We start from the raw sequence: 144,179 nt of genomic DNA on the forward strand, positions 1-144,179 counted from the left end.
AGGTATCAAAGAGATGTTTTTGACAGAGAGGGTTCAAGGGCAAGATTTCGCATTTATCAATATTAAGACGGTAACCAGAAACATTAGAGAAGGAGGAAACTTGATTTAGAAAGGAAGGTAAAGTTGATTGAGGGTCTGAACAATAGAATAAAATATCATCCGCATATACAGATAATTTAACTTGCTGTTGAGAGCCATAGTGAAAACCAGAAATATTTTCATCAAGTCTAATCTTAGTTAAAAAGGGTTCTAAAGCTAAAATAAACAAAAGAGGAGATAGAGGGCATCCTTGACGTACACCTCTTTGAAGGGGAAAATAATCGGAAGTCATACCGTTAGCAAAAATTGAAGCATGGGGGCTAGAATAAAGTAAAGAAATAAGAGAAATGAATTTAGGTGAGAAACCGAACCAACGAAGAGCTTGAAACATAAAGTCCCAACCTATTCTATCAAAAGCCTTCTCGGCGTCAAGAGAGATGGCAGCCAATGGACTAGGAAGGGAGGAGGCCCTACTCAAAATGTTAAAGAAAACACGAGAGTTATCTGACGATAAACGGCCTTTAACAAAGCCTGATTGTTCAGGGCCACTAAGTTCTGGTAACAGAGGATCTAATCTAAGAGCTATAATTTTGGCGAAAATTTTATAATCTGTGTTTACCAAGGAGATGGGGCGATAGTTTTTACATAAGGTATGATCTTTGTCTGGTTTGGGAATTAAACAAATTAATGCTTCTTGAAAAGTTCCCTGGGAAGATCCGGATTCTACAAAGGATTGGAATAACAGGAGTAGTTTAGGGAGGAAAAATGATTGTAGAATTCTATGGTGAAACCGTCAGGCCCAGGCGCTTTACCACGACGAAGGACTGAAACAGCATGTGAAATTTCAGAGAGAGAAATATCCAAATCCAGTGGTTGAAAATCAACATGAGAGGAGTGAGGGGAGGGGATGTCTTGAAAATAAGCAAGAAGATCAATAGGATCAGGACTAGATTCAGGAGTGTATAGAGTTTGGTAGAAGGAAACAAATTGAGTTAATATGTCCTTGTCTTTAAACAGAGAAACTCCAGCCGGACCTTGTAGAGATTCAATTTTTGTTCTTTCTTTTCGTACCTTGAGATAATTGGCTAGAAGTTTGCCCATTTTATTTTGACCACCATAATAGCGAGAGTTGCATTTAAGGAGAGAGTTTGATGCTGCGTTTGTGGTAAATTTATTAAAATCAAATTTGGCAGATATAAGGTCGCGAAGGGAAAATTCAGAGTGAGAATTATAATAAGCATATTCTAACTTTTTAATTTTATCCAAAAGTTGAGTTGACTTAGAAATTGACTGCTTTTTCTTTTGAGAAACGAAATTAATGATAAAGCCCCTAGCAGCCGCTTTAAATGAATCCCACACCATGACAAAGGAAGAATCAGGGAGATGATTAAGTGTAAAAAATTCAGAGGTAAAAGCTGTAAATTGAGTGCAGAAATTGGAGTCGAGGAGTAAAGAGTTATTAAATCTCCAACGTCCTGAGTGAGGAGAGAAGGGAATAAGATCAATATCAACAAAGACGGGAGCGTGGTCTGAAATTAAGATGGAACCAATGGCTGAGTGAAGGGCAAGTTGTGCTAGGGGTTTGCTGAGGAATAGGTAATCAATACGAGATTGGGAGTGATGAGTGGGGGAATAAAATGTGTACTCTCTAAGGTCAGGATTACATAATCTCCAAATGTCAACTAAAGCGTTATTACGAATAGATGTAGTGAATTGGGAATGCATTTTGGAGGGAACAAACTTAACTCTGGAATTCCTGTCTAAAAAGGGGTCTAGGACTTGGTTGCAATCACCACCGAAAATAACATATTGTTCATTGAGTGTAACAAGTTTGTCAGAAATAGCAGGCCAAAACAATTTATCAACCCCTGTAGGAGCATAAACATTGAAAATAACTATAGGTATTTTATCAATAAGAAGATTTACAAGAACCCAACGACCATTAACATCACATTCTTGAGATATAACTGAAACTGTTAACTTTTTATGACACAATATAACAGTACCATTTTTCTTACCCAAAGCAGGAGAGTGAAAAACCTGTCCCACCCAGCAACGTTTGAGTTTGATAGCCTCCTTTTCCGAAAGGTGGGATTCTTGGAGGAGGGCTACATCAGCTTTAAGCCTTGTCAAATGTGTTAGAACACGTTGACGTTTAATGGGGTTATTTAACCCCTTAACATTCCAAGTAACTACACGGAATATAAATCAACCATAGAATGATATGAAAGTAAAGATGGAGTAAAAAAGTGAGTCGAAAAGATAAGAGAGTAGTGGTAAGAATGTAAAAATAAAGTATGTAAGAGAAAGAAATCAAGAGAAAATAGTGAGAATATAAGAAGGAAAAGGGAGAGAAAAGAGTAAAGAAAGAAGATAGTAAAAGAGAACATTAGAAAAAATATAAAAATGTGAGAAGTATGTAGAAACATACCAACAGATACAGAACGAAGACGAAGAATGAGGGGTGACGACGCCAGAGGAAGACGACATCGACAACGGAAACCCACGCCACCGAACACCTGAGGAACCAGCAGAGGACCGAATTGAAGGGATGCATAAATACACCGGGGTGAAGAAACAGGGGGAGAGGATCTGTAAGAAGACAAAATTTAAGAGGGATGTTAAAGAGACATATGAAATACAAAATACATAAACTGCACAATACTAGGGCAAGATATAGTCAGCAGGGCAGAAGAAACAAAAACAAGATACGGTAGGTTAACAAAAAGGCAAACAATTTAGTCTAGCATGGTGAAACATGGGCGGTTAAACAGGTCTTGCAGTGTCCATGCTGTCGGTTTCATGATGACGAAGAAACTCTTGAAGGACTTGTGGATCTTCAAAAGTTGTTGTCTTATCTTTATAGGTCACCTTGAAGAGACATGGGTGAAGCAGACCAAACCTGGCACCGAGAGTTTGCAGCCGAGGTCTCAAATCAAGGAACTGTTTCCGACGATCAGCCGTCACTTTAGCCACATCCTGAGAAAGATATAATCGATGACCCTCCCATATAACTTGTTATTTAGCTTTTGCTGCTGAAAGTACTTGAAGGAGGTCAGTATATTGTAAGAACAGCATGATGACTCCACGGGGTTTGGTGGACACTTTAGGACCAAGTCTATGTGCACGCTGAATGTTAAGTGAAGAGGAAGGAGGAAGATCCAAAATTTTTGTCGTGAAGAAATTGCAAAGTTTTAGTAGTCTCAGCCATGAAGGGTTTGAGCGCACGAATTTCCTCAAGGATAAGATCCATAGATGCAGAGTGCGATGAAGAGCCTGGGGAGGGAGGGTCTTTTTTCAGACGTTTCGTTGAACCAGGTTGCAAAAGCTTACTTGAGGGAGTAGCTTTAGGAATTGCTCCAGGGGTTACGTCCGGTTTATGGGAAACAGGATCATCCATGTTCTGCGTCGTGGAGTCAGAGTCTGAGGAAAGACGTGGTTTGGTCTTAGAAGCAGTAAGCTTGAGAGTACGCAACTTCCCCATAAAAGGCCGAGGAGAAAATAGCAGTGCCACCACAGAACCCAAGAGAAAGATGTTATAAATAAAATGCGAGGGATACGCCCTGTGATGTGACACTGTTAAATGCGTACAGTAAATGCGCCCAACAATGCTGAGATAAAGTCAAATTATGCAAATTGGTAGTTGTACATCACACTGCTCCTCCACAGAAGAACTTCCATAAAGAAATAAATATTGTGCGTCAATAGAATATCACAGTAAGTCAAGAAACATTAAATCCAAGTGCATGGACAAGAACTGCAGTGAAGGGGATACACAGTATATCCAGGAAGTCAAATATTGTAATGGAGTCAATGTTCGTGAGGAAGATTACTGCAGTGGTAAAGCGCATTGAGAAACTCTGTGGCAGACTTGCAAGTGTTGCGCATGTTGAACTGCGGTGGGAAGAGGCGCCGTCTAGGAAGATGCAGCGTGAAGTGCTGAGGCAGAGTGAAGGTAAATGGCGCTTGCACGTCAAAAAGTAAAAAAGGAAGGTAGCAGCTGGGGAGGCATTCTGCAATGTGTGCAGGCTATTGGGGTAAGAGGCTGACGGTAAAAAGTCTTTTAGAGGAGACACTGAGGCATAAAAGCGGCGTTTGCCGGTCGAAGAAATATCGCGGCAAAATGAAAGCAAATGGCGGCCGCCGAAAAAGCGAACCGCGTCACTGTGGAGAGGAGCGCATGTCGCTGGAGTAGATGAAAACGGCACAGGTCCTCCTGCTCACCTCATGCTCCAACACCCAAAGCTGCGTGTGGTGTCCGTAATTGTCCGGTATGTGCGGAGATAGCTGCCGGCGTCGGTGGTCGGTTAGCGGAGCTCCGACATCAAGCCGCCATCCTGTGCGGCGCTCAAGCCACGCCCCCCCAGTTTCACTTTCTGATGAGCCCTCATGTTCCCTTAGGAGTGCCATTGCAGGCTGAGATAGGTGCTCTATGGATGCCTGAGCAAACTTAATCCTCTTGTAGTTGACTGTGAAAACGGTGTTAGGAAATTCCTTCACCCTGTTAAAGATGGGCATGATTGTTAATAGGATTGTCTCTTGAGGGTGATAGTTGCTGTCATCTCTATTACCTAGGTGGAATGAAATAGCCGATTAGAACAATGGGAGAGAGACAAAGGTGTAATCTATTGTCGTGCAAGTGGACGAGGAGTAGTAGGAGGCCGCCGGTGGATTATCATCCTGAAACCTGCCATTGAGAGCTCTCAGATTAAGATTCTCTAGATCATCCAGTAGACCTGTTCAAACCTTGGTCAGGCAGCCCTGGTTGTACCTTCCTTGCACAGGTATGTCCCAGATTGAGGTTTGAGCAACAGCAGTTTCATCTTGTGAGGTTCCCAGGTGTAAGTTCAAGTCCTCGGTGAGGACAATGTTCACCGATTCTCTCTTGGTTATGCCCACAAGCTGATTGGCCATCTGTCGAGCAGCTTTGTGTTTCGGGTGGATGTAAGTGTTATGATTATTATCTCAGTAACCGGGTTCTGAGTCGAAGTGGAGTGTAAATGAGTAGCTGATGCAATGTGAGCTATTGAAACGTAGGTCGCCAGGCCGCCCTGTAAGTGGCCATACTTTGCCCCTCTAGCTGGAGGCATGAAGAAGGTCATGTATCCCTGCAAATTATGTGGTTCAGCCAGCTAGGTTTCCTGCATTAGGATGATATCGAACCTTATGATGTAATAGATAAAATCCCAGTCTGTGATTTTGCTATTGAGACTGTTTACGCTCCATTTACACATCCGAAGGCGATCTTTGCAGTGCTTGAATCCTGCTACTATTTCCAGTGCTTGTCATTGGTTGCCTTGTAGATCTGGCGATCCACCTAAGACCGGTATCCGAGTAATTTAAGTCAGTTGTGTTCCAATAACCCCTAGTTGGACCTCGTCCTTCTCGGTGAGTGCCTCAGATCTCCTCTGAGGACTAAGCAGGTTTGGTGGTTCGGGCTAACTTGCTCACTGCCCTGGTCTGATGTTAACATAGGGGAGGGGTAGCCTAGTTCATGAAAGGGGATGATGCCTATACCCCAAATCTCGAAAGTAGATCTTTCTGCAAGTATTTTCTGTGCATTTGATGTAGTTCTCCGGGTTGTCTTTGTAGCTTCGCCCATCAGCGGTGATTAAGAATGAATTAATTCTATTGCCAGGTGGTCCGTCGTGCATAGGCTGGGTAAGGTGGAAATGTGTGATAGCAGCAGTAGGATGTTGCCTCTGTTCAGGATATTGCCCTTACTTCTTGATTTGTAGCTGGGTATGAAAGTAATAATGTTTGTGTCAGGCGGCCGGTTAGTGGGTTCCTGGGTTTGATAGGTCGTAGCTCCTGTGTGAGAAATACCTGGCCTGTGTCTCTTTGCCGCTTTAGGTCCCATTCATCAGATCTCCTCCTGTTTGCCCTTGTAACAGTGATGTTGGATGCATCCTGGTACTGGTGGAATATAACGCCTAAGTGCTGAGTAGGAGTCCATGACCTTCTGGCGCCATTTGGATCCTTTCTTCTGAACTCTATCTATCTATTGTTGTATCTGTAGGGATGTTGTTGATAGCTGTCTGGAGATGGTCTCCTCAGGGGTGTGCACTGTTTCTGGTCTGCTGGCCCTGTTCGGGAATGCCTGCTGCCTAGTGTTGGTTTCCCACAATCTTGTTTCTGGGACCGGCCTTAAGGAGAGTGGCCAATTAGCAGTGCTCCTGGTGTCTGCAGAGTCATTGTGTGACCCACCTCCTGAGCTCAGTCTGCTTATTGCCTTGGCCTTTCCTTCCTCTGAGGGTCCCTCATTTGTACACCAAGTGGTGTGCTGGCTGAAATTATGGAGCTTCCCTGGATAATAGTTGGGGTAGCTGAGTGATTCCTCTCAGAGCCTTGCTGATTAAGGGCCTCTTAAGTTAGATGTTGGTTGGGGTCCCCTAAAAGCTTTGATGATCAGCTAACCTGTTCCATGAATGTGCTTGTTTTTGTTCAATTATGAGGCCTGAAAATGAGACAGATATTTGCATGGTTTAGAACAAGCTTTTGGTTACAGTCCTTCCTCCTTTGGGGTCCTTGCCTTGCATTTGTTTTTGTTTCCTGGACAACTTCTGGGGGCAAATCTCCTTCCGCAGTTGTATTTTAACACATCTTGGGGCGTGAAAGAACCATGGCAGTTAGGTGGCCCATTTGTGGGTTTAGGCCTCTTGCCCCTCTGTCCCCTAGGATCTTGTTGGAAGGTTGTTCTGGACAGCTGGTTGGAGGAATTAGTGCAGGATTAGCACATTTTGTTGCGGGCATATCTGCTCATAGCCACCATTTTGAGATCTTTGCATAGACTGTTAAGCATGGAAGGGAGAGAGGATAGTTTGTTCACGACTGGGCCACATCTGCAGCTAAGTTGTGCACCAAGCGAGTCAGACTGTGCCTGTTTGAAAAGTGAGTGATTGATATTTGAGTGCCTCCACCAGGAGCTGCATGGTTTTTACCTTGCTTGGTCAGTCCTCCCTGCCTGGGTTCACGTTTTCTCCTCCAGTTTCTCAGGAAGCTGCTGCTCCGTCTTGTGTGAATGCTGCCGGGTTGGGGGTCCTGTGAGGAGGCTGTTAACATATCCTCTAATTCTTGGCTGCCCAGGTGTGATAACAGTTCTTGCTCTTCCACTGGATGCCCTGGAGTTTCCTTCTGGTGCACGTGGTGCGCGTAGGATGAGTGATATGGTTTGTTATGGTTTGCTGGTGTTTAGAGCTATGAGGTTGGAACTGGTCAGGGCTTCAGTACTTTAGTGTTCAAAGGGGATGGATTATCCTCCAGGGCTAGGGTTAGGCCTCATTTAGTTTACCGTTCTGTAGCCTTGTGCTGTATCTTTTGCCGTTCTGTGCGTCCCGTTCTTCTGTGGTCCTTTTTTGTGGTCTTGGTGTGATTGGGGCTGGGTCCCATGTTGATCACCTCTGCTGGATAAGTCTGAGCCTGAGTCCTGCTCATGAGGTGAGATGACCATCCATCCTTATCATTGGCCCAGTTTGTCTGGGCGCCGACTGTGCCTGATCATAGGTTGGCGGGCTTATGATGGCGACGAGGCTGGGTCTCCTGAGAAGTGATGTTTCTATTTTTCAATTTACTGGCTTCCTATTAGTAAATAAAATTAACATTTGCCTCAGCCAATGGGTCTTCCATTAGGCGACCCTCTTCCTTAAATCATTGATTGCCTCTTTGGTTGTGTGGATTCCAGGTATAAGCAGGAATGCTTTTGTGATTTGAAAAACTGATGGCAGAGTCCATGAATGCCAGGGTTGCTGAAAGACAGGATGAGTGGGACAATTAATAATTGCATGGATGGATGGATGGATATTATTTAAAATGTTTAAAGATACTGGTAGTGTGGCATGCCATCAACATAATGTGAAGCACAGAGTCTCAGTTAGTCTGCCTGTCAAATATTATGTTAAACTCCCATTCACAGCTTTGGTTGTATGTAACTGGTAGTGCATGCAAATGAAGCCTATAATGTGGCAAGAAGTGTTACCATGATGCGAGGGCAAGCATTGTGATATACGTGCATATCATCATGCCATAGATGAGTGTCAGCAGTATTCCTGAAGTTGGTCCCATCATGCCAATGATATGCCAAGAATTACTGCCATCATTCCAGTGCAATTATGAATCACAACTGGGTAGTGGGTATGCTCTGGTGGGGGCGAAACTTGCTTTTTTAAACCAAAGTCCTTGCCTACAACATTATGATGTATTCATCGAGAAATTTAAAGATCTGTTCAGTCAAAAACAGACTACCCGGGTGAGCCATATGGTACTTTTATCCCTCTTAGGGACCAAAGTAATAAAATCTTATATCAAGTTATTCAGTCAACTAAAATCAGCTGCAGTATAGCGAAATAAAGCATTTATAGCTGCATTTTATCATGGAACTTGGGGAAGTTTAAAGGATGCTTTATGATTGGTTGACAACTGTTTCACCACTACCAAATCGTTCATTGATTTTGTCCTCTAGATCAATCATCAACAAAAGGAGAGGAAACTAGAAAGTAGAGCAACATTCATCGGTGGATGCCACACTTGTCATTATAGTCTCCTTCTGCCCTGCCTCCAGAAGAACCTATGTAAATAGAGAATATGGGAAAATTGCTTTCAAAAGAAGAGCATGGGAGTGGGCCTAGAGTGTGCATGGCAAGTATGTTTTTTTAGTGCTCTAGTGGCTGAGTTGACTTAAAAGTAGTTAGTAGTCTAACCTCGAGAATGAGTCATGTACAGAAAAGTCGAACATGAAGGCATCTTCTTCGCCATTGTGACTGCACCATTTGTCCAATAGATCGGGAATGCTTTTCGTGCAGTAGCGCTGAAATACTTCTCAGAGGGAAACAACCTTTACAACGCAACTTTTACATCGCACTACCATTACAACGCAGTCATTACATCGCAACATCCCTTACATCGCATGCCATTAAATGCAACCATTACATCGTATGACACTACAACGCATACCATTACAACGCATGTCATTACAACGCAGTCATTACAATGCATACCATTACAACTCATAGTACCCTTACACTATCCAACACTTACCCTACTGTTGCACCCCCTGGAGTTAGAATAGTAATTTTTACCCCTACGCTATCCAACACTTACCCTACTGTTGCACCCCCTGGAGTTAGAATAGTAATTTATACCCCTACACTATCCAGCACTTACCCTACTGTTGCACCCCCTGGAGTTAGAATAGTAATGTTTACCCCTACACTATCCAACACTTACCCTACTGTTGCACCCCCTGGAGTTAGAATAGTAATTTATACCCCTACACTATCCAACACTTACCCTACTGTTGCACCCCCTGGAGTTAGAATAGTAATTTATACCCCCACACTATCCAACACTTACCCTACTGTTGCACCCCTGGAGGTAGAATAGTCATTTTTACCCCTATACTATCCAATGCTTACCATAAATGCAATGTAATGGTATGCGTTGTAATGATATGCGTTGTAAAGGTAGTATGCGATGTAATGGAATGCGTTTTAAAGGTAGTTTCTTAAAATGCCATGTCGTGTCATGCGATGTAATGGAATGCGTTGTAAAGGATGTTGCGATGTGAAAAATGCGTTGTAAAGGCATGGGTTGTAAAAGTATGTGTTGTAACGTCATACACCCTTTTCAGAGTGGAGGTGCGGTTGTAAATGTTGTGCCAGATAAGTTGTAAAAAATCCACGTGTTACATAAAGTATAGTAAAGGAGGCATACCCAAACGGAAGAATGATTGGAAAGTAGAGTGTGTCCAGTGGTGAATTTTGGAGCACTTTGTGCTAAATATATGACTAAAGCATGGGCTAGGATGCTGCCTTTTATAGAAGTAAATTAGCCTTTAAATTCGCTACTCTATTTGCCATATCATCATCATCCACGTTATTCGGTAATGAAACCATAAAAGTAAAACTATCTTACAAATTTAAAATCAACAAATAATAAAGATAAAACATCAATTATAAGCATATTTTAAAAAACCATGAATCAACAATGCATAACAAACAGATTAAAGCCATATCTTCCTTATTCCAAGCTATATTACTTTTACTAAATTTGCATCAGTCATGCAGCTGTACTGCCAAACCTATGTAGTGCGCTAACAACCATATGTGGAAATCGGTTTTCTGCACATAATTATCATTTATACATTACACAAGTAGAGTGTTTTGGTTTGTTGTGATCCTGCTAAGATCTTTGTTTCCATCACACTTCATAATTACAAATAGAAAATGTGCCTCATTTAAACTTTTCTGGCTGATGTTATATTTTGAAATATTTGTAAATTTAATGTGTTGCTTATGTAAATTGGGAGAAGAGAACATTACTTATTTGCTGTGTCTATGCCCGAAACTTAAAACTGAAAGAAAATCCATGCTTAAGCGGCATTTTAACTTACGAGGAATACGGACTTGTAGACAAGCACTGATAAGATGCCTGTATAGAGATGATATATTACTGAACCCAGCTTTTAAAAAGTTTTTTATTAATATTAAGAACAGAGTTAGACCAGCAAAATCGAATTGAGATGTAATATAGGATGTATATAAAATGTAATTTGTATTATGAAATCAGTATTATTAAGTCTAACATATTTGATAATATGAAAGATTGATTTATCTATTCATGTTTTTATTATTTTTTTAGAACTGGGCCTTTTTATAGCAGAAATGATTGGTACAATATTGTAAGATTTTAATTAATCAAACAATAAAGAATTAATAATAATATGTAAATATTTAGATATTGTGTGTTAGAAAACAATTGCCATCCTGCAGGCTTTTCCTTTCATACGTTTTTTACTCCAGCAAGGTTCTCACTGGTTTCAAATTACAAAATGTCCTCCATCCGCTATCAAGGAAAGGAAAATTGAACAACCAATCTCCAAGTTATGTAAGCATTCATTTGTCAGAACACATTGCATGATGCTTGACCGCTCCTTTTGAACTCACAACAAATACACAAGATATAAACAAAATGTAAAGGCCTCATAATCCCCTTCTGAACTCCGGCAGGGCTACTTTGCGGAGCTGCAGCACCTCCCACATCCATACTTCCAGTGCCCCTACTATCACCTGGAGTGGTGTAGTATGCTTTCTGCAATGGTCAAACCTGCTGACATTTATTGGATGAAAAGGCCTGGAAAAAAGCAAAACGTGGTATGTTAAATGCTATTTCTGCGAGCTGTGCCTCATTTCAAGTTTCATTTTCCCACAGTGCTTAATTTGTAAAGAATGAAGTGCCCTGGCCCTTCTCAGAAGGCCACTGTAGCCCGCACCGCCCAAACCGTGCCAGCACTGCCAATTGCAGGACTAGGATAACACCTAACCATCGCACTCCTACAAGTGTGACAATTCAGACTATTTCAGGCACCCCATAGCTATCATAATGGCATGAGAGACTATTATTATTCATTTGTAATGAATACTGAGTCAATGAACACGGTTGTTGTGCTCATCTCAATATGAAACAGACAGTGCCACCATGTGGTAGACTGTCATTAGCTGACAATTAAGTGCCGGTGCTGAGCCCTGTAAACCACCAGCACAAATTAAGCACTGCCTTATCCCCAGACAATGACATTTACCAGGTGTGATAACAAAACCACCTTATTTGCAGCAACGTGTAAGCAGGGATATCATGTATAGGTGTGTTGAAGCTGCTGAATTTATGAAAAAATCAGTTGGTCCATGTATTAGTTCTCGCATAGCTTAGTACAACAATTGTCACCAAAGTGTTCTAGGCATTAGCAAATACTGAATGGGCCTAATAACAAATTATGATCAGTGGTTGGTCCTCCATCAGGGACTGAACCCAAAAATACAGTGTCCATGTCTATTTGAACAGAGGCATCACCCATGCCCTGGAATTCCACCTAACAGACAGCACATTTAATAAGAAGTGCTGCAGTTAGTAGCTTATGAAAATAATAGTCATATATCTTGGATGGGCAGCTAAAATAATAAAAAATATCTGATTTTGAGGAACTATTGGCCCGATGTAGGTAAATCCCATTTACCGATTTTGAAATACCGAATCTTACCGATTCGGTATTTTAAAATCGGTAAATGGGATGTAGGTCCCAACATCTGGATTCGTTACCGAATCCTTAACAATTCATTAATTACCGATTGGGTAAATACCGAATCGGTAATGCCCATTCTTTCCTATGGGCTTTGAAGCCCATAGGAATGATTAGGCATTACCGATTCGGTATTTACCCAATCGGTATTTAAGGAATTCACAAGGGTGCAGGGGGTGTCACTTTGACACCCTCTAGCACCCCCAAAAAGGCCATGTGTGCAATGTGGCACACAGACATGCCCTAAGGGCACGTCTGTCTGTCACATGGCACATGTGTACATGCACAGATGTGCATGTACACAGGAATCGTTTTTTTACCATGGATTTGTATTGCATGGTAAAATACCGATTCTGTAAGCCATGTGCAGCCGGAACATAGGCTACCTACATCACATTTTCGGTAATTTTACCGAATCGTTATCATTACCGAATCGGTAAATATTACCGACTCGGTAAATTTACCTATTCGGTAATGATAACGAATCGGTAAAATTACCGAAAATGTGCCCCTACATCTCCATGGCCCTTTACCGATCGGAAACGGCCGAAAATCGGTATTTTCGGCCGATTCCGATCGGTAAAGGGCTACCTACATCGGGCCCTAAGTTATTTTATGTTAAAATTACCTCTCATTGTTACATATCCACTTCTATACTTGACTCTCTATACATAGCTTCAATTGGAAACATGTAGATTTTACAAGCTGTCTATTTGCCAAAAGGGCCCATATAAGAAATGACTCTTTGAAAATTAGATTTGGATTCTACTCTTCTTTTCCCACTTAACATGCCATTTTACTGTGGATTAATTACTGTGTCCCACTATTATTCAGTTATTTTTACTTCCACCTTAAAATATAAGGACTGTTGTAAGTTTATTGTGGTGTTAACTAATGAAGCAATCTATTTTGTCTGTTTTTAATTGTAAGTTTTAATTAACTGAACGATACAATTATTGATTCTTTCATTCATTCAATCATTCATTCAGTACTTCAACCTGCAAAGTACTGACACTGTGTAAAAGTATACAAATCTGTATCACACTCTCCTAATATGTGTGGTGTCTGAGACTGTGTTTTACCACCCACAGGCTCATTGTCTTTGAGTTGACAGGAGGTGCACCCGGTCAATCAGTCATTAACTCTGATTTATAAAGTGCCACTACTCACCCACGAGGGTACCCAGTTGCTAGGTACTTGCTGGGATAATTTAAGAGCCCGGTCTTGAGTCCCTTTTTGAATTCTGAAGAGAGGTGAAGGGGAAGGTTGCTCCAGGACTAGTCGGCAAGGTAAGAGAAGGAACTTCCTCCACTGTAGCAACGGCAGATGCAGGGTGTGTGTGCGAGGGCAAGGGAGGCAGAGAGCAGGTGTCTGGAGGGTTGGTGGAAGTTTAGGCGGTGGTAGATATATGCAGGACCTTGATCGTGGAGGGCCTTGTAGGCATGTGTCAGCATCTTGAATTAAAGTAAAACACCTGGCTCTGAAAGACTAGAGATGAACCTTTAGGGCCCGATTACGAGTTTGGCGGTACGGCGCCGGGTCCGCCCTGTCGCTGCATCACCAATCCCGTGGTGAGGCTGCCTGCCAGATTATCAGTGTAACTCATGTGTGGCAGGCTTTTTTTTGCGTTCCCATGGCGATGACTTTAAAAACCAGGTACAGCAATGGGAAAGCCAAAAACAGTTTATTTATTTAATTATTTATTTGTAAAGCGCAACATCTATCCCGGAGGATGTCACGGCGCTAAGGATTACGGTAACAGGTAGGTGGATGAAATTGAGGGGCCAAATCATACTTTTGGGAATAAATGTGTTTTAAGTTTTTTCCTAAAGTCCATGCCGTGCAGGAACTGGTGTGCATTCTCAGGGCGCAGGGCCCCCTTTGTTCCCTCTCTGCCAGGGTTGACATGGAGTAAGAACCTACATGTAAACCCGGGCGGAGAGGAATCTCATAATATGCCTGGTGGGACCGCGGCGGTCTACACTGCCACAACACCACCAGGGAACAGTGGTTCCCTGGCGGCTGCAGCGGGGCTGTGGCGGTCCGACCGTCGCACTCGTAATTGGACAGGGGGGAGACCGCCACGACCCCGTGGTAATCTGCCCCTAAGAGTATTCCTGTCCATAGTAGAGGGCTACTACTTCCTCCTTGCCAGGTTATTAAATCAGACCAGTTCTTAATAGAGCCTTATTTGTATGACCATGGGCACAGACCATTTTACCGGTACTACAGGGGGAGGCTATAAACCGTCTTGTGGAAAACTCATTTAGTCCCCCATACCAGTGGTTCTGAACTTCCTCTCAGCGCCTACTGAGTGGTTGTGCTTACATGTGGTGCGCATAGAGACCATTTGCAGGATGAATATGAAGCGTGTAAACTGAGGGGATGATTTTACGTCACAGATCTTAGATGCTACCTTCTTAATTGAGTACTTTTACAGTTTTATTTGAGCAGACTATTACTTTTATTTGCAGTTTTATATCACACAAAATCATGCTTTGTAGTGCTTAATGTAACCAGGTTTAATTACACAAGCTCAGTTCATGCTTTTTAGGCAAAGTGGAGATTAAGTGATTTTGCCCAGAATCACAGGATGGTGAGTGGACACCAGGGTTCGAACCTGGCTCTCAAGTTCCAAAGTCGGCAGGTCTACTCATTGACGGACCTTTTTGTGTACCAAGGCGCTACTTGTTATTAGGATCACACCAGTGCTTTAAATGGAAATACAGAAGTGTTGGTACTCTTCATTCAGAGTAACTCTTTGCTCCTGAGAGGAGTTAGTACTCTCCTATTAAATGTATTGTTGAAGAGCTGAAAGGTGCAAGTACACCCCCCTTCAAATTAAAGAAGTGCAGGTACTCAGTACCCGACAGTACCTTCCCATTTTAACCACTGGATCAGATGACTTGTGTCTATGTAACACTCCAAATGTGAGCACTGAAATAGTTAAGTATGTAAACTGTTAAGATGAAGGCGTTTCTATTAGGATGGAATGTGCCTGTATATAAAGGCTGCCCAGGTAAGGTTACCACACTCCAGCAGCTGGTCGAGCACATACGGTGGAGGCCTCTGTTTGCCAACCATGACTGTCCTAAACCTTCTTCTACAAAGCATGAGCACCAGCTCTCTGCTGTGCTTAGTCACTTGTATTGTACTTTTATTTTATTTTTGGGCTGGCTCTAAAAAGTCAGTGCTCAGAATGCCCCCGGGACCCGCCCCGCTGCCTTTCATTGGTAACCTCAACCTGGTGGATCTCAAGAACATGCACAAATCACTAATGGAGGTAAGAGCCACGTGACCACGGACGGAAAAAATGGCACCTACATTTATTATTTATCTTTACCTGCACTAAATATTAGCTAAAATCGTACCTGCAAAATATATTTCTTCATTCTATGGCAATAGAAAATGGTGTTGATTTATTTTCACAGAAATCAGTATTATGACCATTTCAGAGTCCACTGGTCCTTTGTGCTCATGTATGTTTAAGCCAGGACAGTGTATGAACCGCTTTCTTCCACTAGAGTGTACTTGCAGTCAAAGTATTGAAAGACGTAGCTACTAAACATTGGAAATGCGTTTCTAGGCACATGAAGTACCTGTTTGCTGTCTGATTTCTAAACAGCTGTTTAGTAGGAAAAAACTCGATACAGAGGAAATATTATGTTAAATTCTAATGATTATTTGCTGTCCTTGCCTTTGACCTGGTTAACAGAAAAGTGTTCAAGTTGAAATGTATGCAGACAACATATGTTAACATGGATGTTCCTAAGCATGGCATGTTCCTTTGTGGATTGTAATAATCACTAGCACTGTTCGCTTTAACCTGCGCGCATGCGCGCGCCCCCACCTAGGTGAATCTGGGCGCGCAGTGTCCCTTTGAAGCGCGCACACACCAGGAGAGACGAGTATTCATGTTAATCGCAGCGCTGTGTTGACGCATGATGGGCGCTGCGATTAACAAGAATACTTGAAGGAAAGCAGGCAATGTGCCCCCCCTCTGGGCTGTCTTTTAAAAAGTCATGCAGCAAGTCTAAAAGCACAACGTGTGCTATCACAATAATTAACATACATTAGTGATTGTGAAAGCACACGTGTATGGCGCCTTCCACACCGACGTCACCGTAGCGAATAAGGATTTGCATTTCTTGGATGTGTGCGGGTGTCATAATGTTTCCCCAAGGGGTGCATGGCTATTATCCCCGTGACCCTCGAGAGCTCAGCTCCAGACTTGCCTCTTAGCGGGTGGCGGCAGAGGGGCTGCCTCATAGGAGGGGTGTAAGGAGGACAGGTGAGAGGTCACTCCGCAGTAAGTGGTGATTAAGTGCCGGCACCTCCCAGTTTATTTATGGACTTGTAAAACGCCCACGCAGTCCGCTTCAGGGCGCGAGCACAGGAAGAGTGGGTGGCTGAAGTGTCCTCCAACATGGGCGGGCGTGTGACGTGCATCGTGCATGTGTTACTGAACGCATTTAGTGCACTTCACACGTGCAGGTGGTGGGGTGCAGTCTTTATTTGCATGGGACTCTGGTGACACTAAACACCCCTCTAGCCCCCCCCCCCCCCCCCCAGGGGAAGTGCCCAGCTCCCCTAGGCTCCCCGACCCCTCCCGCCCTGCCCTCCTGTCCCAGGGCAGTGATAATCCAAGCGGTGGCTTGGATCATCGCTGCAGAGGTATGCGTCCGGCGCCGTGCCATGCTGAAGAACAGACCACAATCGTCGGCCACACAGATAGAATTCAGGACTACTACTAACATGATGTTGATTTTTATAAAACATTAATAATCCATTAACCTTTAGCTTTGAGGCATAACAGCGGCTGGGCTGAGCTGAGCTGACTGTACTGTCAATACCTGGAAAGCCCTGTAATTGCACTGTGTACGGTTACGCTCGGCCTCCAGGACCCGTTTTTCACTGATCAGTAATCAATTTGTTGTTAAGCAACACTCGTTTTGAAGCGATTTATTAAATAACATTCTGAACTAGGTGGAAATCGGTGGTCAAACAGTTACTGGCCCGCCGTCGGATTTCCTTTACCTGTAACAGACTGAGTAGTCTATACCCACTGCATACTAAGTATTCAGGGGTTATGGTTTTCCGCTATAAAATAGGTGAAGCACGTGTTTCTGATGTTTGAGTTTGGGTAATTAAGATTTCCCAATGCCAAACATGCTTGCTGTCCATTGCACGCAAAGCAGACAGTTTGGAGCAAAGGCATGTTTCTGTATTTCCTCAGTTCGACATAACGAACAGCCGTGTTACTTGTAATAACGCTCGTCATTCATGCACACTCAGTCTACACTACAGGTTCTGCACTCTGAAGTTCATCTTATTCTTCGCAACATGCGCTTAAACCCATTAGGCCAGCAATTCCAGTCACGGTTAATGAGACATGCTTTTCTTAATTTACATTTCAAACTGAGACGGGACTTGTTTCATGTAGAACACGAACCATGCATATTTCAAAAACTGTATTTTATGAGGATTAGTTGTGAGCTATGTCTTTTGACTAGATTAGTGCCCTTCCATTTCTGGCGCTTTCCAGCAGTTTTAAGATCTTCTTATAGTTTCTAGTTGCTCAAATTAGTGCAATTATTTTTATATATATGTGTTTCACTCTTTCTCATTGCTTGATTTGCTCTCCAGAAAGTGTCACCCATAATTACACTGAAATTATGAATATGTCACTGTGAGAAGTTGGCCTGATGTATGATGTTCACTATTCTAGTGAGCACCTTGTATCAGTCCAAACAACCCTTATGGTGGTGGTTGTAAGTCAACCTTATAGACAAGCTATCCTAGTGGTAGCATGGACTAAGCGGTCTTAGGCTTAACTCAAGAGGGCATGTGAAGCCAGCTGTTTTACCATATGCAATCCTTTTAATACCAAATGAAAGGACACCTCACAAGTTATATATTATAAAAATATATGTATTTATTACTAGAATAATCCTCTGTACTCTTTATGACGACAGAGGCACAAGCGTTTAAATAAAAGCACAGTTAAAGATACAAAAGTTGCACAGTTATGGATAGGCCCGGTGGCCACTTAAACCATATACTAAATAGGTGGTATAAGAACCACTTCACGAACAATGGTAAGGCCTAGGGCCTTGGGAATGGCTGGGACTACACTGGACTAACAGTAGTTAGGACGGGAGTAGCCCGCGGGATTCGGGTGCAGCGCTTAAAGCACACGCATGCACCAATGCAAAGTCAATGGTGCGTAAAAGTTACAATGTTACTGTTTTGGAAGTCTTCCGACTGGACTAGAACTTTGCCAGTTTAAACTAGGACACTAGAGGTGTAAACCACTACAGGAGCACCGGTGTTTGATCGTTACCTCACCCACAGGAAGCGGGTGCATAGGTGCCAAAGTGTGTCGGGTTTTGTCGTGGATTTCTATGGAGCCTGGAGATGAAGATGCTGCAGGCGGCCAGGAGAGAAGAGTCCGGTTGGATCCAAGGGTGGATCGAAGATGTAGAGTACCTGAAAGCAGAGGGGACAGAGTCTGGGTCACTAGCCAGTGACCAGGATGGAACCAGGAAGGAACCAGGCGATGTCGGGCACAATCAGGTGGTTGTTGAGAAGCTTGACTCCGCTGCCATGTGGACTCGGGGGCATCGATGATGACCAGGAGTGGAACGCGAACTGTCCCACAAAGGCTCTCGCTCTCGGCGGTGTCGGCTTCCGGATCAGAGTCAACAGGCCTTGACAAAGGCAACCCACGCAGGACTCAAAGATCGCTTCTTACTCGGCCCAGCAAGGTCAGAGATGCTGCTCCTTTACAGGGGAGTGAGGGCCAGTCTGGCGCAACCAGACCAGCAGAGTAGTTTTGTAGTTTCGTTGTCGTAGAGGCCACTAGCCAATGTTTGTTGTATGTTGCAAACCTGCCTTAAGACCCTTCATGTGGTGCTGTATGTGTAGAAATAACTGTCTTTTCTCTTAATTGTGCAAATGTTTGAGTGATATTTGCACTAATTATTGGCGCTGCACCCACACATGCGGTTGGGTTCTTGGCGCACATAGCCTTGGCTGCAGCGCACAGGGACCTTATACTGCCCCACGCAGAGGAAAATAATTAGAGGGAACATTGATCACTAGTGCAGTTTGCATAAGAAACAACTTTCTTTATCAGAGCTCACTCTTTTGTCTAAATTAGTAACACATTAATTTACCTTCTAGTCCTGGATTCTCCAAAGTCATTCCTGGAGGGCCGGATCCATGCCTTAGTTTTAGTATATCACCATTTAGATAAATGTATTTATCTTAAAAATCTGGCATGGGTCTGGCCCTCCAGGACTGACTTTGGAGAGCTCCAATCCAATCTTTCTTGATTTCGGTCCATTGACCATAAAAGAGCATTGCAATAAACATACACTATATAAAAACAGATTTAAAAACTAAAACTCAATAAAGCTCGATAAAATTGATACAAGATCAGATAAAAAGGTCAATCAACGTTAAGTCCATTACTGGTTCCTAAAAGAGCCTTACGTGCCCACCACATAGAAGTTAAAAAACGAGCTACAGCATAAACAATTGGCATTTGAGTATTATATTTCAGAAACCTCAATGCTTCTTCACAACGCCTTGTACCTAGGTTCCTCCAAAATTGTACCAACCATCTGTCTAATTTTTTTGTATCCAGGACTACAAAAATAAATGGGAAACATCCTTTACAACGCAACTTTAACCACGCAGTGCTTTTACATCGCAACTTTTACAACGCAAACAATTACAACGCATTGCGCTGGGGGGCGCTCTAGGATAGGGAATCGATTTAATTTACTATCCAACACCTTCCCTAGTGTCCACGGGGACTGGAGTTGGAATAGTAAATTAAACTATTCACTATTCAGCACCCCAAAGCGCTATGCGTTGTAATGGTATGCGTTGTAAAAACTGCGATGTAAAAACGTTGTAATGTCATACATCCAAAATAAATACGTGGAGTTCAGTCTCCTCTTCCCTACTGCATGCTGGGCACCCCAGAACAGAACTGCCAGTCCATTTATTAAAAAATGCATGCAGAGGGAGGGAGCTGTGCCTGAACTGTAGATAAAGCTTCCTTGCTAAGGCTGGTTGTACATCATCTAAATAAGGCTCCAAATTGTAAGTGTCCTTTGTTTTCAATAAATTAACTCTGGAGTACTCTGTCTAGCCCCTCATTTCGCGTTGATGGTATTGGGGGCCTGGCAACATTACATGCGATTTTATTGTTACTTTGCGATAAATTCACCCCAAGCACTGTGCAATTAAAAGTCAAACCTGGTGGAAAAGAGAGTTACTGTGACGGTCCGATTTTCCCAGTTTTGGGGAGATTTACCAGCTCCATTGGGTTTAAGGCCTGAGCAGGTGGGCAATGTTTGTAGGAACTGCTTGGTGAAGTTGGGGGGAGAAGAAGATGAGTTGGTGGGAGTGGAGGAGGCACAAGGAAGGTGTCTAATGGCAGTGGGGAGTGTTAAGCCCCAGTGTCAGAAAGAAACAACAAGAATGAGACTTGGCTGCTGCTGTATCCAAAGTCTCATGCGATTGTACGTGCGGAATTACTACACTCAGGCGCGCAACACCCATTGGGCTCACGGGGCTTCAGCCCCCCCCGACGTGTGTGTCAGCCTGGGCTGACATAGCTTTGCGGGCTGGCGAGCATCTAATTGCAGCCGCACCCGAGTACTTAACAGGTCTTTAAAAGACCATTTACTTGTAAATTGGGCTTTTGTTGTGTTTTCACCCCTTCTTACAGTCACTCTGTCTATGGTTGGAAGAATTAGCCTGTAAGATCTGGCCTGGTTCTCCCACATCCTTAAAAAACCTGTGCCGAAAAACCGGCCCGCTTTGAATCAGGCCGAGCGGAATTCCATGAATTGATACATCTCTGCTTGACTACAAATTCATTTTATTTCAGATAATAAAAACCATAAAATCATACATTTAAAATAGTCAGCAGAGTCTCAAAGTCACAGTCAGTTCACAAAGTGCATTGTACAGTATAATTTGTCCTGAGTTTGGAAATCTGGGTTAAGAATTTCTAGGGGTAGGTTTATTGTGTTTGGTTATAAACTTCTGTTGAGGTGCAATAAGATCTTGGTAAAAAAAAACTATGAAACATATCCAGGTAAGACTTAGGGCCAGATGTAGGTGTCCAAATACCGGTCGGAAACGGGCGAAAATACCGATTTTCGGCCGTTTCCGACCGGTAATTGGACATTGGTATGTAGGGGCATGTAAAATTACAGAATCGGTAATTTTACCGATTCTGTAATTTTACCGATTCGGTAAAATACCGAATTGGTAAAATTACTGATTCTGTAATTTCAGATGTAGGTAGCACTGTTTTCAGTGCTACAAGGGTTGAAGAATTCTTAATTTACCACCAACTAGTAGTTGGTGGTAAATTAAGAAAACCATTTAAAAAGCATTTTTTTTGCTTTTTAAACAGTGCCATGTTGCAGACATACATGCCCTAAGGGCATGTATGTCAGCAACATGTGCACCCATGCACAATTGAGGGGTGCAACAGGGTGTCAAAGTGACACCCTGCCACCCTTCAATATTTCCCCCAATTACCGAATCGGTATTTACCGATTCGGTAATTGACGTTGATTCCTATGGGCCTCAAGGCCCATAGGAAACAATGGCAGTAACAGACTCGGTAAATACAGATTCATTAATTACCGAATCATACCGATTCGTTAATTAATTCTGTAAATATACCTACATCCCGATTGCCAGTTCTTAAATACCGAATCGGTATGATTCGGTATTTAAGAATCGGTAATCGGGGATTACCTACATCTGGCCCTTAAAGTATTAATCTGACTTAGTTAAAAGAACAAAATAATCTAACATGGGTGTAAACCTCCCAGCGCTAGTCTCATTAGCTTCCTCCTCCGTCTTCCTCGTCACAGTCACCTTTGAGCACTAAGGGCTGCATTTACAAAGGTAAACTTAGACGTTTGGTCTAAAGTTAGACACAGGCCCGGACTGGCCTTAGCAGGCACCAGGCAATCCCCCGGTGTGCCGCACGGGTGGGGGCCGGTTCTGGGCTCCTGGGGGCCGTTTTTGTTACAGGGCTGTTTTTGCAGCATAGCTGCAAAATCGGCCCTGTAACAAAATCGTCCGAAAACCGGCCCTGGCAAAGAGCTCGGCAGTACCCCCAACCCCCCCGTGGCGAAGGGGAGGCGGCCGAGCACCTTGCCAGGGCCGCTTTTGGTTCTCAGTCCGGCCCTGGTTAGACCAAATGTCTAAGTTTACGACTTTGGGAATTCACAAAGGGCATTTATGAGTACTATCTTTATATACACACTTGGGCTGGATCTCTGCACAGAGTGTGGATATAAAGATGGTACTCATAAATGCCCATTTTGAATTCCCAAAGTCATAAACGTATGCGTTTGATCTAAGTTGAGGCCAAACATATAAGTTTACCTTTGTGCATCAGGCCCTATGTGTTCGGGGCACAGCATTTACCTATAGAAAAAAATCCCCACCCAACATGGAACTCTGACAGGAAGTACCTGTCACCTGACCTATAAGGGTGGGGCAAATCTAAACCACATCCTGTAATACCCAACAGATCATAAATACAAACCAACAAAAAAGAAATAAAATGAGAAAAAGCAAAGAAGACCCAACAACTTGTGCAGTGACTAGAATGGACCATTTTCACTTTTGTTTGTCCCCCAACTTCCAAGGGCAGGAGGGAGGGATACAGGGCTGTGACGAGGAAGACTATGACTAGGAGTAATGAAGAATACCTGTAAGTAACCAAGTCATTAATCCAGTCACAAACTGAGGGTGGTCTGCTTTAAAACTAAAGGTTAGTGAATGGCAAGAAGTTTGATTTGATGCTGATTAAAAAATGTGCATAGCCATTTTCTGGTTCTGCCAACGTAGCCTAATCGAAGTTGCATTAATTTCCGATTATAGTATGTCAAATAAGGTCCTGCTTGATATTTTTTTGGAGGACATTGCTTGTAAGTATTTATGACTAGCCAAGATGACTTTTCCTTTGGAAGGATTGTTGTTCGTGTTTTTATTTATCTCCATTTTAAAGACAAGAAATTATGATGAGGTGGCTTTGCAAAGATCATACGCAATTAGCACCTCCAGTGGTGTTGGTAAATGAAGTGGTCGTAGGTTTTGGAGGGAGCTAGCTTCTGAATTCATCTCTCACCAAAGGTGTGCTTTTAAGGAAGATTCTTCGTCAGTCTTTAGTTTGTAAGTGCACTTCAGGATGCTCGCTGTCAGGGCCAGTTGTTGATCTGTTAGGCCAAAGTACATTAGCATTTGGCCATGAGAGGTGTGCTTACAAAGTTTAAAAGATGTCAGTAGATGTCACACTGCATAGAGTAGTAGGCTTTGCCGAGCCTTCCTGGAAAGGTTTCAAGTTCATATATCATTGTTGATGTTGGTCTGGCCTTTACAACTCTGAGTACAGGTAGTAGAGAGGGATTATTTTGTAGATTTTAATGAGCTATTGAAGGCGTAGCATAGTGATGCAGCATTTGGTCTTAAAGAGACTTGCACTTGTCGAAAGGCTTCTTCTGCTTCTCCTGCTTCAAGCCATATTCCGAGATAATTGTAGTGGGATAGCTTTTCTATGGATTTCTTCTCAAGGTGCCATGTTTCTAATTTGCAGATCCATCTGTTGTAGACCACTATTTTGGTGTTACCATAGTTGATAGACAATTTCTTTGCCGGGCAATAAAGTGGCAGGACATTTAAAAGCTTCTGTAGGCCGGCACCTGTATGATGTAATAGGAAAACGTAGTCAGCATATAGAAGAAGTCGGTGATGTACCAGTTGAATAGCAGGGGTGCTAACACACATCTTTGCTTCAAGTCAGCTGCTGTGTAGAAGTGAGAAATTGATTTGCTGCTAACTTAGCCCTCACCTAGGTGAATGAGTTAGATGGCTCAAGGTAGATGTTCTGGGATTTTCCAGCAGGATATTTTTTTGGGGTGAATTTATGTTCTTTATTATTTTGGCCAAAAGCTACTCTAAAATCAATAAAGCATGTATATAAAATTATTTTCCTGGCTTTTCTTTTGTCAATCAGCATGGTGAGTGTGCCAAGATTGTAGGTACTGCTCGCTGAGGCACAAAAACCTGATTCATTTAAGGGAATTCGATTTAATTTGCTGGCTCAGGCTTCAAGATCTTTCAACAGCAGACCAGCAATTCTTTTGGATTCAACACCAAAGAGTGCTATGAGCCTATGGCATCTTGGGTCCGAACTGAGGCCTTTCTTATAATTTGGTTGTGATATCAAACCACGCAATGAGTCTGGAATCGCTATAGTTGTAAGGCAGAGTGGGACTAGGGCAAAGTTCTTCAATCTGTGGGGCACGCCCCCCTGGGGGGGCGCGACAGCGTCTCAGGGGGGGGAACGCACTCCACACTGAAATCTCACCTTTGTCCTCTACTGATTCTAACAAACAGCAGAGTAGAGCTGCAGGGGCCCTAAGAAGGGGTGAAAGCCATCAAAGCCTCATTAACAAGAAAAAGGTTTTTTAAAGACCTGTGAAATACTCGGGTGGGTTGGGATGTGTGCGCACTCGGAAGCTGTCTCATCAGGCTGCCACACACGGGGTTTGGGGGTGGGAGGGGGGCTATCCTGGTTAATTCCTACAGCTGAAATGCTTTAGCTGCAGTGGGAGGCAAGGAGCCCCCTTTGCTAAAACTGAAAGCAACGATTTCATAGCAGAGGAGACTCCTTGCCTCACACTGCAGATGAAATGAATGTCTGTTACTTGCTTTCAGTTTTAGCAGGGAAGGCTTCCTGCCTCCCATTGCAGCTGAAGCATTTCAGCTCTCGGAATATAGGGGCACATGCATCATTGGTTTTTGCATTCGCAAACGGTGCGAATCGGAAAAATCGGCCGTTTGCGAATGCAAAAACCATTTTTGGGATGCATCAAACTTTGTTGCACAATTCGCATTTTTTTGCATTTCCAAAAAAAGCGAATGCATTTAAGGAATCGCATTTGTGCGATTCCTTAAATGTAATGCATCATTTTTTTTAAAATTGCGAATTTGGAATTTGGAAGTGCAAATTAACACGAGGTTGACCCTCGTGTTAATTTGCGAACATTTTTAAAAAACCTAAAAAATGCATTTTTGAAAGTGTCATGTTACAGACACACATGTCCTTAGGACATGTGTGTGTGAAACATGCACTTTCAAATACATTTCAGGGGTGCAGGGGGGGTCCTTTGGACCCCCCCCTGCACCCGTGGAATGCATCAACACATTGCGAATTCTTAAATGCCTTCCCATTGACTCCTATGGGCCCTTCGGCCCATAGGAATCAATGGGAATTGCGAAAATGCACTTTGGAATTCGCTATTTATTTGAGAATCGGTAAAAATTGCGATTTTTACCGAATCGCAAATAAATAGTGAAAAAAATGATGCATAGCATTTTGCAATTCTTAATTTGCGATTCGGTAATTTTCGCAAATTAAGAATCGCAAAAGCTATCAATGATGCATGTGCCCCTTAACCCCGTCCAGGGAGGGACAACTCTTCCCAAAAAGGCGACAATGTTGCTTTTTAAATTACACCATCATGAGCACAATGATCACAGGGCTAAAAGGGTTTTAAATTAACAAAAGACAAATCCCAGTCAGGTGTTTAAACAGCCTGCAAATTGCTTCTCTTGACACTAAATATGAGTTATAAAGAAGTATGTATTCATTTATGATGTGACTTTTCTGTCTTTATTCCCTTTTATTATCAGTCATATCATTCAAGCAGCCCTAAAACACAATTTAAAGTGCTTTCTATTTATATTTGCTGTTCAGAGTATGCACAGATAAGTGCTGAAAATAGAACTTTAGGTGACTGCTTTTTTTTGTACCACGTGGGACATCAAATTAATTAACTGGCAACCCTTATCATAAAACTGGAATTTTGTTGCAAGATCAGCCCAGTATTTATTTCCTCCACCCTTGATCCCTGGTTAATGCCATAATTGCAATAGCAATAGTTTAACATATCTGAAACCCTGTGCTGCCTTCAATAGCGTGCTGAGTTACTGCAAGTGTCCGGGAATGCACCCTGCATTCAGACAACTTGCTGCTCATTCTCACCCTTCACTTTCATGCTCACCCTGCACTCACAGCGATCACAATTCCCTCACACTGACCCCCATGCACTCACACCATTCACCCTGCACTCCGTGATCACTCTGCTCTCACAATGCACTTGCGCGGTTTTCCGTGAACCTCAACCTGCAGCCTCAAAAGCACACTACCAACCCTGAACTCATGTGACACTTCACTCACCTGTCCCCCTCACTGCTCAATCTGCAATCTCACTTAAACAAGCCCATCACTAACCATGCATTCATTAGTCCCACTCTGCACTAACATGCACACCCAAATTTATATGGTCACCTCGCTCACCCTGCAGTCACTCCACTTACCCTACTCTCACACTGTCGCATACCTCACTGTGCATTCACATGAGCACTCCTGCCACCCTCACAGCAAAGAGGGTTAATGTGCCTGCTTCAAAGAAGGTGTACCATGCAGATCAAAGAACTGAGGGGCATATGTTCAAGGAAGTTGCGGAGTGAGGCGTTAGCAGTCATGGGTTAAGGCCTCTCTCCGCCACTTCAGAAAAAGAAGGCTGCATCATATTTACAACAATATGGTGCAGCCTTGCGTTTCCCCTGCGCTGGCGCTACACTTAGCAGTGTAGCGCCAACGCAGACACCATTGCACCATAGTGCAAGGGTGTCTGGGTGCAGGGAAAAGATTGTTTATGTACAAGAGGGGGACCTTCCTGTACATAAACAATCTTTAAATGCCATTTGTCCCACTTCCATGTGTGCTGCTTAATGCAGCACACACAGAAATCACAAAATGGATTTTTTTTAAACATTACAAATACAAGGCATTTAGTTTTTTCCATGTGTGCTGCACAAGGCAGCACAAATGGATGAAGCAAAAATGAAGAGAAATAATGCATTTCCCCTAGTTTCGCCAGCTTAAGACCAGGTTTTCCCTGTTATTAATTTTAACGCTGCCTCACTTTTATGCTGCCCTTGTAAATAGAGCAGAACATCAAAATCAGTGCCTGTTGCAGTGGAACGCCCACTGCAACACCCACTGCCCACCCTTTCACGCTAAGCATAGCATGAAAGGGGGCCTTATTTACAAGGCAGCGTTAAGCCAAGTTAAGTGGCTTAACTCTGCCTTGTAAATACGGCAATGACCCTATCTTCACCACAATGTCGTAAAAAGTGACAGTGTGGTGTCTATAGGGGCTTGTACATATGCACCTGAGTATGATGAAACTATGAGTAGCACTATAAAAAAAATTATATGTTTGCCAGAAAGGTGCTATAGACAGATGAGGTGCATTGTTGGTGAGTGGTAGTGAGGGAATTCATGGAGGAGGAAACACTCATTGTTTTGAACATTATTTGCTGGATATGGCCCGGGATATGTGGGTGGCGGTCGATTAAGTAGTGTACCAGATTCCAGAAATTTCTGTCCGGTGGTGGGGGGGGGGGGGCTACATTTAAAGAAATTTAGCTGGGGGGGGCTCAACCTTCAAAAGTTTGAAGACCTCTGGACTAGGGTATGGAGAGTTGGAATCCAGAACGGTTTGTCATACTTAAAGTGGCTGGTAGGCCATTTGAGCCTGGTACTCCATCAGTTCTGCTTTTCATGAGGATTTCTCATACTTGTTTGGGCGGGCATACCACTGTTTGGGAAAAAGAGCCTTGACTTGAAACCTGGTGTGGCCTTCCTGTTGGAACAGCGATTCTCCAGGAAAGGGTGGCATTGCGATGTGTATTCGATCCAAGCGTTGTGCGGGATATTAGTCCCATGATGTTTTTTAAAGCCCTTCATGGGACAGGACCTGTGCTCTTGCCTAAAAAATGTGACTGGTGCACCCCTTCAAGACTGCCCCGCTCGTCATCGGCTAGACTGGTGAAGGTACCTAGATTTAGGAAGGTCGGGTCAGGGGGTAGATCTTTCGGAGTGGCAGCACCAAGTCTGTGGAACAGACTTCCCTGGGAGATCAGGCAAATCAGGGAACTTCTTCCCTTCCGGAGATGTGTAAAAACCTGGCTGTTCCCCAAGAACTAGCTGGCCGGTTCTTGTCCTTGATTCACTTCTGCCTTTGAGTTGCTTAGCGCCAGGATGCCTGCAGGGTGATAGTGCGCTCTATAAATTGAATAAATAAATAATAAATAAATGTTTAATTTGATTTTTTAACTAGTGTCAATAGCTGATGCGTTGTACACGAGATTTCAATAAGGCTATCTTGATGTCAATTCTATTTGACTCTATTTAACTGTTGAGTCTAAGGTGGAGAACAATCTTTTCCAAATGGCGTGGAATTTTCTTCAGGGGAAGGTGGTGGCTGGTGCTCTGTTTGTTCGAGAAAGCAACCTGTGTCGTTGTCCTTTGATTTTAGAGAGAGATTGTTATTATAGGATTGTCGAACCCTTTTCAGAACTAGTGAAGTGATCATAGGCGATGCCTTTTGCTGTGGAGTCGAAAGAGGATTTATTTCAGTTTTTCCTATTTTGTCCTGTACCTCGATTTGATCAACATTGATTGCTGGGTCACCAAGTTTGATTTGCGTCAAGATGGTGACTTGCTTTGTTAGTAGTGGCATCTGGACCAGAGAGCTCTTATTTAGTTATATACAAGTTATGAGATCTCTTATATGTGTGGTGGTCCTGGTGTGAGTTCTTATTGAAGTTACTTTGAGTTTCTTCTTAGAAATTACCTGTCTGTGTCTGGTAACCCCTGAGTTGTTTGCACGCATTGTGAAGTAGGCGCAGGAATTATGAATGAGTGCATGCCCAATTGTGTGAGCTGTGAAATTGAGGTGGATGCCTTAAGAAGTGCTCCAAAGGTCTAATGTGTGGGTGTATTAATGGGCACAATGAAAGAACTTGCTGTGTCATTGACAGTGGGTTTCTAGGGTGCCAATATTGATGACGAGGCTGCTAGCCACAAGCTGTGCTGCCGGGGATGCCTGCCCACACTCCATAAAAAAAGAGAAAAATTATGTGCATTTAAACTTTTCCTGTTGATTGTCCGGACAAACTATTATTCTGTGTAGAGGTGTTACCTTGGAGCTAAGCAGGAAAGTTTTGTGAGGATTTTATATACTGTTTGTATATAGTAGTGTCCTTTGTATCCTTCTTGGCAATACAGGTGCTATGCTTGTTGATTGCTAATGATAATTGAGCATTGTCCGATGAACTTTATGCTGTTTTGAAAGACATTTTTTTCCCTTCTTTTTCAATTTTTCCCCTCACGTGGTTGTAGCTTTTTATTCGTGTTAGAAGTTAAGGCTGTGCGGTACCTAGGCTTGTTTAATTCGGGAACCTAGGGCCATATGTAGGAAGCCTAATTGCGCTCGCAAATGCTGAAATTCGCAGAATTTCAGCATTTGCGATCGCAATTAGGGCAGTGTGCAATGTAGCACACAAAAACCCACATGCAAAATAAGGAATCTCAAAATTAGCGATTCCTTATTTTGCAATTGCATTTAAGGAATCGCAAATTGCGATTCCTTAAATGCAATGTAGGAAGCACCCAAGTAGTGCGAATTTTGGCTTAAAGAATCGCAAAATACCACCAACTTCAGGTTGGTGGTAATTTGCGATTTCTATGGAAAATGCACTTTTTGGCATTTTTCAAAGTTCCATGTGGGTCACATACATGCCCCTAGGGCATGTATGTGGGCCACATGTGCACACACACATGCTAATTTCAGGGGTGCAAAAGGGTGTCCTATTGACACCCTTGCAACCCTGAAATTGCATTCTCAATTTGTGATTCTTTAATTGAGAATCGCAAATTGAGAATGTCTTCTAATTCATTCCTTTGGGCCTTCTAGCCCATAGGAATGAATGAGAAGGTATTCCTTATTTGCGAATCTCATTTTGCGATTCGCAAATAAGGAATAATTGGGATTTGCAAAAAAATTTGCTAATCCTACCTACATTTCATTTTGCGATTCTCTAATTGCGATTCCCCAAAAATCGCAATTTGAGAATCGCAAAACACAAATTACCTACATATGGCCCCATCTGTGGTGTTCTGCAGGCTGGATCGCAATCCGCACGCAGACCATCTGCCACCAGTAGGTTCCTATTCTCCCCCCTGTTTCTTCTCTGCCGCATCCCGCCTCTCCTTCCCTGACCGCCCCATCCCAGAACTCACCTGTAACCTTCATCCTGGCAGTGTCGCGCAGGAGGGAGAGCGGTCTGGGAATGGAGGAGCAGGGCGGGGTTGGACCTCCACTAGATTAGGCTTCCAGGGCACAGCACTAGCTCCCCAGTCACTTCTGTGGTCTCAGCTTTTGTTTTTTGCTATTTTATATAGCGCGGACATGGCCCAAAGGCATCAAAGTGCTTTACAGCAGTAGCATGATACAAGGGTACAGCAAGTTACAGTTACAATAATTACATTCAGTCATATTGACTACATTGCTGCGACCAGGCACAATGCAGACGGTTCAAGCATTGATTAAGATAGAGGGGACACACAATGAAGGTAGTTTGTCTCCTGGATAGAGTCCTCAAGTATTATTTTGGGTAAATAACCCAGGTGTTTGTCAAATAGGAGGAGCTTGATGACCTTTTTGAAGGTGACTATGCAGGTTGTTAGGTGAAGGGAGGGAGGTAAGGAGTTCCAGATTCTTGTGGCACTACCAGAGAATGACTGGCTCATGTACAGTCTTCGACTGAAGATGGGGAAGGGGGGTGTTCCAGGAGCAGGGATTGGCATTTCTGGAACCCCCGTTTGCCCCAGAGATTTTTAGTTTCTCACTTAAATAGGAGGGTGAGTAGGAGTGCATAGCTTTGTGGGTAATGCAGGGGGTTTTGAATTGGGCCCCAGCTTAGTAACAGACTACCGGCTCTCCTGGCTCGACTGGCGTTCGACAGGTTTGATGCACTTCTTGTAATAAAATGTGCACCACTTTTATTTTTGGCATCCAAAGTACCTTCTGAAATCTACCTCCTGAATGTAGCTTAGTTTCAGGGAGATCTTTGATCTCACAACACACATATTCATGTAGAACACACACAACCTAGCAGAAGTGTATTTTACCTTTTAAATCTGTTCGGTAAGTGTGTCAGTATGAAGCTATTTAAGAGTAAAATAGCAGACTTTTAAAATATATATAAAACATTTGCAATTCTTAAACTTAAAGTACTTTCTTGTAGTTACTGCTGGTTTGTGAGGAGAACAATGTAAACATAAATTTGCATGAATAGTGAAACAGCAGATTTTTCTGACAAATAGATAATCCCTTATTTTATCCTGCTTGAATTACATTTATCCCTGTACGCATGTTTTTTTTAAGTTGTACATAAAACCGTTCCTGAGTCCATGAATTGGTGTTATTAACACCATTTGGGGAAAATGGTCACCTCTTTAAAGCCTGCATGAAGCAATCAGCTCGTGAAACATGGCCAGTTAACTTCGTAAGAAACTTTTTTACCTCTACAGTGCGTTAGTGATTTTTTATTTATTTGAGGTAGAAGAAATTACTTTTTTTGAAATGTGAAAGCTTCGGAGCAGATGAGTGGTAAGCGATGAATTTGGAAATCCATAATTCCCCAGAAAATGCAGGGGCTGTGAAATCAAATAATTTCTGTTGTCCTCACTAGGTGCATATCTCATTTGATGACACCTATCAAGCCCTGAGCACAAATGACTCCTATAAAAAGCATTCTAATTCTGGACATCCTAACCCAGCAGGCCCAAAAAAGCTTTTTTTAGAACATTTTCAGCAGGAGTCATGCTGGATCCGCGAATCCCGCAGAATTATTTTTTTTAAAAACGAAGCGCGGTCTCTTGTGCTTAGTTAATTATCGTCCACCGAGTGAACCAGGTCCCGGGGGCATTATGCAAAATAAAGGAGGGGACGCACAGCCCCCCCTCCTGGGGCTTATTATGCCCCGAAGACCAGCATCTCTGTTGAGCTTGTTTATGAATGAATGCGGGGAGGCCCATACGGCCTCCCCTGCTGTTCTGGGTACCACCACCTCCTTGAGGCTTATTTGTTTTTAGATGGTGGGATCCTCTTGGACCTCCCCCAGCCCCGGGGACTGCCACCTCCCTGGGCTTACTGTTAAAATATTGCGGGGGCTGGGCTGACCACCCCCGCAACCCCAGGGGCCGCCACCTCCCCAGGGCTTTAATTACAGAAAATGCAGGGACGTGCGGACCACCCCGTAGACCCGGGGACCTCCACCTCACAGGGGATTTTCTTAAATTGAGTGCGGCCACATGGCCCCCGCAGCCCTGGAGACCACCACCTCTCCAGTGCAAAATTGAAGCAAGGAGGGAGACATAGATGGCCACAGGGACCGCTAGCCCCCCGCCCCTCAGGGCTGGCTCCCGCTACGTCCTGTGGTCCTACCACCGGGACATAGCTGTTTGCTACGGCTTGGCAGGAGATTTACTGCTCCCACCAAGCCATAGCAAACTGTGCTCCGCTTTGAGCAAACAAGAGAAGGAGCTGCATGTTAGCAGCTCCCTCTTTGTCAAAGCAAAGTTAGCTCCCACAGGAGGCGGGGAGCCGGCAGAGATTGCAAGTGCCTTAAGGCTCCCCCTGTGGTCCCCAACATCGCTAAGTGAGTGCCCTGGGTGGGATCAGCACACCCACACTAGAGGCTGGACCCAGGGGATGGATACACAGGGGCCAGAATTGGCCTTGGGGGAGTGCCTCTTGGCCCCCAGGATTAAATGTATTAAAAATGTGTTTTAAAATGCCAGGCCTCTGGGAATGTGGTCCTCTAGGCCCAATTTGGCATGGGGAAGTGGGGTGCTCAACACCCCCTCCCTTTACGTTAATTACATTTTTTTTAATAAGGTCATGCACCTGGGGATGGGGGCCCAGTGGCCGAAATCAGCCCTGGGAGGAGGACAGCGTGGCCCCACCCCCATTTCATAAAGGCTTGCCCCCGAGGAATGGGGCCCCCGGGGCCGAAATTGGCCCAGCGAAGGGGGCCACATGGCCCTCTCCCCAAATAAATAAATAAGAAAAAAAAAGACCGCAAGTCACTGGAGGCCATGCCCCCTTTCACCACCAGTCTGCAAACGCACCTTCTTGCACAGTGCTGGTTGGGGGATGAAGTCCTCTTGGCCCCAGAGGGTCCTTGGGGGTCAACAAGCCCTCTTGTTACGTCCAGTAAGACCTACACAGAATGATTGCTGAGTGGTTTTCTGAGGCCACACCCCCTTTCTCCTCCACTCTGCAAACAAGCCACCTGGTGCACTGCTGGTTGGGGTATGAAGCCCCCTTGGATGCTGAGGGTGCTGTGGGGTCAACAAACCCTCCTGTTACTTCCAGTAAGTTCCACAGAGCGTGATTGCTGAGAGGACTTCTGTCAGGATTAAAAAAGCCCGGGGTCACCCTTCATGTGCCATCATTAATGGAAGTTGCGGAACACCGAAGGAAAGAATCAATGGTAACCTTTGGAAGTAGGCATGGTGCAAGAGGAATTATAAAATGGCCGCCCAAGCATTTTGCAGGACGCAGTTCTAGTTGTTTTTTCCTTACCTTAGCTCAAGATTCTATTTGAAGAGCACGCCTTCTAGAATCCACGCACTAGGTAGAATTCCATGCATGCTTAGTTTTCACTTCTTCGTTTCATTGAGTAAGTAACATCCGTGGCACGTCGCGTCGGAAGAAACCTACTTTCATAGTACTGTTGTTCAGTTTTCAGAGTCTGTGCAGTGTATGGAGCTTGGCTTTCGCTCTGCACATGTCCCTATACTGAGTTGCTGTGAGTGAGCAGTGTTTCCACCCAGAGTCTGCGTTACGGAGACAAAACACCTAACAGCGTGTCTGGAGCAAGCGGCTCTGCTCTTAGTGCCAGAGGTAGTGTCTCGCTGCTCTTCCCTTGTGCCTGTGCATCAGGTGAAAGTGTCTCACTAGGCACTCCTTGAGCCTGTGTCAAGTGTTTCCTGAACTCGCCTCAGAGATGTCTACTGCTCCTCGTTAATCATTGGAACGGAGTCAACAGCTAAGTAGCAATTGTTTGTTTGAACGGTTTTCTTTTTGAAAAGTGGTGAAAGAATTTGCATCTCAAGGAACCTTTTATGTGCTATATCTAAATGAGAGACTGAAAGAAATAATAAGAACGAAAGGTTATACTTACCAGAAATATGTGCAATCTTGAATTCCTAAAAGAAATAAAGAAAAGAACTGCGTTAGAGAGCAAAGTCTTTTCCTCACAAAATATTCTACATTATCTTAAGAATGTTTAGAGGAAAAAAATCAACATTCTCATATAGAAGAGAAGCACTGGTCTAGGTTATCTGGGTATGTAATGTGAGGGGCAGCTCCTCCACTAGGGTGGAGGAGCATCTCGTTATTATCATTTTATTTTTTGTAGGTTCGGGACTGGGTTAGGATGGAGCGGGGCAGGTGGCACAGGGGAAGGAGTGGTTTGCACACTCCAAGTGAGCATGATGGTTTGGCCGGCCGTCTTGGGCCGGCCAAACAGTCATGCACACTTTGCATATTCCCCACCAGGCTGTGATGCACAGCCTAGTGAGGAACATGCACAGTCTGAGCACCGAACCACCGAGCTCAGACCAATTACAACAATGCATTGCAGTATTGTAATTGGCTTTGGGGGAGCCTGGGTTTTCTTCCTGATTCCAGCCGGAGTGGAAGGACGACGGAGGAGAGATGTGACGAAGAGGTAAGTGCTTTTTTTTTTTTTTGTATTTTGTCCCCCCACCACCCACCCACCACTCCACCCTCATTCTCTGTCAGCCACTACTGTGTAATGTCTTAGAAAATAGTTTGTATCTTTAGTTTCATTGACTATCCAGTCTGTAGATTACAATTACTCCAGAATAGTCAGACGAGAGGTGAAAACAGAGTGGAAGCTGAAACCAGAGAATTTGAAACAGTCTCTTCTTTTTGTTTGTTTTTTATCCTCATCCCCTTTCTCCCCTGAGGACCCATCAGTTAGTTTACCGACAGATAGTTGGTTGCTGGGAAGGTTCTGGGAGATGCATTGGGACCAGTCATTTTTATGCTCCTGTGCAAGCCTAGAGGTAAGACTTTTGTCAACTTTCGGAGGTCACGCCCCCTTTCTCCACCACTCTGCAAAATTGCCTCCTGGTGCACTGCTGGTTGGGTGATGAGGTCTCCTTGGCTCTAGAGTCTACTTAGGGGCCAACACGCCCTTCTGTTACCTCCAGTAAGTCTGACACTTTGGAATTGCAGAGGTCTCCAGAAGCCATGCCCCCTTTTGCCACCACTCTGCAAATGTGCCTCCTGGCACACTGCTGGTTGGGGACTGAAGTCCTTTTGGATGCTGAGAGGTCGTAGAGGCCCAGAAACCCTCCTGTTGCCTCCACTAAGTCCGACACAGCATGATTCCTGAGAGCTGGTCAGAGGCCCGCCCCCTTTCTCCTCCATACTGCAAATGTGACTACTAGTAAAAAAACATAGACATTCAAATAAAAAAACCAAAGCTTACAGGGTTGTTATAGTTAGGAAATATAATTTAAAAGAAACTAGAAATTCTCTGAAAAACCAAAGGTTACAGGAACGTTATAGTTAGGCTCAGATTTCACTCATACAAAACCAGTGAAATTTGGCAGTTATAGTTAACTGAGCTATAACTTACACCAACGCAATGCACTGGTTATGACCTCACATATTGCATCACGTACTGACATGGTCAGTGACATCACTCATGACATCTCAAATGTCATCACTCATTACATCAATGATGACATCGTCCACAGAACCACTCACACACCTACTCACACCCCAGACAATCTCTCGTACGCCCACTCAAACACCCACACAACCACTCACATACCCATTCATAGACCTATACCAGTACTCACACACTCACTCACTTCTCTATAGAGCCACTCATACACACACCCACTCACTAACTCACTAACTCACTCACTCGTACAGCCACTCATTCACACAACCATTCATTCACCCATATAGCCACTCATGCAACCAGTTACTCACCCATACAGCCAGGCACATAACCACACACTCGCCCATACAGCTACTCACACCCCCAATTATTTACCTAAAAAGTCACTCACACACCCACTCACTCACCCAATCTGCCTCTCAACACAGCCACTCATTCACCCATACAAGCCCTCACACACTCACTGGCACAAACACTTATATACCCATTCACACATCCATACAAGCACTCACACATCTGTGTACTCAGCCATACAGCCATTCACACAGACACTCACTCTCCAATACAGCCACTCACACAACAAAACATTTAACGAAACACCCACTCAAACAGCAACACACTCACCCATACAGCCACTAACACACCCAGTTACTCACTCACAAAGCCATTCAGAAACCCACTCTCTCACCCATACAATCACAACACACCTACGTACCTACCAATAGAGCCACTCACACTGCCAATCACCCACCCATACAGCTAATGATACACCCACTCACTCACCAATACAGCCACTCACACATCATCTCACTCACCAACACAGCTACTGACACACCCACTTATACACCCATACAGCCACTCACACACCCATACACACAAGAATACATACAGTCACACAGACTCTCACATAATATATATTAGAAGTAGTATTATTCATTAGTAGTACATCTAGTACACTACTTTCACTTTTTAGTACCTTGGTATATATTTTTAACAATCATAAACTCTTACAAAATACGTACACTCACTGGATGATGTCATCAGTGATCTCATTTGCAATGTCATCAGTGATGTCATCAGTGATGTCACTGACCATTTCATGAGTGATGTAATATGTGAAGTTATAAGCTGTGCATTGTGGGGACGTAAGTTAATAGTTAGCTCAGGAAACTATAACTGCCGAATTTCACTGGGTTTGTATGAGTGAAATCTGAGCCTAACTATAACGTTTCTGTAACCTTTGGTTTTTTCAGTGAATTTCTACGTTTTCTTTTTCTATTTCCTAACTATAACGACCCTGTAACCTTTGGTTTTTAAGTGAATATATAACATATAGAGTCGTTATAGTACTCTTATGCAGTTCTTTCTAGAATGGTATGTTGGATAGCAGATATATTAGCATGCATGGAAAAGAGGTGTATGTTTCTGATTTGCATGACCAGCTTTACTGCAGTCTTTTCTCTAACTATGCCATGGTAAAAGCCTGCTGCTCCCACATAATTTTACACAATGTACAATTACACTCTGTTGAAAGGCAGGGTAACTTTCATACATTCCCATCAAGTTTGCAGCAGATCCATTCCCCTTACCACCCTGGAGCAACAGTTACTCCAGCCATTTGCTGGAGTAAAAACCCCAATGTATTCATTGTGGACATGCAGGTTAAGAAATGGATCGGAGCCTGCCAATACCACAGAGCTCATGAGCTTGAGGATGTTCAGAAACTTATATAACCCTAATCTATTGTGTGTGGTTCAATTGTGCTTTATTTAGCCGGTTTAGAGATCAGCATGTGATTTTTGACCTGGTAAAACCAGTGCAGCCTGTTATTCCCCATTTCAGACTGATTAACTGGGAATAGCCAGATTTAGGTGTGAGGATATCAGCTGGAATCAAAAAGAAATCATAATGGCCTGAATGAGAAAGCCATCTTTGGTCGTGAAAGTGCTTTTCTTACCAGAAAAGGCAGGATTGACAACAAGGTATTTCACACTCCTTCGACCATCACATTTTCAAGATTGCAGATTGTACTTTGCACGCTGGAAAGACATTTTCGACTCGCACAGTCCCATTTGTACATTGTGATTGTGTTTAACAAGGGCAAAGCCTGTGACTTTGTGAGTCGCAGGCTTCACAACCACAATCCACTTTTGTACTTTTGGTTCATGATCACTGATGTTCATGACATTGTTTTCTATTTAAAACTGAAGTACATGTTAACATTTCAAATTCTCTTTATTTTTTGTTTCAGCTCTCTGAGAAACATGGCAACGTATTCACCGTACATTTTGGACCCAAGAAAATGGTGATCCTGACTGGATATGAAACCATAAAGGATGCTCTAGTTAATCAGGCTGACGACTTTGGAGAAAGAGCGGAAGTACCAATATTTCAAAGAATATCTGGAGGGCATGGTAACTCAACAGCACTTGCTTACTTCAGAGCAAACTGCCCTTGACCTCATTTTATTTGATCTTTGTTTCCTTACACAAGCGTTGACTGTTTCTTTTCTACATCATGAATAGTTCTTACAAGGATCAATGTGTATTCAGTGAAAGGAGATGGTTAAATGTCTATAGATAGAACCTTTTGGAATTAATATTTTGATTGAAACTGTACCCTTTACATTACTTAGTACTTCTGATCCACCCATGACTGATTTTCAGGGTATTCATATAAGATCAATTTACAAACTATAACTCTAAATGGAGTTAGCAGGTAACTTGAAAATCTGACATGGACCCAGCCCTCCTGGGTTTAAAATAGACACTATGGTCTAAAGGATATATATGTGGCAATTTTGCTGCCCATTTAAAGAAGTGTTGGGGTGATCCTGTCAGACATGTGTAGATGGGAAATGTATTCATGGTGTCTTTTGTGGTATGCCACATTTGCGGGTCAAGTCCACATGGCCTCTTTTATTCCAGAGAATAGCCTTCCATAAGACAGCATAAGGAGTAATATCATGGCATAGTCAAATTAATCTTTTACAATTGTGTCTTTACTGCAAAAGTCAATCCTCATGATGTATTTGCATTTGCAATAGTAAGGGGTTATACTTTGTGCAAATTCCTATTGAGACCCTGGTGCTCAGAACTTATCGCAATACAAAATTGGAATCGATTAGCAAAATCTAACAAAGAGACAGGTTGTTATAACTTTGTGAAACTGCAAGAGTAAGTTGGAGCCACGCAGAGACTTCTTGGTGTTTTCCAGTGTCTCATGGCTGTCACCAGGAATGACTGGCATCCCAGTCGCACTTGCTAAGATTGGGAATCACCTGGAGGCATGCAGTGAAGGATCAAAGAATTCTAGATGGTAGGTAGGGATGAAGGTTTTGTTGTAGATATACAGGACCTAAACAATGGTAACCTTGGAATTCTATGCACATGGATTTGAAAATCCTTATTTTGACAATTAATAGCCAATGAGGAAAATTCAATGAAAGGGAAGTTGTGGACGAAGTAGAAGATTGAGGGCAAGTCCTGCAGTAGTGTTATCATTATGCTGAGGGCGAGAGATGATGAAATGTTGAAACTCAAGGAGTTGAAGTAATACAAGTGGCTCAGAATTGTGGTCTGTACAGTTAAGCGATGTGAATTGACTGGCAGGTAGGAAAGGCTCTTCTGCAAAGTTTTTAGCAGAAGAAAGAATGTGGGGGACAGATTGTTGACATGAGTGGTGATTGACAAGTCTTGATTGAAAAGAAGACATAAGTTACACACATGATCTAAAGGAATTGGAGCCAAACCGAACTGTGTGGGCCAAAGATGCGAAAAACCAGCTCGGGCAGAGCAATTGGCAACAAATATAAGAATTCCTATCTTGTTGATGTTCAATTTTAATGAGCTACAATTCATTCAATTTGACAACATCAAATTCAGACTTGAAAAGAATGGGAAGGATCCTCCAGACTTTCATTGAGGGAAAGCAATAACTGGATGTCATCTGTGTAACACATGAATTTTGAGCCAGATGAGCTGATAAGATGAGCCAGAGGCCACACGTGCAGGTTTAAAGAGTAGGGCTTAAAGAGGCCCCCTGTGGAACACTGCACGCGAGGGACTTAAACTCAGATTAAAAGGGAGACTTAAAGATGTCGATCAGAAAGATAAGACCAGATCCAGCTTAAGGCCTGGCATTAAATGGCAGCTTCTGCTAGTCAATGTAAAAGGACAGAGTGTGTGGGGCGATGTCAAATACAGCTGATATATCTAAAAGGGCCAGGGAAGAAGACCGTCCGTGGTCGGCCAGATTTCTTAGGTCATCAAGCATTGAAACCAGAGACGTCTCTGTGCTATGACAGGTGCAGAACCTAGGTTATCTAGGGACCAGAAGACTATTGGATTCAAGGAAGTCAGAGAGTTGCCTATTAATACATTTTCCAGCACCTTAATGGGATAGGCATGTAGGAATATGGATCGAAAATTGCTCAATAATGTAGGATCTAACAAAGGTTTTTGGAAAGAGTGACCATTAGGGCCTTCTTCCATGTGGGGGGGAACTGAATCAGTAGAAATGAATATGAGTAGGGTTTGATCAGTGAAGGAGGGTACCGGTGTCAGATATGTGGACAAAAGTCTGAAGACGACCCAGAAGCCACCGCTGAAAAAAGACTCCGGGGCCGATTCACAGAACTAACTTAAGACCAAATCCTAAACTTACTACTTTTGGTATTCACAGAAGTTAGGATTTTGTCTGTCTTAAGTCTGTCTTAAGTCTGTCTTAAGTCTTTCTTAAGTTTGTCTTAAGACAAACTTAAGACAAAATCCTAACTTCTGTGAATACCAAAAGTAGTAAGTTTAGGATTTTGTCCTAAATTAGTTCTGTGAATCGGGCTCTCCGTAAGTCTGAAAACGGTATGAAAGCAAATTCACAAAGGCCGCGAGATTCAGCGGAGATTCTGATGGACCCTGTAAGGAATGGGCTAGGGTGGCCCTTGATGGATGACTTTCAGATGAGGGGCGGAGGGAAGGCCATGGTCACAGCTTAGAGGCAATGCAAGCCGTGAGTGTATGATGTTTATAACTTCCCTGCTGTCATAGCGTGCCTTGAGGAACTTCGTCTTCTCTGCATAATATTTGGCTTTAGAATAGCACACCAGCGTTGAACAGTGTGCAGCCGAGTGTGTTTGGTGATGTAATAGTCTAATATCCATGAACCTAAGAGGTTTTTGCAGCTATTCTTGGTATCTTTTATGGCTGTGCTGTCCCAAGGGGCAGACAGGTGGCAGTGGTGAGATTTAGAAAGGAAACAGGTAGGGTCTGTATAGTGCTTGAACAATCCACTGACTGAGAAAAAACTACAATGCATTATAACTATGCATGGCAGCCAGATAGGATTTGGAGCTGTCGTTAGTCAAAAGACTACTATGACTGAACATTCTATTGCATTCGTGTCATGTAAATTGAGAGGGGCAGAAAGCAACAACCCAGTGTTAGAACAGGAGTTACTGGCCTGTGTATGGGCAATAAACACATTTATGAGTTTCCTTTGGGGAAAATAATTTTTTATCACAACTGACTCTCTTGTTAGCATCTTAGAGGGTGATGGGCCAGGTAAAACTTCACCAAGAATCAGCAAGTTGGAATGTAAGCTTCAGGAATACCAGTTTAGAATAGAAGACATAACAGGGAGAATGAATGTCTCAACAGATTTGCTGTCACAAGCTCCTTGTGATGAAGAACAAGAAATGGATGAGGCCGAGGATGATAATAATGCAACAGTATCATGTCTGGTTGAATGTGGGGACTCATCAGTGCTATAATTCAATCAGAATGTATAAAGCGCATGGCTACCCAACCAGGGTTTTCCAGCGCTAGTGGAAAAGACCAGAAAACACACACAAGCTCAAAAAAGCCAGGTTTTAAGTAGTTTCCAGAACAAAACATAAGAGTTGCATAATTGCAATTCAACAGGTGAGCTATTCCATAGATTAGGACCTAAGTAGGCGAAAGTACAGCAACCTTGTCTAGCTCTTTTGAATCTTGGGATAGAGGCTAAATTAGTGTTTCCAGAGCTTAGAGCTCACCTGGGGACATACAGATGTATGAAAGAGTGTTTATATGTAGGGCCCTTTCAATGGCAATGCCATGCTTTAAAAACGTAACACAGAGGCTTGAACTTGATACGCTTGGCAATTGGGAGTTGAGTAAATGTTTTGAAACAGTCCGCAGAATGTGACATGGCAGTTGAGCCGCAGAATTCTGCGCAGTCTGAAATTGCCTCAGTCGAGACTGCATGACCCCCAAATATAATACATTGCCATAGTCCAGACTGAAATTATCAATGCCTGACTATGTTTTTTTGCAGGCTAGGAGGTAACTACCACATGATCTTTCTGAAGGATCTTAATAGTCAAAAACAACATGCAGCTGCCTTTGTAATCTGTGGCTCCGTGGTAAATTTGCTATTTAACCAGAAATCTAGGTCCTTAATTAACTCACTAGGTGCGGGACAAATGGCCAACATTTCTGGCCAGCAATGTGGACCCCACATCTAGGGTTGGTCGCCTAGAATGAGCACCTCAGTTTTTCTTGAATGCTGGTAAACAGATTAAATGTGGTCCTGTCATCTGTTGCAACAAATGAAAAGATAATCTGAGTGTCACCTGCATGCAAATATATGGATAAACCATCTATTTTAGCAAGGGGTTGGACATACATATTAAAAAGAAAGAATGGCTGACAGCTATTAATAATGACAACACATTGATTAAGGTGAAAGGTAACATTATTAAAGGATGGCCGCATAAAAGGGCGTTCAGTGAGTTCATTAAGCCATTTTGGAAGATAAAGGATGATATCACTGTGGTCGATCAGTTTGTGTTATGTGCTGATACCCTAATTGCACTGTCATCCTTGAAAGTAAAACTAATAGCTCTTACTCATGATGGTCATGTTGGAATGACTGAAAAGAAACTTAGAGCAATATACTGGTGGTCTTTTATGGACCGTGATATTGATGTCTATGTCAACCAATGCTCCAATTGTTGCAGTGCTGATAAATCCTTCTCGACACATACATGTCCCACCCATAACCTCTGCTGAGTTACCAGAAGGATAAAAGTTGAAATTAACTTTATAGGACACATGGAGGCCTTTCCCCTTTGCGTGCATCATCCTATCATCCTATTGTTATAACTGATTTTTTTCCGCAAATTAATTGAGGTGATATTTCTGTACCAACCATCTACCTCAGACGTAATTGAGTTATGAAAGGAATTGTTTTGTTGCAAAGAATTTCCACAACAATTGACAAGTGATAATGGGGTGCAGCTAGAAGATAGTAAATTTCTTGAAGGTGAATGAGCTAGATAAAGCCATACTATGATCCCCAAAGCAATGGCCAGGTCAAATGACGTTAAGGTCACATATCAGTTAAGGCTGCCCTCAGAACAAGATTATGGTCACACCGTACTGCTCCCCCCCAACATCACTGGAAGAACTTCATTTGTATTGCTTAGGGTACAGCTTTCCAAACTTTTCATATTGGTGACACACTTTTTGGAGATGCATCATTTTGGGACACAGTAAGGCAGTGTAGTGAGCGATTGTAGCGAGCGAGCCCGAACCACCTAAGGGGGTTCGGGGGGGTTCACGCTCACTATGTCTGTCTCTCTCTCTCTAACTATCTCCCTCTCTCTGTCTCCCTCCCTCTCTCTCCCTCTGTCTCCCTCTGTCTGTCTCCGTCTGTCTCCCTCTGTCTGTCTACCTCCCTCTGTCTCTCTCTGTCTGTCTCACTCCCTCTGTCTTGCTCCCTGTCGCCCTCCTCCCTCTGTCTCCCGCTCTCTGTCTCCCTCTCTATGTATCCCTCTGTTTCCGTCCCTCTGTCTCCCTCCCTCTGTCTCCGTTCCTCTGTCTCCCTCCCTCTGTCACCCTCCCTCTCCCTCTCTCTCCCTCTCCCTCTCTCTCTCCCTCTCCCTCTCCCTCTCTCTCTCCCTCTCCCTCTCTCTCTCTCTCCCTCTCCCTCTGTCCCCCTCTCCCTCTGTCTCCCTCCCCCTCTGTCTCCCTCTCCCTCTGTCTCCCTCTCCCTCTGTCTACCTCTGTCTGTCTCCCTCTGTCTGCCTCCCTCTGTCTCTCTCCCCTGTCTCCCTCCCTCTGTCTCCCTCTCTCTGTCTCTCTCTGTCTCCCTCCGCCTCCCTCCCTCTGTCTCCTTCCCTCTGTCTCCCCCTGACTGTCTCCCACTGCCTCCCTCCCTCTGTCTCCCTCCCTCTGTCTGTACACCTCCCTCTGTCTCCGTTTCTTTGTCTCCCTCCCTCTGTCACTCTCCCTCTCTCTCTCCCTCTGCCTCCCTCCCTCTGTCTCCGTCTGTCTCCCTCTTGTCTGTCTCCCTCTTGTCTGTCTCCTTCCCTCTGTCTCCCTCCATCTGTCTCCCTCTATCTGTCTCCATCACTCTGTCGCCCCCTCCCTCTGTCTGTCTGTCACCCTCTGTCTGTCGCCCTCTGTCTGTCGCCCTCTGTTTGTCGCCCTCTGTTTCCGTCCCTCTGTCTCCCTCTCTCTCTCTCTCCCTCTGTCGCCCTCGGTATGTATCCCTATCTCTCTCTCTCCCTCTGTCTCTCTCTGTCTGTCTCCTCTCTGTCTCCCTCTGTCTGTCTCCCTCTCTCTTTCGCTCTCTCCCTCTGTCTGTCTCCCTCTCTATCTCTCCCTCTGTCTTTCTTCCTCCCTCTGTCTCCCTCTCTCTTTGTCTCCCTCTCTCTCTGTCTCCGTCCCTCTGTCTGTGTTATATAGTGTAAGTGACACGAGATGGCACGAGATGTCCTCGTGACTATCTCGTGTATGTAGTAGTTAGTGCACATGCATGCTGCATCTTTTGAAGGTGGGAGTTGGTTAAAGGGCATAACGATCTTGACTTGATGAAGAGAGCAGTGTCTCTAATAAACTCCTAAGAAACCTCATTTTGGCTTCGGTACCTTTCCTACGCTTCCTACACTGGCGACGAGGGTGGGATAGGAATAATATGAACATCAACCGACTTTCAAAAGACTAAAGGATTTTCATCTGCTAATCTAATAATTTTTGGAGCCCTGAGACTTGAACCTGCAGCGCCTGAAATTTATCGTAAAAGAATTGTTGGAGAGGATCGCGGAGACCTCCGCAGAACATTTCTACCTTTTTGAGGTATTAATCCAAAAGAGTACCTCGTAATCTCCAGCGCGAGGTTTGCTGTTGCCGCACATTAAATGCGCGTGGTTCCTGGCGCGAGGTCTTGGGCGGCTGCAAGTACTTCCAATTCCTCTCGAAACAGGCAACTGGCAACAAGCGTATGACGTCAGACGTTCGCAAAACAAGCTCCATCAGCTTTAGAAAGAACATGAAAACTATGGCGGCCATTTTAGGAAAGTGAGTCTCGATCAACACAATTTCTCCGTTTTTTTTTCTTCAACTATACAATTAATGAAACACGGAAATTGAGACTTTGACAAGAAAACATCGGTACAAGGTATCTATTGGATGTTGGTTTATATTAGTCTAACACTTTATTAATAATCAAATATTAATAATAATAAGCAACTATTTGGTTACATTACCTAATTTATCCTACTACATTAAACAATGAGTGGCATTGTTCCTCCTCCCTCATTCTTGGCAAACAAAGGTGACCCACCTATGGACTGGGAAATATGGGAACCAGTTTTTTAGCTTATGTGGAAGTTTTGGAAGGGACGGAGTGTGAAGCCGAAAGGAAATTCTCACTTTTAAAGCACTGTCTTGGGGGAATTGGTTTAAAAGAATTCCTCACTCTTCCTGCTTTGATCAATCCTGGTGATAAGAATGTGTATGACCGTGCAGCAGAGCAACTTAAAATAAGATTTGGCAAGAAAAAGAACATTGTAATGGAGAGATTTATTTTCTATTCTCGTAAACAACTTGCAGATGAATCTATTGAGGATTATGTATCATCTCTCAGATCACTTGCTGTCACTTGCGACTTCGAACATATAACTTATGAACAAGTATTGAGAGATCAAATACTAATGAGAACAAATAATAAAAAAGTGCAGGAAAGACTTTGGACAACATCAGACATGTCCTTAAATGCAGCAATTGATATTGCAAGGTCGATTGAACACTCCGAGAAATTCGTGAAGGAAATAAGAGGAAATGAAAAAGGAGATGTTTTCAGTGTTTCCAAAGAAGGGGAAAAATTTAAGAAAACTTTTGTTCAGAAGCACGACTCTTATAATAACAAGAATGATTCCAAACTTAAATATCAAAAAAAATAAAAAAAAAAACGCTCAATGGGTTTGTTTCAGATGTGGAAGTTCGAACCACTTAGCAAACTCTAAATCTTGCTCAGCACTTGATAAAGTATGCTTAAAATGTAATAAGAAAGGGCACTTAACGAGATTTTGCAAATCTACCACTAGAAAAGTGAATATTGTTCAAGATGTAGATGAGTATGAATTACAAAATGAGAATGATATCAACACTGTTATAAATATTTGTGGTAATGAAGGTGTAAGTAAGTTTCCATCTTGTGAAGTGATCATAGATGGAAAGATGATAAATATATTTGTTGACACATGCGCATGGTATACCCTACTAGGTTTTGACATTGTAGAAAAGAATTGGCCAAACAAAATTTTACTGGAATCTGACATATCACCAGGAGGATATACAGGACACAAAATTGATTTAGTTGGTTTTTTTGGGGGAAAAATCACTTTTGCAAATGAGTCCACTTATGGAAAAATATATGTTGCAAAGTCTGGGCAATCTCTTTTGGGATGGCCACACCAAGATCAACTGGGTATTAAGATAGATCCTAGAGCAAATCCTCCTGTATATTCCATTATAAGTACTAATGATTCTGACAAGGATCTAATGCTTAGTAAATTGAGATCTGAATTTTCAAATGTATTCAGTGAAAAACTTGGTCAATATCAGGGTTTTAAACATACTATTAAGCTGAATGATGGTGTGATACCTGTTCGACACAAGGTCAGAAATGTCCCTTTGACATATAGAGATAAACTTAAAATTTTACTCAAGGATTTATGTGACAAAGACATAATTGAGCCCATCGAGTCATCACCTTGGGTCTCTCCGATTGTTATTTCAGTTAAATCCAACAACGAATTGAGATTATGTGTAGACCTTCGCAGCTTAAATAACTCCATTTGGATTGATGCTCATCCCTTGCCAAATCTCCAAGAGATGGTCTCAACATTAGGAGGTGCTAAAATTTTTTCATGCATTGATTTAGCAAGCGCCTACCACCAAGTAGTTTTGGACGATGAATCCAAAAACCTGACGGCCTTTATTACCCCTGAAGGTCTTTTCAGATATAAACGTATGCCTTTTGGGTTGGCTAGTGCTGCCTCGGTCTTTCAAAGGCTTATGAAAGAGACACTTGATGGGTTGACAGGGGCAATCGCCTTTCAAGACGATATACTTGTTTTTGGAAAAAATGTTGAAGAACATGATAATAATTTAAGAAATGTGATATCTGCACTATCGGTTAAAGGTCTTACCCTGCGTCTTGATAAATGTAAAATCAGAGAAAAGGAGGTAGAATACCTAGGACATTCCATCAGTGGTGCTGGTATTAAACCAAAGCAGAAGCACATTGAGAGCATTATTAAGGCTCCTGTACCAGTTTCAAAGGAACAATTGGTAGCATTTTTAGGACTAATGGAGTTTTATGCTAAATTTATTCCCAATTTTTCATCGAAAGTAGATATTTTTAGACCTCTTTTAAAGAAGAATGCAAGGTTTACATGGTCTGATATGATGACTGAAGCATTTCAAAGTCTCAAATCTTTTATTGTGAATGCTCCGTGCTTGAAACCTTTTGTTGTAGGAAAAAAGTGTACTATTATGGTTGACGCAAGTAGCACAGGGTTAGGTTCTGTTCTCATGCAGAATGATTGTGGAAAAGAATGGATAATTGCCTATGCTTCAAGGGCGTTGAAGGATGCTGAAAAACATTATTCAGTGATCGAGAGAGAGTTATTGGCTTCAGTTTGGGCAGCCGAACATTTTAAAACATTTTTGTGGGGGACAAAATTCACAATAAAAACTGACCACAAGCCTCTTATCTATATGATGGCACCTGGTGGAGGCCGTACCATGTCAGCTCGCCTAGCTAGACTAGCTTCCAGATTGCAAACTTTCCAATTTGAAATGATGTACGTAAAAGGGAAAACTAATGTTCATGCGGATTGCATGTCCAGACTGCATTCCTTTGGTGAGGTATCGGGTGACGATGATGAGTGTGAGGTTGCTTTTACTGCTCAAGACGTTTTGATGGTATATGGGGAAAAATTTGATTTAAGTAGGGAAGCCTGGACAAGAGAAATGGAAAGAAGCACTGAATTGACTGAAGTTAAGAACTACATCCAGCAAGGGTGGCCGGAGCAAAGGAATTTTTCAGGTGAAATGATGAGTTATGCTAAGGTGCAAGATGAGTTAGCAATTGAAAATGGTTTGCTTATGAGAGGTGATAAGTTTATCCCCCCTCCTTCATTAAGGAATACCATTATTAGTATTGCTCATGAAGGACCTTTGGGGATCTCGTTTACTAGGAGGCGAATAAAAGATTTTTTTTGGTGGCCAGGCGTAGATAGTTGCGTGGAACATTATGTTCAGAATTGCATTGAGTGCGCTAATAGTGACAAGTCTGCTGTTCCTTTGCGTCCTGCACCTTGTCCTGTCGAATATCCTTTTGGTCCTTGGCGTAAATTAGGACTTGATTTCATTGGACCGTTCACTGTTTTGCCTGAACAAGGAAGGTTTGGCATTGTTTTGATAGATTATTTCTCGAAATGGCCAGAGGTCAAAATGGTAAAGGACATTACAACTAAGAATGTAATAGAGTTCTTAGACGAAATTTTTTGCAGGGAAGGGATCCCAGAAGAGTTAGTCACTGACAACGGACCGCAGTTTATCAGTAAGGAGTTTGAGTGTTTTCTTACTAAGTGTGGGATAAAGCATAATAAAATCGCTGTTTTCCATCCAGAAGCCAATGGGCAAGTTGAGAGGTTTAACAGAGTGGTTAAGGAAGCTATACAACTTTCAGTTAAAGGTAATCTAAACTGGCGTAACGCTCTTCAGTCCATGTTGTTGTCTTACAGGACGTCACCAAATTCTGTCACGATGGTCAGTCCATTTGAACTTTTAAGAGGTAGGAAACCCAGTACTCGATTGACTCCGTGGTGGTTAAAGAAAAATTTGAATGAACACTGTAGTTTTTCAAAGGTCGACTATGAATTGGTACGCAACAGAGTATGTGCATATAAAGACGAGATGAAAAAAAGGATGGAAAAGAAGCGAGGTTCAGTGAGCAAACACGTAATTTCTGTTGGTGATTTGGTACGTATCAAGAGAAAGGAAGGAGTGTTGAAAGGAGGGCAAATTTGGTCACATCCTAAAGAAATTATTGAAGTTTTTAAGCATGCGGTTAGAATTGATGATGGAAGTGTATGGAATTTGAACAGGGTTTCTATATTCAAGGGTAGAGAGAATGTTGAATTAGATGGTGATGGTAATGTTTTTTTGGATGTTGAGTCCGGGAATGAAAGATGTTTTCCAAATGACAATCTTCCAAGTGGGAATGATACATTTTCCAATAATCTTCCAGATGAAGATTCTACATTTTCTCATCCTATTGTGTTTTCAAAAAAAATGTTCAAGAATTCATCGTCTTCCTGAAAAATACAAAGACTTTGTTATGAGTTAGTATTATTATGAGCTGCATTTGATGTATAGATCAATATCTCATGTGCACAGAATGTTTATGATGTATTTTCTTTCAGTGTTAAATTAGTACATTTATATAGTTTTTTTTTGTTTGTTTTTTTTTTAATACAGGAAGGGAGGTGTGTTATATAGTGTAAGTGACACGAGATGGCACGAGATGTCCTCGTGACTATCTCGTGTATGTAGTAGTTAGTGCACATGCATGCTGCATCTTTTGAAGGTGGGAGTTGGTTAAAGGGCATAACGATCTTGACTTGATGAAGAGAGCAGTGTCTCTAATAAACTCCTAAGAAACCTCATTTTGGCTTCGGTACCTTTCCTACGCTTCCTACACTCTCCCTCTCCCCCCTCTCTCCCTCTCTCTCTCCCTCTGTATCTCCCTCTCTATCTCTCCCTCTGTCTTCCTCTATCTGTCTCCCTCTGTCTCCCTCTCTCTCTGTCTTCCTCCCTCGGTCTCCCTCTCTCCCTGTCTCCCTCTGTCTCCATCTGTCTCCGTCCCTCTGTCTCCCTCTCCCCCCTCTCTCCCTCTCTCTCTCCGTCTCTGTCTCCCTCCCTCTGTCTCCCTCCGTCTGTCTTCCTCCCTCTATTTCCGTCTGTCTGTTTCCTTCTGTCTGTCACCCTCTGTCCCCTCACCCCGCGTGTGTTTCAGCCTGGGCAGAGACAGCTTCCTGGACACACACACAGCTGCACCCCAGTACTTTGCAGGTCTTTAAAAGACTATTTACTGCTTTGTTGTGAGTCTCCCGGCCCCCATAGAGCAGAGTGTCAGGGAGTCTGCGCTGTTGCGGCGGTGTTTGCTGACACTCCTTCAAAGGAATGCCTCTTAATTAGCAGCAGTTATGTGTTAAGTGCCCATTAATACTGGTGCCATCCCGCAACACACCCACCCTTTGCAGGCGACACAGTTCTGTGTCGGGCAGGACACACAGTTTGGAAAGCTCTGGATTAGAATGTTGGGGAAGGGAGATAACATTTGCCGGGGTTTGTAACGACATTCCTGTGAGAATCATAAGAGAATAGACATAGCCAAAGCCTTTGTGGTACCTCATTAATACATCCTCTTTCTGCATTGATAAGTGGCCAGATCACATGTTCTGAGGTCTCACTGCATGAAGGTGTGTCAAACATTTTCATTGTTGTACCCATGTTCCTTGGAGAGAGGGTCCAGTGCCCTGAGAGGGAAATGCTTCTTTGTAGCATTTATTGAAAAAGAATAAATGGCGAAAGAAATTGGTCGAGACACACATTTTCTACCCACAGTGTAGTGTGTATTTACTATTCTAACTCCACGCTGCCTTTATACTGGGTCGGCTATTCAGTAGACTGAAGCAAATATAACTAAATTTCTAGTTTTCTTTATGCATTTGCTCAAAAGTACCTAAACACACTACAGGAACCAATTCTGTAGGGTGCTGCTCTTCAGAGATGGTGTTTGTCTAGGTTTGTTAGAGCTTACCAACACTGTGAGAATCGAGAATCTGCGTGGTACAGGGATGGGGCAGAAAGAGAGAGAGCGAGAAGGAGGGAGAGAGAGATGAGGGAGGAGCACTGGTTAGAACCTTTTAGCCAGGGCTGCTTTTGATTTCCCAGTCCAACATTGACACATGTAGTGATTTATTCATCTGTAAAAACCACTCAAGGAGTCGGAATACAGGCATTTCTGGACCTCCCAAGGTGTGATTAGCCTTGGATGTTTGTGAAGGTCAACAAGCACATATTTGTGGGCATTCACAAATTACTATCATTACCCTTTCAAGCTTGGGCAAGGTTGGAATTTTACTCCTGCACATTCCTAGGCATGAAGGGGAATGAAAAATCCCCAGATTTCCACAGGGCCTTGGGAAAATGGCTCCTTCGCCCCGAAAATGTGCACATGATGGTATGGAGAATTCCATATAGCGGGAGGGGGATCCTGATTGGAAAACCACATGACATTCTGTAGTATTCTGGTACCCTATTAATGCATTACATGTTATATCCATTTCTACCCCAGCTTGTGGAATGTTGCAGCTATGATGCATTGTGGAATGTTGGGGCTCTGTGGACTGTAGATTTCAGTTGGCATTGGGCTGAGCATCATGTTAGATGTTCCTGGTGGGGCGTTATTACCATCTTAACTACTTAATTACAAATAAACATCTTTGCATCATCATCCGTGTGGACTTCATCACTACATTATTCATGGCGACGAGGACTAGAAGAATCTACGCTTAAATCAAGGTACAAGTGGCTACTTTACTTTTAAAAGGCAACTGGCGCAGTTTACAGCAACTAGACATGACGCAGATTTCAGCAAGAAGCCACAACAAACGTGAGCTACATGAAACTAATGAAGAAATTAAAATACATAAAGAGCCAAGAACCAAGGAGCCACCAAGGAAAAATCAGCACGCTTCAAAGCCCCACCAGTGTCCCTCAGATCGGACAGCCCTGCCCAAGCGTGTTGTACGTGGCTCATCTGGACATTCAACTAGAGTAAGCACATTTTTATTCCTTATTTATATCTGCTATAAATCAAAGCATCTAAAAGAAATCGTGTGCAGACTAAAAGACATGGAGGTAACAGGGTCCGTGAGTATGACCTTGCCACTGCGCAGAGTATGGGACAGTTTATGCAAGAAAGCTGCGCAGCTCGTTTTAAACTGTTTTCTGATCTTTTATGAACCTGTACGAAGCAAAAACTATATGCTTAACACCTGGTGACATGAGTCAGTTTCTTCTTAAGTATTACTATTCAATACGTGTCTGACGTGTTTATCTTGTCACGGACAGAACTGTTTACCTAACGCCAGTCTGTGACATTTCCAATATCTGCACAAAAAAAATAAAGATATTTTCAATGTTCGGGTCCCAGCTGTTGTCTTCAGCGAGGAAATTACAGTTATTGTGTGGATATACAAGCTGCCAGAACGCAATCTGATAACTAAGATGCTAGCTTAAACGAAGCATTTATAAATATTTACAGAGACAGAAAATGAAGCCACATTCGTACTTTCCTACCGTGAGTCTGTCATTGGAGTTACCGTTTAACTGTAGGTCTGTATGTTTGCCTACGCGCTGATCCGGTCTTCACCATGCCACTTTCAAATCAAAAGATTTGGCTTTTGTAGTCTGGTCTGCCCTGTTCCCATGATGCACTGGGCCAGGGACAGACTAATTTGCATACAGCCAGGTTCTGAAACTGGGATGGTGCAATGAGCTAAAAAACGGTGTTGGATCTAGCCCTGATCTCTTGACTGGGTGAGAGTACTCTGCTTAATTCAGAGACTCTGTCCATCACCACCCCTTGTTGTAAATAATTTTGTCCACCCTAAGCGTGGAAGGGTATACTCAGATGTGAGTCCCTTGCTCATTGCACCATCAGGATTCAAGCAAGCCGGGCCGAAGACGGCTGAAATGCCAGAAACCGGTCCCCGGAAGCTTGTTTCCTTCCCAGTGTAAGAATTGGCTTTTGTAGTCTGGTCTGCCCTGTTCCCATGATGCACTGGGCCAGGGACAGACTAATTTGCATACAGCCAGGCTCTGAAACTGGGATGGTGCAATGAGCTAAAAAACGGTGTTGGATCTAGCCCTGATCTCTTGACTGGGTGAGAGTACTCTGCTTAATTCAGAGACTCTGTCCATCACCACCCCTTGTTGTAAATAATTTTGTCCACCCTAAGCGTGGAAGGGTATACTCAGATGTGAGTCCCTTGCTCATTGCACCATCAGGATTCAAGCAAGCCGGGCCGAAGACGGCTGAAATGCCAGAAACCGGTCCGCGGAAGCTTGTTTCCTTCCCAGTGTAAGAATTGGCTTTTGTAGTCTGGTCTGCCCTGTTCCCATGATGCACTGGGCCAGGGACAGACCAATTTGCATACAGCCAGGTTCTGAAACTGGGATGGTGCAATGAGCTAAAAAACGGTGTTGGATCTAGCCCTGATCTCTTGACTGGGTGAGAGTACTCTGCTTAATTCAGAGACTCTGTCCATCACCACCCCTTGTTGTAAATAATTTTGTCCACCCTAAGCGTGGAAGGGTATACTCAGATGTGAGTCCCTTGCTCATTGCACCATCAGGATTAAAGCAAGCCGGGCCGAAGACGGCTGAAATGCCAGAAACCGGTCCCCGGAAGCTTGTTTCCTTCCCAGTGTAAGAATTGGCTTTTGTAGTCTGGTCTGCCCTGTTCCCATGATGCACTGGGCCAGGGACAGACTAATTTGCATACAGCCAGGTTTTGAAACTGGGATGGTGCAATGAGCTAAAAAACGGTGTTGGATCTAGCCCTGATCTCTTGACTGGGTGAGAGTACTCTGCTTAATTCAGAGACTCTGTCCATCGCCACCCCTTGTTGTAAATAATTTTGTCCACCCTAAGCGTGGAAGGGTATACTCAGATGTGAGTCCCTTGCTCATTGCACCATCAGGATTCAAGCAAGCCGGGCCGAAGACGGCTGAAATGCCAGAAACCGGTCCCCGGAAGCTTGTTTCCTTCCCAGTGTAAGAATTGGCTTTTGTAGTCTGGTCTGCCCTGTTCCCATGATGCACTGGGCCAGGGACAGAATAATTTGCATACAGCCAGGTTCTGAAACTGGGATGGTGCAATGAGCTAAAAAACGGTGTTGGATCTAGCCCTGATCTCTTGACTGGGTGAGAGTACTCTGCTTAATTCAGAGATTCTGTCCATCACCACCCCTTGTTGTAAATAACTTTCAAATCTGATGACGTGGTGGCATCTCCTTGTGTCTCAGTGGAAGAGCGTAATGTTTTCAGCGTCATTGCAGTGTGTTGAAGAATCCCGTGTACGTCATTCAGCATCACCGCGCATTGGGAAGTGTCCTATTTTCGTCATTCCGTTTCACTGCGCAACGTTAATCTTCACAACGCGACGTGACGCAGCCAATGTTTTTTTTTTAATTGTATCGTACCATGTTCCCTTGACTACGCTTCACTAATTACTGCCCGGTACGAGCATACATCTCGTCACGATGTCGAGTTCCAGGATAAGCAAATATAACAACATTAAGAGTTTTTCTTTATCGTCATGGTCAAACGTTGTCGAGAGGATTATCGGATCAATTCTTCTCAAGTTTGCAGTAGGAACTTTCGATTTTGTGGGAACTTCTGTTCATTGAACTGGGTGATGTTACCCTTACAGTCTGCGTTCTGCTTTCATCAAAGAGTCTTTTAGTTTGCTGTTTAAGTCTTCAATATGTTTATAAAGTAAAACGTTTTTTATGGCTGATGTTACAACACGATTAGTTCACAATTAAAAAAAAAAAAAAAAAAGTTACACTGCCATCTAGCATTTCATTTTGACAATGGTACATCTTATTGCATGTATGTAATGTTTTCTCAACTTTTGAAATATATTACATTTTAATATTTCGTTTTTTAGGCACACCATTGTCATGTTGCTAATACAAACTTTAACATAGGCTAAATGTTTTACTTCACAGTTTTGGTAAAATATTTACGCTTTAAGTGTAGCTTGTTGATATTTGAACTGGCATACGTCTTGTGTCTGTAGGAATGGGTTATAGTCCCATAGTCCTTAGGGGTGGGTTTTAAGTCCCATATCCTATGTATTTTTGTCTGTAGGAATGGGTTGCAGTCCCATAGTCCTTAGGGGTGGGTTTTTTGTCCCATATCCTATGTATTTTTGTCTGTAGGAATGGGTTGCAGTCCCATAGTCCTTAGGGGTGGGTTTTAAGTCCCATATCCTATTTTTAAAGTTTTATGCAGACACTGTGTGTTTTTGTCTGTAGGAATGGGTTACAGTCCCATAGTCCTTAGGGGTGGGTTTTAAGTCCCATATCCTATTTCTAAAGTTTGTGGTTTTCCTGACTACAGGCTCATTCATAAAAAAAATTTTTTAGGGGGTTTGAGTCCCACCTATACGCTATAATGGATCATATCCTAATTATCTAATGTTTAGGGGGTGTTAGTCCCACATAAGTTTCTAATTTTTACGTCTAAGTCCCATTTTCTTAGTGCTAAGGGACTTTGTTGGGTTTTATTCCTGTAAACGCTTGAAATGCCAAATCCCTCCTGTGGGATAGTTTTTCTTCATTGTAATAGTTTTTCTACATGCTTATGTTTAACTTTTTTGTGAGAGGATGGGTAATTTTTTACTTCTTTTGATGTGCAATTTTATCCGTTTTCTCTTGTTTTATATTGTTCTCACTCTCGTGTTGTGGTTCTTTACCATATATAATTGAGGGTTGGACTTTTAACGCTATCTTGGTTCTTATACTTGTGTCTATCCGTCTTGCATTCCTGTCTGGCCAGTAGGTGTGTATGCCGGTTAGTCGTTGGTATCTTCAATTTTCGTTTCCTTTCTGCTGTTTTCTTATCTTTCTTCTGTTGTGGAAAGGAGAGTGGATAGGTTCTTGTAAGTTTGCTTGCTTCTTTTTGTCTTCCTGACTTATTCATGTTTCTATTTAAAGGAGGATGGGTTTTATTCTTCTGTTGTTGTACCTTCTTTGGTTCTTTCTTAACGTGGTTCTTTTTGATCCTTGTTCTTTCTCTGTTTGTTTTCAATTCGGACGAAAGGGGAAATGTAGTATTTTTTGATCCTTGTTCTTTCTCTGTTTGTTTTCATTTCGGACGAAAGGGGATATGTAGTATTCTGGTACCCTATTAATGCATTACATGTTATATCCATTTCTACCCCAGCTTGTGGAATGTTGCAGCTATGATGCATTGTGGAATGTTGGGGCTCTGTGGACTGTAGATTTCAGTTGGCATTGGGCTGAGCATCATGTTAGATGTTCCTGGTGGGGCGTTATTACCATCTTAACTACTTAATTACAAATAAACATCTTTGCATCATCATCCGTGTGGACTTCATCACTACATTATTCATGGCGACGAGGACTAGAAGAATCTACGCTTAAATCAAGGTACAAGTGGCTACTTTACTTTTAAAAGGCAACTGGCGCAGTTTACAGCAACTAGACATGACGCAGATTTCAGCAAGAAGCCACAACAAACGTGAGCTACATGAAACTAATGAAGAAATTAAAATACATAAAGAGCCAAGAACCAAGGAGCCACCAAGGAAAAATCAGCACGCTTCAAAGCCCCACCAGTGTCCCTCAGATCGGACAGCCCTGCCCAAGCGTGTTGTACGTGGCTCATCTGGACATTCAACTAGAGTAAGCACATTTTTGTTCCTTATTTATATCTGCTATAAATCAAAGCATCTAAAAGAAATCGTGTGCGGACTAAAAGACATGGAGGTAACAGGGTCCGTGAGTATGACCTTGCCACTGCGCAGAGTATGGGACAGTTTATGCAAAAATGCTGCGCAGCTCGTTTTAAACTGTTTTCTGATCTTTTATGAACCTGTACGAAGCAAAGACTATATGCTTAACACCTGGTGACATGAGTCAGTTTCTTCTTAAGTATTACTATTCAATACGTGTCTGACGTGTTTATCTTGTCACGGACAGAACTGTTTACCTAATGCCAGTCTGTGACATTTCCAATATCTGCACAAAAAAAAAAAAGATATTTTCAATGTTCGGGTCCCAGCTGTTGTCTTCAGCGAGGAAATTACAGTTATTGTGTGGATATACAAGCTGCCAGAACGCAATCTGATAACTAAGATGCTAGCTTAAACGAAGCATTTATAAATATTTACAGAGACAGAAAATGAAGCCACATTCGTACTTTCCTACCGTGAGTCTGTCATTGGAGTTACCGTTTAACTGTAGGTCTGTATGTTTGCCTACGCGCTGATCCGGTCTTCACCATGCCACTTTCAAATCAAAAGAATTGGCTTTTGTAGTCTGGTCTGCCCTGTTCCCATGATGCACTGGGCCAGGGACAGACTAATTTGCATACAGCCAGGTTCTGAAACTGGGATGGTGCAATGAGCTAAAAAACGGTGTTGGATCTAGCCCTGATCTCTTTACTGGGTGAGAGTACTCTGCTTAATTCAGAGACTCTGTCCATCACCACCCCTTGTTGTAAATAATTTTGTCCACCCTAAGCGTGGAAGGGTATACTCAGATGTGAGTCCCTTGCTCATTGCACCATCAGGATTCAAGCAAGCCGGGCCGAAGACGGCTGAAATGCCAGAAACCGGTCCCCAGAAGCTTGTTTCCTTCCCAGTGTAAGAATTGGCTTTTGTAGTCTGGTCTGCCCTGTTCCCATGATGCACTGGGCCAGGGACAGACTAATTTGCATACAGCCAGGTTCTGAAACTGGGATGGTGCAATGAGCTAAAAAACGGTGTTGGATCTAGCCCTGATCTCTTGACTGGGTGAGAGTACTCTGCTTAATTGAGAGACTCTGTCCATCACCACCCCTTGTTGTAAATAATTTTGTCCACCCTAAGCGTGGAAGGGTATACTCAGATGTGAGTCCCTTGCTCATTGCACCATCAGGATTCAAGCAAGCCGGGCCGAAGACGGCTGAAATGCCAGAAACCGGTCCCCGGAAGCTTGTTTCCTTCCCAGTGTAAGAATTGGCTTTTGTAGTCTGGTCTGCCCTGTTCCCATGATGCACTGGGCCAGGGACAGACCAATTTGCATACAGCCAGGTTCTGAAACTGGGATGGTGCAATGAGCTAAAAAACGGTGTTGGATCTAGCCCTGATCTCTCGTGTTGTGGTTCTTTACCATATATAATTGAGGGTTGGACTTTTAACGCTATCTTGGTTCTTATACTTGTGTCTATCCGTCTTGCATTCCTGTCTGGCCAGTAGGTGTGTATGCCGGTTAGTCGTTGGTATCTTCAATTTTCGTTTCCTTTCTGCTGTTTTCTTATCTTTCTTCTGTTGTGGAAAGGAGAGTGGATAGGTTCTTGTAAGTTTGCTTGCTTCTTTTTGTCTTCCTGACTTATTCATGTTTCTATTTAAAGGAGGATGGGTTTTATTCTTCTGTTGTTGTACCTTCTTTGGTTCTTTCTTAACGTGGTTCTTTTTGATCCTTGTTCTTTCTCTGTTTGTTTTCAATTCGGACGAAAGGGGAAATGTAGTATTTTTTGATCCTTGTTCTTTCTCTGTTTGTTTTCATTTCAGACGAAAGGGGATATGTAGTATTCTGGTACCCTATTAATGCATTACATGTTATATCCATTTCTACCCCAGCTTGTGGAATGTTGCAGCTATGATGCATTGTGGAATGTTGGGGCTCTGTGGACTGTAGATTTCAGTTGGCATTGGGCTGAGCATCATGTTAGATGTTCCTGGTGGGGCGTTATTACCATCTTAACTACTTAATTACAAATAAACATCTTTGCATCATCATCCGTGTGGACTTCATCACTACATTATTCATGGCGACGAGGACTAGAAGAATCTACGCTTAAATCAAGGTACAAGTGGCTACTTTACTTTTAAAAGGCAACTGGCGCAGTTTACAGCAACTAGACATGACGCAGATTTCAGCAAGAAGCCACAACAAACGTGAGCTACATGAAACTAATGAAGAAATTAAAATACATAAAGAGCCAAGAACCAAGGAGCCACCAAGGAAAAATCAGCACGCTTCAAAGCCCCACCAGTGTCCCTCAGATCGGACAGCCCTGCCCAAGCGTGTTGTACGTGGCTCATCTGGACATTCAACTAGAGTAAGCACATTTTTGTTCCTTATTTATATCTGCTATAAATCAAAGCATCTAAAAGAAATCGTGTGCGGACTAAAAGACATGGAGGTAACAGGGTCCGTGAGTATGACCTTGCCACTGCGCAGAGTATGGGACAGTTTATGCAAAAAAGCTGCGCAGCTCGTTTTAAACTGTTTTCTGATCTTTTATGAACCTGTACGAAGCAAAGACTATATGCTTAACACCTGGTGACATGAGTCAGTTTCTTCTTAAGTATTACTATTCAATACGTGTCTGACGTGTTTATCTTGTCACGGACAGAACTGTTTACCTAATGCCAGTCTGTGACATTTCCAATATCTGCACAAAAAAAAAAAAGATATTTTCAATGTTCGGGTCCCAGCTGTTGTCTTCAGCGAGGAAATTACAGTTATTGTGTGGATATACAAGCTGCCAGAACGCAATCTGATAACTAAGATGCTAGCTTAAACGAAGCATTTATAAATATTTACAGAGACAGAAAATGAAGCCACATTCGTACTTTCCTACCGTGAGTCTGTCATTGGAGTTACCGTTTAACTGTAGGTCTGTATGTTTGCCTACGCGCTGATCCGGTCTTCACCATGCCACTTTCAAATCAAAAGAATTGGCTTTTGTAGTCTGGTCTGCCCTGTTCCCATGATGCACTGGGCCAGGGACAGACTAATTTGCATACAGCCAGGTTCTGAAACTGGGATGGTGCAATGAGCTAAAAAACGGTGTTGGATCTAGCCCTGATCTCTTTACTGGGTGAGAGTACTCTGCTTAATTCAGAGACTCTGTCCATCACCACCCCTTGTTGTAAATAATTTTGTCCACCCTAAGCGTGGAAGGGTATACTCAGATGTGAGTCCCTTGCTCATTGCACCATCAGGATTCAAGCAAGCCGGGCCGAAGACGGCTGAAATGCCAGAAACCGGTCCCCGGAAGCTTGTTTCCTTCCCAGTGTAAGAATTGGCTTTTGTAGTCTGGTCTGCCCTGTTCCCATGATGCACTGGGCCAGGGACAGACTAATTTGCATACAGCCAGGTTCTGAAACTGGGATGGTGCAATGAGCTACAAAACGGTGTTGGATCTAGCCCTGATCTCTTGACTGGGTGAGAGTACTCTGCTTAATCCAGAGACTCTGTCCATCACCACCCCTTGTTGTAAATAATTTTGTCCACCCTAAGCGTGGAAGGGTATACTCAGATGTGAGTCCCTTGCTCATTGCACCATCAGGATTCAAGCAAGCCGGGCCGAAGACGGCTGAAATGCCAGAAACCGGTCCCCGGAAGCTTGTTTCCTTCCCAGTGTAAGAATTGGCTTTTGTAGTCTGGTCTGCCCTGTTCCCATGATGCACTGGGCCAGGGACAGACTAATTTGCATACAGCCAGGTTCTGAAACTGGGATGGTGCAATGAGCTAAAAAACGGTGTTGGATCTAGCCCTGATCTCTTGACTGGGTGAGAGTACTCTGCTTAATTCAGAGACTCTGTCCATCACCACCCCTTGTTGTAAATAACTTTCAAATCTGATGACGTGGTGGCATCTCCTTGTGTCTCAGTGGAAGAGCGTAATGTTTTCAGCGTCATTGCAGTGTGTTGAAGAATCCCGTGTACGTCATTCAGCATCACCGCGCATTGGGAAGTGTCCTATTTTCGTCATTCCGTTTCACTGCGCAACGTTAATCTTCACAACGCGACGTGACGCAGCCAATGTTTTTTTTTTAATTGTATCGTACCATGTTCCCTTGACTACGCTTCACTAATTACTGCCCGGTACGAGCATACATCTCGTCACGATGTCGAGTTCCAGGATAAGCAAATATAACAACATTAAGAGTTTTTCTTTATCGTCATGGTCAAACGTTGTCGAGAGGATTATCGGATTAATTCTTCTCAAGTTTGCAGTAGGAACTTTCGACTTTTGTGGGAACTTCTGTTCATTGAACTGGGTGATGTTACCTTTACAGTCTGCGTTCTGCTTTCATCAAAGAGTCTTTTAGTTTGCTGTTTAAGTCTTCAATATGTTTATAAAGTAAAACGTTTTTTATGGCTGATGTTACAACACGATTAGTTCACAATTAAAAAAAAAAAAAAAAAAAAGTTACACTGCCATCTAGCGTTTCATTTTGACAATGGTACATCTTATTGCATGTATGTAATGTTTTCTCAACTTTTGAAATATATTACATTTTAATATTTCGTTTTTTAGGCACACCATTGTCATGTTGCTAATACAAACTTTAACATAGGCTAAATGTTTTACTTCACAGTTTTGGTAAAATATTTACGCTTTAAGTGTAGCTTGTTGATATTTGAACTGGCATACGTCTTGTGTCTGTAGGAATGGGTTATAGTCCCATAGTCCTTAGGGGTGGGTTTTAAGTCCCATATCCTGTGTATTTTTGTCTGTAGGAATGGGTTGCATTCCCATAGTCCTTAGGGGTGGGTTTTTAGTCCCATATCCTATGTATTTTTGTCTGTAGGAATGGGTTGCAGTCCCATAGTCCTTAGGGGTGGGTTTTAAGTCCCATATCCTATTTTTTAAGTTTTATGCAGACACTGTGTGTTTTTGTCTGTAGGAATGGGTTACAGTCCCATAGTCCTTAGGGGTGGGTTTTAAGTCCCATATCCTATTTCTAAAGTTTGTGGTTTTCCTGACTACAGGCTCATTCATAACATTTTTTTTTAGGGGGATTGAGTCCCACCTATACGCTATAATGGATCATATCCTAATTATCTAATGTTTAGGGGGTGTTAGTCCCACATAAGTTTCTAATTTTTACGTCTAAGTCCCATTTTCTTAGTGCTAAGGGACTTTGTTGGGTTTTATTCCTGTAAACGCTTGAAATGCCAAATCCCTCCTGTGGGATAGTTTTTCTTCATTGTAATAGTTTTTCTACATGCTTATGTTTAACTTTTTTGTGAGAGGATGGGTTATTTTTTACTTCTTTTGATGTGCAATTTTATCCGTTTTCTCTTGTTTTACATTGTTCTCACTCTCGTGTTGTGGTTCTTTACCATATATAATTGAGGGTTGGACTTTTAACGCTATCTTGGTTCTTATACTTGTGTCTATCCGTCTTGCATTCCTGTCTGGCCAGTAGGTGTGTATGCCGGTTAGTCGTTGGTATCTTCAATTTTCGTTTCCTTTCTGCTGTTTTCTTATCTTTCTTCTGTTGTGGAAAGGAGAGTGGATAGGTTCTTGTAAGTTTGCTTGCTTCTTTTTGTCTTCCTGACTTATTCATGTTTCTATTTAAAGGAGGATGGGTTTTATTCTTCTGTTGTTGTACCTTCTTTGGTTCTTTCTTAACGTGGTTCTTTTTGATCATCCTTGTTCTTTCTCTGTTTGTTTTCAATTCGGACGAAAGGGGAAATGTAGTATTTTTTGATCCTTGTTCTTTCTCTGTTTTCATTTCGGACGAAAGGGGATATGTAGTATTCTGGTACCCTATTAATGCATTACATGTTATATCCATTTCTACCCCAGCTTGTGGAATGTTGCAGCTATGATGCATTGTGGAATGTTGGGGCTCTGTGGACTGTAGATTTCAGTTGGCATTGGGCTGAGCATCATGTTAGATGTTCCTGGTGGGGCGTTATTACCATCTTAACTACTTAATTACAAATAAACATCTTTACATCATCATCCGTGTGGACTTCATCACTACACATTCCAGGAATCACCATGGAAATTGTGCTTGGCACAGCGTTCTGTGCAAATTCCTGGAAGCTTTTGTGAATTTTAAGAAGTGGTACATTTACCGTGGAAGCAGATTTTAATTCACAAGTGTAGATTAACTTTTGAAATCTGTCCTGGTGTGTGTGCTCTGCAAGGCAGGCACCCACCCTGCTGCTGCCCAAATGTGGGCCTAGCACAGTTACTCATCAGACCTTTGGTATTTGATCAGAGCTTGTGGTGGAGATGAACTGGATTGTAATATAGTATTTATTCCACGTCCCGAAAGAAGTATTAAATACATTTATCAATGTCTGTCTTCTAGGAATTGTCTTCAGCCATGGAGAGCCATGGAAAGTTATGCGGAGGTTTACTTTGTCAACACTGCGTGATTTTGGAATGGGCAAGAAAACCATAGAAGACAAAATTCTGGACGAGTTACAGGCCCTTATTACGCATTTCGAATCTTATAAGGGTAACTCATGGGTGCTTTTATTTTCATGATATTATGGTTATTGTGAGATTTTATGGAGCCACTCAGTGAAGTACTCAGCACTCTAGTTCTTTCAGTCGATGAAAGAGTGTATAAATATACACCTTTAGAGGACCATGTATGTAGAAGTATTGTCCTGTGATATTGTCTTTGAATGGGTATGTGATAGTTATTTCACTATGTAAAGATTAAAATAACAATGTTATGCTTATAACACTTCAAAATACACTTCTGCCATTTCTAAGTGCTGCACACATCAGGCTGAATCTGACCTTCAGATCAGAGCAAATGTGAACTCACTCTTGCTGGCTTATTACCTGGAGGTCGTACATGCCTGATTTAGAAAAAGATTGCATAAAGTAGTAAAAAATATGTGCTTATTTGTAAAGTTATGTAGATATGCTATGTACTTGTTTTTATCAAATGATTACCTGCAAACATAAAAAACGATATTTACATATTTGTAAACGTATATGACATCTTATATGTCTCTGTTTTATCTAAGGAATGTCTGAAACAGGGACAGCTATTTTGCATGCATTTGTAAAGTCTTTAGGTCCAACATAGTACACAAAAACCATGTTAAAAGTATGACCTCTAGCATAATTTTAATACAACTGCAAAACAGACATAAAGTATCTTAATACCATCTAGAATTCCTTCTCAAACGATCATGCACAACTGATAGCAACTTTAGAAAGAAAAGTAATTTTGTTAATAACATAAGCCTATCTCACCATGAACTTTACCTGTGAAGCAATCATGTCAATTTAACATGCAGACCTGCATTCAAAATGGAGAACTGGAAGGGCGTAAGGATCCTGGGATTCATAGAACTCAACCATTTTTCTGTCTTATCTTAACTACCCCATTTGGTCTCTAGCAGACCAGGATTCTTCTCCTCTGAACACATGCCCATGACTTGGAGGACATTTTACTATCATCGTTACCCTTGTCTCCCTCACTCTCCGTGTACGGTGCAGGTCCTTGCTACATCACTTCCCTGATCTTTGGCCACTGTCGGTCTTCCTCACTGAGATCCTATAGCACTCACCTTCTGTCAGTGCCATAATTTGTCATGGTTATTAAAATAGGCCAGGGTCTTCCTATAGATAGCGTGTTGTTCGATCTCTCTTACTGCTCACCTTAGGATGATTAAAAATGGCTTCTCCTTCAGGCAGGACCTTATAGTCGGCCATGCTAAGAGTGTAGGTGAAGCCCAATGAACTCATGAACTTATTGGGTTTGTACCTCAATAGTTTAAAGAAGACACAAGGCCTTACTCCTATTTGATGGACATTGTGAAGCAGAAATAAAGAAATCACTTCTTAGTAGCATCCATGGCAGGCAAGCCCTAGAAAAAAACACTCAGTATTAATTGGATTATTGAGTATGAACTTTGCTACAAAGCACCAGGGTGCTGTACAAAGAAGGTAGAACAAAAGATTAGTGGTCACAACAAGAGGAGGTACACTGGAGAAGAAGATTTTAGAGAGCTGGCGAGTCAGGTGGCATGGTCGCCACTCATTTTCAGTTGCTTTAACCTATATTTTCAAACTTTCTTTCTTAAAGGTGATCCATTCAGTGGTGCATGATCTTTTCGGCAGCTCCGATCTTTCATACTGCAACTAAAATGGAACCCTCAAAAATCTGCATTATGACAACACTCATATAAAACACATCTTATTTTACAAAATATTTGTTTCAAATCTTATAATTTTACACATGAAAAAAACTTTTCATATATTCTCTTATCTCCCATGATCCACTACATTGACCCATGTCTAATTCAGTATTACTTGCTACATCTTAAAACCTCTAGATGTGACATGATTGTGAATATCTACATTATTGATTTCCCTTATTCAATGAGAGCATCCATAAACATTTACAAAGTAGCAATTCCAGTGGCAAAACAATACCCCTTCTTGTGAAATGACTAAGGGGCATAAGGATTTCAGGATTAAAAGTTTTATTTATGGTTTGGAATGTAGGAAACCCCTTTGATACCAGGATTATACTGAACAGCGCTGTTTCCAACGTCATATGCTCCATAATATTTGGAAAGAGGTTCGAGTACGAAGATCCAACATTTCTGACTTTGATCCATCTCCTGAGCGAAAATATCAGATTGATAGGTACTTCTCAGGTGCAGGTAATTCTCAGTGTCATTATAAAATATATGTTATTGAAGTGTGGTGTGAGTTGGGAAGGGAACTGCGATATTTACCCTCTGCTGCCATGTATAAGTTAGTATTTGTTAGCCCTGGCTGAAGCTGTAGACTATGCTCGTAGACAATTTAAGTTAGGGAGGCTTATATCTTTCCATCTCCATATGTTGTTAAAGTTAATGGGTTTTGAAGAATGCTCAGACGCCACAAATGACTAAGGGCCCAATTACAACTTTGGCGGTACTGCGCTGGCTCTCTGTCGACACAGCAATGCCAAAGCCCCACAAGGACCGCCCGCCTTATTACGAGATGAACTCATGTAAGACAGATGGTCCTTTGCCTTCCCCGTGGCGGTGCCTGGAAAACAGGCACCGCAATGGGAGCGGCAAAAAAAGTTTCAGCATGGCATGGACGGTGACGACAATTCTCTGCTGGAACTTTGGGGGAATACAGACCCCTGAATGTAACCCCATGGCGGGGGGACATGGGAGCCCTGTAGGCCCCATTTGTTCCTGCACTGCCAGCCTTTTCATGAAATAGCTGGTGGTGGTGAAACTCGTAATATGCTGAGTGGGACTGGGCCAGTCCAGCTCAGCATATTGCAATGAGCCTCCGCACTGCCACCGCTAGGGGACGGCTGTTTCCTGGCGCAGCAGGTGGCACTCTGCCGCTACAACTACATGTAGTTGTAATACGTCTGACGGACCATTGCCACCGCACTCATAATCAGGCCCTAAGTTTTTTGTAATTAATGTACATTTTCACTATCCTTCTTGGGGACAACTACTTCTTAATTTCTCTTAGGTCAAGAATGTGTTATCTTTCAAATGATAAATAAAAAATTTCTAAACGAAAAAAAAAAAAAGAATGAAAATATTGCAGAAAGTATCTGTCTGTACAAGAATACTCTTTGGCCTGTTGTTGTGTGTCTAATATTTAGCATTGAAAAGAGTCAGTCATCTCAGGCACTTGAATGTTTATATTTAGTAGCCACATTTACAGCGTTAAGAGTCCCACTTAACAGTAAAAAAATAAGGTTATCTACATATCCAACGTAAAGAATGGTAACTATTGAATACCGTGCCTATTATTGTTAAGAATTAATATTATAGTATGTCTTCATGGAAATGCTAAAATGTTTTTTAAAAACTTACACGAAACTCATATGTCATCAGCATATAGTTGTGCAATCACACTCAAAGCTTGGAATGTCTGTGGAAACGCATTTAGAGCATGCAGCCATTGCATGGGCGTAACACAGGCCCCAGCAGCCCCTGTGGCGCAGTAGGGGCTCAAACCCCCCCAAGGCGCCCCAACCCTTAAATGAGGCCTACTAATACCAAGGAATATCTCTCAGATGCAGGAGTCTCTGGCCCCTTATCTGATTTTTTTGGGGGCCCTGTCATTTTGATTTGAAAAATATTATTGTAGTGTGAGGCAACACTAAGAAGTAGCCATGTGAATAATGATCAGTGATGGACATCATTCCTTCCGTCGCCATGGGTGGTAGAAACATTGATATTGCAAAGAAATTCTATAATCTCCTAGAACACAAAGGAGTCTTGTCTGATGGGTTAAACATCTCAGCAGTGTGTGGCTGATAGTTTGCTGGTGGTACCGCTGTGGCACCACCAAGCATATGGCACCACCAAGCATATTACTAGTTTCCTCATCGGATGTATGTCACTACAACGCATGCTTTTACAACGCATGCCATTACGACGCAGGTTTTACAACGCAAGTCGTTACAACGACTTGCGTTGGGGGGCGCTGGATAGTGAATACTTTAATTTACTATTCCAACTCCAGTCCCCGTGGATAGTAGGGAAGGTGTTGGATAGTAATTAAACTATTCCCTATCCTAGAGCGCCCCCCAGCGCAATTCGTTGTAATAACTTGCGTTGTAAAAGTTGCGTCTTAATGGTAGTGCGTTGTAAAAATTGCGTTGTGAAGGATGTTTCCCTTCCTCATCACCAGGAAAAGTGTGGTGTGAGGAAACAAAGGGGCCCTACAGGGTCCCCTGTTGCCTCTGCGCCATGGGGTTCATGCAGGGGGCTTATGTTGTGTGCCCCCCTGTATGCATGTACCCAGTCCCTGTAAGGCATGGACTCGACAGTCCCTGCCCTACAGGAACTAACTTTGACGCTCCAATGAAAATCATTAAGTTCACCACCAGTAGTTTAAAGCACTAATTTACACAATAGATAGAAAATATATATCTATGATCCATTTCTTCCTATTATTAACTTGAAGTACGAAAATATTTAAGTGAGTATTTTACCCGGTTAGTAAATCACACACCTGCGCCAGAAAAGCATGACTTTCAAGAGTGTGACTTTAAATAATTCTGATCCGCACGTATAGTTCCATTGATATCCTTTGTATTATATTTATGTGTTAGTATAACATCGTATACTACAGAAAAAACGATTACAAATAGCATACACGAATTCATTTTGTTACTTGGAAATGCAAATTGAAAATGGTGCAAGAGAAAAATAGTTGGAATCGAATCAATATTTTGATATCGATATTTCAAGGATATATAGGAATAGCAGATAAGTGAATAACATTTTAGGGCATGCTGATGTCATGCCTGCTGGCCTTTGACAGTAAGCATCTGAAATTATTTAGAAAGTTAGCGGCTGCTTGAAGAACAGTGTCATCCTGCCAGCAAGCTGGTTCTCTTTTTTTAGTTTTATAAGAAGACCTAATATTCAGTTTTATTCTATAATAAATATTTCTTTCTTACAGCTGTATAATTTTTGTCCCTCCCTCGGATTCTTATTCGGGGCTCACAAGACTGTCGGAAAAAACGCAGATGACCAAATTGCTTTCTTTAAAGGGTTCTTCAAGGAACACAAAACAGAATTTGATGCCAACAACATAACTGGATTTATCGATGCATACTTACTGAGGCAGGAGCAGGTATGTACATTCATGTGTGTTCATGGCCACTGTTGCCCTAGGCAGGGACATCTTAAGGATTTTGGGGGCCCTGGGATAAACGTATTTTTGGGGCCCCTGTTCGGAACAGCTTTGAATTTATGATCAAATGCCAGCTTTTTCGTGCCCATTTTGGCCAGGTCACGAACAGTGAACAGGTACACTCGTCCAGATTCAAAATGTGTTTACATGTAATATTTAGGGATAGTGACGTGTTTTCAATAGTGTAACACAACAGCAGCGCACTAATATTACTGCAAATAATCTCTGTGACACCCTCCTATTTCTCATATGTGAGGTCCTGTTTTATGTGAAAGAAACTTTTTTGAAACATATAACACACATATCTATCTGCAAAATGCCTATAACAGACTCTCACATATCACCCATATTAAAAATAAAATAATAGAAAAGGGTATTTCAAACAATCTATTTCAGAATTATTGAAGGTCATCAGGGCAAGACTCTCCAAAGAATAGAGCCAGCTCTATCAGGGGCCCCCCTGAATGGGCCCCCCCTGAAAGGTTGGGGCCCTGGGCCAGAGCCCACTTTGCCCATGCCTTAAAACGTCTCTGGCCCTAGGGCAGCTGACAGTACTTGTAAATTATCTCCTAACAACTTTTACATGGTCTTCCTCAAGAAAGGATTTAGGTACTTTTATTTATTTGGCTTGTCCTCCATTATGACATGAAGGGTCTGGTTTAAAGCTTGGAGCATGATGAATATTCCATCACAACCGTGAAGGTTATCCCGGCTGCCGTATTACAAGTGCATTCTATGTTACCACACTTTTAATACGCCGGATGGGATGTCCATCACATATGTGACACAGTATTCCATCCACCTAATTCTACATCAGGCCCATTGTCTAATTAGACATTGGGGGAGGGCCACAGCAGCTTCCTTGACTCAGTGGCGTAGCAAGTGGGAGGTGGAGGGACGATCCGCCCCGGGCGGCACGTGTTTTGGGGCAGGAGCCAAATCCCCCATCTTACCTGCTGCCGGGCGGGGCGGCTGTCACAGGAATCTCCAGCACCCCCACTGGCGACAAAAGCTGGGACCGCCCCAGGCAGCACAACAGCTAGCTACGCCACTGCCTGGACTCCAATATCCCTCCCCTTGCTTCTTCCCATTAATTATAAAGCGAGGAAGCAGGATTGAATGCCCTAATTAGATGGTGGGATATACTCCAACACCTCTGCCTACGGTGGTGGAACTCGCTACTCGGCTCTGGCAGAGACACTGCGCGGAAGCATGGGTGTGGACTGGTTGTGGGGCCTGCTAGCTCTGGGAGGGTCACCCCATGCACCTTGCCAACGGACGTCAAACTGTTATGTGACACTGGAGCAGTGTAAAGCAATAGTTGCACGAAGTAACACTTCCTTAGAGTGAATGCATGGTCTACTGTGACTATTATTATATTATATTCACTCTTTTGTCATGTGCGCGTTATACCATTTCATGCGTATTGTATCGCAGTAATCTTCGATTGTATACTCTTCTTGTCCTCAAATACAATAAAATATTTGAACACAAAAATGCATTCATTTTCTTCTAGGTTTTATTCTCTCTGGGCCCAATTCACAAAGAGCCTCCTTAGTAATGGCGGAGGCTCCACAGTTGTGGCGTAGTCTCCACACTTGTGGCGGAATCTCCAAAGGGAGAAGTCTCATTGCGGAGGTTCCACCATGAGTGCAGAGCCTCTGCCACGAATACTCATTGCGGAGAGTCTGCCAGGAGTGCGGAGGCTACACCACGACTGTGGGTGATCTTTGAGAATCGGGCCCTATTTTTCAATTTTTCAGCAAGTACATACATCGAACAGCTGGCACGTGTTTCGTCAGATGCAGACTTTTTCAAGGCTGTATTAAGTATACAATACATGATATAATTCAACCTACATTGTCTATATATCATGGTGCACCACACCAACGAACGGTGCCAATCATGACTAGCCAGTAAGCAAAGGAAATAGACAGCACTGAGTATTGTGCTTCAATCAAAGAAAATGTGGAGTGAGTGCACAGAATACTCCTCCTGTAAAAGCCATTTTGTGCAATCAAACACTGTCACTCAACTTATTTTCCCCTACTGCTCATTCGTATCCTGTATATTGTACATGACAGCACTAACATGCCAAGACAGACCACGGTTAAGACTCAATTGCATATGGCTGGGTTCAAACTGGGGTGGCATGGTGAGTAAAATAACGATTGATTAAACCAAGATCTGTGACTGCCCAAACGTGGGTCCCTTGCTCGCTGCAGCACTTTATTCGAGCTAGCCAGGCTGATGAGGGGTGATAGCCTGAAACTGGTCCCAGGATGCTTGTTTCCTTTCCAGGGAGGACCTGACTTGGCAGCTCGGGATGGACTGTCCCCATGTGGAGCAGGGTCAAGACTGATTTGCATATGGCTTGGGAACAAAATGGGGTGACGTGCTGAGCAAAATAACGATGGATTAAACCCAGGTTTCTGACTCGGGGAGAGTGTTTGAAATGTTTCAACACTCCCATCCATCATTTTATTTTGTGATCTTGGGCTGGGCATGATTGGCACCGTTTGAAAGTGTGGCACACCGTGATATATAGATGATCTAGGTTGAAATATATCATGTGTTTTATACTTATTACAGCCTTGAAAAAGCTGGTATCAGGTGAAACATGTGTCGACTGTTCGATGCTTGTACTAGCTAGAAACTAGATACCTAAAAAAACCTTGCAGAAGATGAATGGATGATTGGACTACAATGAAGTGTTACTACTGCTTTAACATGCTCCTGTGTCACACTACAGTTTGAATCTGGATGTAACCAATTATTAGGACACCACACATGTGACGCTGATTGAGTACCAGGGAGTCAAACACTGCCAGTAGCACTCATTGTGCAAAGGAGTGATTAATGGTTGTAACAATAAATTCCCAACCCTAATTTGCATTAACAAGATGTGTGATTGATCCTGGACACTGGTGCCTTTTTGTATTCGTGGGTTACACCTTGCCACCTAGCTAAGGTAGTGCATGTGTATTCCCCTCTTGCCGCCCACCCCTCCGCACGAGCTGTGCCCCAGGGAGGGGTGGTTACCTCCCATCACTTATGCATCAAGGGACATGCTGCTAAACGTTAAGTGTACCTTTCTTCGGGTGTTCAAAAAAACCCTAGCAAAATGGGAATCCTGGTAGCTCCCTTGCCAGCCCTATAAGAGAACATCCAGGATTCCTTTTTTTTTATTCGGAGAGTGTTTGCACACTTCCAGGGAAGGTACAAAAGGCAATAACTGTAATCGTCAATAGGATTGCCATGAAGACACATCAGTGCAGAGGTAAGCCCGAGGATTTTATGGGGTGTCTGCCAGATACCAATTCCGACTGTGAGCTCTACAAGTCCACCTGATGCGGGAGGGATATAATCGCCATCTTTCTGAAATCCACAAATCTATTATAACTAAGGGACACAACCGAGGCCATACCAGGAGCCAGGAAGGATTGACGTGTTTAGACACGGTTGTGCAGTGCCTGTATGCTGGTTTAACAGGAGGTCTCTGTGCCTTGTCAGATGATGCACTGACAGCCTCATGCAGTTGATTGTGATGATTGTGCATTTACTGTTCTCGTACCATTGACTGTACTCAAGCATGGGCTGTTTTAGATTCACTTTATTTTAAATCAATGATATGGGGTGTAGACCCTCAGCTGTTGTTTAGTTTTTGTTTGCCTCTGATGTGCCTGATATTGATTTTTGTGTCTCTCTAAAGTCCCTTTGTTGAGACACTTGCTATTCACATTGAACTGTGAGACAAAACTGACCATGTCCCTGTGTGCATGTCCCGCTTGAGTGTGTAGGCCATTACCTCAGTTCACTAGCTTAGGGTTAGGCTTATATTCCAATCTATTCATCCTCCAGTCCTTTCTGTGGGCGCTAATGGTGGGCTCGCACTTTAGCAATGCAGTCCCACACTCAAGGAGGGTTTCTTTATTACTCTTCTATGGTGTTCTGTGTTAATAACCCTGGGGGTCGATTCACAAAGGTAAACTGAGATGAAAGTCTAACTTTACGACTTTCGGTATTCACAAAGAGCATTAAAGAGTATTAGAACATTGGAATATGGAGCACTCCATTAAATACAATGGACTGCTCCGTGCTTCTACGGGCCAGTAAAAGCCTGCGGAGCAACATTCCACTTTGTGTTTGTTCACAGCTGTTGCTGTGAACAAAAGCCTCTCGGAGCCTGAGGAGATTTAAACCTCCTCGGGCTCCGAGAGGCATTTGTTTTGATTTGTTAGAACATTCTTCCCTCTAGTGACAGAATGTTCTAATAGCCTTATAGCCCCCCGTAGCTGGGCTATACCGGCCATTAAAGTCCGGCTCGGGCCGTTAATGCTGGAGCGGGCCTTTAATGGCCGGTTAAGGCTATAGTAAAGATAGACTTTTGTCTCAGTTCTGGTCTCAGTTAAACTTAAGACCAAAACTTAAGTTTAACTGAGACAAAAGTCTGATTTTACGACTCGTAAATGCCCTTTGTGAATACGGTAAGTCTTAAAGTTAGACTTACGTCTCAGTTTACCTATGGGAATTGGTCCCCTGGTGTATTATGAGTTCCTTGAAAGCATGCACTATACAGAACATCCTCTCCAGTCTACCGAGTGGTATTGTCAGGTTCACCCTCTGTGCCTAAAATGTTCATCACACTAAGTAATCTTCCTGTAAGTCCTTGTCCCTTCCCAGTCTTTGCCAACTTCCGTGGGAAGTCTACTGATAACTGTATGCCCACAGCTCTCACCCTCACATAAGCACCATCAAATGTGTAAATAAACCCACTAATGTCCTGACCTTTCAGCATTCCAAAGGCCACTGCTGTGCTACATTACTCCACCCTAATCCCTCAAGTGTCCATGGGACCTTTGGAGCGTGACAGATCGACCGCCAGTCCCATCTACAGAGATTTATTGATTATTTCTCCAGCTCGGTGGTATAATTGGTACTTAATTCACCTCAGCTAGGCAAATTGTAAAATTAGAAAGGTGCAGAATGTTTCTTCTGTTTGTGGAATCATGCAAAGATTGGCAGTAGTTCCCACAATAATTTTTTTAGTGGGGGTATTCACCCCTGGAATTCACTCTTGGAAAATTCAAATCTATCCGATAATCTCAAATGCTACAACCAAGAAATGACCGCTACCTCTTTAACAAGAAACTAGTACCACAAATTCACTTTTGCATGTCTCACCAAAGCTTCTTTTTTAAATATAAACCTCTAACCAGTTGTCTCCACCATACAAATTTACTCTGCGGGTCATGCACCTCTCTACCAGTAAAACAGGGTGATAATGGTTTGCTTGGTTAAATATTTGTGTTATTCACATAAGATCAAGGCAGGATTTATCCATTTATGCACCCAGGATCTGGAGCAACATCACCCTCAACAAGTGAATGCACCCCAAACCTTCTGTAGTGTAGGAAGGAATAAACAGCCCATGGTTCCAAAAGCACCCATACCCCATGGAGCTGGAATCACCATATACCCTGCTCCTTCTAAATGATCCAGAATCCCTCCCCAGGTTCATTCCATTAGTTCAGTGCCTTTTTTCTCCCCAGCTGAGGTTGCGCTGAAAAAGCAATTGTACATACCAAATGGATACACTTTGTGCCAGATAATTTTCCTCTTAAATGTCAGCTTATTTTTTTTAAACTGTATGTGGCCTGGTGCCTGCAGACCACCAGGACTCCAACACGCACAACGTAATTAAGTACTCCTTTTGTCAAAATATAATGCACTTTATCAGGTATGTATCATCAAAAAAAGTCATATCATTTCAATCATCATATGCTTATTGAACAATTAATCATAAACAATCATCAAGGTTTACATTTTCATAAAAAAAGAGACAAATCATATGAACTTTTCGCAAAATAATTCAAAACAATACAATAACACCCAATGCATTTCGGGGCCAAGCCCCTTCGTCAGGGGTCTGTTAGAGAGAGAAGAGAAAAGAAAAGAAAGAAAACCTTATTACTCTTGATGTCAAGGAGGATAAGTGTATGTATACTAAAACTCTAGTTTTGCATGTAGCTTACCTAGTTATTGCAATTTGTTAGCTGCCACTACATTATGTAGGGCATCTGTCTGGTGTTATCTTCTGCTTTCTACGTCTGTAAAGAATGATTTTTATTACTCACTGTGAATTGTCAACTGATTACAAATGAATCACGATAACCTAAATTGATATGAAAGGCTCACCTGTATTTGTAGCCTTAATCCGTCCAATCTAAAAAATTCGTAAATAAACAGACTTTAGTAACTCACGTTTTAATGTTTGCAAAAAAGCAGTGTTCGTAACTATGTAAAAAAAGGAGGGGAACTGCTGTTTACCTGTAGAGTATGACGTTAATACTAGACCTCAGTCTCTCACTCTTTCTACGGAGTTGCCTGCAAAACATTCAAATCAAAGTGTGGACTTAGGTTGTTTGCCAAGAAAATGCTATTTGCATTACCAACTTGGTAAAGCGCATTCGCTTACCTGCGGGCTCAAAAGTTGAATCAGTCCCGCTTGGCGTTTCTGATGGATTACGGTAGTTCTGCATAAAAAGAGCGAGTATTAAACACGCTGTCTAGGCGGACGATAGATATTGAGAAACGAAGTTTCAATCTCTTACCGGTTACAGGCTCTAACATTCGAGATGAGAAGCTCACGCATCCGCGTTTCATTCGAGCTGTGTTTTCAACAAAGTCCCTTATCACTGTTCTCTTGTGGGCTAGACATAGAAGCAGGACTTAAGAAAAGTATGTCGGCCATTTCTAAGTGGTGTTTTTATCTACATAGGGGAGAATCCCTTTAGAAAACGCTATGCCTATCTACAATGAAACAATTTAAGTGTTCAGTATTTAAGAAGGGAGTGTCGAAAAAAAGGGTTTAAGAAGAGGAGTGAGGTAAAAAATAAATAAAAAAGAGTGAATATGAAAATTCCAATTCACGATGGACACAAAACATTATCTGCCTATTTACAAACTAAACATTGTTGTCTAGAAGGTTTTCCTATGAATACCGCTGTGATAGCGAACTAGAGGTAAACCTAACATGTTGTTATGTGTGTGTAACACGGTGTGAGAGTGTCCTGTGGGGTACCATATTACAAGAGCTTATTGCATATGTTATTTAATCATGTTACAGAAAACATGCCATGTCTATTTTATCGTTTAGCCCTGTAGGGGTCAATGATTGGAAGATCACACTTGGCAAAATGGCCTAGTGTACTACAAGAGATACATAGACGATGTCTTCTTAATATGGAAACGGCCAATCGCTGATTTAATTCAAAACATCAAGAGTTTGAATCTTGCTAACTCAAGAATTCAATTCACACATAACATCAACAAAGAAGCTTTACCATTTTTGGATGTTTGGGTTGAACTTAAAGGGAACTCTATCAATACAACTCTTTATAAAAAGCCTACTGACAGGAATACTGCACTTCTGTATGGAAGCTTTCACCCTTCGAATCTCATTAACAACTTACCGGTTTCACAATTTATGAGGATCAAAAGAATATCTTCCGATAAGGCTAGTTGTGACAAGCACATTGAAGCACAAAAACAGCGTTACCTGGACAGAGGATACCCACGAAAACTACTGGAAGCACACGTGGATAAAATCAAAACAATACCAAGGGCAGATCTCTTGAAAAAAAGAACAAAGACTGAAAACAAAAGGATGGTATTTGTGTCGAAATATTCCACTGCCTCTAGAGACATAAAACGCATCATTCTGAAGAGGTGGGAGATTGTACAAGTAGAGAAAGACTTTGGCACTCTATTCAGTGATAAACCTATGTTCGCATATAAGAGAGCTCAAAACTTAAAAGAACTACTGAATAAACCCAGACGGAATACTGACACTAACCAACAACCTGAGGAATACAAAGGCACTACACGCTGCTATAATTGCAAAAATTGCAACAACGTAATACCAGGAAACATTCTACTACACCCACGGACAGGTGAAAAAATTCAGTTGAGACATAACACTACCTGTAATTCGGAATATGTGGTTTATTCAATCAAATGCCCGTGCGGCCTTATATATGTTGGTAAGACCGAACGTAAGTTGAAACTGCGACTGTCTGAGCACAAGAGCCGCATTCGAAATAAAAACCTAACATCGCCACTTGCAAAACATTGGTGGGAAGCTGGTCACACCATTGCACAACTGAGATTTCAGGTCATTGAACTACTTCCACAACGACTGGGTTTGGATAACTCCAAAATCCTGCTTCAAAGAGAGGCTTTCTGGATTCGAAAACTACAATCGTTGACCCCTACAGGGCTAAACGATAAAATGGACATGGCATGTTTTCTGTAACATGATTAAATAACATATGCAATAAGCTCTTGTAATATGGTACCCCACAGGACACTCTCACACCGTGTTACACACACATAACAACATGTTAGGTTTACCTCTAGTTCGCTATCACAGCGGTATTCATAGGAAAACCTTCTAGACAACAATGTTTAGTTTGTAAATAGGCAGATAATGTTTTGTGTCCATCGTGAATTGGAATTTTCATATTCACTCTTTTTTATTTATTTTTTACCTCACTCCTCTTCTTAAACCCTTTTTTTCGACACTCCCTTCTTAAATACTGAACACTTAAATTGTTTCATTGTAGATAGGCATAGCGTTTTCTAAAGGGATTCTCCCCTATGTAGATAAAAACACCACTTAGAAATGACCGACATACTTTTCTTAAGTCCTGCTTCTATGTCTAGCCCACAAGAGAACAGTGATAAGGGACTTTGTTGAAAACACAGCTCGAATGAAACGCGGATGCGTGAGCTTCTCATCTCGAATGTTAGAGCCTGTAACCGGTAAGAGATTGAAACTTCGTTTCTCAATATCTATCGTCCGCCTAGACAGCGTGTTTAATACTCGCTCTTTTTATGCAGAACTACCGTAATCCATCAGAAACGCCAAGCGGGACTGATCCAACTTTTGAGCCCGCAGGTAAGCGAATGCGCTTTACCAAGTTGGTAATGCAAATAGCATTTTCTTGGCAAACAACCTAAGTCCACACTTTGATTTGAATGTTTTGCAGGCAACTCCGTAGAAAGAGTGAGAGACTGAGGTCTAGTATTAACGTCATACTCTACAGGTAAACAGCAGTTCCCCCCCTTTTTTTACATAGTTACGAACACTGCTTTTTTGCAAACATTAAAACGTGAGTTACTAAAGTCCGTTTATTTACGAATTTTTTAGATTGGACGGATTAAGGCTACAAATACAGGTGAGCCTTTCATATCAATTTAGGTTATCGTGATTCATTTGTAATCAGTTGACAATTCACAGTGAGTAATAAAAATCATTCTTTACAGACGTAGAAAGCAGAAGATAATACCAGACAGATGCCCTACATAATGTAGTGGCAGCTAACAAATTGCAATAACTAGGTAAGCTACATGCAAAACTAGAGTTTTAGTATACATACACTTATCCTCCTTGACATCAAGAGTAATAAGGTTTTCTTTCTTTTCTTTTCTCTTCTCTCTCTAACAGACCCCTGACGAAGGGGCTTGGCCCCGAAATGCATTGGGTGTTATTGTATTGTTTTGAATTATTTTGCGAAAAGTTCATATGATTTGTCTCTTTTTTTATGAAAATATAAACCTTGATGATTGTTTATGATTAATTGTTCAATAAGCATATGATGATTGAAATGATATGACTTTTTTTGATGATACATACCTGATAAAGTGCATTATATTTTGACAAAAGGAGTACTTAATTACGTTGTGCGTGTTGGAGTCCTGGTGGTCTTCAGGCACCAGGCCACATACAGTTTATAGTCACAGTGTGCAGGCACTAATCCAAACACAGCACACACATCGGTCAATTTAATTTAAGCTTGATCATTTAGAGTGCAGCACCCGCTCATACATATAAGCTTATTTTTTTTACCACAAAAGCTACGTTAGTAGGATATTTTGCCTAGATGTTTTTAAAATGTCATGAAGCTGATGAAGTGAGGGAATTTAAAAGAATGTTTGTGATGTCAGTGAAGGCAACATTTTCAAATTCTTCCCCTGTAGATATTAAATATTACACATCACATAACTTTTATAGCAATTAAAATCTGTTTCTATTCTTCGGTTTTTGGCACAAGTTACTTACATCTTCAAAATAGAAGCGTTGTAACTAACACTAGGCATACAAAATTAGTTTTAGGGTCACTATATATTTTAGGAAAGATGCATGTTTTAGGCAGCAGACCTGTTGTCTTTCACTGAAGCACAGGTGGAGCAGAATGACATATGGAATACCTCTCTGCCTGATCACGACTGACTCAGTGTTCCTACTCCCAGCTTGTCCAGGTGTGGGACCAGTGGACCTCATTTTACCGCCTTGCACTTCTGGCCAATAATATCACATGAGTGTTAGAGTGGTTTGCACACTGTCCAAGTAGAGACCCTTCCTACTAGTCAGGATAAGGGATTTACACTTCTAGATAACCCCTGCTCACCTGGTTACCCTTGGTAGCTTGGCACGAGCAGACAGGCTTATCTCAGAGGCAACATGTAAAGTAGTTGTACATAACACACACAGTAACACAGTGAAAACACTGCAAATGGACACCATCCCAGTTTAGAAAAATAAAGTATCTTTATCTAAGCCAAACAAGACCAAAATGACAAAAATTAACTCAAAGGTGTCAAAACCCACAAGGCAAAACAGCTTCAAAGGAGGGAAGCGTAAAAAAACACAGTGATGCATCAGTTCCTGAATCCTTGGGGAGGCGATGCAACAGTTATGCCCCAAGTAGGAGAAGTGATGCACCGAATCAGGACTGTAGGGAGAATTGGTGCGTCAATTTCCCAGGCGTTTCTGGTATGCGGGTATTGCATCGGAAAAACATGCAATACTGGTGCGTGCTTGAGAAAATCCTGGCACTACAAGCTCTGCATGAAATTCCGTAGCCGTTGACTGGTAATGTATTGATTTGTTTAGCCACCCAGCGGGGCCTGCATTGGAGTCGGTGTGCGGTGGTTTCTTTGGCCGCAGGCAGGCATTGTGCCACTTTCTTTGGTCGCAAGGGGCTGTGCATCAGGAATTTCTCTCGCATGGCGGTGCTGCGTTGGAAAATTCAGCCGCAAGAATCAAATCGCTCAAGCATCGATTTTGTAGATTTCTTCAGTTCTTCACAACTTATTATAGCAGGAACAACCCCTAGGGGCCCAGAACTGGAATAGGCAGTTCTGTTCCAGCAACAGAGGCAATGTGTCAATTCTGCTCTTGCAGCAGAGGATGCTACGGTTTCACTGGAGAAAGCACCTGGGTCCACTTCCAATGAACCAGGTACAGGAGCAGGATGGAAGACTTTGATAACCCTGAGTCTTCTAAGAACAGGAGGCTAGTCAGCTAGCCCTTGGGGTCACTCTAGGTCAAGAGATGCAGGTCCAGTCAGAGAGAGCAGAAGGCAGCCGGGCAGCACAGCAAGGCAGCAGTCTTCCAGAGCATCAGTCCAGAAGAGTGGCAGCCCTAAGCACAGCAGTGCTTCTTCTTGGCAAGTTGCTTTCAGGTCCAAAAGTGTATTGAGTTGGTAGGGTCAGAGGTCCAGTACTGCCCAGTTGTGCTTTTGAAGTATGGGTGACTTCAAAGAAGTGTCTTTGAAGTGCACAGAGGTCCTTTCTTCCTGCCCTTGTTCCAGGCTCACAACAGAGGGGCATGCAGTCCTTTGTGTGTGGACAGGCTGAGCCTATTTAGGTGTACGTGTGAGGCTGTGGCCAGCTCCTCCATCCCTTCCTCTCAGGAAGATGCATTAAGTCACACCCAGGTTTCCTTTGTGTGTGGCTGTCTAGGGGGAATACACAAAGTGAACTGTCACCTAGCCCAGTCAGAGACAGACAGCAGACAACAAATGGCTAAGAGCAGGAAATTCCCCACCTTTCAAAAAGTGGCATTTCCAGGATAGTAATGACAAATACACTTTCCCATTAAAGAGGATTTATCATTAACATTCCATATGCACTACACATGGTAACTATACCTTCTCTCAATTTAGAATTACAGCCCATTAAATATAATAAGGAATCTCCAATGTTAACCCTTCTTGACAGGTAGGCCTCTCAGTAGTGAAAACACATTTTGAAGTTTTTCACTACCAGGACATGTAGAATTTAAAAGCACATGTCCTACCTTTTGATTACACAGCACCTTGCCCTATGGGCTACTTAGAGCCTACCTTAAGGGTGACTTATATGTAATAAAACGGGAATGTAAAACTTAGCAAGGGGTTTTACAAGCCAAGTCAACATGGCAGTTTAAACTTCATACACAGGCTCTGCAGTGACATACTTGAGACATGTTTAAGGGCTACATGAATGGGCGGTCAATCAGTGCTGCAGGCCCACTAGTAGCATTTAATTTACAGGCCCTGGACACATGCAGTGCACTGTACTAGGAACTTAATGGTAAATTAAATATGCCAAATGTGAATAAGTCAATCAAACCATGTTTATGGGGAGAAGCACATGCACTTTAGCACTGGTTGGCAGTGGTAAAGTGCTCAGAGTCCTACGGCCAGCAAAAGGTAGTCAGAAAAATAGGAAGAGGAAGGCAAAAGGTTTGGGGTGACCCTTCAGAGAGGGTTATTTTCCAACATATAGATATATATATATATGATCTGTTTCAACGGGGACACAGCAGACCCCTTCGTCAGTTGTGCGTATGTCAGCCAGAAGAGAGAAACCTGTCACACATCAGGAAACATGATCAAAAGTACAAATCACAAACGTACTCCCAGGAGGTAAATTATGGCAATTTATTAGCGCAGAACACAAACTTCCCGCGTGTTTTGGCTTACGCTGTGCTCACGGGTAGGGTAGCATGGTCATCACAACCAATAAATGTGAAAGCTGATCATTCAAATAGTAAAATGACAACAAAGATCAATACATACATATATAAACATAGGCACCATCTTGGACTGGGAAGCAAGTCAATAGGCTCAATATATTGGAAATAATTATACAGTGACAAAGGATAATACAATATAATAACTCATAAAACGTCACTGAAAGTAAATATCATAGCACAAGCCTTTTCGGAAGAAAACCTAAAGTTAGGTTTAGGTTAGAAAAGAGTATCACACCAAACATAAATTATTAAACTAAATAGTAAAAAGACCAAATATCAACGGCACATATATCTTATATACTATAAGGTGACTAGAGCGGAATTCAGACATACAAAAATCGAAATTTCGAGAAGTAACATAACAAAATAAATACATTTATCCAATCCCAACTGAAACATATACAATGCTGAAGTTGGCAAATACTTACCATGACAACCATTTCAAATACTATCCCAGTAGTGAACAAAGGAAGTGTAGACAGGAATCCACCTGGAACCTGTCCAAGTGAAGAATTAAGATCATCAATCTGTAAAAAACAATTCAAAAGGTTAAGCACAATTTTTTTAACAGCAGCACATAGTAAAGAAAATAATTTAAAAAAAACCAAAGGCAAACTTTACAAAACCATACATCAAGCAATACATCATCTATAACAAGAAAACTGCCACTAGTACAGAATAGTTAATTCCCCAAATGAATGTCAATTCTTCATCCTGAATTAAACCATGTGGTGCCTTCCGTTCCAAAATAATGTTATATCTGGACTTAAGACATTTTGCCCTAGTAGTTAGGTCTGATTTTCATTTTCAAACACGTTTTGAAAACAAAACATAATAGAAGTTCCTACAATTGAATGAATACATTCTCTGTTTGGATTTGCATATTTATCGAATTTGATCAATGTTTTGCTTTCCTTTGACTTGGTTGGTGCATCTGTTTATATGATACAGAAATCCATTGGGTGATTGCTTTCTTGACTGTTTAAGCATTGCACCTTTTTCAGGAGTCGAAAAACTCCAGCACTCATTTTCATGATAAAAATCTAGAGCATTGCACACTGGACCTATTTGGAGGAGGCACAGAAACAACTTCTACAACTCTTCGATGGGCTCTTCTCCTAATGATGAAATATCCAGAGATACAAAGTAAGAACTGAATGTAAAAATTCTGCCTCATGCTTTAGATCATCACATGATCCTCAACACATCAGTCTGGTTGCTCTCTTGTTCTTAGGTCTCTCCTGAGACAGCACATCTGCTATTTCTTGCTAGACATTTTGTCTACTTGCAGGTGGCTAAGAGACCGACCATTTATTTACCATTGGTCGAGACCATCATCACCATTGTTTTATTGCTTATCGTTGGTGAGTGCGTGTCTGCTTCACTTTCTCTGTGTCTTTTTCCTGGATGTATGACTTTACAACGCATACTTTTACAACGCCTACCTTAACAACGCGGTTTTTACCACGCATACCATTACAACGCATAGCGCTTTGAGGTGCTGGATAGTGAATAGTTTAATTTACTATTCCAACTTGAGTCCCCGTGGATAGTAGGGAAGGTTATTGGATAGTAAATTAACCTATTCCCTATCCTACAGCGCCCACCCAGAGCAATGCGTTGTAATAGTTTGCGTGGTAAAAGTTGCGTTGTAATGGTAGGTCGTTGTAAAAGTTTCGTTGTAAAGGTTACATACCGTTTTTCCTTCCACTGGAGCATGGCACAAGTACTGCTTCTTTACCCCTGTCCTTCTACTGCTTGGCCTTTTGGGGATACTTTATTCTGTTAGTTGCAGCACTCCATAAGAGTGTTTGTGTTAGCAGACCGCCTCCTTTCACCGTCCAGTTCCGCATTATTGCATGCACCTGTTTAATTGTGCTTTATTGCTATCATATACTGTTCAAAAACAGGATAATACTGTTGCAAAAAAAGGCGGCCTGCTTGGAAAATAGATACATGGCATGTGTCACAAAAAGAAGCTGTAAAAGTGTTTCATCAGGGACAGGTTTCTAGGAAATGGAGTGCAGATAACTTTTATAGCTATGAAATGACCAATACTGACTTGAGTGGATTACCTGTATTTAAATGCAGTCTAATCTAGTTGAGGTAGCAGTGAGAACTCACATAGGTCCCCGACCTCAGTTCAAATGCAGTCATTGAAATGAAGCGAACAGGAGAATGATTCACAAAATGTAAAACACAGGCCTTTTTAATAAATAGTGCATGGACATGTACCTTAATGTAGGTCATGCATGGTGCTGTTCTGTTCTTAGATTTGGCTGCAGCACTGCTGTCGGCTTAATGAAATGTTACCTTGCTCGTTGCATAGCTCCATGCGTGATGAGCTACTCCAGTCCAAGCTTTTTTCTTTGTATTCTGGGACTTGTATTCCTAGTCTCCTAATGGACTAAACAAGACTACAAGTCCCAGATTTGAAGGCAAATAACCTGGACTGGAGCATCTGGTCAGGCATGGGCCTGGAAAACTTGATGGGGAGGACGTTGGAAAGGCACACTCTGAAAGCAGGAGAGGATTTTAGACATGAACATAGACATGAGAAACCATGCCTTCCTGTCTTTACTGATTGCCATGCCATGCCTTACTTGAATGTGTTTTTTTTATTGTGTGTATGGGTTGTCAGTGCTTACTTTGAGCCTGCGGTTTCCGTTGCTCAGCACCTGCACTTAGGCCTATTAGGACGGCGGATGGACCTGTGTCCGTCCGCCACCCCCGAGGTGGAGGGACTGTCCGCAGGGGCAGCGGCGGTCCCTCCGTTGGAATTAGGATGTGACCGCCACCCTGGCAGTCACATCCCGTATATTTGACATTGCGGCGTGTGCTGCTTTAAGCAGCAACCGCCGCAAAGTCAAATATGCATGCTGTGCATTTGCATGCACAAAGCGGCAGGCACCGCGCAGTGCCTGCCGCATTGTGCATGCAAATGCAGGGGGGTACCATAGGTACCCCCCATGTGCACCCCCCATCCCCCAACACCCTGGGGGCTCGCAACGGGCCCCCAAAAGCAAAAGACCACATGCTTTTCCACGGCAGAAAAGCCGCCGTGGAAAAGCATGTCTCCGCCTGCATCGTAATATGGCTGGCGGGGTCTTTCAGACACCGCCACCATATTTGCGTATACCAACCGCGGATCAGGGGCGGACGGACTTGCCATCCGCCGCTGATCCCAACGCCATCGTAATGTGGCAGTTGGTGTTTTCCCTCACCAAGGCGGTGAATCCGCATCGGAAGCCACCGCCGGCCCGGAGGATGCGGATTCACCGCAATCCTAATCGGCCCCGTAATCATGGGAAACATCCTTTGCAACAAAACTTTTACAACGCAGTGCTGTTACAACGCAGGTTTTACAACGAAAACCATTACAACGCATTGCGCTGGGGGGGGCGCTCTAGGATAGGGAATAGATTTAATTTACTATCCAACACCTTCCCTAGTGTCCACGGGGACTGGAGTTGGAATAGTAAATTAAATTATTCACTATCCAGCACCCCAAAGCGCTATGCGTTGTAAAGCTTTGCGTTGTAAGAAATGCGTTGTAACGGCATGCGTGGTAAAAGCATGCGTTGTAACGTCATACATCCCATAATCATCAACACCGGTGCTTGAGCACACATTCATTTTTTGGTAGGCAGAGGGAGATAAAGTGATTCGTCCAGAATCACAGGATGTGGAGCCAGAGCCGGACTGACTACCGGGCAGTTTGGAATGCTGCCGAGCTGGGGGCTGATTTCAATACGGTGTGGGCTGATTTCTTTCATGGAGACGTGTGTGTGCTTTGAAATAATTAAAGCAAAACGAATTTCATTTAGCACACGCAGGTCTCCATGAACGTAATCACCCCCAGCTCAGCAGCCTTCCAAACTGCCAGTCCGGCCCTGTGTGGAGCCGACAATGAGACTTGAACGTGGTTCCCCAGCTCAGAAGTCGGCAGCTTTAGTCATTATGCCACATCCTCTCCCCACTTGTATGGTTTAATGGTTAGTAGTTGGGTATGCGTTAGGCAGCGCAAACAGGAGAAATGGACTGGTGGAAGCTGCCTCTTGACGAGAGCCCTGGTACTTATTTTATTTACAAACTAACCACATGTTTGTTTGCATGTCTCCATCTTTATGCATGTATCTGTATGTGTGAGTGTTTGTGTGGATGTTTGTATATAAGTGTCTGCACGTGGCTGTCTGAATGTTATCTGTGTGTGTGTTTTTTCTGTGTGATTGGCTTTGTACGTCTCTGTAAATGTGTGTGTGCTTGTTTGTATCAGTGTATATCTAAGCATCTGTGTGTAGACATATATGTGTGTGTTGGTATGTATGATTTGCATCAGTGCCTTTAAGGTTGTGTGTCTTTTTCTGTCAGTTTCTGTATTTTATTGTTGTTTAACACTCTCAAAGCTGTAATGCTTGTCTTGTGTTTTGCATTTACTCGCTTACTCAGAGACACATACAGGCTCCCCAAACACATGCACACAAATACAGGTGGACAAAAAAACTTGGGGCATATTTACAAGCCCCTTAAGTCCCTGGTGCTTCACTTTTTGTGACGCATCACAGCGCAGTGTGTTGCCCCATATTTACACGGTCATGTAAAGCCACAGTGGCTTTTTGAGGCCCTGTAATACGAACCCTTATCACGCATCACTTTGTGTGAAAGGGGCGTGCCATGGATGGATGTTGCTGTGGGTGTTTCCATGCAACACCCATGGATTCTGCCGCATTTCCAGATATACAACAAATCATAAACCTGGACATATGTCAGAATTCTACGCCTCCCCAGTAGAAGTATAGGATGGCGCAACAAGGAATTTTTTTTAAATTTCCCCTCATTTTTTCCTTTTTCTATGCGTGCTGCATTCTGCAGTACACATAGAAAGAAGAAAACACCACTTGTGATTGTTTATGTGCAGGAAGGTGTCCCTTCCTGCACAAATGCAATCATCCCCGTAAACGCAGGCACCCTTGCACCATGGTGAGACAGCACATTCACTGTCATTTGCAAGACACTAAGTTTACTAACTGGGGACTTAGACTGTACCCATTTCTTACCCTTGTTTGTCTTTATTGTCACTCTCATTTCCTTGCTTTTCTCTTTGGCCAGCATGTGCTGGTTTCACTTCCTCTTCATGTATTTGTCCCTCCCCTGGCGCATAGCCCAAGTACTGCTTCTTTGCCCTGTGTCCTTCCACTGCTCATGCTTTTGGAGCTACTTTTATTCTTTTAGTTTCAGTATATCTCCACCCTCCAGCTCAAAGTTGCTACTAGCCCCTTCCTTCATTGTTGTTTGCAGCTGCTCACCTCATGCAGAGCTGGCTTTAGGACTAGTAGGGCATAGTGCGACAATCTTTTTTGTCGCCCCCCCCCTTACCCCACCCCAATCCCTCACTACCACCCAGGAAAAAGTGCCCCTCATCTCTCCATAGCTTCTTTCATACATACATTTGTTTTAAAGCACAGGTAAAGGCTGGCTTTACTAATCCACGGAGCTGATGGGTTTTCAGGGTTTATGGATGAGTGGAGTTTAGGAGCAGTGAAGGGCCTTTACGGTTCAGGAATGGGTGAAGTTTAGGGGCGGTGAGAGGTTTTAGAGATCCGGAATAGTTGAAGTTTGTGGTCAGTAAGAGCTGTAAAAGTTCAGGAATGGGTGATGTTTAGATGCGATGATGGGCTATTAGGGGACAGGGATGGGTGGACTTCGGACATTGAAAGAGTTTTTTAGGATTAAGGGATGGATGGACTATTGTGGTGGTGAAGGTTTTTTTAGAGATGATGAGGAATTGGAGTTTGTGGGTGGTGGTGAGATGTTTTTAGGATTCAAAGATGATTGGAGTTTAGGGCTCCTTTGTAGCATACATGAGGGTTGAATTTGTAACCTAGGTGCAGTCTTGCAAGACAATCTCATAAAGCAAGACAACCTCTACACTGAAAAACCTCCTCAAATCTATTGTCGACCATCACCAAGCATTGCACATTAGCACTGAAATGTCTATCTTAATTAAACATAAGCAGTCCCACTGGAGTGGCCATAATCTGATTTTATCTGTGCTACTCTCAAACACCTGAGTAACTCTCCATATTAGACACACAGGGACTTCCACCTAAACTTCCAGGGAACAACCTATGCAAATCAACTTGGCGCTGAGCTATTTCAATTTAATCTGTGCAACTTGCCTGAGCTAAATAAATAACTGCTGCTGATCATTTATAATTAATGCAATGAAGTCTGCAACTTGAAAAAAAATGCAATGACTGAATTGCTTATAATTATTACAGTGTCCTCGTGCTAGGGATTACAGATATATAGAAGATCATTCTAAAAATATAATGCTAATGCACTGCCTATGCATTCAGAGATACTTTAGCAGTTTTAATAATGTATTTACTCCAGAAATAAGTGTAGGAAGCTGGCTCTGTATATACTATGTCAAACTAAGGCACAGTGTGCACAGAGTCCGGTGGAACCCCAAAGGTAGGCAGAGGCAAAAGGAGATAATATCTTACTCTCTATTTGTGGTAGTGTGGGCGAGCAGTAAGGCTTTATCAGAGGGTAATGTTAAGCATTTATTGTACACACTGAAGCAAGAAATGATGTCACACACTCAAAGACTGAACTCAGACCAATTTAGTTTGCATAAAAATATTATTTAGTTATTTTATTTCTAGTGAAATAATACTTTGAATGCAGGTTAAAATGCAGTCGGTTGATTTACAGGCAAGTCAACAGTTTGAAAATACTTTTCAGGTACTTTACAGATTACTGTGCACGTTACTCCTTGGATTACTTTTTAAGTTACTTTTGCTAGCCAGTGTGATGTGCCTAGATATCACACTGGGACATCTCCTACACAAAAGGTAAGTAATAACATTTTTGTTTATTTGCAATTTTTCAAGTTTTCATACAAACCAACTCCACTCTTAGAAGAATTTTTTAAAGAAAAGCCTTCAATGCAATCCTATAGGAGGAAATGAAGTTATTGGTTTACAGGTAAGTACTTTGTTGTGGGAGTTGGTATTCTGGGGTGAGCACCAGGGTTCCCCTAGGGTCAAGGATGCACTTTCAAAACACCCACAGCAGTACGAGGGTGGCTGGGTGCAGAGTGCTGAGGCCCAATGTTATCCAATGGGGGATAGAGGGCCTCCGGTTGGTGCTCACGAGCAGGCCACAAGGTTCTGGGAGCAAAGCTCCTGATGTTAGGCTCAGGGCAAAGGGGGATCCAATTTAGCACACAAAGCGCACCCTCAGGGGCACAGTCACGGCTGCGTGCAGGGTGTTGGTTAGGCATTGGGTGCCCTGTTGATTTCAATGAGGATTCTCCTGTTGCAACAAACACTGCAGGGGCGGGGACAAAGATCTTCTGGAGGTGACCAGCAGTTGGAGAGGTAAGTTGGGATGCCTGGGGATGCTGGGACACTGTCGTTTGGACACCCAAGGCTGTGGGACGTCGGGTGCAGGAGTGTCTTTAGGCGTCGGGGTTTTCTTACTGGCTCCGGTCGCGGTCAGGGGGATTCTTCAGAAAGGGGCTGCAGTTGTGGCTTGGAGATTCAAGGCAGGTCGGATATCACCAGATCTCAGGTCAGGATCACAGGGGAGACCTCATCGTGGTGTTGGGCCACTTAAACGTGGACCTTGGGTGTCGTGTGTAGAGTGGTGCAGACTTGCGGATTTTGCCGAAGCCAGAGTCTGTGGGTGAGCAAATCCAGTGCTCACGGGAGACAAGTTCTTGGTTTGGGAAGGAGGACAGGTCCTCTGGGTTCTTGGGGGCTGCTGGGTGCAGGACACGCTGGGAATTAGCGGGAGCAGGTTCGAGGTTGGGACAGGCCAGTAGGGCTAGCGCCAAGTCTGTGGGCGTCCTCCTCTTCTTAGTTCTGCACAGCTTCTTTGGTCCTTCTTCTTCTCTTTTCTTGTTGGTTCTTTTCTGAGGAGGCAAGGGTCAGGGTTGCCCCTAAATACTAAATTTGGGGGCATTACAGGTAGGTACTGGCCGGGACCAACGGGTCCTTTCCTTGGGGTGGGTACACCCCCTATTATACAACCCTCCAGTGGGTTTAATGTGCTGAGAAGTTTGATACCAAACTTCCCAGATTTCAGTAAAGCCATTATGGTGCTTTGGAGTTTGTAATGACAAACTCCCAGCACCATATACTCTTAATGGCATTACTGCACTTACAATGTCTAAGAATTGGCTTAGACACTGTAGGAGTACAGGGCTCATGCACCTGTATCCTCACCACTGGTATAGTGCACCCAGCTAGAGGGAAGGCTTACCTATGCCAGGGAGTGGCTTGTAGGCATGGCGTACAGGGATGTGTGCCATTTTAAATCTTCCCCTTGTTCTGCAACAAAACATGCAGCCTGTAAGGGCAGTGTATGCGTGTAAAGGTACAGGGCCCCTAAGGGTGGCACAAAAAGTGCTGCCGCCCTTAGAGGCCTTCGCTGGCCACAGTGCCCTTGTTACCTATGGTACCATATACAAGGGACTTACATGTGACCAAAGAGTGCCAATTCAATGCAGTTCAGGGAAAGAACGTAGGCCCTGGGTACCCGGTTAACAGGAACCCAGGGCACACTCAGTCAAAGCACATAAACAGTTTGGCAACAATTGGTGACATCCCTTATCTTAAGTGTATAAAGCACTTAACCTCTGTGCACTGATGCTGGTGCGGTTCTCACTAAGAGAACAACGCTTGCGCTTATTAAAAAATTATTCACTTTTATAAAACATTTCAAAAAAACATCTTAGATATAATATCTTCGCAGGTTTCAAACAATGTTTTATGTATGAATGCGAACTAAACCATAAATCCAAACATTATTGTTTTCATTCACAATAAATTCAATGCATTTTTAATATGTTTAACAGTGATCAAAACATTAAATCGTGGACGACTTTTCTTTTGCCCAATGCATTTCAAGCTCTACGAGCTCTTCATCAGGGGCCTGTGAACTGAAAAGTGGGGTTCAATTAATCATTTTTAAATGTATAACATCACATCTATCACAGGATACAAGGCTTCAAAAGCTCTAATGGAGATTGTAAAAAGCAAACAACATGAAAGCGACCCAGTCACCTCATCACTGTGTGTAAAAAATAATAAATAAACTCACTCGTCCCGAATTCCAGAAATAACTTCAAACCTGAAAAAATGAATGAAAAAACAAGCTAGACCCTAGTTCAAACAGTTTCGTTACTTAAACTCCTCTGGAAGACACCTTCTCAGCCTTCTTACCTTAAAGGAAGCTTGCTGTGCGATAAACCACTCCTCAAAGGACTGCCGACTTACTCACTCGCCTGTAAATGACAAGACCAGAATCTAACTGATTCTTAGACCACATCTCAATATCGTACTACCGCCTCATGTTTCACGAGCACCCGAGCGCTCACCTGTCTCTTGCCACAGCCTCTGATCAATAAACTCCGACTCGCGTACACCTCAAACTTCTCCGTTCGACAAACTTCTTGGTGCAGTATCAACAGCTCCTCCACTCCTTACAAACTTCGTTCCTCAAAACTAAAAACGGACTAACGAGGCCGTAACCACGGGCGCCATACTGGGAACTGAACTCTATGATCTGTAACTGAAACTGAAAACAGACTATGCTCTCAAGACCGCGAGGGCCATGTTGGAGTGTGCACTCGATCTAAAGCCTCTATGTTCTAAAATCAAAAACGAAAATCAAAAACGAAAGTGTGAAATAAAAATTTGAATAAACATAAAAAAGATGATATTTTTGTTTTGTGGTCTGGAACGAGGGAGAACCTAGAATTAGAAATTGGAAAATTAAATCGCTGCACAGAACACATTGAATTTACTCATATCATTAGTGACAAAGAACTCTCATTTTTAGATGTCACGATCAACATTAAAAATGTGGAAATGAAAACAACAGTCTTCAGAAAACAAACAGATGTGAATAATTCTTTATCTTTCCAGAGCTTTCATCCACAAAATCTAAAAAATAATCTACCGGTGTCCCAGTACATGCGAATAAAAAGAATCTGTTCTAAGGAAGAGGATTTGAAACACAACTTAACTGTACAACATGAAAGATATAAGGAAAGAGGATACCCATATGATATTCTAATGAAAGCAAGAAATAGGGTTGAAGCATACAGCAGAGACAATCTCTTGACGCAGAAACCCAAGAAAACACTGGAAAGACATGTCTTTGTCTCAAAATGTTCTACCTCATCACATAAGCTGGAAAATATCATCAATAAACATTGGGAACTTTTGCAAAATGAAACAGACTTCAAGGGGATCTTCACGAATAAGCCCATTTTTGCGTACACAAGATCAAAAAATCTCAAAGAATTATTGAAGACTCCCACTAGACAAACAGATGTGGCCTACAGAGGTATGAAAAAATGCCAAAACTGTGTTCATTGTTCTAATGTACTAGAAGGCAAAATATTACATCATCCACGAACAGGAAAGGAAATGTCTTTATACTATGATGGAGACTGCAACTCAAAAAACGTAATCTATTACATAATGTGTCCTTGTGGAAAAATCTACACAGGAAAAACGGAGAGAAAGCTGAAAACTAGAATCTCAGAACACAAGAGCACAATACGTAACAAAAATTTCAAAAGTAATTTAGCAAAACATTGGCATGAGAACAACCACAACATAGCCCAGATCAGGTTCTCCATCCTAGAGATAGTAAAAACTCACGAGGGGGTTGATCTTACCAGATCCCTCCTCCAAAGAGAAATACACTGGATTAGAAGACTTGATACACAGGAACCGAGGGGATTGAATGAAAAAGTGGATTTATCGTGTTTTTCACTCTAGGTTCTGCTGAAAAGTTGATGCTTGTAAAATGTAATTCTGTTTTAAATTCATTCATGAGTTGTAAATTGCCCCTGACTTGGGACTTCATGTTTGAAGTGTTACGTCGCTTTGGAATCCCGGATGCCCTGATAAAATGGGTTTGTCTGCTATACACGAACCCAACGGCACGGGCACACACCGGCCGACACACGTCGGACAGCTATGCAGTACATAGGGGCACCCGGCAGGGCTGCCCGCTGTCCCCGCTGTTATTTGTACTTACTCTAGAACCCCTGGCTATTGCACTCCGGACTAGGGCGGCGGAGGCGGGTATCCTGGTTGGCGGCACCCATAATCTGGTCTCCATCTATGCCGACGACATAATGCTGTTCCTGCGAGATTTGCAGGGGGACCACACTCCCCTGGCAAACACCTTTGCACGGTTTGAAGAGATATCGGGCCTGGCAGTTAATCCCGGGAAATCACTGGGATTCTTTTTCCGCGACGGACAACAGCTCACTCACATACAGTTTGGGGAGCACGCGATCCAGGTGGCCCCGACCACATTTAAGTACCTTGGTATTAATGTCTATCGGAACTCCGACGACCAGATTGAGGGTAATGTACGGAGAGCAATTACTGGCCTCCGCAGTAGTGTGACCTTCTGGACGTCCCTGCCCCTGTCCGTCATGGGCCGGGTGGCAATTTCGAAAATGGTCCTGCTTCCCCGAATCTTGTATTATTTTGTGAACCTGCCGATTCTCCTACCGCAACCCATATTTACCATGCTGAACTCGTTATTGATCACCCTGATTTGGGGTTCGGGGAGGAGACGGATAAGCCTAAAAAAACTACAACTGTCCACCAGACAGGGGGGCCTGGGAGTGCCTGACCTGCGTGGCTACTACTACGCTAGCCAGCTTCAGTGGTTGACAAGGTGGGTGGCAGGTAGAAACCTACATGAAATTGCTTTCACGCCACAGGAACTGGCACGCGGTGATCTCCATTCCCTTTTGCTGCCTGCGGCCAAGACCCCGAGGGATTGCCACCCCTTACTACTCGTGGCTTTGAAGTGCTGGCGGAATGCGCTTAAATACACGGCGGGGACCCCCCCCTACGCAGACAACATCCCTCTCCTGGGCCTACCGACTCCACAGGGACCCCTGACGAGACACAGACTACAACCCTGGATAGATGCTGGGGTGGACAGGGTTGGAGACTTCTTCGGGGACGACACATTGCTGGATCATGCCACCTTTACACAATCCACGGGAGCTCCGCAACGGCTGTATCTTCTTCATGCCACGGTCTCCCACTATGTAAGACGCACTTGGGCTGCACACCGCACTAAACCAGCACAACACGAATTGGTCCATCTCCTATACTATATGGGGTCAGGCGGACACTTAGTGAAATGGTTATATGTGGGCATTAGAGAGCACGCAGCTAGTTCCCTCACCCCACTCAGAGAGGCCTGGAGCACAGATACAGGAGAGGACATCACGGATGGGGACTGGAAGATCATCCTCGGACATCCTCGGAGAGTGTCCAGAAATGCTAAATTCAAATTTATACAGGCCATGGTACTGCACAGGGCTTACCTCACTCCACAAAGATTACACAGGATATTTCCCACCACCCCCCACTGCTGCCCAAGGTGCCAGGGTGATGACGCTGACATAGTCCACATGTTATGGGCGTGCCCGAGATTACACTCATACTGGGTGACTATCCGACACGCATTGCACAATGTGACGGGGGTACAGGTCCCGGAGGGCGTCTTACCCTGCCTGATAGGTAATAGGAAGAGACCCAAGGCCTGTAGGGCACAATTGCAATTTACGGACCTAGCTCTCTTGTTGGCACTCCGGACTCTAACTATGAGGTGGAAGTCTCTTAGACCCCCGGGCATAGAGATGTGGAGGTCAGATGTGTTGAAATGGGGAAGGGCGGAGGCAGCGGAATTGCGCAGGGAGGAGGAGAGGGGCCACCGGAAATACCCTGTAGCACAAGACTGGGACCGCATGCTACTGGAACTAGAGGAGGAGAACCTGGAACTGCCCCGGGATGGGGGTGGTTGAACACACACCGGCTATGGGGAGTGGCGATATGCGAGACTGAATAGCCTAGACAACCCGGTGACCATGCCTATGATTTGAAACGCCTATTTGTGCAGCCACATAACTGATAGATGAGTGTTCTAGTTAAGGTGTGTGGGACTGACCAGAAGACGGGAACAGGGTGGGGGGAGGTGGGAGGGAACGGGCAACGGTTGGGCGATACAGTACTCTATTGACCTGCAACAAGTAATACTTTGATTTGATAATTGGATTTTTACGCAATGTAATGCTGGAATTTATGTATGCAACACTGCGCCGATGTTATGTTTCAGAAAACGGAAAAGACTGACAGTATGTTAAAAATGTCATACATAATGTGATATCTGAACCAGTCATGAATAAAGAGTTTAAAAAAAAAAAAAATGAGTTGTAAATTGCAAAATCTATAGTCAGCCGACAGCATGATAATATTATCTTTATTCATTTATTTTTTATGCTTATTCACATTTTTATTTCACACTTTCGTTTTTGATTTTCGTTTTTGATTTTAGAATATAGAGGCTTTAAATCGAGTGCACACTCCAACATGGCCCTCGCGGTCTTGAGAGCATAGTCTGTTTTCAGTTTCAGTTACAGATCATAGAGTTCAGTTCCCAGTATGGCGCCCGTGGTTACGGCCTCGTTAGTCCGTTTTTAGTTTTGAGGAACGAAGTTTGTAAGGAGTGGAGGAGCTGTTGATACTGCACCAAGAAGTTTGTCGAACGGAGAAGTTTGAGGTGTACGCGAGTCGGAGTTTATTGATCAGAGGCTGTGGCAAGAGACAGGTGAGCGCTCGGGTGCTCGTGAAACATGAGGCGGTAGTACGATATCGAGATGTGGTCTAAGAATCAGTTAGATTCTGGTCTTGTCATTTACAGGCGAGTGAGTAAGTCGGCAGTCCTTTGAGGATTGGTTTATCGCACAGCAAGCTTCCTTCAAGGTAAGAAGACTGAGAAGGTGTCTTCCAGAGGAGTTTAAGTAACAAAACTGTTTGAACTAGGGTCTAGCATGTTTTTTCATTCATTTTTTCAGGTTTGAAGTTATTTCTGGAATTCGGGACGAGTGAGTTTATTTATTATTTTTTACACACAGTGGTGAGGTGACTGGGTCGCTTTCATGTTGTTTGCTTTTTACAATCTCCATTAGAACTTTTGAAGCCTTGTATCTTGTGATAGATGTGATGTTATGCATTTAAAAATGATTAATTGAACCCCACTTTTCAGTTCACAGGCCCCTGATGAAGAGCTCGTAGAGCTTGAAATGCATTGGGCAAAAGAAAAGTCGTCCACGATTTAATTTTTTGATCACTGTTAAACATGTTAAAAATGCATTGAATTTATTGTGAATGAAAACAATAAGGTTTGAATTTATGGTTTAGTTTGCATTCATACATAAAACATTGTTTGAAACCTGCGAAGATATTATATCTAAGATGTTTTTTTGAAATGTTTTATAAAAGTTAATAATTTTTTAATAAGTGCAAGCGTTGTTCTCTTAGTTAGAACCGCACCAGCAACAGTGCACAGAGGTTAAGTGTTTTATACACTTAAGATAAGGGATTTAAGTTAGGCACGGTCAGGACATACGTGCCACCCCTGTAGCACGCTTAAATAAAACAATAATAAGCCACAGTAAATAACTGAGTTTGTAAAACACATTAAAAACCAGGAGTGCTCCTCTCAACCCATTCACACATTTTGAGATATTGTCTACACGGAGAGAGCACCCAATCATGTCATTTGACCAAATATCAAGCATCACAGAAAACAGAGCTAATACGCTAGCATATACAAGTGAACAAGCGGATGATATCTACTCACTAATACAAGATGTCAGATCTTCCAACGTACAAGGCAACACCATCATCCAACAATTAAAACAATTTGAGTATCTGGCTAAACGTGAGGTAAACCAGAAATTACACGCATCAACCTTGGTGCAGTATCACAGGGTGAAAAGGATTCCACGAGGACTAAGGATGTCTATAAAACCAATGCTCTACAGATTTCGCCTCAACAAGGAGTTTATGGAGAAGTGGTACTCCACCGTAAATAAATGCTCCCTGGACTTGATTCCTTTATTAATTGAGGAATTGGCAAAAGCAATCCATGAACTAACTAAAGAGATTGAGGAAATCAAACACAATTTGGAGACACGGATGGATAAAGCCGATTGGGAAAGGTCCTTAAATGAAACAAATGCAAAACTAGACAAATATTCTAAAGAGTTACAAGAAGGCAAACTACGTAAGTTCAAACGGGATACTTTGGACTATAAATTAAACGAAGTGTATACTTGGGCTGAGGTTTATGCCCAAAGAAGAACATACCCCAAGAAAAAGGCACCCACAACTTCAGAAGAAAGTCTTGTTTCTGAAAGTGACCTAAACATTAACAGGCCTGCTGCCCACACACAAATTGTTGAATCCCAAGCACCCACAGATCGTACTTTTTCTGATCCTTCAAGAACAGCAGGAACTAGCCAGCCTTTTTTAGCCCAGGGAGGGGACTCAAGCCAACCGCCAGGGAAACAACAGCAAAAAAACCTGGTCCAAAACAAGGAGAGGAGGTAGAAGGAGCACGCACAAGAAGCATGAGATAAATCTGGTCTTGAACATTTCTAAAACACCACTGAGTAAAGATGAATTGAGAGTATTGAACAAAGGACCGGGATTTGTTCCTACATATGATACCAACAAACTAGAGAGCGAGATTGCTTTTTATAGATTTATGCGAGTTCTTAAACTCAAGCATTTCTTCACAAATGTTGTACCAGTTCAAATTGACAAGGAGGAACCTGAAATGTTGGAATTTAGACCCAAATCAAAGTTTCAAGCACCAGTGTCTCATAAAATTCTTGACGCTTTTGAAAACTCAGTGATTAATGATTTGGAGAGTCTTAATATGAAGAAATCAAAGAGGAAGAACATATCAGTATACGACAGGAGTATTTTGAAAGGACTTCAAGACAATCAAAATATTCTAATTCAAAAAGCTGACAAAGGAGGAGCCATTATTGTGATGGATAGAACCATGTACAAACAAAAAGTGGACGAACATGTATCTGACACTTCAACCTATTTTGAACTTGAGAAAGATCCCATCGAAGATCTACAAAATGTCCTCCAAGAGATACTAACACAGGCACATGACTTAGGATACATTTCAGCCAGCACCAAACTATTTTTAGCTGTTCAACACCCGAGGAGGCCAAGTCTCTATATGCTCCCAAAGGTGCACAAGAACTTAAGAGATCCACCTATGCGTCCTATTGTGACCGGTTGTGGTACCCTTTTTGAACCACTCGGTCAATATATTGTCAAATTCCTTCAGCCATTTGTCCAACAATGGCCTTCGTATATAAAGGACACGAACGATTTTCTTTTGAAATTGAAAGAAATCAAGATCACCAGTGAAACGCTTTTGTGCACAATAGACGTGAAGTCGTTGTACACTTCAATTCCCCATCAATATGGTATGGAAGCCGTGGAATGGGCTTTGTTACAACAACCATCAATAAAGGCAGAGAAAGTATTTATTTTGGAACTATTGCATTTTTGCTTATATCACAGTTATTTTGAATGGTCAACTAAGTTTTTTCTTCAACAAAACGGAACATCCATGGGATTTGCCAGGGCCCCGGCATATGCAAATACTTTCATGGCCAAGTTTGAAGCGGATTTTGTCTACAACAACAGTTCTTGGAATGAACATGCGATTTTTTATCGTCGGTTCATAGATGATATTTTTGTTTTGTGGTCTGGAACGAGGGAGAACCTAGAATTAGAAATTGGAAAATTAAATCGCTGCACAGAACACATTGAATTTACTCATATCATTAGTGACAAAGAATTCTCATTTTTAGATGTCACGATCAACATTAAAAATGTGGAAATGAAAACAACAGTCTTCAGAAAACAAACAGATGTGAATAATTCTTTATCTTTCCAGAGCTTTCATCCACAAAATCTAAAAATATAATCTACCGGTGTCCCAGTACATGCGAATAAAAAGAATCTGTTCTAAGGAAGAGGATTTGAAACACAACTTAACTGTACAACATGAAAGATATAAGGAAAGAGGCTACCCAGATGATATTCTAATGAAAGCAAGAAATAGGGTTGAAGCATACAGCAGAGACAATCTCTTGACGCAGAAACCCAAGAAAACACTGGAAAGACATGTCTTTGTCTCAAAATGTTCTACCTCATCACATAAGCTGAAAAATATCATCAATAAACATTGGGAACTTTTGCAAAATGAAACAGACTTCAAGGGGATCTTCACGAATAAGCCCATTTTTGCGTACACAAGATCAAAAAATCTCAAAGAATTATTGAAGACTCCCACTAGACAAACAGATGTGGCCTACAGAGGTATGAAAAAATGCCAAAACTGTGTTCATTGTTCTAATGTACTAGAAGGCAAAATATTACATCATCCACGAACAGGAAAGGAAATGTCTTTATACTATGATGGAGACTGCAACTCAAAAAACGTAATCTATTACATAATGTGTCCTTGTGGAAAAATCTACACAGGAAAAACGGAGAGAAAGCTGAAAACTAGAATCTCAGAACACAAGAGCACAATACGTAACAAAAATTTCAAAAGTAATTTAGCAAAACATTGGCATGAGAACAACCACAACATAGCCCAGATCAGGTTCTCCATCCTAGAGATAGTAAAAACTCACGAGGGGGTTGATCTTACCAGATCCCTCCTCCAAAGAGAAATACACTGGATTAGAAGACTTGATACACAGGAACCGAGGGGATTGAATGAAAAAGTGGATTTATCGTGTTTTTCACTCTAGGTTCTGCTGAAAAGTTGATGCTTGTAAAATGTAATTCTGTTTTAAATTCATTCATGAGTTGTAAATTGCAAAATCTATAGTCAGCCGACAGCATGATAATATTATCTTTATTCATTTATTTTTTATGTTTATTCACATTTTTATTTCACACTTTCGTTTTTGATTTTCGTTTTTGATTTTAGAACATAGAGGCTTTAGATCGAGTGCACACTCCAACATGTCCCTCGCGGTCTTGAGAGCATAGTCTGTTTTCAGTTTCAGTTACAGATCATAGAGTTCAGTTCCCAGTATGGCGCCCGTGGTTACGGCCTCGTTAGTCCGTTTTTAGTTTTGAGGAACGAAGTTTGTAAGGAGTGGAGGAGCTGTTGATACTGCACCAAGAAGTTTGTCGAACGGAGAAGTTTGAGGTGTACGCGAGTCGGAGTTTATTGATCAGAGGCTGTGGCAAGAGACAGGTGAGCGCTCGGGTGCTCGTGAAACATGAGGCGGTAGTACGATATCGAGATGTGGTCTAAGAATCAGTTAGATTCTGGTCTTGTCATTTACAGGCGAGTGAGTAAGTCGGCAGTCTTTTGAGGATTGGTTTATCGCACAGCAAGCTTCCTTCAAGGTAAGAAGACTGAGAAGGTGTCTTCCAGAGGAGTTTAAGTAACGAAACTGTTTGAACTAGGGTCTAGCATGTTTTTTCATTCATTTTTTCAGGTTTGAAGTTATTTCTGGAATTCGGGACGAGTGAGTTTATTTATTATTTTTTACACACAGTGGTGAGGTGACTGGGTCGCTTTCATGTTGTTTGCTTTTTACAATCTCCATTAGAACTTTTGAAGCCTTGTATCTTGTGATAGATGTGATGTTATGCATTTAAAAATGATTAATTGAACCCCACTTTTCAGTTCACAGGCCCCTGATGAAGAGCTCGTAGAGCTTGAAATGCATTGGGCAAAAGAAAAGTCGTCCACGATTACATTTTTTGATCACTTTTAAACATGTTAAAAATGCATTGAATTTATTGTGAATGAAAACAATAATGTTTGGATTTATGGTTTAGTTTGCATTTATACATAAAACATTGTTTGAAACCTGCGAAGATATTATATCTAAGATGTTTTTTTGAAATGTTTTATAAAAGTGAATAATTTTTTAATAAGCGCAAGCGTTGTTCTCTTAGTTAGAACCGCACCAGCAACAGTGCACAGAGGTTAAGTGTTTTATACACTTAAGATAAGGGATTTAAGTTAGGCACGGTCAGGACATACGTGCCACCCCTGTAGCACGCTTAAATAAAACAATAATAAGCCACAGTAAATAACTGAGTTTGTAAAACACATTAAAAACCAGGAGTGCTCCTCTCAACCCATTCACACATTTTGAGATATTGTCTACACGGAGAGAGCACCCAATCATGTCATTTGACCAAATATCAAGCATCACAGAAAACAGAGCTAATACGCTAGCATATACAAGTGAACAAGCGGATGATATCTACTCACTAATACAAGATGTCAGATCTTCCAACGTACAAGGCAACACCATCATCCAACAATTAAAACAATTTGAGTATCTGGCTAAACGTGAGGTAAACCAGAAATTACACGCATCAACCTTGGTGCAGTATCACAGGGTGAAAAGGATTCCACGAGGACTAAGGATGTCTATAAAACCAAAGCTCTACAGATTTCGCCTCAACAAGGAGTTTATGGAGAAGTGGTACTCCACCTTAAATAAATGCTCCCTGGACTTGATTCCTTTATTAATTGAGGAATTGGCAAAAGCAATCCATGAACTAACTAAAGAGATTGAGGAAATCAAACACAATTTGGAGACACGGATGGATAAAGCCGATTGGGAAAGGTCCTTAAATGAAACAAATGCAAAACTAGACAAATATTCTAAAGAGTTACAAGAAGGCAAACTACGTAAGTTCAAACGGGATACTTTGGACTATAAATTAAACGAAGTGTATACTTGGGCTGAGGTTTATGCCCAAAGAAGAACATACCCCAAGAAAAAGGCACCCACAACTTCAGAAGAAAGTCTTGTTTCTGAAAGTGACCTAAACATTAACAGGCCTGCTGCCCACACACAAATTGTTGAATCCCAAGCACCCACAGATCGTACTTTATCTGATCCTTCAAGAACAGCAGGAACTAGCCAGCCTTTTTTAGCCCAGGGAGGGGACTCAAGCCAACCGCCAGGGAAACAACAGCAAAAGAACCTGGTCCAAAACAAGGAGAGGAGGTAGAAGGAGCACGCACAAGAAGCATGAGATAAATCTGGTCTTGAACATTTCTAAAACACCACTGAGTAAAGATGAATTGAGAGTATTGAACAAAGGACCGGGATTTGTTCCTACATATGATACCAACAAACTAGAGAGCGAGATTGCTTTTTATAGATTTATGCGAGTTCTTAAACTCAAGCATTTCTTCACAAATGTTGTACCAGTTCAAATTGACAAGGGGGAACCTGAAATGTTGGAATTTAGACCCAAATCAAAGTTTCAAGCACCAGTGTCTCATAAAATTCTTGACGCTTTTGAAAACTCAGTGATTAATGATTTGGAGAGTCTTAATATGAAGAAATCAAAGAGGAAGAACATATCAGTATACAACAGGAGTATTTTGAAAGGACTTCAAGACAATCAAAATATTCTAATTCAAAAAGCTGACAAAGGAGGAGCCATTATTGTGATGGATAGAACCATGTACAAACAAAAAGTGGACGAACATGTATCTGACACTTCAACCTATTTTGAACTTGAGAAAGATCCCATCGAAGATCTACAAAATGTCCTCCAAGAGATACTAACACAGGCACATGACTTAGGATACATTTCAGCCAGCACCAAACAATTTTTAACTGTTCAACACCCGAGGAGGCCAAGTCTCTATATGCTCCCAAAGGTGCACAAGAACTTAAGAGATCCACCTATGCGTCCTATTGTGACCGGTTGTGGTACCCTTTTTGAACCACTCGGTCAATATATTGTCAAATTCCTTCAGCCATTTGTCCAACAATGGCCTTCGTATATAAAGGACACAAACGTTTTTCTTTTGAAATTGAAAGAAATCAAGATCACCAGTGAAACGCTTTTGTGCACAATAGACGTGAAGTCGTTGTACACTTCAATTCCCCATCAATATGGTATGGAAGCCGTGGAATGGGCTTTGTTACAACAACCATCAATAAAGGCAGAGAAAGTATTTATTTTGGAACTATTGCATTTTTGCTTATATCACAGTTATTTTGAATGGTCAACCAAGTTTTTTCTTCAACAAAACGGAACATCCATGGGATTTGCCGGGGCCCCGGCATATGCAAATACTTTCATGGCCAAGTTTGAAGCGGATTTTGTCTACAACAACAGTTCTTGGAATGAACATGCGATTTTTTATCGTCGGTTCATAGATGATATTTTTGTTTTGTGGTCTGGAACGAGGGAGAACCTAGAATTAGAAATTGGAAAATTAAATCGCTGCACAGAACACATTGAATTTACTCATATCATTAGAGACAAAGAACTCTCATTTTTAGATGTCATGATCAACATTAAAAATGTGGAAATGAAAACAACAGTCTTCAGAAAACAAACAGATGTGAATAATTCTTTATCTTTCCAGAGCTTTCATCCACAAAATCTAAAAAATAATCTACCGGTGTCCCAGTACATGCGAATAAAAAGAATCTGTTCTAAGGAAGAGGATTTGAAACACAACTTAACTGTACAACATGAAAGATATAAGGAAAGAGGACACCCAGATGATATTCTAATGAAAGCAAGAAATAGGGTTGAAGCATACAGCAGAAACAATCTCTTGACGCAGAAACCCAAGAAAACACTGGAAAGACATGTCTTTGCCTCAAAATTTTCTACCTCATCACATAAGCTGAAAAATATCATCAATAAACATTGGGAACTTTTGCAAAATGAAACAGACTTCAAGGGGATCTTCACGAATAAGCCCATTTTTGCGTACACAAGATCAAACAATCTCAAAGAATTATTGAAGACTCCCACTACACAAACAGATGTGGCCTACAGAGGTATGAAAAAATGCTGAAACTGTGTTCATTGTTCTAATGTAATAGAAGGCAAAATATTACATCATCCACGAACAGGAAAGGAAATGTCTTTATACTATGATGGAGACTGCAACTCAAAAAACTTAATCTATTACATAAAGTGTCCTTGTGGAGAAATCTACACAGGAAAAACGGAGAGAAAGCTGAAAACTAGAATCTCAGAACACAAGAGCACAATACGTAACAAAAATTTCAAAAGTAATTTAGCAAAACATTGGCATGAGAACAACCACAACATAGCCCAGATCAGGTTCTCCATCCTAGAGATAGTAAAAACTCACGAGGGGGTTGATCTTACCAGATCCCTCCTCCAAAGAGAAATACACTGGATTAGAAGACTTGATACACAGGAACCGAGGGGATTGAATGAAAAAGTGGATTTATCGTGTTTTTCACTCTAGGTTCTGCTGAAAAGTTGATGCTTGTAAAATGTAATTCTGTTTTAAATTCATTCATGAGTTGTAAATTGCAAAATCTATAGTCAGCCGACAGCATGATAATATTATCTTTATTCATTTATTTTATATGTTTATTCACATTTTTATTTCACACTTTCGTTTTTGATTTTCGTTTTTGATTTTAGAACATAGAGGCTTTAGATCGAGTGCACACTCCAACATGGCCCTCGCGGTCTTGAGAGCATAGTCTGTTTTCAGTTTCAGTTACAGATCATAGAGTTCAGTTCCCAGTATGGCGCCCGTGGTTACGGCCTCGTTAGTCCGTTTTTAGTTTTGAGGAACGAAGTTTGTAAGGAGTGGAGGAGCTGTTGATACTGCACCAAGAAGTTTGTCGAACGGAGAAGTTTGAGGTGTACGCGAGTCGGAGTTTATTGATCAGAGGCTGTGGCAAGAGACAGGTGAGCGCTCGGGTGCTCGTGAAACATGAGGCAGTAGTACGATATCGAGATGTGGTCTAAGAATCAGTTAGATTCTGGTCTTGTCATTTACAGGCGAGTGAGTAAGTCGGCAGACCTTTGAGGATTGGTTTATCGCACAGCAAGCTTCCTTCAAGGTAAGAAGACTGAGAAGGTGTCTTCCAGAGAAGTTTAAGTAACGAAACTGTTTGAACTAGGGTCTAGCATGTTTTTTCATTCATTTTTTCAGGTTTGAAGTTATTTCTGGAATTCGGGACGAGTGAGTTTATTTATTATTTTTTACACACAGTGGTGAGGTGACTGGGTCGCTTTCATGTTGTTTGCTTTTTACAATCTCCATTAGAACTTTTGAAGCCTTGTATCTTGTGATAGATGTGACGTTATGCATTTAAAAATGATTAATTGAACCCCACTTTTCAGTTTACAGGCCCCTGATGAAGAGCTCGTAGAGCTTGAAATGCATTGGGCAAAAGAAAAGTCGTCCATGATTGAATTTTTTGATCACTGTTAAACATGTTAAAAATGCATTGAATTTATTGTGAATGAAAACAATAATGTTTGGATTTATGGTTTAGTTTGCATTTATACATAAAACATTGTTTGAAACCTGCGAAGATATTATATCTAAGATGTTTTTTTGAAATGTTTTATAAAAGTGAATAATTTTTTAATAAGCGCAAGCGTTGTTCTCTTAGTTAGAACCGCACCAGCAACAGTGCGCAGAGGTTAAGTGTTTTATACACTTAAGATAAGGGATTTAAGTTAGGCATGGTCAGGACATACGTGCCACCCCTGTAGCACGCTTAAATAAAACAATAATAAGCCACAGTAAATAACTGAGTTTGTAAAACACATTAAAAACCAGGAGTGCTCCTCTCAACCCATTCACACATTTTGAGATATTGTCTACACGGAGAGAGCACCCAATCATGTCATTTGACCAAATATCAAGCATCACAGAAAACAGAGCTAATACGCTAGCATATACAAGTGAACAAGCGGATGATATCTACTCACTAATACAAGATGTCAGATCTTCCAACGTACAAGGCAACACCATCATCCAACAATTAAAACAATTTGAGTATCTGGCTAAACGTGAGGTAAACCAGAAATTACACGCATCAACCTTGGTGCAGTATCACAGGGTGAAAAGGATTCCACGAGGACTAAGGATGTCTATAAAACCAAAGCTCTACAGATTTCGCCTCAACAAGGAGTTTATGGAGAAGTGGTACTCCACCTTAAATAAATGCTCCCTGGACTTGATTCCTTTATTAATTGAGGAATTGGCAAAAGCAATCCATGAACTAACTAAAGAGATTGAGGAAATCAAACACAATTTGGAGACACGGATGGATAAAGCCGATTGGGAAAGGTCCTTAAATGAAACAAATGCAAAACTAGACAAATATTCTAAAGAGTTACAAGAAGGCAAACTACGTAAGTTCAAACGGGATACTTTGGACTATAAATTAAACGAAGTGTATACTTGGGCTGAGGTTTATGCCCAAAGAAGAACATACCCCAAGAAAAAGGCACCCACAACTTCAGAAGAAAGTCTTGTTTCTGAAAGTGACCTAAACATTAACAGGCCTGCTGCCCACACACAAATTGTTGAATCCCAAGCACCCACAGATCGTACTTTATCTGATCCTTCAAGAACAGCAGGAACTAGCCAGCCTTTTTTAGCCCAGGGAGGGGACTCAAGCCAACCGCCAGGGAAACAACAGCAAAAGAACCTGGTCCAAAACAAGGAGAGGAGGTAGAAGGAGCACGCACAAGAAGCATGAGATAAATCTGGTCTTGAACATTTCTAAAACACCACTGAGTAAAGATGAATTGAGAGTATTGAACAAAGGACCGGGATTTGTTCCTACATATGATACCAACAAACTAGAGAGCGAGATTGCTTTTTATAGATTTATGCGAGTTCTTAAACTCAAGCATTTCTTCACAAATGTTGTACCAGTTCAAATTGACAAGGGGGAACCTGAAATGTTGGAATTTAGACCCAAATCAAAGTTTCAAGCACCAGTGTCTCATAAAATTCTTGACGCTTTTGAAAACTCAGTGATTAATGATTTGGAGAGTCTTAATATGAAGAAATCAAAGAGGAAGAACATATCAGTATACAACAGGAGTATTTTGAAAGGACTTCAAGACAATCAAAATATTCTAATTCAAAAAGCTGACAAAGGAGGAGCCATTATTGTGATGGATAGAACCATGTACAAACAAAAAGTGGACGAACATGTATCTGACACTTCAACCTATTTTGAACTTGAGAAAGATCCCATCGAAGATCTACAAAATGTCCTCCAAGAGATACTAACACAGGCACATGACTTAGGATACATTTCAGCCAGCACCAAACAATTTTTAACTGTTCAACACCCGAGGAGGCCAAGTCTCTATATGCTCCCAAAGGTGCACAAGAACTTAAGAGATCCACCTATGCGTCCTATTGTGACCGGTTGTGGTACCCTTTTTGAACCACTCGGTCAATATATTGTCAAATTCCTTCAGCCATTTGTCCAACAATGGCCTTCGTATATAAAGGACACAAACGTTTTTCTTTTGAAATTGAAAGAAATCAAGATCACCAGTGAAACGCTTTTGTGCACAATAGACGTGAAGTCGTTGTACACTTCAATTCCCCATCAATATGGTATGGAAGCCGTGGAATGGGCTTTGTTACAACAACCATCAATAAAGGCAGAGAAAGTATTTATTTTGGAACTATTGCATTTTTGCTTATATCACAGTTATTTTGAATGGTCAACCAAGTTTTTTCTTCAACAAAACGGAACATCCATGGGATTTGCCGGGGCCCCGGCATATGCAAATACTTTCATGGCCAAGTTTGAAGCGGATTTTGTCTACAACAACAGTTCTGGGAATGAACATGCGATTTTTTATCGTCGGTTCATAGATGATATTTTTGTTTTGTGGTCTGGAACGAGGGAGAACCTAGAATTAGAAATTGGAAAATTAAATCGCTGCACAGAACACATTGAATTTACTCATATCATTAGTGACAAAGAACTCTCATTTTTAGATGTCATGATCAACATTAAAAATGTGGAAATGAAAACAACAGTCTTCAGAAAACAAACAGATGTGAATAATTCTTTATCTTTCCAGAGCTTTCATCCACAAAATCTAAAAAATAATCTACCGGTGTCCCAGTACATGCGAATAAAAAGAATCTGTTCTAAGGAAGAGGATTTGAAACACAACTTAACTGTACAACATGAAAGATATAAGGAAAGAGGATACCCAGATGATATTCTAATGAAAGCAAGAAATAGGGTTGAAGCATACAGCAGAGACAATCTCTTGACGCAGAAACCCAAGAAAACACTGGAAAGACATGTCTTTGCCTCAAAATTTTCTACCTCATCACATAAGCTGAAAAATATCATCAATAAACATTGGGAACTTTTGCAAAATGAAACAGACTTCAAGGGGATCTTCACGAATAAGCCCATTTTTGCGTACACAAGATCAAAAAATCTCAAAGAATTATTGAAGACTCCCACTACACAAACAGATGTGGCCTACAGAGGTATGAAAAAATGCTGAAACTGTGTTCATTGTTCTAATGTAATAGAAGGCAAAATATTACATCATCCACGAACAGGAAAGGAAATGTCTTTATACTATGATGGAGACTGCAACTCAAAAAACTTAATCTATTACATAAAGTGTCCTTGTGGAGAAATCTACACAGGAAAAACGGAGAGAAAGCTGAAAACTAGAATCTCAGAACACAAGAGCACAATACGTAACAAAAATTTCAAAAGTAATTTAGCAAAACATTGGCATGAGAACAACCACAACATAGCCCAGATCAGGTTCTCCATCCTAGAGATAGTAAAAACTCACGAGGGGGTTGATCTTACCAGATCCCTCCTCCAAAGAGAAATACACTGGATTAGAAGACTTGATACACAGGAACCGAGGGGATTGAATGAAAAAGTGGATTTATCGTGTTTTTTATAACGTTTCACTCTAGGTTCTGCTGAAAAGTTGATGCTTGTAAAATGTAATTCTGTTTTAAATTCATTCATGAGTTATAAATTGCAAAATCAATAGTCAGCCGACAGCATGATAATATTATCTTTATTCATTTATTTTTTATGTTTATTCACATTTTTATTTCACACTTTCGTTTTTGATTTTCATTTTTGATTTTAGAACATAGAGGCTTTAGATCGAGTGCACACTCCAACATGGCCCTCGCGGTCTTGAGAGCATAGTCTCTTTTCAGTTTCAGTTACAGATCATAGAGTTCAGTTCCCAGTATGGCGCCTGTGGTTACGGCCTCGTTAGTCCGTTTTTAGTTTTGAGGAACGAAGTTTGTAAGGAGTGGAGGAGCTGTTGATACTGCACCAAGAAGTTTGTCGAACGGAGAAGTTTGAGGTGTACGCGAGTCGGAGTTTATTGATCAGAGGCTGTGGCAAGAGACAGGTGAGCGCTCGGGTGCTCGTGAAACATGAGGCGGTAGTACGATATCGAGATGTGGTCTAAGAATCAGTTAGATTCTGGTCTTGTCATTTACAGGCGAGTGAGTAAGTCGGCAGTCCTTTGAAGAGTGGTTTATCGCACAGCAAGCTTCCTTCAAGGTAAGAAGGCTGAGAAGGTGTCTTCCAGAGAAGTTTAAGTAACGAAACTGTTTGAACTAGGGTCTAGCTTGTTTTTTCATTCATTTTTTCAGGTTTGAAGTTATTTCTGGAATTAGGGACGAGTGAGTTTATTTATTATTTTTTACACACAGTGGTGAGGTGACTGGGTCGCTTTCATGTTGTTTGCTTTTTACAATCTCCATTAGAGCTTTTGAAGCCTTGTGTCTTGTGATAGATGTGATGTTATGCATTTAAAAATGATTAATTGAACCCCACTTTTCAGTTCACAGGCCCCTGATGAAGAGCTCGTAGAGCTTGAAATGCATTGGGCAAAAGAAAAGTCGTCCACGATTTAATTTTTTGATCACTGTTAAACATGTTAAAAATGCATTGAATTTATTGTGAATGAAAACAATAATGTTTGGATTTATGGTTTAGTTCGCATTCATACATAAAACATTGTTTGAAACCTGCGAAGATATTATATCTAAGATGTTTTTTTTAAATGTTTTATAAAAGTGAATAATTTTTGAATAAGCGCAAGCATTGTTCTCTTAGTTAGAACCGCACCAGCAACAGTGCACAGAGGTTAAGTGTTTTATACACTTAAGATAAGGGATTTAAGTTAGGCACGGTCAGGACATACGTGCCACCCCTGTAGCACGCTTAAATAAAACAATAATAAGCCACAGTAAATAACTGAGTTTGTAAAACACATTAAAAACCAGGAGTGCTCCTCTCAACCCATTCAAACAATTGGTGACAACCATGCAAAAAAATGGCACTTTCTTACAATAAAGCATAGGATCATGTGCACTACACATTTATTTCTTAATCATGCATCTCCATTCTTTTATTTGTAGTCTAAAATATTTGCTATACTGTATTCAACATGACTCATATAATGTGTTGAGCCCTTTACGCATTTGCTCTCACCTTGACCTTGTATTTTTGTCTTTCTCTCTCTTCTTCGAGTGTCCTTTTGCTTTACTTGTTTTTGTAGTTTTTCCCCCTTCTCCTTCTAGTTTTGGATGGACCCTCCTCTATCGTCCTTTTGATATTTCTACTTTGTCTGTATTTCCCCTTCTTCTTATCATCTATTTTACTCTCTGTTCCTCCGTACCTTATTTTGATATATGGTATTTCTCTTACCTCCGTTTCTTTCCTGTGTGTTGCTCATGTATTGATACCATGATTTCATCCTCCCTAGGTGTGTGTGGGATTTTCCCTTAGGTTCAATTTCTATTGCTCCTTTTTGATATAGAAAATATTATTTTGTCTGATCTCATGTTTTTTGTAGTGCTTTTCTTTCTTCACAGTTTACAGAGCTCGTTTGCTTTCCGCACACTTTCTCGCTCCCTTTCTCCTGAAATACATTGCATACTTCTCTGTTGTTTGTGATGTTTGGTTTTTGTGTTCAGTCACAAGTTTTCGATTTGTTTCTTTTGTGGTAGTAATTCTCAAGATTTATTTTTATATAATGCCTTTCTCTCACAAAGGCAGGCGTACTTTTCTTAGTCCATGATCTGTATATGATCAGATATATGGTTGAAATTCTTCCCGTTGGTAACTTATTTAGTAACGTCAGATAATGCAACAATGTTGGACATATTGCCTTAAAGTGTAATGCTCAACTATATTGCTTCACATTAAAAGGTACTCTGCAAATAATATCTAATATGCAAATTGTATTCAAATATTTTTCCTAATTATACATTTATAGAGCCTATTTGCATGAGAGTTTCTTCTGCCCTGCCAATGTGATTGATAGCGATCATCAGGAAAGATTAAACCTTTCCCAGATGGATTATAAATATTTTTTCAAATTCATGTTTACTAGCAAGTCACAACACTTTTGGGGGCCGATTACAATGTCGGGTGGGACTGACCTCCTGATTAGGATGCGACCGCACACTGTTCAGTCGCAATCCAACATTTCTCCATGGGAGCATGTGTTACAGCCATAAACCAGCCGTAGTACATGCTTCCATAGGGAAATGGCAGGTGGTGTTAATCCGTTCAACCCGTGGCAGACACCTTAAGGTGCCTGCCACAAGGTGCAGGGATTAACAGGGGGCATGGTGCCCCCTTGGCCACCAACCGGAAGCCACCGTACTTGCTCTCTGACAGGCTTTGCATGTCAGAAAGCCCTGCATGGAAAGCCTGCCGGAGACAGAGTATCGTAATCCCAAGGGCTGAAAGACATTTGGCATGATGAGCCAGCCTCTGACTGGACGAGGGGCTCCTTGAGCCCATTGGAAGCCCGCTGGGATGACCGTCCGGTTTCAATTCCGACCGGCTGGAATTGAAATCTTAATAAGCCCCTTAGAGTTGCATTCTTTTCGCTGTTGATCAATACATTGAGGAACTTCCTTACGAAAGAGTGAATTAAATTGCTTTCCAAGCCTATGCATTCCAAAACTCTCCAATAAGAAGAAGCCTGGACAAATTTAAGATATTCTCAATTGATAAAGTAGTTTTTGTCACATTCACGGTATAATAATGAAAAAAAAGAATAACACAGTCACCCGCAGTAGGGCCTTAGAGCCCACCAACCACATCACATATTTACATTGGACTAGCCCTGACAGTGGTCAATACCGAGCTCATGTCTTATAGGAGAAAAAATCATAAAGATAATTATGTTTAGCCACTGATGTTCTCCAATCATCATCAATTTCTTAACTGGTTATAATATTAAATATTGTTGCCTCGTTCCATTGTTGAGGCATCACCAAAATCCAGACCTTGCTCACAAACAAATAAAATCAAGAAATCACCTAAAAATGTTAATAAGTATGTAATCTAGTAGTAAATCAGAATGTACGCATGATGTGTCATGGCAGTAAAGTAAAGGAATGCATGCTTTCTTTTGAAGGAAAGGTTCAAGAAGAAATCACTTGTGCTATTAAACCAGGACAAGTGCCCAGGGTAGAAGATCGGAAAAACATGCCCTATACAGATGCAGTGGTACATGAAATACAGAGATTTGCAGATATTCTGCCGTTGAATTTATCCCGTGTCACCACCACTGATGTGAACTTCAGAGGGTACTGCATACCTAAGGTAAGTTCAAGATGAGGTGACTTACAGAATCTTAGTTTGCTGTGTCCTGCCCTCTGTTTGGTTGGACCAAGAGTCATTGTCATGTGGGTGGTGCCTATCTGCAAAAAACAAAGAGCTGGAATTAATCCTGGAGTAATTAATAGTAGCATATATTACTTCAAGCATTCCACTCATCACTTGTTGTGCAGTCTAAGTGCATACTATTTGTAGGGCACTAAACTATTGCCCATAAGGGATGGCCACTGTGATTCCTGGGTAACACCCCACAAATGACTAGGAAAAGAGACTGGAACTGTAACAGTGTAACCTCCCCATCATGCACAAGCCAAATCTGAGGCTACTAGTAAGCTTCAAGGAATGTACCACAATGATTGTATATGATGAGGTTAATAGCCGGAAACTACGGGCCATAGTTTAAGGATGATATTCAATGATGCTTTGCAGGATGAATACCATTGAGAATTCTAGTCATGGATTTGCAGCTTAGCACCTTAAGTGAATGCAATTATAATCAATTGGGAATTTATAGTCTAATAAAACTGAATCACCCCTCAGTGACTGGTGCTTTGAGTAGTACCTTGAATGTCTTAGGTAAATCCCCATAGACTGAGGGGATTTTATTTAGGTTTTTGCAGATGGTAAAGGGTTTTCCTAATTTATACTGCATTTCAAGGTTGTGCTCTGTCAGGTTTTGCTTTTCTTTGCTGGACCGCAGCAAGCAAGTAATTGTGTATATTGACATTTGCTGCAAAGTCACAACTGGGTGGGAAATCCCATGAATTACTGTATTTTGTTTTTAGGGTTTTATAAAGACAGAACATGACCCAAAGGTATCAGAGCGCTGTACAGAGTAAAGGCAGTTTCCGTTACATACACCTTACAAAAACAACTGGAGAATCGTATCCATATGAAAGATAAATTTGTCTGCCCACACCTTATGAGGACTATGTTGCTTGAGTACTTCTAGGTTCATTGTCTTCTTCGTCTGATCAGGGGTCACCTGCGATGACGTTGTAGGCTTGTGGTGAGGAGACCAAGTATTGTAGTGTGGTTACATTGCTGACTCAAGGTCAATTTAGCCCAGGAGAAATGTATTCAATAAAATCCTTTTGACCTCCCTTTCAAAAACCCTGGTCGATGGGTTCAGCTGAGTTTTCGGTGGTAGAGAGTTCCATATTTTGAGGGCAGAGCCGTAGAAAGCACAAGCTTGTGTCAGTGATTTCCTAATCTTTATGAGCCATTGCTATTGCTACAAAGGGGACCCTCTGCTAAATTGGCTGCACAGTGCTTGATTATGTGAAGTTTATATCAGCTGTGCAGTTGACAAGGTTTTTGGAAATTATGTCATACAGAGACCCCACCCAGAGGTCCCTTAGGTCCCTTTAAGTAATTGTTCTTGTGGTCAGAGAGTCTCTGCCACAGAAGGATCTTAATGATGGAGAGGGCGGAGTCATGGATCACTCTAGTGAGGACATAGGCTTGTTGTCATTATTGCTTAAATTGTAGGTCTGGCACTAGCCAAGACCTTTTCGTTTTACTAAAATGTTATACATTATATATTTACATGCAGGGGCTTTCAATCAGACATTTTCATCCACTGGTCTATTACTGTGTCATTCAAATGTTTCTTCTGCCCGCTACATCATACAACAAGAGGCAGTGGGCCAGTCCACGTAAGCATTTGGCTAACTTCAATGTGAGAGACAGCATCCTGCCCTTTCACAAGGAGCACATCCGAACCCAAAGCAGTTGCCTTCACTGCCAGCAGCAACTGTGGCAAATGTTTTGCTTTTAGCAAAGTTCAGCAGCTTTTCCAACAGTAACGTTTTGCAAAAAACAATGCAAAACAAAGCAAGCTTTGACTAAGGCAAATGACTGTTGGCCAACACCAGACATATTGGTTTTGTAGATGCTTGATAAGGTATGGTATATGTGTGAACCATGCGTCTACCAACTCTAATAATGTGTTTGGAAATGTAGGCAGCATAGCCTTCCAAAACTACTGTGTTGAATTTTGGGAGACTGTTTTTGCTGCACCAGACTTTGGTGACAAAGGCAATGGTTATGTGCCTTTGTGTTTCAAGTATTTCGTGAAATACAAGCAGATGGCTCTGCTGTGATGCATGGGGTCAGAGTACTGAACAGCCTGGAACCCTGGGCTCCAAAGGGTCTACCTCGCTGCTTGATGTTACTCGGGTTTGTTTGGTAATTGAATGTGCCATGTGTGTATTCATTTTGTAGATACATTGGACCATTAGCACAATATGCTATTTGAATGCAGCAAATAAATGATTGTCACATGATCTACAGAGAACCACCGATGCAATCCTGTGCTGTCTTTGTGTGTCACACCTGCTTGGGTTCAAGCACAACCCATGTCATGCGTCCCAGTTAGGCCCAAAGGAAAACACGGCCATTTTTCATACACACGGGTTTCTACTAAGTTTCCTTCATTGTCACACAATGACTTTTGACACACATTCGCGACCATGCCAGTGAGGATTAGTTTCCATGAAACTATACTTGCTTACGAAATCAACTTTGCAAGAACACTATCATGATACCTTGAACATCACGTACAAGGTCAATAGATACATTGTGCAAATGTGATTGTTTTCATCCATTCAGTGACATAGCTATCTATAGAACATAAACAATGGCAGCCTGACTGGAATCTCGGCTCAAGGTAAGGATGCTTTCTGTTACACATAAACAAACATCTCCGGGTTTGGGCAGGGGAGCACTTACTGTAATTTGCGAGGTTGCTACACGCTGAAAGCTCAGCCCAGCTGTTAGCTGATCCCTCGACTAGGGATGTCCAAATTGTGACCCTGACGCGGGCCTACATTCTTTCCCTATGGGTAATGGGGTTTGATCATCCACTGGGGAATTCCAGGCAGAACACATACCTTCACTGTAGGCACCTAAGTTAAGGAATGCATAGTAGTAGTACGTTATATATACATATATATGTTGTTTCATATGCCTGCATATATACATTGTCTTAGTAAGATGATGGGAGTTTTAATTCTGTTCACTGTCCTGATGCTGCTAATCACTTTCATCCGCTTCTGCCTATTGATCATCGCAGCACACATATTCTATACAAGAATCCCTTTGGTTCAGTAAATAGTGAAAACACCCCACTGTGTATTCCTTGTATATTTGTCATATTCTATGGTTAAAAAACCGTTTGCTACCTGTCTAGGTTTAGGGGTGCATATGGTGGCAATGTGATCTAGCTGGTCACTAGGATGACATATCCTGCGGGGGTGCAAGGAATCAGTCTGGCACCAGCCCTATGTTACTGTTGCCCAAAAAATGTGTATTTCCTACTGGAAAGTGGGGAATTTCTTGACATCCAGCAGCCTAATGTTTAACCCTTTGTTGCCCGCGAATGAACTCATTTAGGAGTTCGAGCAGATTTATCAGAGGTCTAGCCACATCATCAACACAGATCTCATCAGCGCCACCCAGTGGTCATTTTGAATGAGCGCTAACTTGAGGTCTCCCATCGTACTCCTGATGCCGATCATCAACTCAAAAATATTTAAATATATACACTTTCTGGGCATCAGTACACTCTTAGAGTAATGATGTTGCAGCACTGTTTTTGAGAATGTCGGCTGTGCGAGAAAGGAATTAATTAAGTGTCCAGTCATAATTCTCTCATACAGCCAGGCATACTCCAGAAACTTGTATTTTGATCTTAAGGTTCGGTTCGGTCTCCTCAGCATTTCATCCTTCCTCGGTTGATAAAATGAGTACCATTCAGGAAGGTGACAATAAATATTGTTATTCAGCAGTAGGATGTCCTAAAATGTGAACATCCACTTACAAATTCATGGTATAGTATCCTTTATAAACAGCCAATATGTAAGGGTGTAATAGGTGCATATTGAAATTCTTGTCAGTGACAAGAGGGAGGGCTAGAACTCCCAAAACCTTTCCCTTTAAATGGGGTTGAAAATCACACTCTGAGATACTTGTATTGAAAGTACGTTAGGATAGTTTTATGGTGGCAAGACTTTGTTTTGTATTAGTCATCCTGTTACAGATAGAAGCAATCACCTTGCTTAATAAATATGACTTTTCGAGATGCGGGTGATCATCTTAAGTCATAGTCACAAAGATTGCATTATAAAGATAAAGAAGTTTGCAGGATCACCAAGGTATATCAGAACAAGTATTTGGGAATTACTTTTTTTATATGGGCACCTCAGACCTTTGAGACATCTGTATATATGTCTCACTACAATTCTTTTAAAACATATGGCAGCTACTATCAATCTTTGATGTTCTCTGAGGCTCCAAATTTACTCAAGAGAGGTGTTTCTTTTAAATCAGAGACAAATGTCAAACATACTAGTATATGGCACAAATCATTCTTTATTGGTAGACTCCATGTCCTCAGGCGAAAATTACTTTAATGGAAAAATGGAGAAAAAAACCCATTTGGAATAGCACAAGGGTGGCGGAAGAAGAGCGGCTGCCGGGGCCGGACTGAGAAGCAAAAGCAGCCATGCCAAATTCAGTCAGACCAGCCCTCATTCTGCACATAGCGAGCTAGCACAGCAAGAGAGCCTTACCACTGTATGAGAGGATTGGGAGGGTGGTTGTTCTCCAACCATGCAGATGTATTAATTGCAAATATGGTACATTTTGCATCACATTTTTCATTTTAGAACCTTGTCTAATCATTTAATGAATGGATGGATTTTGAACCATGACTGCATCACTGAATAACTGAACGAATAGTTTGGTGGGAGAGGAGCAGGTGGATGAATTAATTCAAGAATGGATGACAATGAATAAAGACCCATCAAACATCCCTGTCCCCAACACTACCACTTGCAATCCTTGTGAAACAAGCACACCCCATTGTGTTTAACACAATGTTTTGATTCAGTACCTAAAAAATACCCTTGTCACCCAAATACTGTCACCCACCCTAAACCCTAAAATTATCCTTGTCACACAAATACCCTTGCCCACCCTAAACTCTAAAAACACCCTTGCCACCCAAATACCCTCATGCACCCTGAACTCTATAATAACCTTGCCACCAGAATTCCCTTACCCACCCGAAACCCTAAAATTGCCCTTGCCACCCAAACACCCTTACCTACCCTAAAAAACACCCTTGTCACCTGAGTACCCTTACCCACCCTTGCCACTCACATATCTTTACCCACCCGAAACCCTAAAATTACCATTGCCACCCAAATAGCTTTACCCACCATAAACCCTAAAAATACCCTTGCCACCCCATAACCCTAAAAATACCCTTTCCACTCAAATACCTTTACTAACCCTAAACTCTAAAATTGCCCTTGCCACCCAATACCCTCACCCACCCCTAAACCCTAAAAACTACCTTACCCTGGTAAATATATATCGTACTGGCAGTTGCAAGTAGGTAGGTATAGTTAGGACCTAGTTTTCATAGAAAAACTGTTTTTTGTTTTGCTAAGAGCTTTGGCGCCATTTGATAATCTTCAGAAAAACTAAATTGCATTAATGCTCACGATTCTACATGTCATATTAAACTTGTTTCAACTGCAATCTTATTGATTCAACATTTGCGTCTCAGAGTCATCACAAAAATTATTAGAACTCAAAATTGCCACCCAAAATTAAGAATTATGAGAAACTTTCACACCCCGACAGTGATCTCATCCGCCTCGTTGGTGCTGCAACCCATTTCTTTTTTTGTCACCCAGCCACTGTTCTTATTCCATGTCAGTGGCAGCTGAAACAGTGAAGAGGTGGTGGGATAGGTGAAGGCGGCACGGGGGGTAGGAGGGGGGGGGTGCTGGAGGGTGAGCATGGGGGAGGGGTAAATCATTTTTAAAAAACACTTACCTGGAGCTGCCGGTCACTTCCCGGTTCGTGCCCTGGTCTTCCTGGTCCCAGAAAGCACTGGGGCAGCATTAGACTTCTATGGCCTGAGCGGGCTGAAAAGACGCTCCTCTCAGGACAGATCTATCCAGCCTGGTTGGAGAACCCTAAGTGCGCATGTGTGTTTCGCTGGCCTAGGATGGCTGGCCAAACACACATGCACACTTAGACGTGCACATAGCACTCCTCCTCACCCCTCCCATACCCCGGCCACACCCCTCTCTGCACACGCTGGCTTAGACTCAGCAAATGAAAAATAAAACGACCATAGTATATCTTTTTATTTTTCACCTGCTGACTCTGAACCATTGGGGGCGACACTCCTCTATTGTGGAGGAGCCGCCCATGTTCCCTGTGCCTTCTTACCCACCTCCTTCCACTATAGTATTCTATATTGCCCATCTTGTACAATGTTCTGCTGCTTTGTAGCTATGTTTGGTCTATAGAAGAATGGATAGTGATTCAGGTATTTCTCTTTTCAACTTGTGTCATTGGTCATTTTTCACAACACACCAACTCGCTCGATGTTTCAAATTGATGTTTGAATCTTGTTTAGACTTATCTAAGACAGTTGGAAAAAAGATTGCAATGGGTGTCTCCAGGGAAGGTAAAGGTGGAGCGTGCAGTGCACCTCAAGAAGGATACGAGTCTTACCTCTGGTGGATTCTTCTAAGGTAACTAACACTGTATTCCTTTGTCAGGGAACAGAAGTGATGCCCCTGCTGATCTCTGTGCTCCAAGACAAGACCCAGTGGGCGACCCCCTACGAGTTCAACCCTCAACACTTCCTCGATGCCAGTGGCCGATTTGTGAAGAAGGATGCTTTTATGCCATTTTCCATAGGTAAGGACAGTATGAGTATGAAGCTGTAAAATATTTACTCGTTGTCTTTGCACATTTTCTTGCAAAAATTACAAAACATAAGTTAGGGTGACAATGCTCTACAGGTTTGTACTTTTGCAAACAATTTGGGTCTTTCATAGTGCTTTTAATGTTGAATGATTCTGTTTTAATCAAAAAACATTTCTGCTTTTAAGAAATGTTGCTTTTCCACTGCTGTATACATGCTTTTCTTTTTTCTATCAAGTGTGATTTTGTACATCTTTCTCCTGCACACCCTTAAATAAGAGTGAAAGATACTCGTAGTTATTTGGAACCCTATAGCATGCTCATGGCAAAGATAAGTACTAGTGGTTCTAGTGCCAACGAAGAGTAAACAGCTGTCTAGTTTGCTAGAGGTAGATGGAACCTACAAAGTGGGCAAGCTATTAGTCTTTTTTTTGCAGTTGTAAATAGTACATACTTGGTAATAGAGCAAAATTCACAAAAATGTCATGCACACTGCATTAAACGAAATAGAGAGAATAGAGCAGTGTCATGTCTACTAAGATATGTTGCTATTTTTCTCTCTCTTCCTTCACTGGTGCACTTTGGACTGCCTAGCATAGTTTTTGTACTGGATGAGTACCTACAAGTATAACATACTGTTGTGACATAGTAGAACACTTTATACCTTTGTATGTGTGCTGTACAGTACAATACACATGCTGTGTTAGAAACCATTATAGAAAAGAAACCTTTTCTCTAATGTTATGCCTTCCTCAAGGAGGCATAGATTTTTGGTGCACATCCATGTCTAGTAATGTTAGTAGGCAGGGAGTTCCATCAAAGCTGGTGGATAGTTGCATGGGATTGTCCACGTACCACCTATCACACGCAAAGTTTCATGATATGCAAAGAGCTCCTTTGCATTCCTTTAATACTACTTTCCAGGGGAAACATGTTTTGCGTTGTAAAGTATATCCCAAAATCAACAATTTGTGCAGTTTGCGTCACTTTTGTGAAGCAAACCAAGCACAAAATGCTTATAAGTTGGACCCATGAAGCCCTTTCAAGTTAATTTACTCCTGCACAGACTTCACTTCCATATAAATGCTACTTCAACAATTTATCATGGCGAAACCCTTACTGTTTAATGATGTTCTTGCCTAAGTGCTTTGGGATGTAGGATTCCCCTATAGAGACAATAAGAAAGAGGACTCTGCAAAATACCTGTGACTTAAAAAGTGCCCAATCACTACAGTTAAGAGAGCAGATCAGCCTGGTGGTGGAGCACATCCCCAACTCCATTATTATTATGAATACTCACATTCTTAATACTACACCATATACAGCATTTCTTTTGCTACAGTACTGTACCTCACTGCATAAACACTGAATTTGTTTAATTTTGCAGGACGGAGAGCCTGCGTGGGCGAAAGCCTGGCCAAGATGGAGCTGTTTCTCTTCTTTGCGGGTTTACTTCAGAAGTTCACGTTCCGCCCGCCACCTGGAGTGACAGAGGCGGAGCTTGACCTGACCGAGGAGGTCAGCCTTACTTTGTCCCCTAAGCCTCACAGAGTCTGTGCTGTGCCTCGAGAACCAATTGTATAACCAATAGTGGACGCAGCACACTGACCCTCTCCGAATAAACATTGCCTGTAGTGGGGACACTTCTAGGGGCCAGATGTGCGACTGTTTGTAGCAGTCGCAAATGGAAAATCGGGCCGTTTGCGACTGCTAAAAAGGGTTGAGGTATGTACAAACATTATTTTGCGAGTCAGTAACCTATACAAACTCGCAAAATAGGGTTTGTAAGTCGCAATTAGGAAGAGGTGTGCCAAAGGCGTCCCTTCCTAACAGCGAGTTGCACTAGTATGTACAATTGTTTTGCGACCGCAAATGCAGTCGCAAAACAATCACAGTTACTACCTACTTCAAGTAGGTGATAAGCCAGTCGTAAACAGGAAGGGGGCATATGAACAATTGCTAAGGCTGATTTGTAACTTCTATGTGTGCTGCTTTGTGCAGTACACATAGAAGTTGCAACTCGTCATAATCACTAGTGGCGATTTGCTCTTTCTATGTGTGCTGCAGAATGCAGCAAACATAGGAACAGCAAATCAAGGAGATATTAATAATTTCTACTCGTTTCGCCAGGTTAAGTCCTGGTCTTATTTTTGGCACTGCCCCATATTTATGCTACCCTTGTAAATTGGGGGCGGTATCAAAAGCAGTGGGTGTTGCGGCGGAACCCCCACTGCAACACTCAATGCCTGCCCCTTTCACACTAAGTGTTGAGTGAAAAGGGGTCTTATTTACAAGGCGGCGTTAAGCCACTTAACATGGCTCAACGCCACCTTGTAAATAAGGCGAAGAACAAAAAGTGACGTTCTGGTGGCCAAAAGCCCTTGTAAATATGCCCCTATGTGTTTAAAGAACCTTAGAATTTAAGTCATAAGCATTTGTTAAAACTTGAAAATGTATGAAACACAAACACTTGTAACAACGGCGGACTGAAGGGAAAGCACCTCGTTCACAAAATGTACAAAGTCAGTATAGTTCTGTGCACTACTAATCTGGTATCTGCCGTTGTTTGGTACCACTGGCCAGCAATGTAGAAGGATGATAGCAAATGGAGAAGTGCACCAGTAAGGAATCCAATATGTGTAATCAAGCACCAAAGGTTCATTATTTCTTATTATTTCTTCTTAAATCCTTAAATAACACCACAGGAACCTTGATAAGTGTTCATTTGCTCAATCGACGTAGTGTCTTAGGCCTTCACTTCGTCAATTGAGCACATGGACACTTATCAAGGTTTCAGTGGCGTTATTCATTATCATACATTTATGACCGCATGACCGTGGAGAGTGATGACACAGTTCCTTTTGGGATATATATATATATATATATATATATATATATATATATATACACCGTGTAACATTGGATGGAACTACACATATTCATTCTATATATATATATCCTGATATATTAGCGCTCTACACTATTAAGTCCTGATGAAGTTCTAAATTCAATTGGAAGGAAACGCATTGGCTGGATGTTGTTTTATATTTGGATTTAAGAAGAAATAATAAAAAATAATAAACATTTGGTGTTTGATTACACATATTGGATTCCTTATTGGACTCTTACCTCTCCATTTGCTATCAAAACTTGAAAACATATTGTTGACTTGCTCCTACTAGTTGAGTAGGTTAATGGCTTGCTGAGTGTTTGTGAAAATCCCAAATGGTGCTCCCAAAAAACTGTGTATTTCATTGGTATCCAGGAGGACTCCTGCTGCCCTGATTCATGCAGAGTCCTCTACCTTCAAAGCAATCAACTGACTCCCTCCATGATCTACTCTCATCTAAGGCATGGGAGCCCACCTCATTTTCAACCCTTGCTGCTAAAATGTTACATCATGTCGCTATAACTGCAATGTTTCACTTGAAGCAAAAATTTTCTTAACTACAAGAAAGGCTTGCTTTATTACCTAAAAAGGCATGTTCATTTACAAAGGGAACAAGGCCTTGTTTAAAGCAAAAACTGTCAGGTTTATTTCACAATCTGTCAATGGAATGGTCGTAAAGAAAGTCAGCACACAGTCAGAAGCTAGTGCTGTTTAATTTGCAGCCAGAAGCAAACTGTACCCTTGGATTTTGCGCAATTAAAGTTTGTTTACGTTTGCACCTTGTGGTCTAGAATTTTAACATTAAAAGGATTTGTTTAAACAGCTCTTTTGTATTTTTTCTTTAATCTCATTCTCTTCCAGATTGATTGTCTGTGGTACTGCAAAATATAGAATGATCTAGGGAAAAAAAGATCTAAAAAAAAAGACTTTGACAATATAATCTAGGTTAAACCCCCAGTTCATGTAGTATTTGTAATACGGTTTTTAACTAAAACATCAAAAATAAAATAGTGTGCCCATAATTTCTTGGTAGCGACATTAAGGAAAATAATATTGTGAACCTAAGTTTCTAGGACGCAGGCAAAGTTTTACTATGCTTAACTTCACATATAAGTAACTTGAGTGTTATATAGATCTTTTTGCTGAGTAGATGTGCAGTGACATGACATAGGCCCCCGCAGACCCAGAGGGGTGAGGGGGCGAGCCCCAGGTTGCCCCCTCAGCACAGTACCCTGGCCTGGGAGCTCCTGGTTGAATCCGGAGGGGGCCCTTCCATTTACCCTGCAGGGGGGCGCTCTTAGGTTTTGTTACACCACTGTAGATGTGGAGTAAAAACAGTAAATCTATACATACTTAGTGGCACTTATCTTCTCGATATTCTTGTCCTCAATATTTTTGCCACAATATTTTGGCAACACAATATTTCTGTCCACGTCATCTGTCAGACAGCCTGAAATACACTTCTCCATTATGCACATCCTGGTGCCTTATGGGACATGTGAATATTGTTGTCAGTGTCTTGGTGCAGATACTTTTTTGTGTTTCCTAAAAAGTGCACCATGTTTGGACATTTACCTTGGTGGTGCACAGATCTTTATCAATACGATGTAAATCTTGTTTTGGTTGGTCTCTCAGTTCTGAACATGTGTTCTTTCTGTGGAAAAAATGTAATTGAAATTCTTAAAATTCACAAATTTCATGTTGTGAAACTTTTGTGAAATGTCTTCCTATTTTCTACCTTGAGATATTGCATGATTTTCACCTGCTGAATATTTGTTTGCTAAGTTAAATAATGTCTGTAGAGAGGCATTTTTGCTCGAACATTTATCCTGGTGATACCTCATGTGACTATTTTAGTAAGATTTTTTTCCTTGTATAAAAGCTCCTGGAGATATTGGAAAGTCACATTTCTTTCAATATGCATAATTAAGTGAAATATTCCCGACATTTTTAACAATTATTTGAACAATGAAATGTGAAATTTTGCACAACCATCTGAGAAAGCCTTAGATAATAGGGGTTAAGGTAGTGGATAGTTTTTCAAGGGCAATATTTTATGTCAATTACAGTGAAGAATGATAACAGCAGGTAGGATAGCAGTTGAAGTTGTAGTGACCAAAGAAGACCAGTTATAGTTATGTTTTTAAGTTTATTTATAAAACAACCGTTTGCGCTCTTGGACTATCTCTTGGTGCTCCCTAGAGAAAGAACTCTTTGGGCCAGATTTACAACCCTAAATTGCATGTGCAAATGGGTTTGCGACCCGTCTGCACATGCAAAATGGCACAGGGCCATGTACAATTCCCAAAAGGCGAGTCACAATTTACTTGCGTCCCTCTGTCTAGGAATTGCGAGTCGCTATTAGGAACAGGCGCTCGCTTCCTAATAGCGACCCCAAAGCAATTGTATCAATGTTTTTCGACTTCAATTGCGGTCGCAAAACACTTGCAAATTATCACCCTCTTCAGGAGGGTGGTAATGCATGCGCAAAAGGTAAGGGGTCCCCAGGGGAAAATATTTTTTAGGGGCAGGCAGTGAAATGAAAATGCTTCATTTAAAAAAGAAAATACATCCCATTTTCCTTTAAGGAAAACGGGCTGCATTTAGAAAAAAAAACCTGCTTTATTGAAAAGCAGTCCCAGACATGGTGGCCTGCTGAGCCATCCCTGGGAGGGCAGCTTTTCCCAATGGGGTCAGAAATTGCGAGTGGCTCATTAATATTCATTAGCCTCGTATTTTGCGACCCCATTGGGAATCGCTAACAGTGTCTCTGACACTGCTGTACATTTGCTGTGCAAATTGCAACTCACAATTTTTTGCAATTTGCGAGTCGCAAACGGTCGTACATCTGGCCCTAAATGAGCTAAAACATGAAAAAACAGACGCACTGGGAGTCTTTTCTTGAATCTAAGTAAAGTTGGTTTGGAGGGAATAGTCACGGAGATACTCTTCCAAAGTTCAGCCGCTTGAACCCCGATGGATCACCCTCCCAGCTTTTCGTTCCTCCTCTTTGGGGTTGGTAAAAGGCCTGGGGTTTAGATATGGATATCAGTGCAGAAGAACACTTTGCACATTTTTTAACTGAGAAAGACTTTCAAAATTATTGTAGAGCCAATAGAACATACATGCCACCTTAAAGAAACACTGTTAGCAAATACAGATGGTTGAGATAAGAAGAGACATCTTCGTCATATTTACGTAAGTGAAAAAGAAGTCTCTCAGTTGCATTTTGGATGAATTACAATTTGTGTATGCTCATATTCGGCATCCATAAATAAACTGGGTTACTGAAATCCCGGTGTGCTTTAATATGCATATTGACAATATCAATTTCAAGACGCAGAGGTGGTGGAAGCTAGCGTTGGCCACTGAGGCAATAAGCGTGTTGAAACTGAAATTGGCATGCATAAAAATTCCAAGATTCCTTTTAACCTGCACTGGAGCACAGCAGTTGCCCTGACAAATTCTTACCAGATATTGACTCATTGGGATTAAAGTGACTCACAGATTTTGCATGGTTCAGTTAAAGGCTCTCATTGCACGTGGTAATTATGACATTATAAACAATATGATGCTGTGGTGTTCGGAATCTATTAGATTTTATCATTATCACCTCTTACGAGTTGTGCCAATAACATGGAACATTACTTGCAGCTGTTTACCGCACCAAAACAGTAGTTATCACACATATTGGCAAGTATCAGCTCACTCATTATGATGGCCAAGATGGGAAACGGCCTCTACAACGAAGCCGTTTCCACGAAATCATTTACCACGCATGCACTACAACGCATGCGTGGTTACAACTAAAGGCTTTACCACGCATACCTTTACTACGAAATACGTAGTAAAGGCATGTGTGGTAAATGAAAAGAAAAACGAAGGGGGTTTTGGGGGTCTCCCCCATAAAAAAAAATAAAGCGCTGGGATAAAAAGGGGGGCTGGGGGGGTCTCCCCCCCAAAAAACAAAACTAACCTGAGGAGCCGAAGCTATCAACGTCGTTAGGGAGGAAACGGAAAGTAACTTCCGCTTCCTCTTAACGACGTACGTCCGACGTAACCAGAGAAGATGGAGGGAAGGCGAGTTAAAAGGTAAGGGGTATTTTAGTAAAATACATACACATATATATATATATATATTAAGGGTAAATATAAGGAATGAGGCTGGGGGAATGTAGGGGGAGAGTTTTAATCTTTATCAAGAGTATGCCCTCACCATGCATACATTTACAACAAAAAACGGTGTAAATGTATGCGTGGTAAAGGAATATTCGAGGTAAAGGTTAAGCGTGGAAAACGAATTCCGTTGTAACGCATGCGTGGTAAAGGCATGCGTTGCAACGGAATTCGTTGTAACGTCATACATTCGGCCAAGATAGTTCAAGTCTATCCAGCTCCTTATGTACACCAAAGTCCAAATCAGACAATGAGTTGAGGTAGTCAAGTTAGTTTTAAAGTTAACCATTAACCTCGTATCATTAACATGCATGCGGTAACTTGAAAGCCACCCTCAAGCTTGCCCACCATCTAAGATAAAAATGAGAGAGGGGACCAGAAAGAGTTAAAGGACAACAGCTGTACTACTTAGGCTGGATCTGCAAGGAAGAAGAAGAAACAGCCTTGGACAGTCACCTAGTCCCACCTCTGCTAGTCTTTGAATCAAAGTTCCATGGCCGGCTTTAAGGCGGTGCGTTTGGTGCCACCGCACCGGGCACTGACTTGGGGTGGGGTGACATTTTCACAAGTATATTATCATTTTAAAGCACCTTCTGCCGCGTTCCTGGCTTCCAGCAATTTTCAGGCATCACTTAAAACATCAAGATAACTCTGGTGATTAATCGTCATCGTCTTCGTGGAAAGAGACCAGAGGTTTGTCTAGTGGAAGATTTGAATAATCCTAAGGTAGTGCAGAGGGTTAAAATGCCTGCGGCTAAGAACGTGTACCATGCAGCTAACAAACTGCATATAAAATAAATAGGTCAGTGGGTTACTTCTTCTGTAAAAGAGGTTTACGGCTGCTGTAACTTGTCCTTTATAAGTCATCATCCTAATATAGAACATTGAGCTATTAGCTGTCATCATAGACCTGCATGGAAACTGCAAGGTATATGTTAGAGCTCTATGTATGTTTGCCCAGTCTTTTATCATCCTAATCTTGCAAAAGGGGTTCATTTGGGTAGAAAATAATTCTTATTATTAAAGAGAACTCCTAACAATGATGTTACGTTTTAAATTCTGATTTTGTGCTTTTCCAGAATAAGGACTCTTTATTGCCTACCAGTATCGATGACATGTCACTCCTACACTTTGTAGTCTTTTCTGATATAACATTTCCTATACACTGATTTACACACATATGATTGTGTGTGATATAAAGTGCTCCGACACCTTATACTGGTATGATCTGTGCTATGAAACTAAATGAATCTGGGAGACAGTGGTCATGGAGACATGAGGGCACTTTTAAAGGGTGCTAGTGAGGGAATCCGTGGCAGAGGTGGTCATTGGGGGGGGCACCAACAGACATTGTCGGACAGGGCACCACCAGTGTTAAAGCAAGGCCTGCAAGGTTCAATAATTTACAATACCAAGATCAGCCAATGGATCTGGAAACACCACTACCTGTAGCCAGCTTCATCCAGCAACATTCCTAGATCATCTGCTACAGACATCACTGCCAGTCCAAAGAGAATGCCAGGATAGAGACTGCATACTAATGACTGCAATAGAAGATGCCTATCAAAAGGTGAGTAGGACATATGTCTAACAGGGATGTATGTCAGTACAACGCGATCTAAAAGATCGCGGTACTTGACAACGCGGGCATTACAACGCAAGTCGTTACAACGACTTGCGTTGGAGGGCGCTGATTTTGGAATCTTATAATTTTATATTGCAACACCAGTCCACGTAACAGTAGGGAAGGTGTTGGAATATAAAATTACAACATTCCGTGCCCAACAGCGCCATCCAGCGCAAGTCGTAGTAACGACTTGCGTTGTAATGGCAGCGTTCTAAAGGCACTGCGGTGTAAACACCGCGTTCTAAACGATGTTTCCCGTCTAACAGAGAGCTGGACTACTTGCTACAGCACATCAAGTCTTTGCACTTTTCTACACAGACAGGTGAAAAAATCACTAAGATTACTATTGCTAACAGTTAGAAGGGTGTTCTCAGCCAAGACCTGTTCTGATCTTTGCAACTTTCTCAGTGAATAAATAGGGCAAGTTATTAACCGCTTCTTATGAGGGTGACATTTGTCAGCTAAGGCCTCCTCTGTGCTATTCTTGGCATTCTGGATTGTTTTACACCAACATCCTTTCATTTTGCTATGACTATTGAATTATATTCGTACAGAGCTGGGATAAACCTAGTTTGTCACAGGACAGGAGGACCAAGGAGGTCCAAACTAGGGGGACACGTGCTAAGAGGGCGAGGTAGGCCTGCCTAGTCTTTGTCCTCCTGGCTTGGTTTATCCTAATCTACCTGGATGTTTCTTTCTCCTCTTGGTCTCACTGGTATTGCACCCACTTGTCCCTGGCCCTCTTGATCCAGGTTCTCTTTGTGTGGGTCCTCCTAAGCCTGGTCATTTTGGTCCTGGTTCCCCTGGCCACCACTGTCCAGTCCCCTTAGTCTTCCTGACTCTGATAGGCCTACTTACCTCTGATTCTACTCACCCTTCTCCTGCTACCATAGCTGATTGCTCTACCCCTCTTGAAATTCTGAGCCTGGTTGCCTGAGTCCTGATCTTCATGGCCCTCCTAGTCTTTGTTTTCAGTCCGCTTGTCATGATTCTTTTAGTCCATCTCTTCCTTCTTGCTCCTGTCCTCTGGGCACCGCTAGTCCTGGATGCCCTTGGTCCAGAAGCTGGTGTAGCAGGAATCAGATGAGGGTCAAGAGGACCAGGAAGGAACTGGAAAAGCTGGGAGAAGGGGGCCAGGGTCTCTAAGAGGGCCATGACGAAGAGGATTAGGCATACAAAGACCCAAAAATGGAGGATCAGAAGCAAAAGGATCAGGTCTAGTGGGCACAAACCAAGAAGCAGAGCACAGACTGTGAGGACCATAAACAGAAATACCAGTAATAGGTAAACTAGACTGAAAGTGAGGAAGACTAAAAGAACAGAACTTGGAGAATCGAGAGCAGAAGCCCTAGCAACCACAGCCTGCAGGGGGAGAACTAAGAAGACCGGGGCAAGGAGGACTAGTGGGACAACAAACTGAAAGATCGGGGAGATCAAGTCACAGAGTCACAGGAGGAACAAGACCTGGCACACCAGGACATATAAGGCCAGGATGAGGAGGAAAAGGAGGACAAGAGGGGCCAAGATGACAGGAATCAGGATGACCGAACCAGGTGTATTAGACCAGGATGGCCTGAACCAGAAGGATCAGGATGTAGTGGACATGTTAGTGCAAAGCCAGAATTTACAAAGAGCAGCAGGACCAGGGCCAAGAGTATCATTGCAAAATTGAAGAGAAGCAGGAGAACTAGTTAGATCAGGAGCAGGTGGGTAAGGGCCTTTAGGACCAAGGGCCAGATGGATGGGGGTTAGGTGGACTAGAAGATTCAGGATAATCAAGACCTAGTACAGTGCTAAGGGGACCAGGGCAGCCTGAACCAAGGGGACCAGGACCCGGTGAACCAACTGAAGCAGGAGAACCTGGAACTGGGGTAGCAAGACCATGCCGACAGGGATCACGGAAACCTGGTTAACAAGCCAGAGCATCAAGGCTCAATGAGAACAGACCAGGCCCAAAATGACCAGGCCTAGCCCAAGAGGACCTTATAAGTAGGCCTGCAAGAAATTTAAATTATGCCGCCATAATTTGTGTAATTCTGAGGATTTCACATTATACTTGCCACATGAAATTCCTTAAAATTGCCCATTGAGTCCCGATCCTAGTGGGTGCTCTGGTAGGTTTGGCAACCAGCCTCACTTCAGAGTTCGCATTAATAGGCTGCACCAGCAAGCTGGAGCGAGAGCTCTGCCATGCAGGCAAATGCAACTGAGAGCTGCCAACGTGGCCTTGTTGTCCATGGCTACACCGGTGCCCAGGCCCTACCTGATGGCGGCACAAATGGTCGAGGTACCTCCCACGCAGTCCAAGATGGATCTTCTCCCTCTGTGAGCCCTGGGAGAGAAGGAAGCCATAGTACACAAAGTATAGCTTAGCAGGGGGATAAGGTGGCTTTAAAGAGTCTATCAGATAAGCATTTAAATTGGCGTTCAGCGCGTCAGAAGTTGCCTGTTAATGTATTGTCAATAGCCGTCACGGACTGCGTAAGTAGTCGAAATAGCCCAGTGCCTCGAGAAAGAGAGATCCAGGGGTTATATATGTGCACATGCGTAAACACACACTGTCAGCATTCACATTATCCAGCCGGTGCCCGCTGCTAGTCACAGCAATGCCAGAGCACCAATGCAGCCACACATAGAAGTCTGATGTTTGAGGTTAATTGTGCATTTATATAAGCTTGTATCCAACTCCTCCTCCAAGTGTCTGGACTCTTCCACACTGGCTCATCTGCTTCTCTGAAGTGGCACCCTGTCACTGATTCACCCTCAGCTTCCTCCTGGCCTCCCTTCCTCCGCCTGCTGCTTCAGGTACAGGTTCGAGGACCGCTCGCTATGACATGGATACTGCTGCTGCTGGTGGGGCTCTTCCAGCATGCCCTCACCTATGACATTGACTGGAAGACACTGGAGGCTTTGGCGAGGGGAAGATTGAGTTGAGTGGCTCAACCAGCTGTAAACCGGATAGGTGCAAAGTGTTGTCAGCCAGGAGGCAAGACCTAGGATCAAAGTGAGCATCATAGTGTGTGCGATGTGAAGTACTGTCAGTGATTTACCTTTCAGGTAAACTTGTCCTGCTGCTTCTGTGCCCTCTCTGTGTGTGGGAGAACTTTGTTGTGCGATTGTCAGTGCTGTACATACTCTTTCTGTAAGATCCATTTACACTGGTTTTGTTGTTCTTGCATTTCTGAGAGACTTACGCAACTGCCCATTTTATATATGCTTTTGCCAGAGAAGCTTGCACTATTGTTTCCAATCATTCATGTAGGGTGGACGGAACTCTGCAGAATCTCACTGAGTTTTTATGTAACTCAGCAGAATTCACAGAATAAAACTCTATGACTTCCGCCCATCCCACCCTTAAGAATAGTTTCCTTTTGTTCCTTTAGTGATTCCTACTTGAGAGAAAGAAGAGACAGTGGTCAACTCTGGTAGGTAGCCTGAATGTTAAGCAATCTCTTTCTTTCTCCTTTATATAGGGTGGAGCTTAAAGAGGGTCAGGGATAGTGCAAAGGTTCTCATTCTCTACTGGTGGAGTTTCAGCTACACAGAATGGTTCTAACATTCCCAGGATTCTGATTGAGTGATCATCCGTAAGAGCTGCTCCTAACCAAGTCTGGCTCCTCTCCGTCATCGGTCTTGCCTTCGTGGGTGAAGAACTCTGGTAAAGGTGCATTTCTAACCTTCAGACACTACTGTCCAGCCCATGGTTGTTGATGGTAAGAACCCAGTTCTGAGTTGTTCAAATATAACAGTCGGCGGTGTCTGCTCTTAGGTTCCCCTATAACACTGCCTTTTATGTGCTATACCTCGCCCAGGTGTTGTCTTTTACCAGGTAAGACATTTGTCAGGCAGGATGTGCTGAAACACCCAGAATAGTGTGAAGTCAGGAGTCAGCCTGAGTCATGAAGGATCTCCCTGAGCGGTTCCTTTAGAGAACTGAATCAAGACATACAACTAAAAAGCAACACTTCTTCATCTGGCATCTATGCCGTGTGCTCAGAGACTGGTGCTCTGCTGCCTGAAGCTGGGTGTGAGAAATAGGGTTGTTGTTTGAGGGGGGTAAAATTCTGCTCATGCACAGCCATAATCCCCATCACAGAGACTGACAAAAAGGGCGTAATACTCTGGTAACGTGGCACAAAAGCAGTTATGCTTAACTTAGACGCAATGTGTAAAGTATTTAAGTGAAAACACAACACAAGAAAATTCCAACACCAATTTAGAAATTAGAGTACATTTTAATAAAATATTTGAGACAAAAATCCAATCAGCTGAACCGGCGATATGCAATGGATTTAGGAAAAAAAATATTGCTTAAAAGCACAAAGCACCAACTGTGGTCATCTTGTTGCGCCGGTTTGGACAAATACACTAGTTCAGGCCAGCTAAGATGGAGCGCTGGTTGGATACAGGGACCAAGTTAGTCCAGCTGAGAAATGTAAATTAAATTCTGTTTTTTTAGCATTGCCCCGTGTAGTGGCCATTCTGGGCAGCGACGTGAGGTCCCGCATTGGGGTTGCACCACAAAGCGGCGATTCCAAGGCTTGGGGGCTGCAGAGCAAGGTCCTGCATTGGAGATGTATTGCACAGTGACAGTTCCAATGAGGTGCTGGGCTGTAATGCAAGGTCCCGCATTGGAGATGCGTAACACAGCGGCGGTTTCAATGTGGGCTGCAAGGAGTCGGCTGTGTCGGTTCTGCCGTAGCTGGGCTGGCAAAGTACCTTTGGCCCCACTACAAGGAAATGAGGCCTGGAGGGGCACCATTTTGGTGGGTTAGGACTCACCGCAGGTAGAGTTTAGGTGCAGAGTTCAAGATGGTTGAAACCTTTTCTGTCTCTGAGGCTCTGATAAGGAGGTCAGTCAACTAGCCATTGGAGTCCCTCTGGTTGTCCTGGGCTCAAAATTCAAGCCCCCCCCAGGCAGCAGGGTAGCAGGGCAGTCCTTTTCCCAGCAGAGCAGCACAGCAGTTCTTCTTCTGAGTCATCCACATGTCCAGAAGTATACTGCAGAGTGGGTCTGAGGGCCCCCTTTTTATACCTGATGCCATCTCTGAAGTAGAAGAAGTTTCTAGAAGTTCCCTTTAAAGGTGAGTCGAATTTCCTGTCTCCCTGCCTTAGCTTCAGCCTGCTACATAGACTATTGTGAAGTCCGCCCGATCCTGCCTGAGATGGCCCATCCAGGTACACCTAATCCTTCCATTGTGTGGCTGTCTAGGAGAAATATACAAAGGTCAACTGCCACTCACACCTAGTCATGTGACTTAGGAACAGGATGCATTCACCAAATAGAGAAAGAAAATGGCAACTGTCTAAAAGTTGTTTGAGCTGCACAGAGTTAGGCCCTTAAACAGTAAGGCTAGGCCCTATATAATTACAAAAACATCACAAATGCTAATACTGATATCTTTTTTACACAATCATTCACCACTGAGCTCACACACATGTGTTATGACCATCAGAAACATAGTATGTATTTGCTTTTTTTCTTGATTTTCAAAATCGTTCTTTTAAGAATAACTTTTACACTAAGGGCATCATTACGATGGCGGGCAGACAAAGTCCGCCCGCCACCGTAATGGTATACGGAACCAACCACCATAGGTGCGGCGGTCCCGCTGTGGCACATTAGGATGCGACCGCCACCCCCGCATATTGAATATTGTGGCGGGAGGTGCTTCAAGCAGCACCCGCCACAATGTCCAAAATTTATGTTGTGCATTGGAATGCACAACATGACAGGCACTGCGCGGTGCGTGCCACCTTGTTCATGCCAATGTTGGGGGTACCATAGGTACCCCCCAAGTGCAGTCTTCGCCAAGGAAAGGCTTTGCAAATGGCACATCCATATATGGAAGGCACCGCCACCATATTGAGGGCCTTTTCCGCTCGGTCGACAAGTCGACAGGCAGAAAAGCGGCGGCCGGTCTTTCCGTCCGCCATGGTGCCTCCGCCATACTAATATGGCATGGGGAGAACAAGGGACATTTGCCGGAAAGATAAAGTAAGATGGCGATAGCTTAGAGCCCCACTCGGAGATTGCTGAGGAATCCTGGAGAGCTTCTGGGGGCGTTCACCAGGAATTGCTTCACGGAAGACGAGATATCGTCACAGGAGGAAAATACCCGAATAACACAATATGGAGAGAGATTGATTTTAACTACTACCTACGGGCCAGAATAACGTGAAAAATAGACTAAGAGGATATTTGAACCCCAATGACGTTGTGGCAGGGGTGATGAACGAGAAACTAGAGGTCGAATATAATTAATTAAGCCTTGAAGAAGTCTGTGGATTAACACCATTTCAGACGAAACACGTGTCGGCTAGGAGGTTTTATGAACAATCAACGCATGAAATAAAAGAAAGAAAAGAAGAAAAAAAACAGCGATTTGTGATTTGTTCGTTGGTTGCAAAGTGAATTTTTGTGTTAGCTCAGGATAAATGTTGTGTTGTGTATTAGGGCATTGACTGGTTCATGCCTGTTGTGTTTAGATTGGTGGCCTAAACCTTATCCTTGGAGCTTCTTTATTTGTTCTTATCCTTATTATTATCACTGTGACCCAGGGCAATTGTAACCCAGCCATCAATTTCTTCACTTGCGCTCGATACACGCTGTCTGCCGGCTTGGGAGCCGCGGATCTGAGCAGCCGCAGTGGCGAGACACAGTGACTCTCGAGAGGCAGTGGCAGGGTCAGCTCAAGGCAAGGCGGCTGTTAGGGCTCTACTGCCCAAGGAATGGAGTGAACTTTTGCGCTGCTATTTGCGCTTGTGGGTCGGTCTGGTCTCTGCTGTTTGTGGAGGAGTAGTACGGAGAGCTAGAAGGGTACTCAGGAGCAGTTGGGCAGTCAGTGTCAGCAGAATGCCACCTAAACTTACCAGCTTACAGAAGGAGCAGAAAGAGTCTGTAGTGTCCAATGCTGCTCAATTTAGGCAAGAGCATTTACCCACAAATATGGAGACTAGTAAACCTCAAGAGAGCCGCACTAAAATAAAAAAAAAACACAGGATACGGCAACAGTAAAAGGGAGATTGCTGCAGGAAAAAATCAGGCAGCCAACAAAAAAGGCAGAGTGACAAAAGCTTCGGAAGAAATAGGGATAGCTCATGAAGAAAATAACATTGCTTCTGTGTCTAAACCATCCCCAGCTGGCTATAACTGATTTTTTTTTAAACCAAAGAAGGGCCTACAAATGTTGAAGCTGAGGTGGAAATTACACACAATTAACCAAACCAATCACAATGTTTAAAGCAGCGCAATTCAAAAGGTCTAGGTTTTGCAGTTTTTCAAGGTATTTATGACAATGACCCTTAAGTTCACATAATTCAATACATTTTGCTCCTTTTTTTACATTGGGCCAACAGTGTCCTTATGTGCCCCAAGGAAAAACTCAAGTCTTTCAAAAGTAATATGTTAGGAGCCACAGTAGTGTCATCTGTATTGCACTTGTTTATATGACAGAATACAGTTGACAGGTTTCAAACCCTTTTCTATTATTTTGAAGGGTTCTCCTCAGGAATCAGAACACTAGAGCGCTCAATTATCAGAACTTTCTTGCCTGTACTCAGAATGCATTGATCATTATTCGAAAAAAGTCCAACATATCATTGCCAGAAAGCCACTTAATCGACCACTACAACGACTTTCCCATCATGTACTCAGATTCCTTTAAATGCTTTAAAGTTGTTTTTACAGTGTCCGACGTGAAAACTTAGCCTGGTCTCTCAGATGCCTTCCATAGCTATTAGTTGGCCATTGTAAAAAAGGAGCAAAATTGATTAAATGATGTGAGTTCCCGGGTCATTGTCATAAATAATTAGAAAAACTGCAGAACCTAGACCTATTAAAAAATATTCTTCAAAGAATGATTTTGAAAAATAAGAAAAAAAGCAAATAAATAATATGTTTCTGATGCTCATAACACGTGTGTGTGATCTCAGTGGTGAATGACTTTGTAAAAAAGATATCAGGATTGGCATTTGTGTTGTTTTTGTAACTGTCTAAAAGTGGCATTTTCAAAACTGAGACTTAAAATCCGACTTTACAATTAAAGAGGATCTTAAATTACAATTTCTCAGACACCAAGCATGACTTTCCTACCTGCTTCCAATCAAATGTTAAAAAAACAACAAGTGATGGACTGAATGTGGATCAATGTCACACACTCCCCCAGTCAAAAGATCTGGGCCCAAATCCATCGTTTTTTTGCACTCCACACCACCCTGGGTCAGATAATGGCTTTATGCAAATCAGCTCTGACCCTGTTGCCCCATGGGAACAGTCCAGTCCGAACTACAACAGCCATATCTTTCCCAGACCGGAATCAAGCATCCGAGGACCGGACCGGTTTCGAGGTAACACCTCTCTTCAGCCCGGCTAGCTTGACTCCAAGTGGTGTGGAGTGCCTGGGACCCACGTCTGGGCATCCCCAGCGCACTTAGGGCGGCAATTGCAAAAAACAACAAGTGATGGACTGAATGTGGATCAATGTCACACACTCCCCCAGTCAAAAGATCTGGGCCCAAATCCATCGTTTTTTTGCACTCCACACCACCCTGGGTCAGATAATGGCTTTATGCAAATCAGCTCTGACCCTGTTGCCCCATGGGAACAGTCCAGTCCGAACTACAACAGCCATATCTTTCCCAGACCGGAATCAAGCATCCGAGGACCCGACCGGTTTCGAGGTAACACCTCTCTTCAGCCCGGCTAGCTTGACTCCAAGTGGTGTGGAGTGCCTGGGACCCACGTCTGGGCATCCCCAGCGCACTTAGGGCGGCAATTGCAAAAAACAACAAGTGATGGACTGAATGTGGATCAATGTCACACACTCCCCCAGTCAAAAGATCTGGGCCCAAATCCATTGTTTTTTTGCACTCCACACCACCCTGGGTCAGATAATGGCTTTATGCAAATCAGCTCTGACCCTGTTGCCCCATGGGAACAGTCCAGTCCGAACTACAACAGCCATATCTTTCCCAGACCGGAATCAAGCATCCGAGGACCGGACCGGTTTCGAGGTAACACCTCTCTTCAGCCCGGCTAGCTTGACTCCAAGTGGTGTGGAGTGCCTGGGACCCACGTCTGGGCATCCCCAGCGCACTTAGGGCGGCAATTGCAAAAAACAACAAGTGATGGACTGAATGTGGATCAATGTCACACACTCCCCCAGTCAAAAGATCTGGGCCCAAATCCATTGTTTTTTTGCACTCCACACCACCCTGGGTCAGATAATGGCTTTATGCAAATCAGCTCTGACCCTGTTGCCCCATGGGAACAGTCCAGTCCGAACTACAACAGCCATATCTTTCCCAGACCGGAATCAAGCATCCGAGGACCGGACCGGTTTCGAGGTAACACCTCTCTTCAGCCCGGCTAGCTTGACTCCAAGTGGTGTGGAGTGCCTGGGACCCACGTCTGGGCATCCCCAGCGCACTTAGGGCGGCAATTGCAAAAAACAACAAGTGATGGACTGAATGTGGATCAATGTCACACACTCCCCCAGTCAAAAGATCTGGGCCCAAATCCATCGTTTTTTTGCACTCCACACCACCCTGGGTCAGATAATGGCTTTATGCAAATCAGCTCTGACCCTGTTGCCCCATGGGAACAGTCCAGTCCGAACTACAACAGCCATATCTTTCCCAGACCGGAATCAAGCATCCGAGGACCGGACCGGTTTCGAGGTAACACCTCTCTTCAGCCCGGCTAGCTTGACTCCAAGTGGTGTGGAGTGCCTGGGACCCACGTCTGGGCATCCCCAGCGCACTTAGGGCGGCAATTGCAAAAAACAACAAGTGATGGACTGAATGTGGATCAATGTCACACACTCCCCCAGTCAAAAGATCTGGGCCCAAATCCATCGTTTTTTTGCACTCCACACCACCCTGGGTCAGATAATGGCTTTATGCAAATCAGCTCTGACCCTGTTGCCCCATGGGAACAGTCCAGTCCGAACTACAACAGCCATATCTTTCCCAGACCGGAATCAAGCATCCGAGGACCGGACCGGTTTCGAGGTAACACCTCTCTTCAGCCCGGCTAGCTTGACTCCAAGTGGTGTGGAGTGCCTGGGACCCACGTCTGGGCATCCCCAGCGCACTTAGGGCGGCAATTGCAAAAAACAACAAGTGATGGACTGAATGTGGGTCAATGTCACACACTCCCCCAGTCAAAAGATCTGGGCCCAAATCCATCGTTTTTTTGCACTCCACACCACCCTGGGTCAGATAATGGCTTTATGCAAATCAGCTCTGACCCTGTTGCCCCATGGGAACAGTCCAGTCCGAACTACAACAGCCATATCTTTCCCAGACCGGAATCAAGCATCCGAGGACCAGACCGGTTTCGAGGTAACACCTCTCTTCAGCCCGGCTAGCTTGACTCCAAGTGGTGTGGAGTGCCTGGGACCCACGTCTGGGCATCCCCAGCGCACTTAGGGCGGCAATTGCAAAAAACAACAAGTGATAGACTGAATGTGGATCAATGTCACACACTCCCTATTAAATGTAATGAGGTAACCCAGTCTTTACCTATGGAAGAAGCAGGCCTTACAGTAGTGAAAAAATAATGTAGGAATTGTTCACTACCAGGTCATGTAAAACTTAAAAGTACAAGTCCAACTTTTTAATTACACTGCACCATACATTAGGGGCTGTTATGGCCTACCATGGGGTCACTTGTATGTATGAAATAGGGAGTTTTAGGCTTGGCACAGGGGTTATTTTGTCAAGTCAAATTAGAAATCTAAAACTGTTAGCAGGCTGCGATGGCAGGTCTGAGACATGATTTAAAGGGCTACGTAAGTGGGTGGCACAATAAGTACTGCAGGCCCACTGATAGCATGGAATTTACAGGCCCTGGTTATATGGTATACCACTTTACTAGAGACTTATAAGTAAATTATATATATCAATCAGGTGTAAGCCAATTTTAATATGTTTTAGGGAGTGAGCACACACCCTTTAGCACTGGTTAGCAGTGGTAAGGTGCACAGAGTCCTAAGGCCAACAAAAACTAATTCAGCAACAAAAGGAGGAGTGAAGGCAGAATTCTTGGGAGAGACCACCCTAAGGCTGACAGGTCTAACACCTGGGCTACCACAGAAGAAGAGATGTTGAGACCACTGATGCAAAAGCCTTAATCCGCCCTGGGAGGCCGGACAAGCTGACAATGAACATCCCCTGGTGTTCTGGGCTGGGTGTTGCAACTGCTGAAACCAAGCACTATTCTCTGTCCAGTCCGGAAGACTGCACCTGCTCTAGGTGAGCACCCACTTTACATATCTGCTGTGCTAATACCATTCCAGTAGCCCTTGTGCTAAGTGAATCTGCCTTTGTGGTCCCACATCATTTAAGTCACTCTTGGAAGAGCAAAATGGCAAAAATGGATCCACCAACGTAACAAGAGTCACATATTCACTAATGTTGGACTTCGCCCTTTTTGCAGGGTCATCCCTGAACTTTTTGCCTTCCTCCTATATTTTCTCTGACCTATTGTTGGCTATTTTATGACTCTGGGCACTTTACCACTGCTGACCAGTGCTAAAGTGCATATGCTCTCCCTATTGTAAATGAAGATATTCATTGGTGATTCCATGATTGACTATTTGGTTTACTTGTCAGACCCTAGTACAGTGCACTGAGTGTGCCCAGGATGTGTAATTCCAAATGCTGCTAGTGGGCTTGCAGCACTGGTTGTGCCACCCACAGAAGCGGCTTTGTAAAACGTGTCTAAAGCCTGCCATTGCAGAGCCAGCGTGCAGTCTGGTACTGTCACGCTGACTGGGCAAGTGCCCCCACTTGCCGTCCCTAAACCTTCCCTTGACTTCATTAGTCACCCCTATGGTAGGCCCAAGGGCAGGGTGCATTGTAAGTATAAGCAAGGACAAGCCCCGATGTGTGTGGGATGTCCTAATAGTGAATTACAGCCATTTTCTTTTTACACTATTGCAAGGCTACCTGTTCGCCATAGGCCAGAATGGGCTGCTACATTATTACATGTTTATAATCCTAGCAGACTCATAGAACATGGTAGAAATTCGAGTTTAGTATGCCTGGACGCAGAATAATAAAATACGTCTTTTAGTGAAGTTTATTTTAATTATCTGTGTTTGCAAATACCACTTTTAGAAAGTAGGTATTTGCTTGCCTAACCATTTAAGCCTGCCTCTGTGAAGTTGTGTATTCCTTGTCTGGAGTTTAAGTGACAACGCTGGGGGATTCCAGGAGACAGAATGAGTCAGCCAGTGGTGAATAGAAAGATCTGCATCTAGATGGGAGAGAGGAGTTGCACCTGGGGACTGTGCCTGCCCTCCACAGTGCTGGTTCCAACCCCTGTGGTGCGTCTGATGTCTCTGCCCTGCACACTGAAAGAAGAGAAGGAAAACTGTCAACAAAGTGCTCCAGGACTGTACTTGCCCTCCACAATGCTGGCTCCACCTCCTGTGGGGCGTCTGATGTGCCTGCCCTGTTCTGTGAAAGGACAGGAGAAGTCTGGTAAACAGAGTGCCTCAGAACTGGCTTGAACTGGGCACAGGCCCCTCTCCCCTCAGAGAACAAAGGATTTTGGGGTATAAGTATTGGGACCCTCTTCCATGAAATTAGATCACCTCTGGACTTACAAGACAAAACCTCTGCTGAGGAGAAGGAACCTGAAGAAACTGAGGAAAGACTATTCCCAAGCTGAAGTGCTGCTTGGGGAATTGGCCTGCAGTGGTTGCCTGACTGCCAAAGAGAGGAGAAAGAACTTTGTGAACTTTACTTTCAACTTGTGAAAAGATCTCCAAGGGCTTGGAAGAGAGCTTGCCCCCTGACCGAAGTCCCAGGACCAGTGGACTTCACCAGTCTTTGTGAATTGCTGCTGGAAACGCTGTTTCAGTGGCTACAGAGGCAGGGAGCTGTGACCGACTCTCACGACCGGCCCGGTGTCCTGTTGGCACCGCATCAAGCAACGTCCGCCTCGAACAACTCAAGCTCTGCGCTCACCGACTCCATCCTGACGCCATCACCGAGCCATAGCCTGCACCACGACTGGTGGACACTGCGACGTGCAACGCCTCGCTACACCGACTCGTCCTGGTCTGACCGAAGAGGTCCCTGCTGCTGACTCCGAGTCCCGTGTCCACACCGGAGTTGGGTACCGCCTCGCACGCTTCGCGACGCACCGCTGTCCCGACTTGACGACGCCAGCTCCCGAACTCCGGCTCTGTCGCCGCATTGCAAGCTGCAAACACCGCATCGAGGCACCATCTCGCTCTCCAACGCTAGCCTTGGATCTACAGACTCTGTCAACGGGCCGCTGCCTGCACCACATCGAGGGACAACGTGTCCTGCAACGCTTCCTTTCTGCACCGCGACGAACACCAGAACCGGATCGCACATCCGTGTCGGCCGCCTCAAGTAAAAGGTACTGTGACTGAGTCTGTCGCCATTTGAGTGGGTCCATACCGACGCGGTCCGCTGGATTTGTTAGACTCTGTGTTATTTTCAACAACGCTGTAGCCCGCCCGGGCTACAGACTTGCACAGAACCTTGATTTAAGCCTTTTTACAAGAACTCTTTAAATCTATTAGTACTGTGGAATTTTTTTGTCGTTTACTGATCTTGTGGTAACTCTATATAATATATACCTATTTTTTATATAAAACCTTGTGTGGTGTCCATTTGTAGTATTGTCACTGGGTTACTGTATGTGGTCACAAATTCTTAACTTACAACGCCTCTGAAATAAAGCCTTGCCGCTCGTGCCAAGCTACCAAGAGGGTGAACAGGGGCTATTTTAGGAGTGTAATCCCCCTTACTCTGACTAGAGGAGAGGGTCCCTATTTGTCACAAGTACCTACCTGTGCCAACTAGAGACCCCCAATTCTAACAACTAAGCTGGGAGAAAACGGTCTAGTGAGAAGACTGAACACACAGAAGCAAATTTTCTGTTAAGAACCATAGACTTTAACTTTGTGAATTCATAGTGGCATGAACTGTTGAAGTGATCTATGCATTAGCCGGTTTATAAATTACTATGCCCCAACTTTATGTCAGGGATCACATACATTAGGAGAATTGCTAGAGCTAGGAGGAGGTGCTGTAGGGGGTTTAGTGCCTCACTGAGATTAATGGATGAGATTACAATCCAGTAACTGTATTTCTATTTTTACTGTGCAGTATTTGATTTATCTGTGAGATTACAGTACTTTTCATTTACTAATAAAGGCACAGGTCTGGGCAATGTGTTATTGTATCTGTTGGTTGATTGTTCAATCCTAAGCTCTTGTGATCTGAAAGTTTTCTCTTAAAAATAGAACTGATGAATATCTATCAAATTTATATAGGCACTACCATTTACATATAAATATGTTTTATTTAGATTTTGGGTTGATGGGCCACTAGCCAGTGTCACTCAGAATGGGTAGAATTTTAAAGCAAATGGATAGATTGCTTGCAGAGGACATGCATGAGTGTTTAGTTTACATGGGGAACACAGGGAAAGCCAGAATAACTAACAGGTGAAGATGGTATAGCATTTGCAAGCCACACAGAAGACTTTCGTCATGTTAATTTAGTTAAACAGTTCTGATGTTGGGAATGCAGTGAAATAATCACAATTCTTTAATCCCTCAACCTCACATGATGATTATTCTGAGAACATTTCAAAATGTTCTGTAGGTTTCCCCATGCGTTCTTTTTTAATGTCTCAAGTACCACTACAGCAGTTTAGAGATTGAATCATTTCATTGTCAGTCTGAGAGACACAAAAAGGGACCTGCTGACTGATGGCATACATCTCATTTACATGCAGGAAATATAAGCAGTGCATAAACTAAACAACAGCACACCCATCTGGTTATAATTGTTGACTCTGTAAACTGAGTTATGTCTGTATAAAATCAATGTCACACTATTTGTTACAAAACTATAAAATATTTAACAAGAAGATAATCAATACCTATGAGTATGGAACATGAAGTACTTTTAAGATTTACTGTTTTCAAAAGTGGATAACACAGGACATATTCCTAATCTACTGTCCCTGTTACTACTTTTTAAAGGAATTAGACTTGAATGATGATACTATTACCAACCACGCAGTCATTTAGTCATTTTTTAATATTTACTTACTGAACATGTCTATGAATGCATCTGACAAAAACGTTGACTGGCATTTGGCGCAATATATAGAGTAAATATTTGAAAGATATAAAGCTGGAATGAAGCCTCTCAATTATATACTACATTGGTGATTTGCATAAGGGGCCTTATGCAATTGTTTCTATTTTGATGAGATCACCCTAAATATTAGATGGCACCATGTAACTGGGATACAGCTATTCCAGCATTGGCCTTTCCTTATACATATCATTGTGTTCACATGTTTGTTCCACAATTGTGACTTTTTACAAATGTCCTTCAATTCTGGTGGAAGGAACAATTAGAGCCATGTAGAGTATAACAGAAGCATGTCATATGCCATCTGCCAATCCCATGGTTCGCTTGCCCCAGTGAGAGGTTGAGAAAGTGCCAGGTGTCTGCCAGTAGTTGGTCTGAGGATGGAAACCCTCTAACCAATCATCCTTTTGATATAGGACTGTTAGTCAATGTACATCAGAATGTCCACCCTCTTTGAGGCAATCATTCCACCATATGTGTTTCCTGTTAAGGACTGTCACACCAATGCCTCGCACTACAGAACAAGAAACTAAAGACATTACCCCCTGGTGCTGGGAGAAAAATCTCAGTGTGTGAGATTTATGATTTCTGTTTTTCAATAACAAAGTTAGGAAGTTTGTTTTTGAAAACCAATAAACTTTGCTGAGCAAGTGCTTTAAACATAGATCCCATTCACAAGGCTAAGATTTTCACTGTGGCAATAACTCCCCTAAATGCACATAGATCATTGCAGGCCTGGGAGTGATCTCTAAATATGACATTCTGCCTTCCACCAGGGAAGTGGAGGCTTTAGCCTCTGGTAACCTGGCTAGTGGAACATTTACTAATGTCTAATTAGGGCGACAATGTACATAACATTATGGAAAAATGGACCAGATTGCTAATATGTTATCGTAGGCTATCTTGATCATATTTTGCCCTTTTAACTTAAATGTCATCTTCATGGCGCATCCATCCTCACCACCTAACATTACTCTCCTGTGAATCAATTAGATCTTGTGATTCAAAATGATAAGATGTGCCTTCAAGACATTAAGAAAATAAATTCATCTTCCCAAACAATAGAAACTCTGAGAACAATAATATGAAAAATAGCACTTACTACAATCATTTTACACATTATCTCTGTAATCTCTAAGTATCTAAATCTAGACTTGAAGCTGTCAAAAGTTCTTTCCTCTATATTCCATGTTTTCTTTAACGCCACATTAAATTTATTTTGAGCTTCATTTTGTGGGTTTGAAATGGTGCCAATATTTAAGGATGAAGAGCTTACCCTTGATCAGTTTAAAAAAGCGAGAACATTGTTTTCAGAAATGTGACACAATCAGATCAGATTTATTTTACATCAAGACATTTTCTACACATTATTAAAACATACATACCTGTTACTATAGGCCCTCTAATTTAATTTAATTAAATATTTCCTTTGGTACCTTTTAAAACACATTTTACATATGCAAGCATGGGTTGTCATAAGCACACCCTTACTCTACATTATAAACATATTACCTCCATGTATATGATATAAAAAAATTAAATGCCATATTAATGTACATTTTGAGGGAATATAGAAAAACTATTTTTGAAAAAAATAAACATATTTTTTCAAATATATAAAAGATCTACATCATGTACTATAAGTCTCATAAACAAAAATGATGTATTTTATTTTGTGATTATTTAAAAGGCCTATATAGACATCCTTGTTGTAAACAAAATGATGGTAAACAACACAATTTTAAAAGTTATATATGAAAATGTAACTATTCATATATATAAACACAAATAGTACAATATTGGTACCATTGTCCTAATTCTTTATAGTAATTGTTCTAAATAGACATAGTACTAATTGAAAACAATTACAATCTTGCCAAAAAGGAGTTGCAATACACTCCCATCTGAAAATAATGATTTATTGTAGAGTGCCTAACGATGTAGGAATCTAAGAAT

General features: G+C 42.4%; 1 protein-coding gene across 1 annotated transcript; it reads left to right on the forward strand.

Annotated features, from left to right (window-relative positions):
* Positions 1 to 15,191: 15,191 nt before the first annotated feature.
* LOC144785087 (cytochrome P450 2K1-like) lies at positions 15,192 to 119,955 on the forward strand. Its single transcript, XM_078664191.1, has 9 exons — positions 15,192 to 15,392; positions 38,061 to 38,223; positions 63,075 to 63,224; positions 65,237 to 65,397; positions 68,168 to 68,341; positions 82,274 to 82,415; positions 111,434 to 111,621; positions 118,224 to 118,365; positions 119,759 to 119,955. Exons 1-9 carry the CDS (start codon positions 15,192 to 15,194, stop codon positions 119,953 to 119,955), a joined length of 1,518 nt encoding a protein of 505 aa, XP_078520317.1.
* Positions 119,956 to 144,179: the final 24,224 nt, after the last annotated feature.

Source organism: Lissotriton helveticus, chromosome 10 (genome assembly GCF_964261635.1).
Source record: "Lissotriton helveticus chromosome 10, aLisHel1.1, whole genome shotgun sequence".
In the NCBI taxonomy this organism is placed as follows: Eukaryota; Metazoa; Chordata; class Amphibia; order Caudata; family Salamandridae; genus Lissotriton; species Lissotriton helveticus.

Coding starts and splice junctions, on each gene's coding strand:
- LOC144785087 (XM_078664191.1), top strand. CDS start 15,192: ATGACTGTCCTAAACCTTCTTCTACAAAGCATGAGCACCAGCTCTCTG. Junction 68,342..82,273: donor ACTTACTGAGGCAGGAGCAG/GTATGTACATTC, acceptor CACCTTTTTCAG/GAGTCGAAAAACTCCAGCAC. Junction 111,622..118,223: donor GAGGGTACTGCATACCTAAG/GTAAGTTCAAGA, acceptor TTCCTTTGTCAG/GGAACAGAAGTGATGCCCCT.